This window comes from Engystomops pustulosus, chromosome 8 (assembly GCF_040894005.1).
Source record: "Engystomops pustulosus chromosome 8, aEngPut4.maternal, whole genome shotgun sequence".
NCBI classification, from domain to species: Eukaryota; Metazoa; Chordata; class Amphibia; order Anura; family Leptodactylidae; genus Engystomops; species Engystomops pustulosus.
In genome coordinates this window covers 99,355,170-99,499,348 of record NC_092418.1, presented here as the reverse complement: position 1 = coordinate 99,499,348, position 144,179 = coordinate 99,355,170, and positions in this window count along the sequence as shown.

The window sequence follows — 144,179 nt, the reverse complement described above, 5'->3', positions numbered from 1 at the left end:
GCTGCTCTCAGCGCTATTTTAAAGCGACACTTCTTTGGCTGTTTGGAACTGTGGGAAAAGTGAGAAGGTGTTGACAGAAGTGCAATGTCTTTGGAGGTCATCCTACTGGACCCACCATTCTTCGTGTACAGAGAGACCTTGGAGAGAAGCTTTAAAGGGAACCTACCACCACAAATCTACCTATAAAGGTAGATTGGGTGGTAGGTGGATCAATGGGACGTGAGGATAGCCCTTTTAAGGGCTAATCCTCACCTCCCTGCACTTTTTAATAACTTTAATTTGATATTTATTCAAATTTACTTATGCGGCTACCGGGGCGTCACAACTCCGAAACAGGCGCGGGCCTGCTCTTCTGCGCATGCGCAGACGGCAGGATCGCCGGACCATTCTCCATTTATTGTGTGCGCACGTTGCCGATTGTTGTGTTTTTATGCTCCAAAATTTGTCGGACTCTCTATTGTCTACAGCTGGCACTTCCAGAATGTCTAACCACCACCCTAAAGGACTGTCTGAGGTTTCTTAATGGACGGAGACTGCCCACTAACTTCTTTGACATTGCCTGGATGTCATTAAAGGGAAACTCTTTGTTAAGGGGAATCTCACATGTGTCCCCTCAGGTGTCAGACAGAGGAGACTGTGGTCCACTTTATCTTGGAGAGCTGGGGTGGAAGGAGTACCTGACGTGAAATATCCACCAAATTAAAAGTATGATCATTGCAGTCTCGAAAGTAGCCGCTCATCATCTATGGCAGTGGTGGCGAACCTATGGCACGGGTGCCAGAGGTGGCACTCAGAGGCATTTCTGTGGGCACTCAGGCCATCAGCCCAGGACAGAGTTCACCAAATAGGACCAAATCCACCTACAGTCCCAGGCAACTTAGCAGATGCTGCTCTCAGCGCTATTTTAAAGCGACACTTCATTGGCTGATGCGAACTGCGGGAAAAGCGATAAGGTGTTGACAGAACTGCAATGTCTTTGGAGGTCATCCCACCATTCTTTTACCTGGAGAGACTGAATTTGTCCTCCTTTCAACTGCATCGGTGGCCTCAGGGGGTTGATACAATTGAAAGATGTGGAAGAACAGGTAGTGATAAGTTACTGCTTATGCCATTAACTGAGAGACCATGTATGTAATAATCCAGGTCACCAAGTATTGTCATTGGCACATGAGAACCAGGGTGTCCATACATAGTGAGGCCTTCATCACATCCAAACTATAACACTGATCATGTCAGAGCTCAGGTGGATACTTTCATAAGAGGTATTAGACCATGGAGCAATATCTATCTGGACTGATATATCACGAGATTGTACAATGTGATTCCATCTGTTTTCTTATGGTCCCCCACCAACATCAAGCCAAAATGGACCCTTAAGTTACAGTTAATATCATTTTTTTTTCTTATGAACATGAATGATTTATACTGAATGACCACTGGTTTTAATTTATTTGAATGGAAAGTTTTTTTGTGTATTTATGTTTGTTTTATATTATTAATAAATTGCCCCTATATAACTATTATAATATATAAATATACAGATGAATGAATCAATGTGATTATTAGATCTTTCACTATCAGTCCGGGTCCTCATGTTCCTTGCATTGGATTCCTCGGTCAGTCTCTCCTATGAGGTAACATTACACTTGGTGATCTCTATGGTTCATGTCATCACTGTAACAAGCACTCAGCACTTTAAGTATCTATTTGGCTGAGTCAGAGGTGGGGTTGGGGGAGGGGGCAGTTGGGTTTGGGTCGGTTCCAGGATGATGTGACTCACTAGAATTTAGCATTGTTAATCCAGAGACTAATAATAAATGAGTCATCTTCATTTAATGTCTTAATTTCACCACTTAGCGCAGCTCGAGGACCTCTGCCTTCGCTCTATTTCTGACTTTGTATATTTGTGGACTGTTTCTATGGTGCGTTTTATGTTGTTTCATATAATCTCTTTTATAGACATTTTCTTTCAAAAACCTTCAGTCCGGCGATTCTGTTCCTGTTCTGCCTTGTGGCTCCTCTGATGCCTACGTCTATTGTATAACCGCCCCTCAGTGCTCCATATACACTCACAGACCACTTTATTAGGTACACCATGCTAGTAACGGGTTGGACCCCCTTTTGCCTTCAGAACTGCCTCATAGATTCAACAAGGTGCTGGAAGCTCCTCAGAGATTTTGGTCCATATTGACATGATGGCATCACACAGTTGCCGCAGATTTGTCGGCTGCACATCCATGATGCCAATCTCCCGTTCCACCACATCCCAAAGATGCTCTATTGGATTGAGATCTGGTGACTGTGGAGGCCATTTGAGTCCAGTGACCTCATTGTCATGTTCAAGAAACCAGTCTGAGATGATTCCAGCTTTATGACATGGCGCATTATCCTGCTGAAAGTAGCCATCAGATGTTACAGGGTACATTGTGCTCATAAAGGGATGGACATGGTCAGCAACAATACTCAGGTAGGCTGTGGCGTTGTACCAAGGGGCCCAAAGAGTGCCAAGAAAATATTCCCCACACCATGACACCACCACCACCAGCCTGAACCGTTGATACAAGGCAGGATGGATCCATGCTTTCATGTTGTTGACGCCAAATTCTGACCCTACCATGCGAATGTCGCAGCAGAAATCGAGACTCATCAGACCAGGCAACGTTTTTCCAATCTTCTACTGTCCAATTTCGATGAGCTTGTGCAAATTGTAGCCTCAGTTTCCTGTTCTTAGCTGAAAGGAGTGGCACCCGGTGTGGTGTTCTGCTGCTGTAGCCCATCTGCCTCAAAGTTCGACATACTGTGCGTTCAGAGATGCTCTTCTGCCTACCTTGGTTTTAACGGGTGGCGATTTGAGTCACTGTTGCCTTTCTATCAGCTTGAACCAGTCTGCACATTCTCCTCTGACCTCTGGCATCAACAAGGCATTTCCGCCCACAGATCTGCCGCTCACTGGATGTTTCTTCTTTTTCGGACCCTTCTCTGTAAACCCTAGAGATGGTTGTGCGTGAAAATCCCAGTAGATCAGCAGTTTCTGAAATACTCAGACCAGCCCTTCTGCACCAACAACCATGCCACGTTCAAAAGCACTCAAATCACCTTTCTTCCTCATACTGATGCTCGGTTTGAACTGCAGGAGATTGTCTTGACCATGTCTACATGCCTAAATGCACTGAGTTGCTGCCATGGGATTGGCTGATTAGAAATTAAGGACTAGTATCATGCCCCGTGGACCCTGGCCTCCACCCCTAGCACAGGCGTCATTATATCCATGCCATTCCAACTAAGGAATTTTCAAGTAAATCCAATGTTTTCCTCTTTCCCACTCACAGAAAAAGTTGTAAGAATTGAGGCTGGATCTTTGATGTGGGTCAATGCAATGGACAATGGTGCAAATGGGGGGGGGGGGGCTCAGAACTGCTGGGGCCCAGGTGTATCCAGCCCCGTGGACCCAACAGTCCAGACACTTCCCTTCTCCCATCTCAGGACTGAACATTGTACCTTTCGTGTTAGCATGATAGAAAGTGTCTCCGTGATGTCAGATGTCAAAGTTCAGCTCTGGAGCATTCTTGGAGCATATGAACAATGTTACATTTCAAAGAGCAGATGTTTCCAATATTCCTTACTGTTTCCTTGTGTGCTGCGGCGCTGAGAGGGACCGCGGCGATTAACCCGAAGAGACAAACACAATGTTGCAATTTGCTTTCCTGTGTCACGCTGAGCCTTCTAGTAGTAATCCGTGAACTACAACCGTCAGGATGTTGGGATACTACAACTCCCAGCATACGCTGAGACTATGTGGTGCCATGCGCAGAGTTTATGGCACTGCTCTTGGGATGTTCTTTATGGCTCTGTCTTTACCTCTTGCCTAATGCTCATTGCTACAGAGTTGGAATGATAGGTATAGGGCCATTGTCCTACTGATGATTGGGTTCCACCAAAGAAGACAATGCTGAGCTCAACCCTCCATCAGTACAGAACATATGTACTTGTATTCTAACCATTGTATATACAGGACACGTCACAAATCATCTGTACTCTTGTTCTTTTGTATTTGAATTGTTGTTGACTATGGATCCTCATCTGCAGTTTACTGAAGATCCTAAGCTCCTACCTAAGCCCTTTGGATACAGTAGTAGATTATTATATAGGCAGTTTGGGTTGCCCATCCAGGTCCCAAAGCTTCTAAGGGGCCCATGAACACCAGAACCAATCACCAAGTTTGATACTGTCCAGTAGAGATAATAAAGAGAAGGACCTCAAGCCATGAAATCCTCATTCTATCAACACATACTTATACAAGGGTCCTCCCAGGACTGTTGAAGGTCCTCCAAAGCTCCGCAAACTGCAGAACTAGAAGTTGACAGAAAAGACCCCCTCCTTCCCCAAGTAGATTGATTCTAGTACCATATGAAGAATTAAACGCCATTAAAAAAATGAGGCATTTGGTTCTGCTGTTATCTGCCTTGTGCTGTCCTGACCTGGGCTTTGTGCCTGTGTGATTCTGCTGTACTGATTCTGACATTGAGCGGCTTGCCTTGACCTCGGCCTTTCTCGGACTACTCTTGGTCCTATAGTGAATTTCTCTGGGCGCGGACGGGCCCCCGGTCACTAATTCCAGAATGACTCCCAGCCACATCTCAAATTCCAGGTCTTTATATGAGGGCTAAACTGACTGGGCCACTCGGATAATGCTCTTAGGAGAAGCTTAAAGCCAAGTCAGTCTGGTCCACATCCCACTGTCCATTGCATAATGCAGGATTCAATATGGATCAGTGAAATGTGCAGACTTGGGAGCTGGGAATTGATTTGGCCCCTTTGCAGTAACTTTACTGGGATCCTTGGACATAAAGCATTATGGGACATCTTAAAGACCATTTTTCATTGAACCTAAAAGGTCTTTTGGCGATTTCCTCCGTTGGGATAAAACATGAATTGCAGCGGGAGCGGCAATGTGTCTTATTTCAAGCATTCCAAATATGTTACATGTTAGCGGCTGATCTCCCTGACATGTCACACATATTATTATACTGTTACATTGTGGCTCGTGAAGACGGCTTTTCCGGCTGGGAACTTGCAGATCTGAGACATATTTGCTCCCAAGTGAAATGAATTGTGTCTCAATCCAATTTCCTCCAACAGGTGTCCTCATTAAAATGCAGTTGGCAGTCAATGCTACTGAAATTAAGGATGAGATCCATTTAATGGGGCGAGGTGGGGGTGGGGTGGACTGTCTCGGGGGACTGGTACGAACAACATCTGAGAGTTCAAGTCTAGGTCATTCGGTCAAGTCAGCGTTTATCAAGAAAGGTGATTACCATGAGAAAGCTGCATAGTCATCCGTGTCAAATGCAATGGCAGGGGGTCCCCGCAACATCCGTGTTCACACAGTACAACGCCACGTCGCAGCACGGAGGATTCAATCATTGTTTGATTTTGTTTACAAAGCTGCTTTATGAGCTCAGCGCCGAAATGTCATACAGAAGGGAGGACTTAATCCTGCACCAGATGATGCCCACATGAGTCTCAGAGGCGTAGTGTGGATCCTCATCCAATCTCTTTCTTTATTCACTGGATTACCAGCAGGTATAAACATTGGTTCCTGAGAATGGGTTCTCCAATTCTTCCCTGTCCTAGACATGATGGCTAGATATGATATATAGATGTCTAGACAGTATCTACATGGGTCCCAGGGCCGAAACATAGTGTGGATCCTCATCCAATCTCTTTCCTTATTCACTGGATTACCAGAGTGTATAAACATTGGTTCCTGAGGAGTATAGTATGGGTTCTCCAATTCTTCCCTGTGCTAGACATGATGACTGGGGGTGATATATAGATGTCTAGACAGTATCTGCATGGGTCTCAGGACAGAGGCGCAGTGTGGATCCTCATCCAATCTCTTTCCTTATTCACTGGATTACCAAAGGGTAAAAACATTGGTTCCCGAGAAACATAGTATGGGTTCTCCAATTCTTCCCTGTGCTAGACACGATGGCTGGAGAGGATATGTAGATGTCTAGACAGTATCTGCATGGGTCTCAGGACAGAGGCGCAGTGTGGATCCTCATCCAATCTCTTTCCTTATTCACTGGATTACCAAAGGGTAAAAACATTGGTTCCTGAGAAACATAGTATGGGTTCTCCAATTCTTCCCTGTGCTAGAACATGATGACTGGGGTGATATATAGATGTCTAGAAATCTATATAGGTCCCAGGGCAGCGGCATAGTGTGATTCCCTATCCAATCTCTTACCTTATTCACTAGATGAGCAGATGGTATAAACATGGGTCCCTGAAGAGTATAGTATGGGTCCTCCAATTCTACCCTGTGCTAGACCTGATGACTGGACATGATAATTAGATCCCAAGGCAGCATAAAATGGATGCTCATCCAATCTCTTGTCCTTTTCACAGTGTATGCCCTTCAATCCTGATCACTGGATATGAGACACATATGTCAAGACAATTGTCTACATGGATTCTGGGCCCTCTTACAATCCTTAGGTGAACTAGATACATGTTCAGATGATCTTTACATGGGCCCCGGGGCAATATACAACAGACCCCACTTTAGTCTACTCACCTATTGGTCCATGTCCCGATGACCTCTGCATGGGCACCACCTTATCCTGTACCCACTTTAGAACTTTTGCACAGTTAACCCTTGAAATGTCGGCGGCATTTACATTTTTGGAAGAGCGAGTACATGTGCACCACCTGCATTTAAATCCATTACACTGATTGCCGATACACCAATTTCGGGTACCCAAACCAAACTTTACTTCAAGGTTCAGCCTCACATGCCCAACCTGAATCCGAATCTGAACTGTTCAGCCCACAGTGGCTGCTGAGCAGTCCATCAATTTCCAAGTGAACCCAAACTATATCAAATTTATGGCTGAACTCTGAGTTTAGGATTGGGGAACCAAACTGCCATAAAGCTATAATTTTACTCCAGTTAAAGGCTCTATGGGGGTTATCAGAACCTGACAGAACCTTTACCTATAAAATCCATCATACAAATGTCATCTACCAGTCTGGCTCCTAGAATCACAGACCCCATACTATTGTATAAAAAGCCGACCCAGCAAGTTCCTGGTTACATTTCAAGCAGAAATTAGCTTTTTACAGTTATCAAAAAAAAAAGAATATACTGTATTTTGCAATCTTGGACTGAGTTTGCCCTTAATTCCATCCATCATAATAGACAGTTTGAAAGGAAACGGATAAGACAAACCCCAAGAAAATGGAAAGAATGTAAAACGAGGGTTATGCTGCCGCTATTAATGCCTCTGCGGTCTCTCCATTGTGACAATTACAGTCTGTTCTCATGCTTGCCTGCAGGCCGCCCAAAATCAAATGCAGCCCTTGTTCCTGGTTAACCAGTCCTCGAAACCAGAGTCATGGTCTAATCTACAGCTGAGAGCAGCCAAAAATAGAAGCAGGGTCCTGATGTCTCGCACAAGAGCGGAGAATGGTTCCTGGTTTCCAAAATCACTTCTATTTTTGTAATCCCCCCTTCCCCCGTCATCATTAGGAAACGGCAAGAATGTGCAGCGAGGTTTCCATTACTCCTTGGTCGTGTAGGAGATCTAGGATTCTTTGGTCTTGGAGATCCACATCATCTCTGAACATCTCCTCGATGGGAATCTCTAATCCTACTTTGTTGTGGTGTCAGAAATGTTCACATTAAATGTTTGCAATTTTTTTTTTCTTTTTGCTCTTTATGGGATTTCAGCAATGCGGTATAATATTTAGGAACAGGTGGGATAAGTTGTATATGTATATTTCACAACTGTTGACTGAAAGCTTGTTTGGCTGACAGCCAGACTCCCCTATACACCAGGGCACAGCATCAGACTTCTCTGTCCAAACTAGAACCCCCCAAACCCCTCCACATACTTCTGCCCCTACACCAGTGACGGTGAACCTTTTAGAGTGCCCAAACTACAACCAAAACCCACTTTTTTATCGCAAAGTTCCAACATGGCAAATTAAGCAGTAATTTATTTCTCCCTGTTCTTCCAAAACTTTCGGCCCCCTGAGGCCAACAATGCAGTTGAAAGAAGGAGGGCAAATCCAGACTTGCCCTCCTTCTTTCACTCTCCCAGCCCCTTGGTCCTCTTAAAGACTCTTCTGCCCACTCCACTTTTCCAATGTACATCCAAGGCTCAGTTCACATATGCCTAGGAAAAGGCAGATAACAAACTCTGTCTCTGATTGTGACAAAGTCCTGCACAGATGTGAACCTACCCTGTAGCTACAGCATTCTCAAGGTAAGTATCGTTCACAATGCATGAAAACAATTGGTAGATTTCCTTAAAAGAGTTTGCATGAGTATCAATACAAGAGAATCGTCTGTTTCACATAACGTTACCGCGACCTCCCCCTCTTTGCTGTGACCACACCCCCTCATGTAGACCCCTCCCTCTGTCTGCAGGCAACTGACAATTGCTTTCTAATTTTTTTTATTTAACTTAGTTACATAGTTTTAAAACATGGGACTCTAATACTACAGCTGTCATAGCAACACAGTGTAACGTAGTAACAACAATTGCCAGGTGCAAATGAATACATAATAAAGATAAAACACAGAGCACATAGCACAGCGGTGGCGGAGGCAGATGGATGCTGTTTACTCTTTAGAGTGTCTCATCAGAAAGTGATGATAAAGACCAACCGTGATGGGGGCGAAGACCCCACCGGGGGGATATACTTTTGGTCCCCCGTGTCACACATGAGGGTGTGGGAGAGTCTCTTAGGGCTAGAATCTGTGGACTCCCTGGACCACCGCGGGAGATGATGGTGCTAGCTGCAACCTGGGACCAGAATCTAAGTGGACCCCCGGTCCTCGCCAGAGCCCGTCGCAAAGCGGGATGTTCTTGCTGCGGCGGGGAGCCACCAAGTTGTTCCACGGGTGCAAATAGGCCCGCAATGGCAGCCAAGGTAGGGGCACAGGGAAGGCAAGACCTCGGGTTCAGGACCTCGGGTAGGCAGGACCTCAGGATGGCAGGACCTCAGGATGGCCACTGGGATACAGGACCACCACAGGAGTACAGGACCGCCAAAGGAGCGCCACAGGACCACCACAGAAACATAGGACTGCCACAGGAACACAGGAAACACGGAGGCATCTGGAAAAGCACAGGAAAACACAGAGGCGCCTGGAAACGCACAGGAGGAACACATGAGGCTTTCTCTTCAGTGAGATTACTTGAAGATCTGGCAGAGAGTGAAGTAATATAAAGGCAAGCCAATTAGAGGGATGCTGGCTGTTTAAATCCTAAGTGGACCGGGATGCACGCGCGGCCCAGTCAGAGTAGGATCACGGCCTAGTCGGGCCCGGAGCTGAGCAGGAGCCAGGAGAAGTAAGTTCGGACCCAGGGAGCAGGGGCAAAACATCACAGAGCACGGGTGCCACTGGCTCATTGTAACGAATCTGCAGAAGCCATTAAACCGATCGGTGCAAGGGTCATAATAACGCATAATAACGCCAACGTGCTGCCGCCTTTTAAATGCCGCCGGCTACTTTGCCGGCTGCAATGAAAGGGTTAATAGCCACGGTTATTAGCGGTGTGGGTTTGCTGCAATATGCAACAACCCCCACCCTTGTATGAAGAGGACTCAGCCTGTGAGCCCTCTCCATACATTCCCTCTACGGCACAGAGCGTTAAGGGGTTAAGGAACCACTATGGGGCTCATTTACTAAGGGTCCGCGGACCGCGATTCTGTCAGATTTCCCGAATACTTCCTTTTTGCGCCGAATAGCCCCGGGTTTTTGGCGCATGCGATTGGATTGTGATGCATCAACGCCAGCTTGCATGCGACAGAAATCGGGGGACGACCCGACGGATCCGGACGAACAGCGGAATTTCAAAATGAAATTGTGTCGCAAGATCAGGCACTTACATGCACCAAGAAGAAGAAGGTGAACTACAGCGGATCTCAGCGGGGAAGCAACACATGCAGGAAATCGGACACACGACCTTAGTGAATCGCAGCAGAACCGAATCCTCATTGGACAACGCACCGCGGGATTGTGACAGACCCGGTAAGTAAATCTGCCCCTTTGTGTTTACATTACACTTAAGGAAATGTGGTGTAAATGTCATTTTTAAAGAAATGTAAACTCATTATGGCACGTTTACCTTTCGCCAGTTTTCTGCACAGGTATATAAGAAGCGTCCGCACCACATTTGTCGCACCTGACCCTTTTGTGTCGCGGCTGCACTATTCTTCAAGCAACACAAATTTATGAGCTGAAGGGGGGCATCCGGTCCTCAGTCGGAATATGCGCCATTTATCATGCAAAGTTTGACAGAAATGTGTAGCCCACCCCATTATAAGTGTGCACCAAAAATAGTGCGGTGCCCTCTGTCGGTGCAGTGCAGGGGGCACCAGATTCATGACGGTTGAATGTGGTGCCCCCCGCACTATACACAGGACACTGCACATTGTACACACTGCACTGTTCTTAGTAAATTTGCCCCATTGGCCCACATTTATCATAATTAGTGCAGTCTGTACTAAGTGCAGTTGCCTGAGGTGTGTGCAGGGAGCGCCAAAAATCATCAAAACTGGCACAAAACTGGTCTTCATGAATCTGACGCCACCTGCGCTTTTCTGTCTTGCAGTTGCGACACAAAACTGGTGCAAACGCTTTAATAAATGTGGCCCAGTGTGTGGGGACAGAGAGATCACACTACACATATTCAAAGAAGCTTCTCTGTCTTCATCTGACCCTAATTTGATCCAGAACCTCCTCTGCTCCAGAACCTCCTCTTTGACAGTGGAGAGGATTGTAATGGGATGATATCTCGGAAACTGTCTGAATCTATGAAGAAGTATGTACAAAGTGGAATATTCATGGTCACATGTGTGAGGTCATGAATGGTGCTCTTTAAAGAAGTAGAAAGTGGATTTCAGGCCACCTCAGACTACAGTGCAGTTAGTCTGGAGTCACTGAGCACAGCATAGCAAAATAATGATCAAAAGTCACAATTCTGTTCCACCACCATTGCATGTTCAAAAAAATTGCAACTGGCACGTGAGGGGTGATATATCGCTGCCATTTATCTCCGCTGTGTCCTAATGGAGCAGAGATTTAAAAAATAGTCGCTCTAAAAATAGACATGAAGTAGCAGAAAGCAATCATCCAGAGATAGGATCTGACAGAAGACACTGAACAAGCAGGGCCTGACTGGGAGGGGTGGCTTGTGCCTTTGCATTTCTCCAGGACAGAGCCCCCACAGATAGGGGATCTCTGTGCATTGATCAGTTTCTAAGACTGTAGAGTTGAGTTGAGGTTATCATGTTCTTCATCCCTCATCCAAGCGCAGACCATCATTTGATGTCTTCATGCTCACTTAACCTCATCTTCATGGGGTATTTGGCTCCAGTTATCTCCTTGAAGTAGAGAACATATTCTGAACGGTTCACGGAGGACATTGGCTCAGTCTCTTAAAGACAATTAGAAGATGCAGGGGGAAGATAATATCTAATGTGCGGTGATGACGGTAAAGAATGGATGTTGTGTCATGACCCTGAAGGACCTTTGTAGGATCTCATGGACAGTTTCATAGGTGCCCAAAATGTCTCTCAGTAAGTGTAAATGGAGTCAGTCAGTTTGCAACCTAAGGTCCAGGTGCTGCCATTGTTAGGCAACAGGACCTACACCTGAGACATCTGAGAGCCACGCAAATTGTTGTGTATGGGGGGTGTAGTCACAGACCAGTCTGAGCGCCCATGCTGACCCCTGGCCACTGCTGGCTATGATAGAAAGGTGTCAGGACACAGGACATGGCAGCTCGCTGTGTATGGGGTGTGTAGTCACTGAGGGGTCAGAGCGCCCATGCTGACCCCTGACCACTGCTGGCTATGATAGAAAGGTGTCAGGACACACAGGACATGGCAGATCGCTGTGTATGGGGGGTGTAGTCACAGAGGGGTCAGAGTACCCATGCTTACCCCTGACCACTGCTGGCTATGATAGAAAGGTGTCAGGACACACAGGACATGGCAGCTCGCTGTGTATGGGGGGTGTAGTCACAGAGGGGTCAGAGCACCCATGCTGACCCCTGACCACTGCTGGCTATGATAGAAAAGTGTCAGGACACAGGACATGGCAGCTCGCTGTGTATGGGGGGTGTAGTCACAGAGAGGTCAGAACGCCCATGCTGACCCCTGACCACTGCTGGCTACGATAGAAAGGTGTCAGGATACATTGGACATGACAGATAACAGTCCCTACAACTGTTTTAATAGATCCAGATTAAACATGTAACAGTCCTGACAACTACCATTCCATAAGACTGAAAACGCTGACAACTTACGGTTCTGACATCTCATTTCTATGTCCACATCCAGTCTGGGCAGGAAAAACCATTGAGCTGATGTATTCTGCTTCACATTCCGAGGATTTTATAACTTTATTTTAATATTACCATCAGGACAGACCTTGTTTGAGAGACCTTTTAGAATAGGATCTGCGTCCGCCAATGAAATCAAACACAAATCAGAAAGAATCAAGTTCTAGTCTGAGAATGTGCAAGTGATATGTAGCAGAGAGCCGGGGCCTTTCTGGAAGTCCACAGATATTTTAGGATTTTTTACTGGTTTGCTTTCTCAAAAAATATCTGCTGACTTTAGGCCCCGGTTTACGGGTCTGAGTCCTGTTTGAGCAGGTTTGTTATTAGTGTCTGGCGTCCAGAGAAAATAAATGTAGCCGCTATTTCAGATCCGTATCTTGGGAATCGCAGTGACCTTGTTCTGCAACTTATTAAAAGCGAAGGCGATCAGACAGAGAGCAAAAGCCGAGGAAATCACATTCCGGCGCGGCTGGTACCGAGAAGCGCGGTGTAATCAGCCTCAGTGTCGGGGAATTGGCCTCATGTAGAATTAGGTGAGAAAGAAATTTGCGGCTCAACAGTTTGGGTTGGATTTCGCGGATACAGTAAATCCACAGGATTCTTAGGATCTTACAGACCTTACAGCTGCTACTATGTATCTAAATGTTAATATTTGGGTTCTGTTTATTAAATATTTTGTATCAGCTTATTTCAATTTCAATTTCATGGCAGATTTATATCAATTTACAGAAGAATACGAATGGACAAAGTGCACAAAATCCCATAAAAAGTGAGAAAAATACAGTGGAAAAAGATATGCGGAGAGTAAATTTCACTTAAAGGGGTATTCTCGTCTGGGCATTCACATTAGGTTTCATTAATCTGCCATGTATAAACATTTCTTCAATTAGATGTTATTATAAAAAAATGTTCCTGTGTGAAGATAATTTCTCATAAATGTAGTCATTTTGTCCCTTAGAAACAAGATGGCTGCCTTGGATACGGCCCCCTCTGCCCGAGAGATTGCACAAATAAACAAAAAGGTTTTGTATATGAAATGTCTGGGAGTTACTACATGTCGCACAGCCGTCCTGTGGTAATGATTGCTGAATCCTGGTGGTCCGGCAGGACTCCATAGCGCAAGTCTGGCCACTGCTGCCAGAGTGTGACGTGGTCGTATCCGAGGAAGCTATCTGGTTTCTAAGGGACAACATGACTTTATTTATGTGAAATTATCTTCACACAGGAACATTTTTTTTTAATAACATATAATTGAAGAAATGTTTATATATGGAAGATTAGTGAAACTGAATGTGAGTGCCCAGACGAGAATACCCCTTTAATATCTTATCTCCGCACCTTTTAATGTCCAGGCTATTTTTCAGGTTTTTTTCCGTCAATGCCTTTTACAAGCTATAACTATTCTCCGATCATTATATCTTTATGGGGTCTTGTTTTTTTGGGGATAATATTTAGTTTGTAATAGCACAATTTTGGGTTTCATATATCTTACTGATGAACTTTTATTAACCAATTGGCCAATATAACAAAGTCCGGCACAGGCTCCTGCAGAGCCCAATGGGGCACATTTACTTACCAGTCCTGGTGCGTCCGCCGATCCGGAATGTCCGATGAGGATTCGGAGCTGCCGCGATTCACTTACAGCGTGCGTCCGATTTCTTGAATGTGTTGCTTCCCCTCTGAGGTCCGCCGGAGTTCGCCATCTTCTTCCCGGTGCATGTGAGTGCTGATCTTGCGACACAATTTGAATTGTAAATTTTGCGGTTTATCCGAATAAGTCGGGTTGTCCGATGGCCACGCCCCCGATTTGTGTTGCATGCAAGCCGGCGTCGATGCGCTACAATCCGATTGCGTGTGCCAAAAACCCCTCTGCAATGCAGGGCAAATCGGAAATATTAGAGAAACCAACAGAAATGCGTCCGACGGACCATTAGTAAATGTGCCCCAATGTCCTGCAAGTTTCTGCGGCACTGTAGAAAGGCAACACATCACTGTATAGTTTAAAATTGTAGCTCCAGTGATTGGATTTTCAACATTTTTTGCTGTAATGGGAACAAGGATCATCAATTAAATGTCATTACAGACACCTTACAGCTGATTATTGCAGTCTAGGACTATAGTAACATCCAGAGACTTCACCAGAGGTCACAGGGGGCAGAGGGGTCTGTATGTAACTAGGGGTCGTCTGTAAGTCGGGTGTCCTAAAGTAGGGGACCGCCTGTACTGATGGTGATATGGACTTTATTTCTAGGTTGACTTCCCCTTTAAGTTCTTCAGTAAGATATTACCGCCATAGTGTTACATAACTGCCTGCTATATGCTAGTTGCATCATTTCTCATCCATTATGCATGGAGATTACATGAAGCGTCCACCTACGTTTTGTTTCCCCTCATTGATATTCTATTGTGGGTGATTGTTTTCTGTCTCTCGGGTGGGAGTATATAACTCATCATCCGCTTTACTGTAACCAGAGTTAACCCCTGCTGGTGCAGCCACTTCTGTACACATCTGACTACTGTATGACAGACGCCCCATAACTTTCCCCTGTGACTGTGCCGGATGCATTTCACTTGTGAATCATAAAAGATCCTTTTTGGGAAGAAGCAGCAAAGTCCTCAGACATCTGTGATGCACTGGATTTCCGTAACAATGGGGCTTATATACTAAGGGTCCCGCGGCTGCATTTTTGCCGGGTTTCCCAATTTTACGGGAATCGTGCCGGGGATTGTGTCGCAATCGCACCGGCTTTCATGCGACACAAATCAGGGGGCCGAGTCGTCAGACTATATGACGGTTTTGGACTAAGCGCGGGAATTTAACATTCAAATTTGTGTCGCAAGCAAAGCATTTGTGATGGAGGGCATTCTGCTGGTACTAGTGATGGGGGGCATTCTGCTGGTACTAGTGATGGGGGGCATTCTACTGGAACCAGTGATGGGGGGCATTCTGCTGGTACTAGTGATGGGGGGCATTCTGCTGGTACTAGTGATGGGGGGCATTCTGCTGGTACTAGTGATGGGGGGCATTCTGCTGGTACTAGTGATGGGGGGCATTCTACTGGAACCAGTGATGGGGGGCATTCTGCTGGTACTAGTGATGGGGGGCATTCTGCTGGTACTAGTGATGGGGGGCATTCTGCTGGTACTAGTGATGGGGGGCATTCTGCTGGTACTAGTGATGGGGGGCATTCTACTGGAACCAGTGATGGAGGGCATTCTGCTGGTACTAGTGATGGGGGGCATTCTGCTGGAACCAGTGATGGGGGGCATTCTGCTGGTACTAGTGATGGGGGGCATTCTGCTGGTACTAGTGATGGGGGGCATTCTGCTGGAACCAGTGATGGGGGGCATTCTGCTGGTACTAGTGATGGGGGGCATTCTGCTGGTACTAGTGATGGGGGGCATTCTGCTGGTACTAGTGATGGGGGGCATTCTGCTGGTACTAGTGATGGGGGGCATTCTACTGGAACCAGTGATGGGGGGCATTCTGCTGGTACTAGTGATGGGGGGCATTCTGCTGGAACCAGTGATGGGGGGCATTCTGCTGGTACTAGTGATGGGGGGCATTCTGCTGGTACCAGTGATGGGGGGCATTCTGCTGGTACTAGTGATGGGGGGCATTCTACTGGAACCAGTGATGGGGGGCATTCTGCTGGTACTAGTGATGGGGGGCATTCTGCTGGAACCAGTGATGGGGGGCATTCTGCTGGTACTAGTGATGGGGGCATTCTGCTGGTACTAGTGATGGGGGGCATTCTGCTGGAACCAGTGATGGGGGGTATTCTGCTGGTATTATTGATGGGGGGCATTCTGCTGGTACTATTGATGGGGGGAATTCTGCTGGTACTAGTGATGGGGGGCATTCTGATGATACCAGTGATGGGGGGCATTCTGCTGGTACCAGTGATGGGGGCAATCTGCTGGTACTAGTGATGGGGGGCATTCTGCTGGTACTAGTGATGGGGGGCATTCTGCTGGTACTAGTCATGGGGGGCATTCTGTTGGTACTAGTGATGGGGGGCATTCTGCTGGTACTAGTGATGGGGGGCATTCTGTTGGTACTAGTGATGGGGGGCATTCTGTTGGTACTAGTGATGGGGGGCATTCTGCTGGTATCAGTGATGGGGGGCATTCTGCTGGTACTAGTGATGGGGGGCATTCTGCTGCTATTTTTGATGGGGGGCATTTTGCTGCTATTTTTGATGGGGGGCATTCTGCTGGTACTAGTGATGGGGTGCATTCTGCTGGTACTAGTGATGGGGTGCATTCTGCTGGTACTAGTGATGGGGGGCATTCTGCTGGTACCAGTGATGGGGGGCATTCTGCTGGTACCAGTGATGGGGGGCATACGGCAAGTACCAGTGATGGGGGGCATTCTGCTGATATTATTGATGGGGGGCATTCTGCTGGTACCAGTGATGGGGGGCATTCTGCTGGTATTATTGATAGGGGGCATTCTGCTGGTACTAGTGATGGGGGGCATTCTGCTGGTACTAGATAGCCTTTCGGATATGTTTATTGTTGGCCCTACTCTTGGTCATACTACCCACAATGCATCATTGCTGTGCTATTAGGGTCAAGCGAACACATGGGCCATAAAAACCTGTCTCATTTTCTTCTCTCGTTAACGGATATTTAAAAATCAATAAAATCTGTTTTTTGTTACATTTAAAGACTCGTCGACGGGGATGAAAACCACAGATTTCTAACCGCAGGCCTTGGCAGGACTGACTCCGGGAACTGCCTAAATTGTTCACGTTTCCTGCGAAAAGGAGAAACAAACAGGGGTCAAATTTTCCAAATAATAAGAGTTGGCATGTGATGGGAAGAGATGAGAAGCGGCCGCGGCCTATCTCACCCATGTGCAATGCGCTAAAGTCATAAAGCGTGTGAGGAGACTCAAGATCCCACAGAAATCCCCATTGTTCTTCCCTCTTCTCCACAAAATGTCCACGGATGGAAACTGGAGACTGACATATTGCGCCGAAACCAATGATGATTCATTGAGAGTTCAGCTTATATGACCCCAAGGTTATTCTTCATCTAATGACTAAAAAAATAATAATAATATCTAACACATGAGATTCCTAGAAAACCGAGGACACATCATAAGAGACAAGAAGCAACAATGTAATAATAGATGGAGAGACACACACAGAGGATTATACAGCAACACTGTGCTCATACATAGGGGGCAGTATTATAGTAGTTATATTCTTGTACATAGGGGGCAGTATTATAGTAGTTATATTCTTGTACATAGGGGACAGTATTATAGTAGTTATATTCTTGTACATAAGGGGCAGTATTATAGTAGTTATATTCTTGTACATAGGGGGCAGTATTATAGTAGTTATATTCCTGTACATAGGGGGCAGTATTATAGTAGTAATATTCAAGTACATAGGGGCAGTATTATAGTAGTTATATTCTTGTACATAGGAGGCAGTATTATAGTAGTTATATTCTTGTACATAGGGGACAGTATTATAGTAGTAATATTCCTGTACATAGGGGCAGTATTATAGTAGTTATATTCTTGTACATAGGGGGCAGTATTATAGTAGTTATATTCTTGTACATAGGGGGGCAGTATTATAGTAGTTATATTCTTGTACATAGGGGGCAGTATTATAGTAGTTATATTCTTGTACATAGGAGGCAGTATTATAGTAGTTATATTCTTGTACATAGGGGGCAGTATTATAGTAGTTATATTCTTGTACATAGGGGGCAGTATTATAGTAGTTATATTCTTGTACATAGGGGGCAGTATTATAGTAGTTATATTCTTGTACATAGGGGGGCAGTATTATAGTAGTTATATTCTTGTACATAGGGGGGCAGTATTATAGTAGTTATATTCTTGTACATAGGGGGCAGTATTATAGTAGTTATATTCTTGTACATAGGAGGCAGTATTATAGTAGTTATATTCTTGTACATAGGGGGCAGTATTATAGTAGTTATATTCTTGTACATAGGGGGCAGTATTATAGTAGTTATATTCTTGTACATAGGGGGCAGTATTATAGTAGTTATATAATTGTACATAGGGGGCAGTATTATAGTAGTTATATTCCTGTACATAGGGGTAGTATTATAGTAGTTATATTCCTGTACATAGGGGGCAGTATTATAGTAGTTATATACTTGTAAATAGGGGGCAGTATTATAGTAGTTATATTCTTGTACATAGGGGGCAGTATTATAGTAGTTATATTCTTGTACATAGGGGGCAGTATTATAGTAGTTATATTCTTGTACATAGGGGGCAGTATTATAGTAGTTATATTCTTGTACATAGGGGGGCAGTATTATAGTAGTTATATTCTTGTACATAGGGGGGCAGTATTATAGTAGTTATATTCTTGTACATAGGGGGCAGTATTATAGTAGTTATATTCTTGTACATAGGAGGCAGTATTATAGTAGTTATATTCTTGTACATAGGGGGCAGTATTATAGTAGTTATATTCTTGTACATAGGGGGCAGTATTATAGTAGTTATATTCTTGTACATAGGGGGCAGTATTATAGTAGTTATATAATTGTACATAGGGGGCAGTATTATAGTAGTTATATTCCTGTACATAGGGGTAGTATTATAGTAGTTATATTCCTGTACATAGGGGGCAGTATTATAGTAGTTATATACTTGTAAATAGGGGGCAGTATTATAGTAGTTATATTCTTGTACATAGGGGGCAGTATTATAGTAGTTATATTCCTGTACATAGGAGGCAGTATTATAGTAGTTATATTCTTGTACATAGGGAGCAGTATTATAGTAGTTATATTCTTCTACATAGGGGGCAGTATTATAGTAGTTATATTCTTCTACATAGGGGGCAGTATTATAGTAGTTATATTCCTGTACATAGGGAGCAGTATTATAGTAGTTATATTCTTGTACATAGGGGGCAGTATTATAGTAGTTATATTCCTGTACATAGGGAGCAGTATTATAGTAGTTATATTCTTGTACATAGGAGGCAGTATTATAGTAGTTATATTCTTGTACATAGGGGGCAGTATTATAGTAGTTATATTCTTGTACATAGGGGGCAGTATTATAGTAGTTATATTCTTGTACATAAGGGTCAGTATTATAGTAGTTATATTCTTGTACATAGGGGGCAGTATTATAGTAGTTATATTCTTGTACATAGGGGGCAGTATTATAGTAGTTATATTCCTGTACATAGGGGGCAGTATTATAGTAGTTATATTCCTGTACATAGGGGTCAGTATTATAGTAGTTATATTCTTGTACATAGGGGGCAGTATTATAGTAGTTATATTCCTGTACATAGGGAGCAGTATTATAGTAGTTATATTCTTGTACATAGGGGGCAGTATTATAGTAGTTATATTCCTGTACATAGGGAGCAGTATTATAGTAGTTATATTCTTGTACATAGGAGGCAGTATTATAGTAGTTATATTCTTGTACATAGGGGGCAGTATTATAGTAGTTATATTCTTGTACATAGGGGGCAGTATTATAGTAGTTATATTCTTGTACATAAGGGTCAGTATTATAGTAGTTATATTCTTGTACATAGGGGTCAGTATTATTGTAGTTATATTCTTGTACATAGGGGCAGTATTATAGTAGTTATATTCTTGTACATAGGGGGCAGTATTATAGTAGTTGTATTCCTGTACATAGGGAGCAGTATTATAGTAGTTATATTCTTGTACATAGGAGGCAGTATTATAGTAGTTATATTCTTGTACATAGGGGGCAGTATTATAGTAGTTATATTCCTGTACATAGGGGGCAGTATTATAGTAGTTATATTCCTGTACATAGGGGTCAGTATTATAGCAGTTATATTCTTGTACATAGGGGGCAGTATTATAGTAGTTATATTCCTGTACATAGGGGGAAGTATTATAGTAGTTATATTCCTGTACATAGGGGGCACTAATATAGTAGTTATAGTCTTTTACATAGGGGGCAGTATTATAGTAGTTATATTCTTGTACATAGAGAACAGTATTATAGTAGTTATATTCCTGTACAAAGGGGGCAGTATTATAGTGGTACAATTGGTTGCTGGGTTTGATATTACAACTTTCATTGCATAAAAAATATTGGGCCACATTTACTAAGAACAGTACAGTGTGTACTATGTGCAGTTTCCTGTGAAGTGTGCAGGGGGCGCCAGATTCATGCATTGTGTTGCCCGTTCTTAATAAATCTGTCGGCCCATGCACTGTAACACACTTTTTGTCAGACATGATAAATGTAGCGCATGGTCCAACTAAGCACCAGGACGCCCCCTTCAGAGCAGTAATTTGTCCAACAGAAAACTGGCGCAAGTTCCTTAGTAAATATGGCTGCTGACTTTCTGTGTGCATCATTACATAGCGCAGTGTTACTATTACACCGCCACGTGCTGGTTACAGAGGTGAAGGATTTGGCTTTACGGTTTGCTCCCTCCTCTCTCCGTGTTCCTGTGCAGCAGACACTCTGTATCTATGTGCTCCTGGTAGTCAGGTTTTACATGAGCACAATGGAGGTTTTATTACACTTCTACCATGCGCCTCCTGGACCGGCTGACTGTAAGCTCTCACTTTTATTGCTACAAGTAAGCCTCACTTCCCGTATGACGGCCATCTGAGAGCAGGACCAGCTATGGGGCAGCCTGACCGCAGACACACAGCAAAGTATTAGTGACCCTCAGACACGGAGCTGGGCATTCAGCTGCCAGGACACCCAACAAGCAGAGGTTCAGCATAGAGATCATTGATGGAGCGTCCAAAATGTGTATAGCCCAATGATACCAGCTCCAAACACAGGGATTCAGTACTGGGGTTAGTGAAATAACACAAAGACACTTGGGGTACAGGTCAGAGACATGCTGACACTTGGGGGGACAGGACAGGGACATGCTGACACTTGGGGGATAGGGCAGGGACACGCTGACACTTGGGGGGACAGGACAGGGACACGCTGACACTTGGGGGATAGGGCAGGGACACGCTGACACTTGGGGGACAGGACAGGGACACGCTGACACTTGGGGGACAGGACAGAGGCACGCTGACACTTGGGGGACAGGACAGGGACACACTGACAGTCAGGGGGACAGGACAGGGACACACTGACACTTGGGGGACAGGAAAGGGACACACTGACACTTGGGGGGACAGGTCAGAGACATGCTGACACTTGGGGGACAGGGCGGGGACACGCTGACACTTGGGGGGAACAGGACAGGGACAAGCTGACACTTGGGGGACAGGACAGGGACACACTGACACTTGGGGGAGAGGACAGGGACACGCTGACACTTGGGGGGACAGGACAGGGACACGCTGACACTTGGGGGTTCAGGACAGGGACATGCTGACACTTGGGGGACATGAAAGGGACATGCTGACACTTGGGGGACAGGACAGGGACACGCTGACACTTGGGGGAGAGGACAGGGACACGCTGACACTTGGGGGAGAGGACAGGGACATGCTGACACTTGGGGGACATGAAAGGGACATGCTGACACTTGGGGGTACAGGACAGGGACATGCTGACACTTGGGGAACATGAAAGGGACATGCTGACACTTGGGGGACTGGTCAGTGACTTTATAAATGATTTCCCCTCCCCCTATCATGTCACCCTTTAGGTTTTACACACTTTGACTTGAGGACACATTGATGTACTGTAGATTTTCCAATGAAACCACACAAATTGTTACCCCCTCTTCTACCTGACCCAGACCTCACCAACCCAAACCCAGCAACACCAACAAAAACAAATCCAAGTGGTTTTATTAGCTTCATGACAGAACACAATAACCATCCTGATCGGTGGAGCCGCAGCCCCCATCCCTGACAGGTAATTGAGTCGGTGGGGGACTCGTTGGGTGGCCGTCACTTTACAAACAGTAATTATTTCCTTCGGATTGATGGTAATTGGAATCATACAGCTTTTTCCAGGAAGGTAGAAGCCTGGAGCATTACCCTGCATTGTCTCATCCATAGCGGCCGCTACAAAGAAGCAAAAGGAGAGAAAATTCTGAGAAAATCTTCCAGGCACAAAGGAAACAATCCGCGCCTTTACCTCGTGCTGCTTCTACCTGCTGACATTGTTACCGCCATCGTCGTGACTCTGGCGACCTTGAGTTATGGAAGTCACAAGATATTGGAGGATGTCAGAGACCAAAAAAACTGCTGAGCTCCCATCATGCCACAGATCTGCCCATAACGATGTCTTTATTCTGTATCAGGGGTTGCACCAGAAAAAATACCCGTGTCCAGTTCCCCGGATAAGTGACTGGTCAATGTGGCCTGACATTTTGGTTTCCTGGAGCTTTGTACTGCAGAACATCCCATTCCTGTACTTGGACCCCATTCCTCAAATCTTGGACCCAGTTAGAGAAGGTTCAGCAGGAAGACTCGGGGCATAGACCATTCTGAGATCTCCAGCAATGGCCAGAAGAACCACGTCTCAATCTTCATACCAAGGGGGGTCCCAGCTTTGTCCAGTCTGTTTCATATGGATTCTAGAAAGATGTCCACCTAACCAACAAGTTCATGGACACGATCAGCTGAGCCAGGTCCAAAGACCAGTACCTGGAATGAATTGCAGATGTCAGGAAGTTATTGATTTCTTTTTTTTACATATATATATATTTGTTGACTACACCTGTTCACACGTTGTGGTACTGCATGGAATTCACTGTTTCTGTGGTGCTGGGACCCAGGGCCCAGAGTAGCCAGCAGTCACAGTGATGCCCCCAGAATAGCCAGCAGTCACAGGGATGTCCCATAGAGTAACTAGTAGTCACAGCGATACACCACAGAGTAGCCATGGTGCCTTTGATAAGAAAAGCAGGCCTGATAACATAATAATGATGTGTTGGGCAGGCCTGATGACATAGAGATGGTCGGAATGATCCGATCGGCAGGCCTGATGACATAGGGATGGTTCTAATGATGTGACAGGCAGGAAGGTGGCATAGAGATGGTCTTAATGATGTGATGGGCAGGCCTGATGACATAGGGATGGTCCTAATGGTTAGATGGGATGGCCTGAAGACACAGGCTTGGCTACAATGATGTGATGGGCAGGCCTGATGACATAGAGATGGTCCCAACCATGTGTTGGGCAGGCCTAATAACATTTTATTGGTCCCTATGATGTTATAGGAAGGCCTGATGGTATAGCATTGGTTCCTATGATGTTATGGGCAGGCCTGATGACATAGGGATGGTCCTAATGATGTGATGAGCTGGTCTGATGACATAGGATTGGTCCCTAAGGTGTGATGGACAATATAAAACCAAAAAAAGAATCAAGAGTATTGATTTTTGCTTATTTAAGAAAAAAGACATAAAAATAGATATGACTAATACACATATTAAAAAAACATCAATGATGGGACTCCAAAATAGACTATATTGCAATCTAGCCCGATTGAAACCCAGGAAATATATTGCAGAAAAAAGTGCAAGTGCAAAATATATATAAATACTAATGGGTAAACATTACTCTTTCATCATAAAAATCATTATGACACCACGGCCATGTTGAAATCGTGCTCAGTATACATCAACATTGGAGATTAGTTACCCATTCAAGAAAGACTCCTGGGTCCTGGGCTGTGGTCAATATCTCCCCAACGCACGTTTCGCGTTGTTGTCACTTCCTCAAGGGGCGTATCAATGTGATGGACAAGCCTGATGACATAGGATTGGTCCCTATAATGTGATGTGCAGGTCTGATGACATACGATTGGTCCCTATGATTTAATGGACTGGCCTCATGACATACGATTGGTCCCTATGATGTGATGGACAGGCCTGATGACATACGATTGGTCCCTATGATTTAATGGACTGGCCTGATGACATACGATTGGTCCCTATGATTTAATGGACTGGCCTGATGACATACGATTGGTCTCTATGATTTATTGGACAGGCCTGATGACATACGATTGGTCCCTATGTTGTTATGGACAGGCCTGATGGCATACGATTGGTCCCTATGATTTAATGGACTGGCCTGATGACATAGGATTGGTCCCTATGTTGTTATGGGCAGGCCTGATGACATAGGATTGGTTCCTTATTAATCCTTGTATATGAAGTACACAGTGAGGAAATATCTGTATGATTCCCATATACTATATGTATCCTGTATACTCTGATCCTATATATGGCCGATATACTATACATTTATACCCTGGTCCTATATACTGTATACAGTATATACAGCCTTTACTGAATGCTCAGGGAACATTATATGGGGTAAGGTACCATGTGTATAATAATTTCCTTGCCATCTCTAGGTGGTTCATACATTTTCACGATTTGGTGCTGGTGATTTTTGTGCAGTGAAGAGAATTTGTGAACTAAATCTGAGAATAACAGAAGTAATGGCCCCTCATAAAGGGCGTCTAAGTTAAATACCCAGGTGGAAATCCATTTATTCAGGTCCACTGATTTCGGAGAAGGCTGTTAGTGAGTTGTTTTAAACGCAGAGCTAGTACTGAGTCATGTAAGAGAACCTGCTTCCACACATGTCGAGACGCTCTAATTGTTGGGGATAAGGCAGTAGGTTTTAGGGTGGAAAGTCTATTAGACCATAAAAGGGTTTGAATGAATGGGTTAAGAATTTTTTACTAAATTTCCAGGGGGAGAGTGCCTGAGAGCAGGACTGTTCTAGTTGTCCATGGAAACCAATCAGAGATTAGATCTAATTTTTAAAAACAGTTGTGGGACAATGAAAGCTGAAATCTGATTGGTGGCCATGGACTAGAATCAGACACTTCTGATAAATCTCCGCCATAGAGTTTATCCTTATTCTCTAACCACCATTGCTCAGATTGGGTCAGCTATGGCGCCGTAGTGAATAAATATATCTACAATTCTGTTTTTTTTTCTGCCATGATTGGGTACAGAACTTTTTTGATATTACCAATTGACTGCAATGCAACAAAGAGTGAGAAATGTGAAGGGGTCTGAATACTTTCCGTACCTTTGTATATACCCTGGCCATATATATAGTACATTTGCCTCATCCTGGAGGGTTCTGACGACCCCCCTGACCCGTTATGCAGGGACGTGTCCCCGGCACCCTGGCAATAGCTTCGTCTCCCCTCTGCATCTCCAGGTTGATCTCGCTGACTTTGGCACAGATGGAAATTGCTGGAGAGGTTACGAGCGGGTGAGACCAGAAGAGGTTCAGGCAAATATCTCAGCTTTTCCCTGTAGGATCAGACTCAGCGTCTCAGAATAGGAAAGCCATTAAGAATAGGGCAACGTTGCCAGCCCCGAACGGAAATGAGTCATTGAGGCACATTTACTAAAGGCCGAGTGCAAATTTTCTGTCTGACTTTACACGTTCATTCTAGTGCAAACTGCTCGCACAGGTATTTAAGAAGTGTCTGCACCACATTTCTGGCGCATGCAACCATTTTAGTGCGGCTGCACTATAACCGATGCAACACAAATTTCTGCACTGAAGGGGGCGTCCGGTGCTCCATCAGACCATGCACCAGATCTATCATGCAAAGGCTTTGCTTCTATCTTCCCTGACCTTGGTCTGTTCCCACCCTATGCTTCCACCTGCTCTGACCTTGGTCTGTTCCCACACTATGCTTCTACCTGCTCTGACCTTGGTCTGTTCCCACACTATGCTTCTACCTGCTCTGACCTTGGTCTGTTCCCACACTATGCTTCTACCTTCCCTGACCTTGGTCTTTCCCCGGGCTATGCTTCTACCTGCTCTGACCTTGGTCTGTTCCTAGGCTATGCTTTGACCTTCCCTGACCGTAGCTTTTTATGTAGACTATTCTTTACCAGTCCCCTTGGTGGCGCACATCTATGTCTCACCAATGGCCTGGTTCATAATCCATGAAGATGGGGTGAAGGGTGAAAACCAAGGAGGCCACTTTGATCATGACATAGGAGGAGTCCGAGGTCAAAGTGGATGCATGCAGTCTGTGTCCCGTTATGTATGAGGTTTGCTATGTATGAAATGAGAAAAACACTTTAAAAGCTGCACTAATCCCTTAAATGTTTTTTTTTTATTATAGATGTCTATCCCCTGGAAATATCAGAATGCAATCAGCAGAGCAGGGGAATACAAGTCCTCCATAACTGCCCTGTATTGCCGAAGTCCATGTCGGCTTTTCATGGGAGTCGAGCTGAAAAAATCCTAAAGATAAACCATGGGTTGAATTTTTGTCCTATGCTCCATAGATTCCCATTGGACTTCTGGCTTAGTTTACTGGATGAGCCTCTACTGGATGTTGACAATACAAATCTGCCAATAAGGGGTCCCAGGGTGCGATCAGACATTTATCACCCATCCTACAGATAGAGGATACATGACCTTATTAGGAATCCCCTTTAATGCTGCCTCCTATTGACATGTAAATCTATAGTATAATACATCCCCATTTAAACCTCCACCTTATTTATCCATGTGTCACCTAATGAAAGCGCCGGCTCCGGGAAGTTCCACGCGGAGGCCATAAAGGTGAACACCTCATTAACTGAGATTTTAGGATGTAGAGAAAAAGCTTTGACTTCCACATGTTCAATCACCAATAGGAAAACACGGCCGTGGCAGAACCTCTTACAAGAAGAGGGATTTTACTTTTTGATCCCAAGATAAATTTCACTTCAGTTCTCAAACAAATTGGGGAAGTGAAAATGAATTCTCCAAATGTGTTTACCGCACGCACCCCAGAGGGAGTTCACAAGTTCTGTCTATTCAGGAGCCGAGCGGAGATTATATATAGGAAAGACAGAATAGTGCAGGGATAAAGACAACGACGAAAGAGAAGCCCCGGCTGCTGATTGCACTGGACACCGGGAACAAGTCATGACCCCAGGGGTGACTGCTAAAACTTACTCACCAGTACATGCTGTACATGCCATTACTGCAGGGCTGCACTCACTATTCTGCTGCTGGTGCAGTCACTGTGTACATAAAGGACATTACTTATCCTGTACTAATCCTAAATTACATCCAGTAGATCTTTTGTTTTATATAAAAGCGAATTACAAATTACAAATTACAAAAGAACAAATATAAATTAAAATAAACTTACAAAACCTCCTGGCCCAGCCACACGCACACCACACACTCAGCATGAAAACAAACAAAACCTTCACCCAGTCCCACCACCTAATTTTTTTTCCATAACTGAACAATACAAAGCAAAATACACATAAACTGAAATAACAATGAAACACTGGTCTAACATCCAAAGTTCACATTATATAGTCCAGACCAGTGCCCAGGATCGTATTGTCCAAATCCCATCCACCCCCCTTCCCACCCTAACACCAACACCCCAAAACCAACCAACCTATATACACAAGAACTATAACTACATGTAACTAAATACACACTGTACACAAGATACAAACACATTAAACAAATAAACATATAACAAATATAAACCACATAAAGCCCAGGTTCGGCACCTGCAAGCCCAACATCACTACATGCCCAGAACACAAAAAAAAATCTACTGTGCAGCATCAGCCCAACACCAGGAGAGGAGATGACAGACTAAGGGACACTAAAGGAGAACCCCCTCCAAAGGAGAGAGGCCCTCCCCGTGCCCAGCCTCTCATACTCCAGAGAGCGCACCTTCACCAGGTCACCCAGAATGTTCCTAACCACCTCATGCACCGGGAGGATTTTACGCTGCGTTGGTACTAAGCACCGTGAGTTCCACGTGTGGTACCTAACCACTAGGCTAACTAGGAATAACGTGCAACAGTCCCGGCCACCCAGGCCTCTGAATGCTGCATAGGCCTTCTGGAAACAGGCAAACAGAACCCTTTTGTCAAGGAGTTTCCGCGACATGGTCCTGATCTCCCACATTCCCAGACCCCACCGGATTATCGCCTTCAGAACCGGGGTAGCGTAAGCCGGAAGATGCCCATGCGGTGTACGGAGATCCTTCACTTGTCCTCCTGTCTCCCATTCCTGGTGGAAAGACTGAAACCATCCCCTACAGGAGTATACCCACGGAGAAGCCTTCTCTTTCCAAAGGTTTGCAACATTGATCTTAAGAAAGGTATTCACTAGGAATAACACAGGGTTGACCATACATAATCCTTCTTGTCTCCTCGTGCGGTACGTAACCCTCTTGATTAGTTCAGCCTATTCCCCCATAAAAGCTGGAAGAACAGACTGTACACCCGAGTCCAGAGGGGTTGCGGCAACATACATACACTGCCCAGATATATCAGCAGTGGGAGAAGGTAAGTTTTGATCAGGTTTACCTTTCCCTGAGGGTCAAAGACCAACCCTTCCACTGGTCCACCCTCTGAACGGCAATCTTAAGTCTGCTGTCCCAGTTTTGCATGGGGTAATCCCCTTTCCAAGTTCAGTGCTGAGAACTTTGGCAGAGTCTTGGGGCCTGGGAAGAATGTCCGGGAGGATGCAGAAGCCTCTGAGTAGCGGTTGACCTCTGACATCACCCATTGTGCCTTCCTTCATGAGGACACAAAAATGGTGATTCCGGTGCTGCCTGCTCCACCCCGACTCCCACCAACGGCTCACGAATGACCCTTCAAGGAATGGGTCAATCGCGAACATGCACAACAGTGGGCTCAGAGGACAACCCTGGTGAACACCAGACTCAACCTCAAAAGAGATGGCAACTAATACCCTTTACAAGTGGGAAACTCTCTGCCCCTGCATACACAACCTTTAGCTAATTGACAAACCCGCCCAGCAGGCCATACCTCAGAAGGACAGTCCAGAGGTACTTGTGATTAACCCAATAAAACGCTTTGCCTGATGCAAGTACCCCTTCCAGTTATCAGCCCTGCCCTGCTTCACTTCCTCCCGGACACAGAGCACAGCACTAGATGTACTGCATCTCGTATTGAGAACTGGCGTCCCATAGCACTTCTCAATGCGGACAGAAAGGTTTTGGCAAAGGTGCTGTTTAATCGGCTGGTGCAGTTTGCAGCCTGGCTCCTTTCGGAGGCCCAGCACTGCTCTGTTCCAGGCTGCAAACTGCACCAGCCGATTAAACAGCACCTTTGCCAAAACCTTTCTGTCCGCATTGAGAAGTGCTATGGGACGCCAGTTCTCAATACGAGATCGGTCCTTACCCTTTGACAGAATGATCAGGACAGACCTCCTCATTGACTTCGGTAGAGCGCCCGAGGAAAGACACTCATTCAATACCTCAGTCAAGAGGGCAACCAAGGCGTCCTTAAAGGTCTTATAAAACTCGGATCTTAAGCCATCCGGACCTGGCGATTTCTTGAGGGCGAGCCCTTCAATTGCCAGGCTGACTTCCTCTTCTCTAATCATCTCAGTCAAAACATCAAGAGAGGGGTCTACTTTTGGCACAGGGACAGTTTCCACCAGGAAAGCTGACATCACATGCCGTTCTAGATCCCCCCTGCCCAAGGGTTGTGAGTAGAAGGATCTGAGGACCTCCAGAATCCCTGATCTGGACATTTTCAGGGATCCCGTACTGTCAACCAGTCCTGTGACAACTTTACCATTCACTTTACCAATCCCTTTAAAAAACTAAAGATGCGTGTCTATCGTACTGACACCTCTTCAGCAAAGATTTCATGACTACCATCAGTCGAGACAGGATTCTGTATTTTCCTCCTTGTCACAGTCTCAGTCTCAGGGGAATAGACAGTGGACTCCCTGGACCACCGCGGGAGATAACAACCTTAGCCGCACCCGGGAGCGGAGTCTAAGTGAACTGGCCTGCCGCAAAGAGGGATGGTCTTGCTGCGGCGGGGAGTCACCAGGTCGCTTCGCGGGTGCGACTAGGCAGCCAAGGTAGAGACACGGGGACCACGGATGGCAGGCAGGACCACGGATGGCAGGCAGGACCTGGGATGGCTGGCAGGACCTGGGATGGCTGGCAGGACCTCGGAGCGCCACAAGATACCAAGACCGCCACAGGATACCAGGACCGCCACAGGATACCAGGACCGCCACAGAATACCAGGACAACCACTAGACACCAGGACCGCCACAGGACAACATGGAACAAGGCAAAACCACGAAACACAGCAAAACGGGAACACCCGGAACACGAGGACTCAGAGGCGTTTGGAAATGCTCAGGAAGGCTTTCTCCTCAGAAGAATGACTGAAGATCCGGCAGGGGATGCTGGGAGTCACCAGGCTATATAGCCGAGCGCACGACTGCAGGGAAGAAGCTTGCGGCCTACACGCTGGGAGCCAGAGTGCAGGCCTGATCCAGGAGTGGTAAGTGAGGGCTGGGGGAGCGGGGACCGCGGCAGCAGGCAAGGGTGCACCCTTAATCCGTACCCAGGATCGCGGGTGTAGCCGTGACTGTACCCTCCCCTTAGGGCCCCTCTTCTCTTCTTCTTCAGCCCGCTGTTCTTCTTTCTTCGCCTCCTCCAATTCTTCCTGGTGATGAGACACCTTAGGAGGAGAGAAGGCACCGGGAAGACTTGGAAAGCCACAGGGTGGGTCGGCTCTAGGCACACCGGAGCGGCCTCAGGGGAGGCCGGTGGAGACTCTGGAGTGGCCTCAGGGGAGGCCTGTGGAGACTCTGGAGTGGGCTCAGGGGAGGCCGGTGGAGACTCTGGAGCGGGCTCAGGGGAGGCCGGTGGAGACTCTGGAGCGGGCTCAGGGGAGGCCGGTGGAGACTCTGGAGCGACCTCACGGGTGGCCAGTGGAGACTCTGGAGCTAGCTCCGGGGAGGTCGGCGGAGACTGTGGAGCGGCCTCAGGGGAGGCCGGTGGAGACTCTGGAGCGGCCTCAGGGGAGGCCGGTGGAGACTCTTTAGCGGCCTCAGGGGAGGCCGGTGGAGTCTCTGGAGCAGCCCTGGCAAGCTGCGGAGTCTCTGGAGCAGCACTGGCAAGCTGTGGAGTCTCTGGAGCAGCACTGGCAAGCTGCGGAGCTACTGGAGCAGCTGCGGGGAGCTGCGGAGCCACTGGAGCAGCTGTGGGGAGCTGGGGAGCCACTGGAGCAGCTGCGGGAAGCTGCGGAGACACCGGAGCAGCTGCGGGAAGCTGCGGAGACACTGGAGCAGCTGCTGGAAGCTGCGGAGACACTGGAGCAGCTCTGGGAAGCTGCAAAGGCTTGGGTACTGCTGGATCAGCTCTGGGAAGATGCAAAGGCTTGGGCACCGCTGAAGTAGCTCTCGGAAGCTGCAGAGGCTTGGACGCCACTGGAGCAGCTCTGGGAAGCTGCGGAGGCTTGGGCGGCGCTGGAGCTGCTCTGGGAAGCTGTGGAGTCACTGGAGCAGCTCTGGGAGGCAGTGGAGACACTGGGGACACCGGGACCAAGCTGGACAGGCGAGGTAGCCAAAGTTGAGGCGGTTCAAACCTGGACCGGATTTTTGCCAGGAACTTGGTATGGGAGACCATGTCCGGGTCACCAACGGGAGGAGTCGTGGGAGCCTGCTGCTGGGAGGCAATCATCCGAAGAGTGGCAGCGAGTTTGTCCAAGAGTTCCTTTTGGGCAGCAATCACCCAGTAGCAGGTAAGGATCCTCGACACAGTCCATGGCTTTTGCAGGATACAGGACCTTGGCGGAGTCCATGGCCGGATCTTACTGTCACAGTCTCAGGGGAATAGACAGTGGACACCCTGGACCACCGCGGGAGATAACAACCAGTGTAAGTGAACTCCTGGTCTTCGCCAGAGCCCGCGACTAGGCCCGTGGCAGCAGCCAAGGTAGAGACACGGGGACCACGGATGGATGGCAGGACCTCGGAAGGCTGGCAGGACCTCGGAAGGCTGGCAGGACCTCGGAAGGCTGGCAGGACCTCGGAGTGCCACAGGATACCAAGACTGCCACAGGATGCTAGGACCTCCACAGGATACCGGGACCGCCATAGGATACCAGGACCGCCACAGGACAACACGGAACAAGGGAATACCATGAAACACGGGAACACGAGAATACCACGGAACACAGGAACTCAGAGGCGTCTGGAAACGCTCAGGAAGGCTTTCTCCTCAGAAGAATGAACCTAAGATGCGGCAGGGGATGCTGGGAGTCGCCAGGCTATATAGCCGAGCCAGGAATGCCCGAGCCAATAAGGAGGATGCTGGCTCTTTAAGGCTAGGAGAAGTCCGCGCCCCCCCCCCCCCCTAGTGGCGGGAGCGCACGACTGCAGGGAAGAAGCATGTGGCCTACACGCTGGGAGCCAGAGTGCAGGCCGGAGCCAGGAGAGGTAAGCGAGGGCTGGGGGAGCGGGGAGCGCGGCAACAGGCAAGGGTGCACCCTCAATCCGTACCTAGGATCGCGTGTGTAACCGTGACACTCCTTATCGTCTCTTTGCTCTCAGAAGGCAGACAGGCTGTGCCTCTTTATCCAAAAAGACAAATCAACCTCCTGCCCTGCTACATTGATGATCCTTTCACCCTTCTGTAGGGACTGCAGGAGGCGCCGTTGCAAAAAGCCGTCCCCAGAGCCCAGAAACGAGGACACCACTTCCCCCAGCAGCAACACTGGCATAGCTCTTAACAGGTGTCGCAAATAGGGGAGCAACTGGACCAACCCCTGTACCTACCAAATAACTGTTACCTGTTACCCACCTCCATGTTACACTCAGCCGCGTAACTGTAACACCAGTCATTCCTTCACAACATTACTGACATCATTCACACTGGCTGGACCAGCAACAACATTAGGGGACATGACCACTTTCGCATCTTCAGGCACAAGGGACGGAGGTCCCCCTGCATAGCATTGCCTAGACAATGGGGTAGGGGTAGGTGAGAGGCGACGCGGATCTATAGCTGGTATATTGCGCCGCTGATATCCACCTTCCTCAGCACTCTTCAGCAAATTATCTCCAACACAGACACAAAAAAAGCACTTTTTTTGGGGGAGGTCCGGAGCCCTCAGCTACCCCCACACACTGCCGCCGCTCCATAACCAAGTGATCAGTGGCAACCACGTGAAGAGGCGCCGAGGCACCGGAAGCTATCCCCCCTCCCACTGGGGGAGACACCACAGCACTAGATTTTGATGGTAACGCCACAGCCGAACCACCCTTACTGTCCGGCCTTCCGGCTGATGCCTCCCCTGCTCCCCCACTGTTACCACAAATAGAGATGGAGCCCATCGCCACATTAGATCTTACACCTGTAATCTCCCCGCTCCCTGGCACTGAGTCCACTGCAGGACCTGTGCTGGGCTGGGTAACGGAGCTTGCACAGTGAAAAATCCTGGAGGTGCACGGGGGACTCGAGCCGCCTGATCTCCTCCATCAGCGCCCCTCCCTGGTTGCTGTCACTGTCCTCATCCGAGCCGGCAGAACCGCAGCGAGATGACATGGCCATTTGTCCTGCAGGGGGCCCCTATACTGTACCGGACTTTACTCCTCCGTCCGACTTTCAGGCTGAAGCCCCATCAATCGCCTCTACTTCTCCTCTTCCATCTCCCGAAACCTCTCATCATTTAAGGGTTTCTCCTCATATGGTCCACTGCTCTCCAGCACAAATGTCTTTATTTCCTCCGAGACCTGGATGTCACTTTTAAGCCTGGTTATTTAGGCAAAAATTTGCTCCCTATTTTCTATTGGGCAGAGCTTGCCCTGGCATTGGCACACTTCAGCTCCTCCCACAGCCTCCTCACCGTCTTGCTGGCTTGTTCGTACTCAGAGAGGTGGCCTAGAGCCCGGGAGGCATAGGTGGAAATAGACTCCCAGGTCCTCAGCATTCCCCAGCCCTCTTCACTGAGGTCAGCCTCAGCTCTCTGAGCACTCACCTATTCCAAGGTATCCAGCTTTCCCAGAGTCCTGCTGCTTTTTGGAGCCTTAACTGGCCTGGGGGGAGTTGGAGCAGCATTGCTGCTGTTCCTGGTGATCTTGTTTTGCCTTAGTAAATGAGTTTTGAATTGTCGCATGTCCAATTCATTTGCATCTAATTTTGCACCAAATTTGTCTCAAGTTTTACCCTACAAAGTCGATCTTAATTGTGACCGATAATGAAACGAGATTAAGAAAAAGTGACATAAAATTCAGGGCTTCATCTCTGCACAAAAAAGTATCGGCTTATACATTGTCCTAACTACATTTAGTTGTATGAGCTGAGACTAAAAGTTACAGATATGTAAAAAAAAAGTCTTTGGCTTTGTTTTTATAATGTTTAGGAAATGGAGCCTGAAAACATTTTAGATCTTTACATTCAGATTGACAATAATCACTCACAGAGATGATCCTATAGAAAATGATGACATTGTTACTTGAGAAATTTTACATTTTAAAACTGCGCTGAAGGATTTTTTTATGCATAGAGAAAAGGGAAAGGGAGTTTTTTTTTCAAATGCAGCTGCTACGTGCAGGTGTATTTTTGCAACTTTTTTACAACTTTTTAGGCAAAAAATAGTGATAGATGCCGTGCAAACATCTGCAGAACATTCAATATGTCTGATAAGGTGAGACTCAAAACCACTCACATTTGCTTTGTCACAAATTAAAGACAAACTTAATAACTGTGCCAAAAAATTGAGCAACAAAACTGCAAAAACAACCAAAAAAACTATGATCAATGTCCCTCAAAGATCTGTTTTACTAACAACAAACTGCACAAAATAGTCTGCAGGAAGCACCAGATTCGGGATTTGTGTCACACGTTCTGCATGAATCTGGTGCCCCCTACAATGCTCCGGCAGAGGGCACCACTTTTTTTTTTGGTGCACTTTTGACATGTGGCGTGAGACACAATTCTGTTGGACTTTTCATGATTAATCTGGCGGACATTATCACCATAAAAGGGTCACATGTGACACAAATGTGGCAGTTTGCACCTAAAGAACGTGCAATGTCCGTCAGAAAACTGGCGCAAGGACCTTAGTAACTGTGCCCCTGTGTATATTTCCGGTTCTATTCAGACATATAGGTGCACACAATGGGGGGGGGGGGGGTGTATCATGCACCGGCTCGTGACGGATCCATCAGGATTCTCCGGGCTTCCTGATATATGTGCACGGGTCGTTCTCCACCAGGTCCGGATTGTGACTATATCAGTATTTGTAGGATAAATCCACAATAAATCCCCCCAATTAGCCCATAAACATCACCACATGATCCAGGTAATGGTTTTTCCATACTATGATATTTTCAGCAATATACGGAGATGTTTATGTCATCTTCATGTTATAATATAACACTGTTCATCTTCCTTGCAGTGTATACAGGGGAGATCCATGTATACTGTGTGTTATGTAAATCTCTGTCCATTATCCGCAGTATTATAGATGGTGTATACTGTGGGGTCAGTGCCAGTGCTCCGTCATTACAGCACATATTCCAGAAATGGTCATACTGCGCTCCGTGCCACACAGGACCATAACCCCCATCATCTGTCCTATCAGGAAAGTGGCATTTACAATGTGCAGAAATTACACGTCTACTGTGATCTCAAGATCTGCAAAACCACATGCAATGACCTTGTAAAACTATGATGGATAGATATGAGGTAGATAGAAAGATAGATTAGGTAGGTAGATAGATATGAGGTAGGTAAATGATAGATAGATATGTGGTAGGTAGATAGATAGGAGGTAGGTAGGTAGAAAGATAGATTAGGTACAGTCATGGCCAAAAGTTTTGAGAATGATACAAATGTAAATTTTTACAAAGTCTACTGCATCAGGTTTTATAATGGCAATTTTCATCTACTCCAGAATGTTATAAAGAGGGATCAGCTTAACAGCAATTAATTGCAAGGTCAATATTTGCCTAGAAAATAAACGTTTTCCCCCAAAACACATTTCAACTTCATTGCAGGTGCCTAACAAAGAACATGGTTTCAGTTATTGCTCCAGTAACACAGGTGCGGGTGCTGATGAGGACAGGGCTGGAGATCAATCTGTCATGATTAAGTAACAATCACACCACTGGATACTTTATAAGGAGGCTGGTGCTTGGCATCATTGTTTCTCTTCTGTTAACCATGGTTATCTCTAAAGAAGCACGTGCAGTCATCATTGCACTGCACAAAACTGGCCTAACAGGGAAAAGTATCACAGCTAGAAAGATTGCACCTCAGTCACCAATCTATCGCATCATCAAGGAATTCAAGGAGAGAGGTTCCATTGTTGCCAAAAAGGCTCCAGGGCGCCCAAGAAGGACCAGCAAGCGCCAGGACCGTCTCCTACAAGTGTTTCAGATTGCGGATGGGGCTCCCAGCATTGCAGAGCGTGCTCAGGAATGGCAGCAGGCAGGTGTGAGTGCATCTGCACGCACTGTGAGACTGCGGAGACTCTTGGAGCAAGGCCTGGTGTCCAGGAGGGCAGCAAAGAAGCCGCTTTTCTCCAGAAAAAACATCAGGGACAGACTGATATTCTGCAAAAGGCACAGGGAGTGACTGCTGAGGACTGGGGGAAAGTCATTTTCTTTGATGAATCCCCTTTCCGACTGTTTGGAACATCTGGGAAACAGCTTGTTGGGAGAAGACAAGGTGAGCGATACCACCAGTCTTGTCTCATGCCACCTGTAAAGCATCCTGCAACCATTCATGTGTGGGGCGGCTTCTCAGCCAAGGGAATCGGCTCTCTCACAGTCTCGCCTAAAAACACATCCATGAATAAAGAATGGCACCAGAATGTCCTCCAAGAGCAACTTCTCCCAACCCTCCAGGAGCAGTTTGGTGATCAGCAATGCCTTTTCCAGCATGATGGAGCACCTCGCCATAAAGCAAAGGGGAGAACTAAATGGCTCAGGGAACAAAACAGAGAGATATTGGGGGATATTTATCAGGACCTCTGCGCACCGCCAGTGGCGCAGAGGCCCTGAAATGATCGCAAATGCTAGCTTATTGCTAGCTTTTGCGATTATTTTCCCCAATCCGACACCTTCACGGCAGTGGGGCGTGAAGGGGGGGTGCGGCCGGATGGGAGTGGGCCGGCGCGGGGCGTTACTGTCCCCGCGCCTGCGCACTCGCTGCTGCCGGCGACTTTTCATACGTGAAAACTCGCCGGCTGCGTTTTTTTCTAGGATAAACGCTGCGCTGTTGGCAGCCTGATACATCAAGAGGCAGAAGTCTCTTGATGTATCGGGTTGCGAATTTGCAGCGGCTCGTGCGCCAGCGTATGATAAATATCCCCCTTTGGGTCCATGTCCTGGAAACTCCCCAGACCTTAATCCCATTGAGAACTTGTGGTCAATCATCAAGAGACGGGTGGACAAACAAAAACCAACAAATTGTGACACAATGCAGCAGTGACTGTGCAGGAATGGACGGCTATCAGTCAGGATCTGGTCCAGAAGGTGATTGAGAGCTGACAGGGAGAATTGCAGAGGTCCTGAAGAAGAAGGGGCAGCACTGCTAATACTGACTCGCTGCAGTAACTCCTTCTCACTGACAATAAAAGCTTCTGTTCCCCATAATATGATTGCACTGGTATTTCTGTATGTGATAAAAACATCTGACAAACCCGAGGGCAACAGATCACGTGACAATATAATATTTGTGTCATTCTCAAAACTTATGGCCATGACTGTAGATAGATAGATAGATAGATAGATATGAGGTAGGTAAATGATAGAGAGATATGAGGAAGGTAGAAAGATAGATTAGGTAGAGAAGGGGAGGGGCTTCTCCGTAAGCAATGACAGAGAAGCAGCCCCAGGATATCCAATATGGCTGCTCAGAGATAGGAGACCCATGAATTCGGGGAGTCTGGAATCTCATGCATTTAGTGTTGTGTTCCTCCGGTACCTCCTGACAATCATCAGCGAGGCGCGGCCCTGGTGTCAGGACAGGCGCAGACCTGAGACATGTGCAGGATTTATGACTAATCATCCGCGGGTATTTATAGCAATTAATTGATATGTCAGTAACCGGTCGAGGCACGAGCCGTCACCAGAGCCGCCAGACATGTGACGTAGCATCAGCTCCTGCACAGGGACCAAGTGTCTGGGTCATGGATCCAACTAAACAGGCCTGAAATAACAGCCTCATACATGGAATAAATAATACCGCCACGTGGTGTCCACAATGTATCAAGCCATAAAGTGATAGGAAATGGTCTTATTGGACGGACAATCACATGTACAGTATCACTGAATACAGGGGAATAAAGGGAATTACAGACTGGAAACAGCAGGATGTGACGGTGTGCCAAAAAAATGCAGGGATTTTAGGGGTTTTTTTGGGCGCAGAATTTTTGCGGATCATGTATAATGAGTTTGCGCCAGTAAGAACAGATGTTACCGACTATCCCAACTCCTCTGTCTTTTCTTTGGCGCAAGTGGGCGTGGCCTAACTATTCCACATTATCCATCACATTTATGTGTACTTTGTCTGCATTTTTAGGTGCAAATTTTTGGCACACAATAGACCAAGAAAAAAAATGGCCAGAGAGCAAAATTAAGACGCCGTACATGTAAGATTTTGGCGCACTTCTCATTGATATCGACATTTTTATGGCACATGACTGATTATTACCGTCTACCCATTATCTACTTACAGCCTTGCGCCACTTTAATACTTCGGGCTGTGCTTTCCGGAGACTGATCTCCGATGCCGACAGTCGTGCTTGTGCCAGAATTAGTAAACCCCCCCATTGTATCCATCCTGCTATAATATTCTCTAGATTGGATGAAACTGTAGCAAATTGTACCAAAAACTTGCTTCTTCTTTTTTATGATGATTGCAAATAGTCTTGATGAAAATCCTGTTATCGTTCTGTGTACACAGCTCCCTTCCAGACTGTTAGTGCTGGGAAATAATCGTCTGTAGTCGGATCCTGCGGCCACATTGTCATCTATTCTCAGTGTAAATCTGGTAGATAAGCAGGAAGTAGAGGCTGAAAGGGGAGTCACTGCAGGATGTGACTACACAACTTTTATTTGTAGTCTGTTACCATGGAGATCCAGAGATCAGCAAAGCAGCTATAAACCTAAACAGTTAAGATAATTATTTGCATATGTTTGATGTGCTGGAACTTTGGTTAATAGCTGGAATTATATTTTGACTCCTTTTGACTCATTGTGACTCTTAAAGGGACACAATTAAAAAAGTTATTTCTGGGATTCAAATTTCATTACATTCATCGATCATGTGACTGCTGCAGCCAATCATTTGAGAAGTTTAAGGTCATGTGATTCTTTGTATCTTTTATGGCAGATAGATCACAATGGGGCTCATTTACTAAGGGTCCGAACTCTGCACTTTCATTGGGTTTCCTGAATATTTCCGTTTTGCGTCAAATTGCCCCGGGCTTGAGGCGCATCGGCGCCGGCTTTCACGCAACAGAAATCGGGGGAGTGGATTCGGAAGAACCGCAGAATTTAAAAAACAATTTGTGGCGCAAGATCACGCACTCACATGCACCGGGAAGAAGCAGGTGAACTCCGGCAGACTTCAGCGGGGAAGCGACACATGCAGGATATCCGGAGCACGGACCTTAGTGAATCCCGGCAAACTTGAATCCTTGTCGGACAACGCACCACGGGATCGCGACAGGACTGGGTAAGTAAATGTACCCCAATATGTTACGATGATGGTCCAGGAACATGTATTATACAGTAGGTTTTGTCTTCTGGCCTCTTCCCAGCACTTCTCCCACCCTTTACTGGGACCTGGGTGCCCTTCCCAGAAATCCAAGCCCTTCCCAGAAGGCCACAGTGACTGGCAACTTAATAGCTGCCAAGATGTAAAGTCATTTCCAGGGAAGGAGTCAGTCATCGGAGGAGACGTGTGGGGCTCACGTTGCGCTTCCTGTTATGTTACTACAAGGTCCCCATAGTAAGTCTATAGGGTCAAAGGTCAGGGAGACCCCTAATGAGTTATAGGTAGATACAGAGGTAACAAGGGTTCACTGGAATCTTATGCAGATTTGATCCCTGAACTAAACTCAAGAACATGAAGAAGTCAAGTTACAGTTTGCTGTTACAGTACTGTTATATTTAACCCATGGTGGGGCATGTATACTGTTTTATACACATAGATGGGGGCAGATTTATCAGAGCTTTTACTTCCGTAATATGGCGGACGAGTCCTAACATAGGCGCAATTTATGTAGCTCAGTAAGGAATTGCACCCACTTCCCCAATTTTGCTACCTCTGCACCCCCTAGCCATGGTGGGGGCACAGCCAGTGGCTGAGTGGGCTAGTGCGGGGTATTCCTGATAGACCGGGCACATCCCAGGGATTATACTGTACACTGCAGGGTATGGGGACAATTACAGCTCTGCTACATCTGTCTTTCTCTCCTCTCTGTTTGAACAATTGTCCTGACCACTCACATCTTACGACTGATTATCTGTAATACAGGGGGCAGGGTACAGTAGTATGATCTGTTGCTGTCCCCCCAGTTTTGTGGGGGTCTCTGGTCCCATCTGCATGCACAAGGGCTGAATTTTTACTAATACATCAGCAGCAACTCCCCACCCCCCACCCCCATCAATGTAAGAAAGTTACCAAAACTCGAAGAAAAAGTGGAAACATATCTGGTTCCACAGCGCCACCTATTGAAAAGAAGAGAGAACTGCAACCCCAATGGAAGAAACTGAGCGAAACTCCCAAAAAACAACAGATGAAGATAGATTAAAGGTTAACATTTCAAAACTATTTAGATAATCTAAACCTTTTAAATAATTTCATAATTATAAGAGGATTAGATGCTACACTGTGCATACAATCTACTACCTACTGCCCGAATGGGATTTAAAGGGATACTCCATAAAAACCCATAGTTTGAAGGGAATGTGGAGAGACAAATGGTGGTACAGGAAACAAAAAGAAGATCCCATGAATTGTAGATGTGTGAATTGTGATGTGGCTTAGAGGGATTGTCCTACTCATGGGGGCACATTTACTTACCCGGTCCCGTCGCGATCCCTCGGTGCGTTGTCCCGCGAGGATTCGGGTCCGGTGTGATTCACTAAGGCCGTGTGCCCGAGGTCCTGCAGGCGTCGCTGCTGCGCTGATGTCTGCTGGAGTTCACCTTCTTCTTCCCGGTGCATGTAAGTGCTTGATCTTGCGACACAATTAGTTTTTTAAATTCTGCGTTTTTTCTGAGCGCCCCCTGAGCTCTGTTGCGTGAAAGCAGGCGCCGATGCGTCACAATCCGATCACGTGCGCCAAAATACCGGTGCAATTTGGCGCAAAACGGAAATATTCGGGAAACCTGACGGAAGTGCGGACCTGACGGACCCTTAGTAAATGAGCCCCAATGTGTCATGACATATCACTAGGATCCTGAAGGGGAATATTGTAGCCTCCGCTCTGTGACTCTGCGCTAAGCTATAAAATATGAGAACTGAAGTAAAGACTGACACATAACTTCAGTGACCGTATGAGACGTTGACCCAGCACCCATCACCCGTGGTCCCAGGTGAAGGACTTAGTCACTGACTACTGACCATGGAGCCGCTCGGCCCGGTGCCGCACCTGTAACAGAAGAGCAGCAGAATTTGGTACCAAGGGTGAATGTTCATCTTCTGACTGTGCAGTATAATGGGGGGGAGTGACCGCCTTCACACCTCAGTGTCGCCCCCTGCTGGGTCACTGACTGCTTTCTAGCTTCTCATGACAGCTGCTCCCTGAGGGAACATCTCAGCTGAACCCATGACCGCAGCATTTCTAGGAATCCTCGTCCTATATCTCTTCTTATTAAATGTGGCTGCCTGATGTGTAATTGTTATTGGCCCCCGGGGGCTATCTGTCATAGGAATATTAACATCTCCCCCACGCTCTGCTGCGGCTGCCACCACCACCACAGCAGCAGCCTCCCCCTCCCACTTCATAATTCCTTACAGATTATGTGTTAATTAAAATGTCAGCTGTTCTTATTATCTGCCAACATATTCCTATGAAATGTGCGAGACGCTCTCATCTGGTCTGGCCCTTTAAATGATGGCGTCGTAGAATGCCTAAGGCTACAGCATCCAGCAAGGGCCAAAAAGCCTCACACCCCGGTTGGAATAATGAGGGGTCTCAGCAAATAAAATAAAATGTAATAACCCAATTCCATCAGCGGTGAGTGGGACCCTGGGGAGGTGACTACATACCTCATGACCTCGTACTCTTTCCTACAAATTGCCACATGTTATATATTTGTTACTTTCAGGAACTTTTGCATTTGTTACATATTTGTAAAAATTATTGTTGCATGTTTCAACTAGCAGATGCCCTTCTCTCCATAACCCTGCAATGGAGCTGCAGTACCTCCTCTTCCTTAACCAGCAGTGTAGCTGCAGTATCTCCTCTTCATTGCCCAGCAGTGTAGCTGCAGTACCACCTCTTAATTACCCAGCAGTGTAGCTGCAGTACCGCCTCTTCACTACCCAGCAGTGTAGCTGCAGTACCTGTTCTTCATTACCCAGCAGTGTAGCTGCAGTACCTCCTCTTCATTACCCAGCAGTGTAGCTGCAGTACCTCCTCTTCATTACCCAGCAGTGTAGCTGCAGTACCTCCTCTCTATTACCCTGCTATGGAGCTGCAGTACCTCCTCTCTATTACCAAGTTATGGAGCTGCAGTACCTCCTCTCTATTACCAAGTTATGGAGCTGCAGTACCTCCTCTCTATTACCCCGCAGTGGAGCTGCAGTACCTCCTCTCTATTACCGCGCTATTTAGCTGCAGTACCTACTCTCTATTACCCCGCTATGGAGCTGCAGTACCTCCTCTATATTACCCCAGTATAGAGCTGCAGTACCTCCTCTCTATTACGCCACAGTGTAGCTGCAGTACCTCCTCTTCATTACCCAGCAGTGTAGCTGCAGTATCTCCTCTTCATTACCCAGCAGTGTAGCTGCAGTACCTCATCTTCATTAGTGTAGCTGCAGTACCTCCTGTTCACTACCCAGCAGTGTATCTGCAGTACCTCCTGTTCACTACCCAGCAGTATAGCTGCAGTACCTCCTGTTCACTACCCAGCAGTATAGCTGCAGTACCTCCTCTTCACTACCCAGCAGTATAGCTGCAGTACCTCCTCTTCACTACCCAGCAGTATAGCTGCAGTACCTCCTCTTCACTACCCAGCAGTATAGCTGAAGTACCTCCTCTTCACTACCCAGCAGTATAGCTGCAGTTCCTCCTCTTCACTACCCAGCAGTGTAGCTGCAGTACCTCCTTTGCTCATGAATGACTGCAGGTCATCAGTCGTTGAGGTTCTCTTCATAGTACTAGAAAATCCTGCAGTCTGAATATTCCCTGGAAGGATGAGTCACTGTGCCCTGAGCCTGGGATTCCCCGGCTGGTGGCACACAGTTTGGCATCCTGTGCCTGGGAGCATATATTACATGTAGTCAGTGTCCGCAGCTGCTGCCGCTCCGTGTGTGGACTATATCCGCACCGAAATATCTGCAAAAGACCAAACGAATAACCATAAAAACATGCAGACTCTTCCTTTGTTGGGTATAAAAGATGGTCACAGCTTTATTTTTTAAATAACAATTTCCAAAAACTCTTAAACTCGTAAAGGCACTTGATTGTGAACTCGTTCCATTGGCCCGGCCGCTGTATGCCAGCTGGACTCCCAGCTGCCAAGTCGGCCAACCGAGCCTTCACCTCCATTGCTCACTTTCCGTCAGCTGTGACTTGAGGAAACTAAAAGAACAATAAATTAACAAGAAAACAAACACACAAATAGGGCAGGAGGGCGGGACCGCTTCTCTGCCAAGCTTATGACAAAGAGGAAGCACCCACCCCCTACACCAGCTTAAATCCCTCACGCCAGTAGGCGTGAATAATTATGAGGTAGTAGGGTGGAGATGAGCTATAACCCACCCCTTAATTAAAGTGCCACCAAACCCTGACCTTAAACTTGAGTTAACCTAAAAGAGCAGCCACCAGTCCAGGGGCACCTTCCTTAATTAGTCAGGCGTACCCCGCACACTGTGCCCTGGGCCCTGTGCTATATGAATATTACAGCCGCTACACGTCTGGATTCACTTTTCTGTAGCATGTTCCAGATCCGTAGCATGTTCCAGACCCTGTACACATTGTAGCATGTTCCAGACCCTGTACACACTGTAGCATGTTCCAGACTCTGCACACACTGTAGCATGTTCCAGACTCTATACACACTGTAGCATGTTCCAGACTCTATACACACTGTAGCATGTTCCAGACTCTGTACACACTGTAGCATGTTCCAGACCCTGTACACACTGTAGCATGTTCCAGACCCTGTACACACTGTAGCATGTTCCAGACCCTGTACACACTGTAGCATGTTCCAGACCCTGTACACACTGTAGCATGTTCCAGACCCTGTACACACTGTAGCATGTTCCAGACCCTGTACACACTGTAGCATGTTCCAGACCCTGTACACACTGTAGCATGTTCCAGACCCTGTACACACTGTAGCATGTTCCAGAACCTATTCACCTGTAACATGTTGTGATCATAGTTTTTCTCCTGAGCCCAGAGCCCCTGTCTTCATGGAGTCTGTGTACAATGAGGATTAGCATCTCCTCCTTCCATCATTAACCCAGCACAATGCTCCATTTAGTGCCAGACGGCTGCAGTAAAGTCTCCTATGCAAACAGACAGATGATATCAGTGAAAACATTACTCACCTGTGTGCTTTGTGCCTTCCTAAATATTACCGACATCTATTTATAGAAAACCGTTCAACGGCTAAATGCAACACTATAATGGGGTATTGAGAAATGAGCTCAGCGGAGGCTCGGAGGATGGAGTGTAACTGAGCAAACAAACGTATCAAATGTATTGGATATACCCTAACAATGGAGTCACTGCACAAAATAATACAGTCAAAAATGGAATCCCCAAAAGAGAGAAGAGGCCCCTGCCAATCCTGACCCTTGGCCATGGGTAATGCCCCACATTAGGGGCATTACGTCTGGATCTGAGGTAGTGGATCCTCTGGACCACCGTGAGTTATGGCATAAGCCGACACCTGGGAGCGGAGTCTAAGTGGCACCTGGTTTTCACCAGAGCCCGCTGCAAAGCGGATGGACTAGCTGCGGCTGGGTACCACCAGGTCGATCCTCAGGTGCGACTTTGCCGCGGTGGTGGCCAAGGCGTGGTACAAAGTCGTGAGGCAGACAGACAGGCAAGAGGTCGAGACAGACAGCACAGGATCAAAATCAGGAACAAAGCAGGAGGTCACGGTAGGCAGCACGGAGTCACAGAAGGGAATGAAACTGAGGTCACAACGGTAAATCAGCAGACAGGCACAAGGCAATGAAACAAGTTTACTCTGAGGCATAATGCACATAGATCCGGCGGGGAATGCAGGAAGTGCCCGGCCTTCATAAAATTCCTGGAAATGGCCAACACCAATTAGCGGTGTGCCCTTTAAATTTTCGAGCACCGGCACGCTCACGCCCTAGGTGGCGGGGACACGCACATCGCGCTCTGAGTCCTGAGCAAGAGTGTGGACAGGTAACGATGAAGAAGATGGGGGCCGCGGAGGAACCGGGGACCGGTGCGGGACACTGGTGTACTCGCAACCTGAGATGTGGGTTGCAGGGACACCTGTGACAGTACCCCCCCCCCCCACACACACACACTTTGGCTTCCCCCTCTTCTTGGTTTAGAGGAACCTCTGCAGGAGGCCACAGTCCAAGATATTGACCTCCGGCTACCAAGATCTCTCTTCAAACACCTTCCCTTCAACTGGGAAGAACTGCTTCCCTCTCACTGGGGATCATTTACTAAGGTCATAAATCGCGTTTTTCCGACGTGTTACATGAATATTACCGATTTGCGCTGATTTTCCCTGAATTGCACAGGATTTTGGCGCACGTGATCGGATTGTGGCGCATCGGTCGTAAGAAAACCCGGCGGATTCGGGAAAACCACCGTATTTTTTTTTTAAAAAAGTGTCGCTTTTTTTTTTTAAAAAAGTGACACGCACTTACCTGCATGTGAACCTCAGTGAACTCCGACGGAATTCAGCGCAGCAGTGACACCAAGTGGACATCAGACGCACTACCTTAGTGAATCCCCGAATCCTCCACACAGAACGCGCCGCTGGATCGCGACAGGACCAGGTAAGTAAATCTGTCCAATTGTCTTCATGTCCAGCACCTCCTTCACTTCGAAGACATCAGTGGAGTCAGCCTCAGAAGCCGGAGGAGGAGATTGCCGAGAGAAGCGGTTCAAGATGACAGGCTTCAGGAGAGACGTGGAAAGAGTTTGGGAGGCGCATAGTGGGAGGAAGGCGGAGTTCATAAGACACAGGATTTATATCACCTCAATTGGCCCCATAAAACATGGACCAAGTTTGTAGCTGGGAATCTGCAAGCAGACGTACACTCACCGGCCACTTTATTAGGTACTCCATGCTAGTAACGGGTTGGACACCCTTTTGCCTTCAGAACTGCCTCAATTCTTCGTGGCATAGATTCAACAAGGTGCTGGAAGCTCCTCAGAGATTTTGGTCCATATTGACATGATGGCATCACACAGTTGCCGCAGATTTGTCGGCTGCACATCCATGATGCGAATCTCCCGTTCCACCACATCCCAAAGATGCTCTATTGGATTGAGATCTGGTGACTGTGGAGGCCATTTGAGTCCAGTGACCTCATTGTCATGTTCAAGAAACCAGTCTGAGATGATTCCAGCTTTATGACATGGCGCATTATCCTGCTGAAAGTAGCCATCAGATGTTGGGTACATTGTGGTCATAAAGGGATGGACATGGTCAGCAACAATACTCAGGTAGGCTGTGGCGTTGCAACGATGCTCAATTGGTACCAAGGGGCCCAAAGAGTGCCAAGAAAATATTCCCCGCACCATGACACCACCACCAGCAGCCTGAACCGTTGATACAAGGCAGGATGGATCCATGCTTTCATGTTGTTGAGGCCAAATTCTGACCCTACCATCCGAATGTCGCAGCAGAAATCGAGACTCATCAGACCAGGCAACGTTTTTCCAATCTTCTACTGTCCAATTTCGATGAGCTTGTGCAAATTGTAGCCTCCGTTTCCTGTTCTTAGCTGAAAGGAGTGGCACCCGGTGTGGTCTTCTGCTGCTGTAGCCCACCTGCCTCAATGTTCGACGTACTGTGCATTCAGAGATGCTCTTCTGCCTACCTTGGTTGTAACGGGTGGCGATTTGAATCACTGTTGCCTTTCTATCAGCTCGAACCAGTGTGCCCATTCTCCTCTGACCTCTGGCATCAACAAGGCATTTCCGCCCACAGAACTGCCGCTCACTGGATGTTTTTTCTTTTTCGGACCATTCTCTGTAAACCCTAGAGATGGTTGTGCGTGAAAATCCCAGTAGATCAGCAGTTTCTGAAATACTCAGACCAGCCCTTCTGGCACCAACAACCATGCCACGTTCAAAGGCCACAAATCACCTCTCTTCCCCATACTGATGCTCGGTTTGAACTGCAGGAGATTGTCTTGACCATGTCTACTTGCCTAAATGCACTGAGTTGCCGCCATGTGATTGGCTGATTAGAAATTAAGTGTTAACGAGCAGTTGGACAGGTGTACCTAATAAAGTGGCCGGTGAGTATATCTGGATGATAACCACACCTTGTCGATTTGAGGTCCTGCACCAATTCTTCCACCGCAGGGACATCCAAGGACACGGACAGAGGAAGCGGTGACAGGGTAATTACTGAGCTCTATGTCGCTGGAGTGGATATGGCAGATCTGATCCACCTGCCGTGATCAGTAGCTCAGAGACCCAACCTAAAGAGTATAACAGCTTTGATGGGCCGTGTCAACAGACGATCCGACTGATTCTTTCAGATTGTGTGGCAAGCTCGAACCCTATGTTAAAGGTGCATAAAAAAGATGGTGAACTCCATCTTGGCTGAGCGGGGAAGCGAAAAATTCATGATTTCTGTCGCATGATCTTAGTGAATCTCCGGACTCAGCATTATACTCCCCATTGCGTGTAATTAATTAATTATGCGTTCTAAAGGTGTTTACAATGCAATGCAAGCTTTCCCATTGGTTGGTCCCTGTGGCTAAACTGTATAAATACAAGGTTTTACAGGGCTATGGCTCTTTTTCTATAGAGAGAGAGAGAATTATAGATGTGTTGCTGATGCTGCAGAGCCAATACAGCTCCAGGAAGATTTAGCCACCACTGTAGATTCCTACACCTGAACCAAAAGAAAAGTTTATCTGCACTTGAAGCAGCCAACTGATACAGCAAATAAATGCCAACAGTGTGAAAGGTTGTACAGCCGGTTACTGCTGCAGACCTGCTGTCCCACAACGGATGAACTGTACAGTTTTGCATCATCTTTATTCAACGTCTGAGTCCCCAACTAAAGCCGCTAACATGTGATAAGATTACCCTGCAGACATCCCAACCCCTCCTGACCTTGTACCATGTATCATCCATAACATGTGATATTATTACACTGCGGACATCCTGGCTCCTCCTGACCCTGTACCATGTATCATCCATAACATGTGATATTATTACACTGCAGACATCCCGGCCCCTCCTGACCCTGTACCATGTATGATCCATAACATGTGATATTATTACACTGCAGACATCCCGGCCCCTCCTGACCCTGTACCATGTATCATCCATAACATGTGATATTATTACACTGCAGACATCCCAACCCCTCCTGACCTTGTACCATGTATCATCCATAACATGTGATATTATTACACTGCAGACATCCCGGCCCCTCCTGACCCTGTACCATGTATAATCCATAACATGTGATATTATTACACTGCAGACATCCTGGCTCCTCCTGACCCTGTACCATGTATCATCCATAACATGTGATATTATTACACTGCGGACATCCTGGCTCCTCCTGACCCTGTACCATGTATCATCCATAACATGCAATATTATTACACTGCAGACATCCCAGCCCCCCCTGACCCTGTACCATGTATCATTCATAACATGTGATATTATTACACTGCAGACATCCCGGCCCCTCCTGACCCTGTACCATGTATCATCCATAACATGTGATAATATTACACTGCAGACATCCCAACCCCTCCTGACCCTGTGCCATGTATCATCCATAACATGTGATATTATTACACTGCAGAAATCCCAACCCCCCTGGCCCTGTACCATGAATCATCCATAACATGTGATATTATTACACTGCAGACATCCCGGCCCCTCCTGACCCTGTGCCATGTATCATCCATAACATGTGATATTATTACACTGCAGACATCCCGGCCCCTCCTGACCCTGTACCATGAATCATCCATAACATGTGATATTATTACACTGCAGACATCCTGACCCCTCCTGACCCTGTACCATATATCATTCGTAACATGTGATATTATTACACTGCAGACATCCCGGCCCCTCCTGACCCTGTACCATGTATCATCCATAACATTTGATATTATTACACTGCAGACATCCCGGACCCTCCTTACCCTGTACCATGTATCATCCATAACATGTGATATTATTACACTGCAGACATCCCGGCCCCTCCTGACCCTGTACCATGTATCATCTATAACATGTGATATTATTACACTGCAGACATCCTGACCCCTCCTGACCCTGTACCATGTATCATTCATAACATGTGATATTATTACACTGCAGACATCCTGGCCCCTCCTTACCCTGTACCATGTATCATCCATAACATGTGATATTATTTTACTGCAGACATCCTAGACACTTCTGACCATGTACCATGTATGATCCATAAGATGTGATATTATTACACTGCAGACATGCTGGCCCCTCCTAACCCTGTGCCTTGTATCATCCATAACATTTGATAATATTGCACTGCAGACATCCCGGCCCCTCCTGACCCTGTGCCATGTATCATCCATAACATGTGATATTATTACACTGCAGACATCCCGGCCCCTCCTGACCCTGTACCATGAATCATCCATAACATGTGATATTATTACACTGCAGACATCCTGACCCCTCCTGACCCTGTACCATGTATAATCCATAACATGTGATATTATTACACTGCAGACATCCTGGCTCCTCCTGACCCTGTACCATGTATCATCCATAACATGTGATATTATTACACTGCGGACATCCTGGCTTCTCCTGACCCTGTACCATGTATCATCCATAACATGTGATATTATTACACTGCAGACATCCCCGCCCCTCCTGACCCTGTACCATGTATCATCCATAACATGTGATATTATTACACTGCAGACATCCCAGCTCCTCCTGACCTTGTACCATGTATCATCCATAACATGTGATATTATTACACTGCAGACATCCCGGCCCCTCCTGACCCTGTACCATATATCATCCATAACATGTGATATTATTACACTGCAGACATCCCGACCCCTCCTGACCCTGTACCATGTATCATCCATAACATGTGATATTATTACACTGCAGACATCCCAGCTCCTCCTGACCTTGTACCATGTATCATCCATAACATGTGATATTATTACACTGCAGACATCCCGGCCCCTCCTGACCCTGTACCATGTATCATCCATAAAATGCTATATTATTACACTGCAGACATCCCAGCCCCCCCTGACCCTGTACCATGTATCATCCATAACATGTGATATTATTACACTGCAGACATCCCGGCCCCTCCTGACCCTGTACCATGTATCATCCATAACATGTGATATTATTACACTGCAGACATCCCAACCCCTCCTGACCCTGTGCCATGTATCATCCATAACATGTGATATTATTACACTGCAGAAATCCCAACCCCCCTGGCCCTGTACCATGAATCATCCATAACATGTGATATTATTAAACTGCAGACATCCCGGCCCCTCCTGACCCTGTGCCATGTATCATCCATAACATGTGATATTATTACACTGCAGACATCCCGGCCCCTCCTGACCCTGTACCATGAATCATCCATAACATGTGATATTATTACACTGCAGACATCCTGACCCCTCCTGACCCTGTACCATATATCATTCGTAACATGTGATATTATTACACTGCAGACATCCCGGCCCCTCCTGACCCTGTACCATGTATCATCCATAACATTTGATATTATTACACTGCAGACATCCCGGACCCTCCTTACCCTGTACCATGTATCATCCATAACATGTGATATTATTACACTGCAGACATCCCGGCCCCTCCTGACCCTGTACCATGTATCATCTATAACATGTGATATTATTACACTGCAGACATCCTGACCCCTCCTGACCCTGTACCATGTATCATTCATAACATGTGATATTATTACACTGCAGACATCCTGGCCCCTCCTTACCCTGTACCATGTATCATCCATAACATGTGATATTATTTTACTGCAGACATCCTAGACACTTCTGACCATGTACCATGTATGATCCATAAGATGTGATATTATTACACTGCAGACATGCTGGCCCCTCCTAACCCTGTGCCTTGTATCATCCATAACATTTGATAATATTGCACTGCAGACATCCCGGCCCCTCCTGACCCTGTGCCATGTATCATCCATAACATGTGATATTATTACACTGCAGACATCCCGGCCCCTCCTGACCCTGTACCATGAATCATCCATAACATGTGATATTATTACACTGCAGACATCCTGACCCCTCCTGACCCTGTACCATGTATCATTCATAACATGTGATATTATTACACTGCAGACATCCCGGCCCCTCCTGACCCTGTACCATGTATCATCCATAACATGTGATATTATTACACTGCAGACATCCCGGCCCCTCCTTACCCTGTACCATGTATCATCCATAACATGTGATATTATTACACTGCAGACATCCCGGCCCCTCCTGACCCTGTACCATGTATCATCTATAACATGTGATATTATTACACTGCAGACATCCTGACCCCTCCTGACCCTGTACCATGTATCATTCATAACATGTGATATTATTACACTGCAGACATCCTGGCTCCTCCTGACCCTGTACCATGTATCATCCATAACATGTGATATTATTACACTGCAGAGATCCCGGCCCCTCCTGATCCTGTACCATGTATCATCCATAACATGTGATATTATTACACTGCAGACATCCCGGCCCTCCTGACCCAGTACCATGTATCATCCATAACATGTGATATTATTACACTGCAGACATCCCGGCCCCTCCTTACCCAGTACCATGTATCATCCAAAACATGTTATATTATTACACTGCAGACATCCCAGCTCCTCCTGACCCTGTACCATGTATCATCCATAACACGTGGATATCTATTACTAGTTTTATATGTTTCAAAAAACTTTTTGTTTAAAGAAGCTGCAGCCCTAAAGTTCCCCATCCAGGAGATCCTCAAAATGAAGAATAATGACCCTCTAATTAATTCCAGGCGCCAGATTCCCCTGATGCCGCAGCATGTCTGACCAGTGTCAGGAATTTCCTGGCATTCTCCATAATGTGACACTTTATCTCTTGGGCTAATAGACATTTATAATATTAGGAGATGTATAGAGGGAAAAGAAGCAAATAATTGATTCACTGTGATGTTTTTTATTTACAAATATAAATTAACCCAACATTATCCAAATCTTCTATAAAATCCCATCCCAAGTGTTTGTACATGTTTGTATCTCTCATCAACCAACTCTCACTGCCCTTATACTAATGGATATCAGTATCAGGCACCTTATCAATTACTATAATATAATAATATAAAATAGCTACTATAATACTGCCCCCTATGTACAAGAATATAACTACTATAATAGTGCCCCTATGTACAGGAATATAACTATTATAACACTGCCCCTATGTACAAGAATATAACTACTATAATACTGCCCCCTATGTACAAGAATATAACTACTATAATACTGCCCCCCTATGTACAAGGATATAACTACTATAATACTGCCCCCCTATGTACAAGGATATAACTACTATAATACTGCCCCCTATGTACAAGGATATAACTACTATAATACTGCCCCCTATGTACAGGAATATAACTACGATAATACTGCCCCCTATGTACAGGAATATAACTACGATAATACTGCCCCCTATGTACAAGAATATAACTACTATAATACTGCCCCTATGTACAAGACTATAACTACTATAATACTGCCCCTATGTACAAGAATATAACTACTATAATACTGCCCCTATGTACAAGAATATAACTACTATAATACTGCCCCCTATGTGCAAGAATATAACTACTATAATACTGCCCCCTATGTACAAGAATATAACTACTATAATACTGCCCCCTATGTACAGGAATATAACTACTATAATACTGCCCCCTATGTACAAGAATATAACTACTATAATACTGCCCCCTATGTACAAGAATATAACTATTATAATACTGCCCCCTATGTACAGGAATATAACTACTATAATACTGCCCCCTATGTACAAGAATATAACTACTATAATACTGCCCCCTTTGTACAAGAATATAACTACTATAATACTGCCCCCTATGTACAAGAATATAACTACTATAATACTGCCCCCCTATGTACAAGGATATAACTACTATAATACTGCCCCCCTATGTACAAGGATATAACTACTATAATACTGCCCCCCTATGTACAAGGATATAACTACTATAATACTGCCCCCTATGTACAAGGATATAACTACTATAATACTGCCCCCTATGTACAGGAATATAACTACGATAATACTGCCCCCTATGTACAGGAATATAACTACGATAATACTGCCCCCTATGTACAAGAATATAACTACTATAATACTGCCCCTATGTACAAGACTATAACTACTATAATACTGCCCCCTATGTACAAGAATATAACTACTATAATACTGCCCCCTATGTACAAGAATATAACTATTATAATACTGCCCCTATGTACAAGAATATAACTACTATAATACTGCCCCTATGTACAAGAATATAACTACTATAATACTGCCCCCTATGTGCAAGAATATAACTACTATAATACTGCCCCCTATGTACAAGAATATAACTACTATAATACTGCCCCCTATGTACAGGAATATAACTACTATAATACTGCCCCCTATGTACAAGAATATAACTACTATAATACTGCCCCCTATGTGCAAGAATATAACTACTATAATACTGCCCCCTATGTACAGGAATATAACTACTATAATACTACCCCCTATGTACAGGAATATAACTACTATAATACTGCCCCCTATGTACAAGAATATAACTACTATAATACTGCCCCCTTTGTACAAGAATATAACTACTATAATACTGCCCCTATGTACAAGAATATAACTACTATAATACTGCCCCCGAGTGTACAAGAGTAATTATAATACTTCTTATACTTTCACCCTCTGTTACATTTCTTACTCCCCTCACACACTGATTACATAATAACACTGATGTATGTGAATACGTCAGATGTCGTTGCGTTTCTCAGATAATTGCGGGTGACGAGGACACGGATTTTGTGTGTGTTTCTTATTATGTGCAGGATGTGGACTATTATAACCATCCTCCTGGTTTCTATATCTCCCGACACCTTCACACAGGGAATGTTCCAGAATAATTAGGGGATTTTTGCTTTTAATCAATGTTTTGTGATTCATGAAGTGGTCGGCCCCGGAGCCCTACAGCTGGATCATACCAAATATAATTCAAAAAGGGGAAGGGTTTTATTTCCATTTCTGAATTTGACATCACAGTTTCGTAGGTTTCGCTGCGAGTGATCGCAGACTCCCTGTAAAGTGTGAGCTCCATGCGATTCACTATTCTGTAGATATTTTTAAACCTTGACCTTTCTCTTTATTCCAGGGGGAAGAAGACAAAGAATTTCCAAATTTACATTTTCTGTCCTGCTGTGGTTCAATCTGTACCACAAATGTACTTGAATCTCCCTGGGGCAACCCCTTTAATGTCTGTAGTATGAGTCCCTAGGTAATAGATGGGGAGCCCTTGTTGTTACAGCCGTATTCAGGGAAGAAACTGAGGACATGTTGTTTGAATAAACAACTCACGGTTCTTTATTCAAACCATTGCAGGCAACGTGCCAAACAATCTTGTTACAGATGCCGGATTGTTGGAGATTCTGGATTACTGGAGTGGTCATGGAGAGTGATCCTCATGAGTAGATTCACCAGCCTGGTTGTACGTGCAGGCTGGGAGGGAGCTGTGTCCAGGTATAGAAGCTGCAGCTTTGTCCTGGGTGTTCTGTGTGTGGCACTGGAGGTGTGTCACACTATCTCTCTGGTCACTGACAGTCTGTGCTCTATATTGAGAGTTGAGGCCTAGGAGCTTCTCATGTGGTGAGATCTGGGCCTCAAGAGGTGTCTCTTGTATGAGACCTAGGTTCTAAGAGGCCTTGCCCCTTCCTGTCAGGGGTTTTGTTATTCCCTAGTCAGTGGTGCCTCACTCTCCAATCACACTCCAGTTTATAGATTGGACTACAATTGGATGACAGTAAATCAAAACACATACCCTGTTGACCCTTGCTGTACAGGCAGGGTCTATCACTGCTAATTACCTTAAAATGACTGTATTACCCTAAAAGTGAGTTGATCAGACTCCTCTAGATGGATCCTACAGGTAGAGGGCCTTATTCGCAAGCACTCCCTTGCCTATACGTCGGCAGGGGTGTTGCAAATGTAAAAGTACTATACAGAAAGCCTCCTAGGGAAATTCTAGCACCCCTCAAATAGTACGGCCTAGTGTAACATACTATAAAATAATCAGAGGTAAGGACAGAGGTAAGATCAGGGGTAAAAACAGAAGTAAGGACACAGGCAAGGACAGTGGTAAGGACATAAGTAACTTGACTAGGGGCTGGGCTAGTGTGGTGGGTGGTACAGAAAGTGAGCACGGCTTAAATACAGGCTTCAGCCTTCACTCACCCTCTCTTCTGGGTCGTGTTTCCTGTTGGTCGGCATGTCTGATGACCCTGTCCGCCAGAGACTTTGAGGGGTCTGCCTGGCTGCAAGCTCTCCTGGACGAGGCTTCTCCTGAGGACCCTTTGATGCCGCCACCCACCCCACAGCAGCAGCGCAGATCCAGTAGGCTATCGCTGTCGCCTAGCCGCCTTTCCCCATGTTGCAAGGCGTCTCCCACTTCCGCTCCCTGCAGTTCAGCCCACGGCAGCAGCACACGCTTCCCTTGTGCACGCTGCTGTCATTCACGCCCCACCCACCAGCACTCGGAGGAAGTGTTCGGCTGCAGCAGCCGCTCGCCTCCAGCCCCCTGTTCCGTTCATCGACTCCTCCCTACAGAAAGTGTCCACGCCGGGTGGGAATAGGGTTACCGCAGCCTTTGGTCCCCAGTCCCCTGTCCTCGAGCCCCTCCTCTACACACAGTGCCTCAGTCCCATTAACCAGCCACCTGTACCAATGGTTAGTGGCGGTGCCTGCGGCACCATCATACATGATTTTCCCCCGCCACTCTACACCCCTTCGGTTGACTATAGTGGGCCCAATGTGGCCCCTCTTGGGGCGGAGCTAGCGCTGCTTTCCTCCGGGAAGTTGGTGGTGCCTTCCCTGCTGGTGGGCCCCATGCTGTCTGGGGACCTGGGCCCCGGCTTCCTTGTGCCCAATGACACCTCCCGTTCTTCCTCAGTCCTCTCCAGGGGGAGCTCCTGGCGCAGTAGCAGATCAGGTGCCTTTAGGCGACGCACTGCCTCCTGATCTCCATCCATTGCTCCAGGGATAGGCAGGGCTCCTTCTCTTCTATGTGTTCTGGAGCTTTTGTCTCCTCCAATGCCTTGCCAGCAGTCATCTCTCTTATTGTCGCCACTGCAGTCAGTAGAGTTGGCGCTCTAATTGGGTGAGCTCATTCGATGTTTACCCCTATGTTCCAATTTTTAGTCTTACCTATTTTTGTGGGTTGTCAAGGAACAATTATATTGATATTTGGTTCCTGGTTTCCATGGATTCAGCAACGGTGGACAAGGAGCACCATTTTGAACGGGGGGGTGGAAAGAAATCCCAGGGTGGCAAAGACCTTCCATAATTGGGTTCAAGCCTTTGCTGTGCTGGGTTATGTGATCTGGATAAGTTCCCTGACAAATACCCGCAATTGTTTGTGTATTTAGATATGATTTTTAGCGCTTTTCGCTCCCACTGTGGGTCTGCGTGGTGGAGGTATGACAAGGAGTTCAAGAGGAGACTTGGAGGGGGCCCCTTGTCCGGGTTCACTTTGGACCGTGATGGAGGCAAGCTGGTCCCACTCGTGAGGTCATCGGTTGACCCATCCACGTGGACAGCGTACAGTATGGTGGGAATGGTGTGGGTTCGCAGAGGAGCAGACGTTCGGTGATCCCAACCAGATTTTGACAGTAACGCTGTAGTATTTGGATAGTTGTGCATGCAAGGGGCTTCGGGGTTGGTAGCGTAGCTTCTGTTAATGGGCTTGGCATTCTTTTTTTAGGTTATTTGGGTGGCAGGACATGACAAAATGCTTCTTTGTTTGTCAGGTTTTGAAGGGATGGAAAAAGGGATCCAGGCGGTGCGATTTCCACTGCCCGGTTTCTTTTTCTATTTTGAGTTGCTTATTGGCTTCCCTTCCTTCCATGTGCATGTATGCATTTGAGGACTTGTTGTTCTGTGCGGCTTTTCTTGTTGCATTTTTTGGAGCCCTGAGAGTGTCGGAACTGTTGGCGTTGAGCACTCCGCAACCCTGCGGGTTATTTCTTGAGGACTTATCGATCTGGAGTAGTGGTTCTAAAACTGATGTATTGTGATGGGGTTGGTGGGTGTCCTTGCGTCCACTTGAGGGTAAGGCTTGCTCTGTGTCTGCAGTATCCACTTATGTAGCTAGCCAGGTTGGGGGGGGGGCGCAATTCCTGGCTCATAGGGACCCTTCTCCTCTGACTCAATACCAGTTTGCGTCAGTGTTTAGGAAGGCTCTGGAGGCTGTTGGGCTTCCCTTAGCTGAGTTCGGTACCCATTTCTATTGGATTGGGGCGGCGACCATGGCCAGTGAGTTGGGCTTGTCTGATGGCGATGTGCAGCGGATAGGGCACAGGCGTTCTAACTGTTTTGAAGGCTATGTCACCCTGATTTGCTTTTGTATTAATACTGTCTCTTTTTCAGGTCCTCGCCCGGTTGGGCGGAACATCGTGTTCAAGTTTGTCCGGGTGGAAGATCTATGATTTGGACATTTTTTGGAGTGGTCTCCAGGGTTTGTGCTGGTTGCAGGTTCTCCCAGAAGTCATGGTGATCAGTCGTCGTCCTCCAGTTCCTATGGTTCTGGTGATACATCTTGTTTGGCAACAACATCTGTCATGTTCGCCTCAGTGAGCTCATCGCATTGATACAGTTTGCTTCCTACTTTGGGCAATTGGTCTTGGTGTGGTCGGAAATCATTCCGAGGGCTGTGTGGCAAGGTGCTAGGGATGTGGCGGCTATTGAGAGAGGGCAGAGGCTCCTGAATACCCGGGTGTCTAGGTTTGTATGGGCCAGAGGTGGTGTTGTTATTCTCCATAGGCAATTGGAAGGAGACAACCGTTGTATATAAGAATATAACTACTATAATACTGCCCCTATGTACAAGAATATAACTACTATAATACTGCCCCTATGTACAAGAATATAACTACTTTAATACTGCCCCTATATACAAGAATATAACTACTATAATACTGCCCCCTATGTACAAGAATATAACTGCTATAATACTGCCCCCTATGTACAAGAATATAACTGCTATAATACTGCCCCCTATGTACAAGAATATAACTACTATAATACTGCCCCCTATGTACAAGAATATAACTACTATAATACTGCCCCCTATGTACAAGAATATAACTACTATAATACTGCTCCCTATGTACAAGAATATAACTACTATAATACTGCCCCTATGTACAAGAATATAAATACTATAATACTGCCCCTAGGTACAAGAATATAACTACTATAATACTGTCCTCTATGTACAAGAATATAACTACTATAATACTGCCCCCTATGTACAAGAATATAACTACTATAATACTGTCCCTATGTACAAGAGTATAACTACTATAATACTACCCCCAATGTACAAGAATATAACTACTATAATACTGCCCCCTATGTACAGGAATATAACTACTATAATACTGCCCCCTATGTACAAGAATATAACTACTATAATGCTGCCCCCTATGTACAAGAATATAACTACTATAATGCTGCCCCATATGTACAAGAATATAACTACTATAATACTGCCCCCTATGTACAAGAATATAACTACTATAATGCTGCCCCATATGTACAAGAATATAACTACTATAATACTGCCCCCTATGTACAAGAATATAACTACTATAATACTGCTCCCTATGTACAGGCATATAACTACTATAATACTGCCCCCTATGTACAAGAATATAACTACTATAATACTGCCCCCTATGTACAAGAATATAACTACTATAATACTGCCCTCTATGTACAAGAATATAACTACTATAATACTGCACCCTATGTACAAGAATATAACTACTATAATACTGCTCCCTATGTACAGGCATATAACTACTATAATACTGCCCCCTATGTACAAGAATATAACTACTATAATACTGCTCCCTATGTACAAGAATATAACTACTATAATACTGCCCCCTATGTACAAGAATATAACTACTATAATACTGCCCCCTATGTACAAGAATATAACTACTATAATACTGCCCCCTATGTACAAGAATATAACTACTATAATACTGTCCTCTATGTACAAGAATATAACTACTATAATACTGCCCCCTTTGTACAAGAATATAACTACTATAATACTGCCTCCTATGTAAAAGAATATAACTACTATAATACTGCCCCCTATGTACAAGAATATAACTACTATAATACTGCCCCCTATGTACAGGAATATAACTACTATAATACTGTCCCCTATGTACAAGAATATAACTACTATAATCCTGCCCCCTATGTACAGGAATATAACTACTATAATACCGCCCCCTATGTACAAGAATATAACTACTATAATACTGCCTCCTATGTACAAGAATATAACTACTATAATACTGCCCCCTATGTACAGGAATATAACTACTATAATACTGCCTCCTATGTACAAGAATATAACTACTATAATACTGCCCCCTATGTACAAGTATATAACTACTATAATACTGCCCCCTATGTACAAGAATATAACTACTATAATACTGCCTCCTATGTACAGGAATATAACTACTATAATACTGCCCCCTATGTACAAGTATATAACTACTATAATACTGCACATATGTACAAGAATATAACTACTATAATACTGCCCCTATGTACAAGAATATATCTACTATAATACTGCCCCCTATGTACACAAATATAACTACTATAGTACATAATATGCTATACTGCCCCCTACATATGTAATTATATGTTGCTATTCCCCTTTCCAGATAACAGTAAGTAGACTTATTGGAACACGGTTGTAGAATTTCCAGATTTTGACTCTTCGTTCTGCGGTTTTCTTCCTCATATATAATCTTGCTGTGAACATGAATATTTCAGCGACTTCTCTTTGCTGTCAGATTGGCAATCATAAGGTAGGAAGGTTAATCCTTCACCACAGGGGAACATTAAAACTTTCTGCTTATTGTCAGAACTTCTTGTCTTCCCGGCCATACTTCCCAGCTTGTGCGCTTAACCCCTTGGGCCCTGTAATCCACCAAAGAACCTGCTCCTTACGTAAGTGGTCAAGTCTTTGGGCGGAAGCCCAGAATATTCTCAGATGACTTTCATAGAATTTCATTGTTAATTAAAGGGGTCAGGACAGATTAGAGATTTGCACCATTATGTTGTCTAATGAGGAAAGGTGTTAGAATATCTCCCAAGGTCATCGCTTTTCTCCTGCTGGAGATTTGACCACAACATATTCTACAGTAGAATATTATTATTCACCTTTCTCATAGACGTGAAGGAGAACATAGAGCTGACTGTGAAAATTGCCAAAAAACAAATTATTCCTAATGACTGACGTAGCAGGTTGATGTTCCCTGGTGGATGGAAGGGTGGCGTAGATCGGAGACTTGGCCAATGTCGGAGGTACCATAGCATAGTAATGCTGGCTCAGCTTGGAGTCCACCAAAGAAGGAACAGCCAAGTCCAGAAGAAGCCAAGACTCCAGCTTAGCCGTTACAGCTGTGACAACAAGAAGTCTATAAGATACTGTTCAAAAACTGATGTCAACCTTAAAACAGCTGCTGCATGTCTCACTATCTACGGTCAGTTTTCTGCTGATAGGCCCCGGTGTTGTTTTTATTCAGATCCTCAAGGACTTCTTTGACCTCCAAACACAATTCAAGGGGAAAAAAAATAAGTTTAAAAAATTACTTAATGAAAACTGGGATTGATGTTGTGGAGCTTGGCGTGTCTGTATTTCCGTGTACTACACGTGTTTCTAAGAAAACGATGGTCTCATCATTGTTGAATGCTCTGCCTGAATTGCGCTCCTCTGGGGTTCCTAATGAGCTTGGCTTTACATCGATACAAAAACATCAAGATAACCTCACATTCTGAGTACGTAATTAGGTAATGCTATGTCGCTGTGTTTTCCAGATTATCTCTCGCACGATGTCCACTAAACAGAGACCTTGGTGAAGAACCAGGAGATACAGACTTTTTTGGGGCTCAACTACTAAGGGTCCAAATCGCGCACTTTCATAGGGTCTCCCGACGATTTCCGATTTGTGCCGAAATGCCCCAGGATTTTGGTGCATTGGCGCCGGCTTGCAGGTGACAGAAATCAGGGGCACTGCCCGATGGATTCGGAAAAACCTGTGGTATTTAAAAAAGAATTTGTGTCACAAGATCAGCACTTACATGCACCGGGACGAAGAAGGTGAACTCCGGCGGACTTCGGCGCAGCAGCGACACCTGGTGGATATTGGGCGCACGGACCTTAGTGAATCCCGGCAGAACCCGAATCCTTGACGGCGAACGCGCCTCTGGATTGCGACTGGATAGGTAAATTTGCCCCTTTGTGTCCATTTTGCATCTAATGAAACCTTGATTCTTTATTAGTTGATTGCATCATGACTTAAAAAACAGTTCATCAAGAAATGTGGCCAAGAAATAGTAGATTGTGGGCAGATTTAAAACTGATGGCATGCCACCAGAATCTTTACCTTCACCCCCAGTATGTTTGAAGACTGTCCTTGTGTCTGACTTGTCTCATTGGTACAAGCCTTGGGTAGTACAGAAGAAACCGGATTGTGACTATGGAAACAGGTGCCAATGGAAGTGTCAGAGAATGCTATTGATTGAGGAACTTCTAGGGACTCAACTGCTGGAGGGGCTTCTAGGAATTCAACTTTCATAAAATAAACAAATGGCGGAACATCTAAGAACTCAACTAAGGAATGAACTTCTGGGAACTAGACTGATTGAAGATCTTCAGCAAAATCAACCAATTAAGGAATCTATAGGAACTAAAGGAGGGCCTTTTAGGAACTTAACCAATAGAGAAACTTTCAAGAGTTTAACGAATGGAGAAATGTCCAGGAACTCAACTGCTGAAGGAACTTCTAGAAACTCAACTGATGGGGGAGCTTCTACAAACTCAAACAATGGAGGAAGCATTTTCAGTAATTAAACAAATGGCAGAACATTTAAGAATTAACTGTTGAAGGAGCTGCTACGGATTCAACAAATGGAGGAATCTATAGTCACCCAACCATTGAAAGAACCTCTAGGAACTGAAGCCATGGAGAAACTTCTCCACTATTCAGGGTGTGTAATCTATGACATTCCTTTTCATCTATGATACTCTTGTTGGTTCCAATAAAATGGACACAGATTGCTGGTGCTGGGATTTTATAAAAAAAAGAATGTGATCGGGTAAGAAAAGCCAAAGGTCTTTGCCGAGGAGGCTAAGAAGAACCAGGGAGGATCCAAGAGATAGATTGAAACAGTCCCTTGATCAAGATTGGTGAAGACAACAATAAAGGAACTAGGGTTTTTTTCCCCAAAAAACATTACATTGAAAACTGAAAATTTTTCACAAATTAGTATTTAATCATCTGACAGGACAGGACTGTAACACCCGTGACTTCTGGCCACTATCTCCAGTTGCTGCCTTCTTTAGCCTCTGGTGGCATCTCAGTTCCTTTGCTATCGAAGCCCTTTACTAACTAATTTACACACGGTGGATGTCTCAGAGTTAAAGGCCAGTATTCCCATTCAATACATGTCCCAGACCAATCCCTGACTGACCCTTATTACTAAAGGAAAATTCTACACAGGAAAGTGCCTGAGCATGGCGGTTCCTTACTTGCTATTTCCGGTTTGAGTGGTCGTGGCCTTTAGCACCCTGGTATTAGCTGTACCCTAACAGTTCTGGCGGCACAATAGGGCTCAATTACTAAGGGTCCGAACACCGCACTTTCGTCGGGTTTCCCGAATATTTCCATTTTGCGTCGAATTGCCCTGGGATTTTCCCGCACGCGATCGGATTTCGGTGCATCGGCGCCGGCTTGCACTTGACAGAAATCGGTCGGCGTGGTCGTCAGACAACCCAACGGATTCGGAAAAACCGCGGAATTTAAAAAATAATTTGTGTCGCAAGATCAAACACTCACATGCACGAGGAAGAAAAAGGTGAACTCCGGCGGACCTCAGCACAGCGACACTCGGGCACACGATGTTAGTGAATCGCGCCGGACCCGAATCCTCGATGGACAAAGTGGGATCGCGACAGGACAGGGTAAGTAAATCTGCCCCAATGAGTTCACTTTTATTATATGGCCGAAAGAAACAGGAAGAGTTCTGGATTCACCTCCATCACTTAATCCTCTCCTCATAGGGCGTTCTCCATAGGGTTAATAACTGTATCCCTTATCAGTCCCAGCCAAAAATGTGTCAAAGAAGTAGCAAATTTTGGCCTTGTCCTTATTATCTTGATGCTATTTTGGTAAAAAATTATATTTTTCTACAACTTTTTGCAGCTAATTTTTCATTACACGATCCTCTGAGGGTCGGACTAAACGATTTGAGGTTGATTATCGTCCCCGGAGACAAATTTACCAATTAACAACAAGTATTTTCTTTTTTTTTTTGCTAATAGCTCAGGACCACACACTGAAAATATGTGTGGGATTTTTTTTTTCTTCTAAATATGGTCCATGATGAGGCGGAGGCAACGCTTGACGAGTCTCAGAGGAAAACAGCTGCTTCAAACCGGAAAGGGAAATTTTCCTTGTCCGTCTTGTCCTCCACCACGTATGAATCAACACTTGTAAAGGAGAACCACAACTGATATTATGTAAGAAAGGTGATTAAAGGGGCGCTCCACCTGGAAGCTTCCATAGTCTGAGCAAGCAGAGTTGGATTTTACTGATGCTACATCCTGGAAACCATCAACAAGCTGCTTAAAATATGACAACCTGAGACTAAACATCTTATCAGGGCACGAAGACAAGAGCCTCAAAAATATATGATAACACAAATTATTCAAATAACATATCTTATATTAATTGATGTGTCAAATGAGTCTTCTAGTCCTTTGTTAACCTTTGTATTATAAGCCATGGGGGAGGGGTTATAGAAAAGGATGGCGTTAGTCTCCACAGCACAGGTGGCATTATACAGTAGTGTCCACAGCACAGGAGGCATTATATAGTGGTTTCTACAGGACAGGGGGCATTTTACAGTGGTGTCCACAAGACCACAGGCATTATACAGCGGTGTACACAGGACAGAAGGCATTATACAATAGTGTCCACAGGAGAGGAGGAATTATGCAGTGGTCTCCTCAGGACAGGAGGCATTATACAGCAGTGTACACAGCACAGGAGGCATTAGACAGTGGTTTCTACAGCACAGGAGGCATTATACAGTGGTATCCACAGGACAGGAGGCATTATACAGTAGTGTCAACAGGACAGGAGACATTATACAGGGGTGTCCACAGCACAGGAGGCATTATACAGTAGTGTCCACAGCACAGGAGGCATCATACAGGGGTGTTCACAGGACAGGAAACATTATGCTGTAATGCCCACAGAACAAGAGGCATTATACAGTGGTGTCCACAGAACAGGAAACATTATGCAGTAGTGTCCCAGCCTGCACCTTCTACCAGGCTGGTGAATCTACTCCTGAGGATCACTCTCCATGACCACTCCAGTAATCCAAAATCTCCAGCAATCCGGCATCTGTAACCAGATCGTTTGACACGTTGCCTCAGTCTGATCCCTGAATACAGCTATAACTGCAAGGGTGCCCCATCCATTACCCAGGGACACACACTACAGACACTAAGGGGTTGCCCCAAGGAGAACCAGTACAGCCTCTCCCTCTACATCATTTCTTGCACACACCACCTGCTGGAGACCTGCCAGGCTGAAGGACAGCCCTCCGGTCCCCATACCAAGCACTGTGACCTCAGCGTGCCTAGGCCGCAACCACCAGCCACTCCGGTATTCTGGGCCCCGGCTGTCTTCAGGCCCCAAGAAAAGCCTAGGCCCTGGTGGGGGATGTTGCAGTACTATGCACGAGTGGCTACCAATCAGTGTTAAGGCAATCTAGGACAAGGTCAGTAGGATCCAGCAATAGGCTAGTTTATGACAATTTGCAGAGTTTCCCTTTAAAGACTGTAGTCATTTTGTCCCATCAGTCCTTGGCTGTGTACATTATTCTAGGTAAAATCTCCATTTAGATAAAATAAGAGACAGGAGCATGGGGGGAGCGGGGGCGGGTGATCCTTTCCGTATGTTTAGAGAAAATCTTAGCACTGACCTTTTGTTGTGCCAAAACATAACAAGCGGGAATTCTGGAAAGATGATTTTTTTTTCAAATATTTTTTTTTCTAAAGGGCAAAAATGATGAGCATTTTCCGACGAGTGTGAAAATGAATGAAAAACAGTGATTTGGAAAAAGTCCGGAGACAATTAGACGGAAAGCAAATTATTTGTATGGAATGTCAGAAGATTCAGATGTCGGATGTGGAGAACATGGAGGGGCTTCACTGGACAAAATTAATAAAAACTTATGCAGTCTGTAATATGTGCAATGTCCTGTGTAGTGTGCAGTGTATACTATGTGCAGTGTCCTGTGTACTATGTGTAGGGGGGTGTACTATGTGCGGTGTGTACTATGTGCAGTGTCATGTGTATTGTGCAGTGAGTAATATGTGCAGTGTCCTGTGTACTATGTGCAGTGTGTACTATGTGCAGTGTCCTGTGTACTATGTGCAGTGTCCTGTGTACTATGTGTAGGGGGTGTACTATGTGCAGTGTCCTGTGCATTATGTGCATGGTGTACTATGTGCAGTGAGTAATATGTGCAGTGTCCTGTGTGCAGCGTGTACTATGTGCAGTGTGTACTATGTGCAGTGTGTACTATGTACAGTGAATAATATGTGCAGGGTCCTGTGTACTATGTGCAGTGTGTGTACTATTTGCAGGGTGTATACTATGTGCAGGGTGTGTACTATATGCAGTGTCCTGAGTACTATGTGCGGTGTCCTGTGTAATATGTACATGGTGTGTACCATTTTCAGTGTCCTGAGTACTATGTGCAGTGTGTGCTATGTGCAGTGTCCTGTGTACTATGTGCAGTGTGTACTATATGCAGTGTCCTGTGTACTATGGGCAGTGTGTGTACTATGTGCAGTGTCCTGTGTACTATGGGCACTGTGTGTACTATGTGCAGTGTGTGTACTATTGTACCCGGTTCTTCCCTTGGTTATAAATATGTTTTCATTTTTTAAATGGTCAAATTTTATACATTTCTAATTAAGTTTAATTTTCAAAAAAATACACACATTTTTAAAGAAATTCTCTTGAAATAAAAATTCCTGGTCAACAATTAGTTCTGTGAATCCAAGGTAGTCCACAGCATAAGTCTGAAACACAATACAGGAAAACAAAAGTCAGGGTAGAGTAAAACCACCATGGACCCCATACACCATATAGCACCTACAAGTCACTTCCTACATCTGGTATTAGAATCAGCTTCTTGGGGTATGGAGGATGTGTCCCTTCTGCTGCTTTCAATATGCAGTTTCAGGACCTTTGGAGGACCTTCAAAGGTTCCGAAGTAACTCTTGTGCACAGGTGTATTGAGAGCAGGAACAGATGTACAAGGATGTTATAGGTGAAAGCCCGTCTCGGTAGAACATTTGGTGGGTGGTTTGAGAGGCCATGGGCCATGGGCCCCGGGCTAACGACCAAACCATCTATATTGAAATCCACTACAGGCAGTCCCCTACTTAAGGACACCTGACTTACAGACGACCCCTAGTTACAGACGGACCCCTCTGCCCCCTGTGACCTCTGGTGAAGCTCTCTGGATGTTACTATAGTCCCAGACTGCAATGATCAGCTGTAAAGTGTCTGTAATGAAGCTTTATTAATAATCCTTGGTCCAATTGCAGCAAAAAAAAATTTAAATTTCAATTGTCACCTGGGCAAAAATATTTTTTGTCTGGATCTACCATTATAAAATATACAGTTTCAACTTACATACAAATTCAACTTAAGAACAAACCTACGGACCCTATCTTGTATGTAACCCGGGGACTGCCTGTATTGATAATAGTTCACTGAAATTCCTAGTGGTGGCCCTGTCAATAGTACCTGTGTCTTTAAGACAGCCAGTACTATTGATCACTGCTTTGAGGAACTGCTCTTCTAGGTACATGCAGGTGGTTATGGACAGAGGCCGGATAAATTAATCTGGTTGTGCCTGTTTTCTGTCTAATATTGTGCATAAAAAAATGTTGAATTGAAGACAACGCAACAATATTCAATAATCAAGTTCAAAACAATATTCTCTCTGCTTTCCTACACAGACAGCGCCCCCCTGGTCTATGGTGGTAGGGAATATTGCAGCTGCTTTGTGGCCCCATTGAACTTGCTACAATGTTACATAAATTGGCATCGTGTAGGGACAGGAAGAAGCTATTTACCAGGTGGGGGAAGATCTGTACAAATACAGAGAGGGCAATGGATCATCTGGACTTACAGAACCAGAAACACGAGCAACATATCCCTTACATCAAAATACTGAACTCCAATACAACCCGACTCCAATAATCACATCAGTCACCAATCTACATCAGAAATCTGACATCACATAGCAATTACTCACCAGCGCAGAACAAGGCAAATTAACTAACAATTGCCACTAATGACACAAATTACTAATCACATAATAATGAGATTTCACATAACTGCAGACTATCTCAACAAAAACCACAATCACAAACCAAATACTAATACACAGTCTCATCCAAATTCTTAGGGGACAGTACATAGGGGGCAGTATTATAGTAGTTATATTCTTATAGTAGTTATATTCTTGTACATAGGGGGCAGTATTATAGTAGTTATATTCTTGTACATAGGGGGCAGTATTATAGTAGTTATATTATTGTACATAGGGGGCAGTATTATAGTAGTTATATTCTTGTACATAGAGGGCAGTATTATAGTAGTTATATTCTTGTACATAGGGGGCAGTATTATACTAGTTATATTCTTGTACATAGGGGGCATTATTATAGTAGTTATATTCTTGTGCATAGGGGGCAGTATTATAGTAGTTATATTCTTGTACATAGGGGCAGTATTATAGTAGTTATATTATTGTACATAGGGGGCAGTATTATAGTAGTTATATTATTGTACATAGGGGGCAGTATTATAGTAGTTATATTCTTGTACATAGGGGGCAGTATTATAGTAGTTATATTCTTGTACATAGAGGGCCGTATTATAGTAGTTATATTCTTGTACATAGGGGGCAGTATTATACTAGTTATATTCTTGTACATAGGGGGCAGTATTATAGTAGTTATATTCTTGTACATAGGGGGCATTATTATAGTAGTTATATTCTTGTGCATAGGGGGCAGTATTATAGTAGTTATATTCTTGTACATAGGGGCAGTATTATAGTAGTTATATTATTGTACAAAGGGGGCAGTATTATAGTAGTTATATTCTTGTACATAGGGGTCAGTATTATAGCAGTTATATTCTTGTACATAGGGGGCAGTATTATAGTAGTTATATTCTTGTACATAGGGGTCAATATTATAGCAGTTATATTCTTGTACATAGGGGGCAGTATTATAGTAGTTATATTATTGTACAAAGGGGGCAGTATTATAGTAGTTATATTCTTGTACATAGGGGTCAGTATTATAGCAGTTATATTCTTGTACATAGGGGGCAGTATTATAGTAGTTATATTCTTGTACATAGGGGGCAGTATTATAGTAGTTATATTCTTGTACATAGGGGCAGTATTATAGTAGTTATATTCCTGTACATAGGAGCAGTATTATAGTAGTTATATTCTTGTACATAGGGGGCAATTTGTATTAGTATAAAACAAACATAAATACAGAAATACTTTTCCATCAAATAAATCAACATTAATGGTCAATAATTATAAATCATACATGTTCATAAAAATAAAATTTAGATTAACTGTAACTTAAAAGTCCATTTTGGCTAAAAAAAAAAAAAAGATATATATATATAACAGATACAATCACATATTACAATCAGTCTAGATGGATATTCCTCCAGAGTCTTATATTCTGGCCCTTTTTCTTGACCTCTAATGACCGGATCCACCTGAGCTCGGACATTATGAGGCTTATGGCTTTATCATGGTGGAATGGCTCTCTATGGATGGACACTCTGGTTCTCATGTGCCAGTGATAGTATTTAATGACTTGAATAACTATGTACATGGTCTCCGGATTGATGTTACTTACATTAGATCTTATACCATAAAGGATTTCTGGGTACTGAATGGACTGTAGTGATGGTATCTTTAGCTTGGTGGATATGTCACTCCAGATATTACGTCCACCCCAGCACTCAGATATAAAGTGGACCATAGTCTCCTCCTGCTGACACCCGAGGGGACACATGCGATCTGCCACACTTAGGAATTTTAGATTTCCCCTGACAAACAGTTTCCCCTGTAATGACAGCCAGGCGATGTCACAGAACTTGGGGGGCAGCCTCCGACCATTCAAGAACCTCAAACTGTCCTTTAGGCTGGTGGTTGGACAGTCTGGGAGTGCTAGCTGTAAACAATAGAAAGTCCTACAGACTCTGGAGTATAGATCTTTCCTGATCTTACTCTCAATAAAACCCTTGTCTATCCCCCATTTCTTCAGACACCTTATCCCATACTCCAGATACTGGGGGAGGAAGCCAGGAGTCCATCGGCCCCTCTTGAGACTGCCGCCTCGCATCCAGGATTCTGCAGAAGGCAATATCCAGTCCCTGACACTACTTACCCACAGGAGACCATTGTTTGAGTCCAAGTTACCAAAATTAACTTTCAGAAATATGGAGTCAAAGAAGACCCTTGGATTTAACATATCCAGCCCACCCTCTCTCCTCTGCAGGTAGGTGATCCCTCTTTTTACTGGGTTCAACCTGTTCCCCCATAAAAGCTGGAAGAACAGGCTAAAGAGCCTAGCGGAGAAAGATTCCGGCAAAGGAAAGACGACAGAGACGTAGAGGAAGACAGGGACCAGGTAAGTCTTCATCAGAGTAACCCTTTCTCTATAGGTCAGCCTCCAGTTCTTCCATCGCTGAACCTTTACATTTCCGGTATCCAACTTCTCTTCCCAATTTAGTTTGGCATTATCTTCCCTCCCAAATTTAACCCCAAGGATCTTAATATGGGTGGAGGCCTTGGCGAATTGTGGTAGATCAAAGCCAGGAGCAGTATCCAATGTCCAGAAAGCTTGACTCTTCTCAAGGTTGACCAGAGACCCGGAGGCCTCTGAGTAACTTCTGATGGCTGCAGACAACATCTCCACCTCACGAGGTTCAGATATCACCACAGTCACATCATCTGCGTAGGCAACAACATTCAGGGGCAAGCACTGGGGTACCGGCACCCCCTGAAATTCACACCGTTGCAGTGATCTCAGGAACGGATCGATAGCAAACACATACAGCAGTGGACTCAGAGGACAACCTTGTCGCACCCCTGCCTCTACCCTGAAATTGTCCCCCTGCCAACCATTGATCAGAGGAAAGCTCTTCGCCTCTCTGTACAAAGTTCTCAGCCAATCTATAAATTGTCCCGGAATACCGTACTTTGACAAAGTGGCCCATAGATAATTGTGATCAACCCTGTCAAAGGCTTTAGCCTGGTCCAGACCTACAACATATCTCCCACACCTCAGAGCTTTACATCTCTAAAACATCTCTCTTATGGAGATGACTGCTCCAGAGATGTTCCGCCCTTTTACTGTGCCGTACTGAGAGCCTGCCAACAGTGCCGGGGACAAACAGACTAATCTAGAGAATAGAATTTTTGCCAACATTTTTCTGTCAACATTCAAGAGGGCGATCGGCCTCCAGTTCTTGATGTCACTAGGCTCTTTCCCTTTGGACAGCAGAATCAATGATGAGACCCTCATGGATGGAGGCATCAGGTGATTTTCTAGACAATTTCTGTAAACATCCACGAGGATTGGAGCTAAGAGATCTCTGAACTTCTTATAAAATTCTGCTGTTATACCATCAGGACCTGGTGCCTTCTTCAGATTTAACTTATCAATGGCCACTTTTATCTCCTCCACCGTTATTTCTGCTGTCAAAGGAGAAAAGTCCAATTCTCTAGTATCAGGGCCTGGAGTTGCCTCCAAGAATTGGGCCACTTTTTCCTTATCCAAAGCTTTCTTCTGAAACAAGTCAGTATAGTAAGATCTCACCACTCCCAGGATTCCCTCCCGAGACTCGTGTAAAACACCCTGGGAGTCAGTGAGAACTGCGATCAGTTTTTTCTCCACACGCTCCCGGCAATTCTCAAATGGATCCGGTGCCCCTTGGGTTCCATAGTCCCTTTCCACTACCAGGGAGGTGTACCTACTGTACTGATACTGCCTTATCTCAGATTTCAGCCGGTCAATCCTTTGTTGGTCATCCCCACCCGCCGAATAGAGTGACTCCAATTCTTTACGCAGTCTCAGATACTGGCTGTACTTATTTCTCCCCTTCTTAATTGACAGTCTCTGTAAGAGGGACCGGATCTCCTCCTTGACGTCCTCCCACCAGTCGGCCATGTTGTCATAAAAATCCACTCTGTCAAGTTGGTTCTGGAAAAAATAGTGCAAGTATTCCTTGACAGAATTGTCATCTAATAGACTAGAATTTAGTCTCCATAGCCCTCTACCAACATCAGGATACTTAGAGGCACCCAAACAAAAGTATAAAGCTGAGTGATCAGATTATGGGACAGTTCTTTCCCTTCTTTCTCCGATGGTTTCCGTAGGACTCACCAGAGCAAGATCTATCCTACTGCTGCGTCCTGCACATGTGTAGGTGAACTTAGGACTCCTACCACCCTGTACATCGGACAGGCCAGACTGCTGAATTATACTGTTAAGGACCTTACAGTCCCTGGTAAGGGCCCTACCGTTCCTGTCCCTGGTGGTAGTGGTGGCATTAAAGTCCCCAGCCATGATGACTGGAACAGATGTGAACAGATAAGGCTTTACATCATTGAAAAGCTGAGTCCTTTCGGTCACTGTCTGTGGGCCATAGATGTTAATGAGCCGGAGTCTTCTGCCTCTGATGGTGACCTCTAACAGCAGGCACCGTCCCATCGATACCTCGGTGAGTCTGTGGACGGTGACATCATGGTTGTTAAACAAGATGGAGACTCCGGCATAAGGCTCCACAGCCAGCGACCAAAAGGAAGGACCAGACTGCCAATCTCTCTCCGCCTCTCGCAGGAGACCCAAGGTGTTTAAACGGGTCTCCTGCAAGAAATATACATCGGCCTCAAGATACTTCAGGTGGTCATATACAACATGTCTGGTCCTTCTAGCCCTAATGCTATTCACATTACTGGTGATCACAGAAAGATGGAAGCCTGCCATCAGGAGAAGAAATAGAAAGACCATCCCCATCATCATAGATCAGAGTCAGAGTTGTCTACCTGACTACTAATCTCCATATCCCATACAGACTGAGACTCGGCATGAAGGGGTTTCCTTTTTGTGGGAGGATCCCCCCTGGGTCGTCATCATACTCCTCCATCATGAGTTTCAGCTCTCTCTCAATCTCCTCCTCCCCATCTGACTCAGACAGTACGCTGTACCTATTAGTGGTTACGGTAACATCAGCCTGACTCTGTACTTTCATTTTAGAGGGTTTTTGGACAGTGGTCCATGCAGTCTCAGGTTTTCTGGTGCTCCTGTCCTTTTTCCTCTTTTTAACAGCACTATTATTTCCCCCGGTGGCAGGTGCTGAGGCAGGGGATGGGACAGGCGCTGGCTGCTCTGCAGGCTGCTCCACTACCTCCATGTCTCCCTCAGTGTTATCTGTGTCTGGGTGGTCCGGGGCACTACCACCTATGTCTGGGGTCTCTGGCACTGTACACACTGACCCTGACAATAGGGCCTCCTCCTCCTGCTCCTCATCTGGTACATCTGCCCCTTCCATCAGGTCTTCATCGGGGAGGTCCCTACAGATGTTGTGCCAGGCTTTAGGACAGTCCCTTTGGGGGTGACCAATCTGACCACAAAGGTTGCACCTTATGGTCTGGCAGTTGGCACTCACATGGCTGAGGTCTCCGCACAGGGTGCACTTCACTGTGGTGCAGTTACTCGCCATGTGACCTGATCTCCCACACCTAAAGCATAACCTGGGCTGACCAAAATAAAAGCATACACCCTTCTCTCTACCAATAAAGAAGGAGTTGGGGAGGTGATGGGTGATGTTCTGGTGTTGATGTAATTTAACCAGGACCCTCTAACCCCGGTCCAGATTCCATCCTCATCCCTGGTCTTGGTCATGTCTGACATGAGGGTACAATGTCTCTTGAGCCATATGATGATATCTTGAGGTGGGACAGACTCGTTCCAGAACATTATTGTGACAATCGCTGTATCTGGTTTGGAGATGGGAATGAAACTGAACTTGTTCCACCCCTCAGTATCTCTGTACCGGGGACATTGAGCCCAGAACCGGTCCAGATTAGACATCAGCTTAAAACTTATATCATACCCCTGTCTGTCAGGCAGATTAATCACTGCCAGGATGTCTGCTGGCTGGAAACCCATCTGGGTGCACAACATGTCCCTGACCACATGCCTCCTGTCAGGCAGATCCTCCTTAGCCCCCTTATGCCTAAACCTGACAACATTCCTCCTCTTGAAGGCCTGGCCGGTGTAATGGGGACTGGAGGAGAAAAATGGGGAACCACGACTCCACGCATTCCCTGATGTCTGACCCCTGTCCTGTTGTGGGGGATTATATACTTGTACATAAGGGGCAGTATTAAAGTAATTATGTTCTTGTACATAGGGGGCAGCATTATAGTAGTTATATACTTGTACATAAGGGGCAGTATTAAAGTAATTATGTTCTTGTACATAGGGGGCAGTATTATAGTAGTTATATTCCTGTACATAGGGGGCAGTATTATAGTAGTTATATTCTTGTACATAGGGGGCAGTATTATAGTAGTTATATTCTTGTACATAGGGGCAGTATTATAGTAGTTATATTCTTGTACATAGGGGGCAGTATTATAGTAGTTATATTCTTGTACATAGGGGGCAGTATTATAGTAGTTATATTCTTGTACATAGGGGGCGGTATTATAGTAGTTATATTCTTGTACATAGGGGGCACTATTATAGTAGTTATATTCTTGTACATAGGGGGCAGTATTATAGTAGTTATATTCTTGTACATAGGGGCAGTATTATAGTAGTTTTATTATTGTACATAGGGGGCAGTATTATAGTAGTTATATTCTTGTATATAGGGGGCAGTATTATAGTAGTTATATTCTTGTACATAGGGGGCAGTATTATAATAGTTATATTCTTGTACATAGGGGCAGTATTATAGTAGTTATATCCTTGTGATGCAGAATCGCTGATGAATGATGTGCATTATATATGTATGAGATGTAGATTGGGGCTTCTCCTAGTTTCTAATCACATAATTGCCTCTCACTTGTTGATATCCCTCATGTCCGCGGGCAGTGAAGTCCATGAAAGGGAACAGTAGATTATGAGGATTTAATCGCAGTAACAGTGGAAGGCGTCCAGATACATTTGATCTTCTCCCAGCGTTTTCCATCTGCTTTCCCATGTAGAGTCGCTGATTATAGGAGGAGACCCTCGGGGAGCTGATATGCTGACGGCCAAAAGCCAAGCGCTATTATATAACAAGTTAAGATAGGAGTTGTAGTCATATTATGGTCATGTTGGGAGTTGTAGTGCTCTTCGCTATTTGAGATGGATGAGTGTTTGGCTCATGTTGTATTTCTCCAGCATTGCCAGGTCATTATTTCATTAACCCTGTAACACCCGGCCCACCTGCAGTGCCAGCAGGCAGCTCTGCCCTGTCTTGGAGGGATAATGATGATGGGCAGGAGAGTGGCAGACAATGCATCTGATGAGTGAGCGGATTACCCCGGCTCTGGCATCGTCTCCTTATAAATCTGATGGTGACTAATTGTTTTTTTTTTTTGCAAACTCTTATCTCGCCTTGAATCTGATAGTTGGTACCTGCCAAATCATGGGGTGACTCCAGATTTATGTGAGTGGGGATGGGCAGGACGCTCAATGCCCGGACACGAGCTGCCATTGTCTGGGAGCATTGAATGATATCACACCCATGGAAGACGCCCGTGTGTGGAGCCAGGCTCCAAGGTCTTGGATAATTTGGGAGGAGATTCGGAGGAGTTTACCGATATCTTTACATAATCCAGGAAAATCCTTCCAAATCATATTCCATCCTGGAGGCGAATGATAGTGAGTCACAGTGGTAAATAGCAACCAGTTCTGCCATCTACCGTGCACTGGTTTCCATCGGCATTGGAATAAGAGCCACCACCGATGACTTCCATCTATTCCTACACTTGATGGGCTGAAGAAACAGTCCTACAAATAAAATCTATCACAGCAGAGAGTTTGTGCAGTGTGTACTATGTGCAGTGTGTACTATGTGCAGTGTGTACTATGTGCGGTGCGTACTATGTGCGGTGCGTACTATGTGCATTGTGTACTATGTCGCAAGACAATGCACTTACATGCACCAGGAAGAAGAAGGTGAGCGGACCTGAGCAGAGAAGTGAAACATGCAGGATATCAAGCACACGATCTTAGTGAATTGACGCACGCAGCATCATACACGGACAATGCACTTTCAGGGAACTCTGTGGACGGGTAAGTAAATGTACCCCAATGTGAACGCAGACTGGGGGTCATTTACTAAAGGCCCGATTCGCGTTTTCCCCGACAAGTTACCCGAATATTTCCGATTTGCGCCGATTTCCCCTGAATTGCCCCGGGATTTTGCCACACGTGATCAGATTGTGGCGCATCGGCGCTGGCATGCACGCGACGGAAATCGAGGGGCGTGGCTGAATGTAAACCCGACAGATTCGGAAAAAACGCCGCATTTAAAAAAAGAAAAGTGTTGCGGAGCTTGCACTTACCTTCACTAGGAATAGGCCGGTGAACTTGAGTGCATTCCGATGCTCTTCAGCGCAGCAGCGCCACCTGGTGGAGCTCGGAACTGCCTTAATGAATCCCGGCCGGACCCGAATCCACCGCAGAGAACGCGCCGCTGGATCGTGAATGGACCGGGTAAGTAAATCTGCCCCATTGTGTTTTAGGCACATTTGTAAGGAGAATCTCCTCCCGGTTTAGACCTAAACGCTTGTGTCCGCTCAGTAGTAACGTGTTTTGTTGCTACTTATGTAATGCAGGAATCCATGGGATCCATGGGGACTGAGATCTGAGGAGTCTTCAGCACAGACAAGTCACATGTTGTTTTTTTAAATGCATTCTAACCAAAGCCCAACCCCTGGGATTACACAGAGGATTCTGTCAGGGTGCAAGGTAAGTTATAACGCACAATTATATTGTAATGCAAATGCCTAGAAAAGGCAGTGTAATGGGCTTCTGTAACCCGTCTGTAGTGAAAATCAGGTTGCTGGTGACAGGTTCCCTTTAGAAAATCTTTATTGTTTAAACATCAGTTGGGGATTAAAATTTGAGAACTTAACTTCATGAAAGAATGTGCAAAGTCCGACAGAAAACTGGTGCAAGGATCTTAGTAAATGTGCCCCAGTATCCCCTCAAGATCAGACTACACAGGGGATGGTTGTAGTCTGTTACTGTGGTGCATACGAGAAACTGAACATGACCAGTGATGGATTATTGGATAATGACATCCATGAATTTAGGATTTATGGATGTTAAATCGTGAGCTTTATCCTATTTGTTCTGAGCCCCTTTTCTCCACCTGTTGGACATCGATGTCCTGAAACACATGGAAAGTTTTATGAATCTTCAGACAAGGAAGATGAATGCGATGAGGAACCATCAGCAGCCTCTGACCTGCAGACTATTCATCCTTGTGTGTAAGTGATCCTCCGCTCTGGGTCATGTGTAGGTCCCAGCATAGTAGTCTGACACTTGTGGGGCCAGGAGCATGGACCATCTATGACCCTGGGGTCCCCCAACACGTGTTCATCTTATTGCTCCGCAGGTGGAAACACACAGTGCAAGCAGCGGTCATTAGTCTCCAATTATCAGGACAGTAGAAGCCGTGAGCTCCCCCCACATGGATGTGATTTATCCGGGAAACACGTCACTAGATTTGTAACACGTTTCACTGCATTTTACCTTCACAGAATCCAGAAAATGGGGCTTATTTACTAAGGGTCCCAGGGAGACATTTCCGTCAGGTTTTCCGACTTTTCGGGGATCGTGCCGCCGGTAAAGAGATTTAGAAGGGGATTGTGTCGCATGCGATCGGATTTTGGTGCATCAGCGCCGGCTTTCATGCGACAGGAATCGACTAATTCGGACTGAGCACGGGATTTCACTTAAAAATTGTGTCGCATCCAATGCACTTACATGCACCAGGAAGAAGAAGGTGAACTCCGGCGGACCTGAGCGAGGAGCGACACATGCAGGATATCGGGCGCAGCAGCAGAGTTCCTTCTCGTCGGACACTCCGGATTAGGGAACGCACAGGACAGCGTAAGTTAATCTGCCCCAATATGTTTGAAGGACGTCTAATTGTTATTAAAACCACTTAAGGATGGAGGATTTTTTCTGTCATTTCAATTTTAACATCTTCATTTTTCCGTGTACAGAGCTGTGTGAGGGCTTATTTTGTGCGTAACAAATTTTACTTCTCCATCGCATTATTATTCCATGCCGTGTACTGGGAAGCTGGAAAAAAATTCCAAATAACAACTCTGCTTTATTTTTTGGTTCGGTGCGATCGTGGTGATACCAAATTTATAGGTTTTATTTGTATTTCTTTTCAAAATTTAAACAAATGTGTACAAAAAAAGAAAAAAAATTTCGCCAACTTCTGACGCTAATAACTTTTTCATACTTTGGTGCACTGGCTGTGTGATGTGTAATTTTTTGCGAAATGAGACATCGTTTTCATTGCTAACATTTTGAGATCTTTGCGACAGTTTGGTAATATATGAGCCACTGGCTCATTGTAACAAATCTTCAGAAACCAGACAGCCTCGGGTCTGATGAAGACCCAAGGCTGTCATGGCAACCGATCGGCACCCCCAGTGACATTCCGGGGAGCGACGGTCTGATCCAGGTACAATGGCATCAGGTATCAGGCATCACACTGGGACTCATTTACTAAGGGTTCCATGGCCGCACTTTTGTTGGGTTTCCTGAATTTTTCCATTTTGCGCCGAATTCCGCCAAGGTTTTGGCGCACGCAATCGGATTTTGGCGCAATCTTTCAGCACTGGCTTTCACGCGACAGAAATATGGGGGGGGGGGGGCGTCGCCGTTGGACAACCCCACGGATTCAGAAAAACTGTGGAATTTAAAAAATGAAAATTGTTGCAAGATCAAGCACTTATATGCACCGGGACGGAGCGGGTGAACTTGGACATTGGCGCAGCAGCGACACCTGCTGGATATCGGGCGCACGGACCATAGTGAATTCCGGCAGAACCCGAATACTCGTCGGAGAACACAGCTGGATCGCGTCTGGACCTGGTAAGTAAATGAGCCCCACTGTGTTTTTTTTTACTGGAGAATGTTCCTACAACCAGTATGTGCTCCCGGGGTCTTCTGCGGACCCCAGTCTATTCTGCAGCAGCTGTGCTGATATGTGTGACACAGGAAATATCTCATCTTCTCAGTTTCCCTCATATCTCAACGTTTTTTCAGGATCCCGGAAGATTTACACCCTCTCACACTTCACGTGCGCTACGAGCCACGGAAGGTGATAGAAGGAGCTGATCCCCTGACAGAAATTCTCAGAATAAGAGATACGGCCCCACAGGCCCCCTCAGTTACCGATCCACGCGTAAGTTTGGTCGCCGGTTTGTAAAATACACATGAAATATTTCCATGACATTCTTTATATGGGAATGATGGAAAAGTGAGCACTCAGGATAGTGGGAAGTGAAGCTGAAACTTTGTAGAAAGTTTGACCCGATCGGGAAGGGACGGCAACTAAAGAGTCTACTCCATGCAAGGAAATGAGACTGATAGTTGTGCACCCGTCCTTGTCGGTAGTGCTGTGGTGTAATGCTGTAAGCCCCGCACCAATTGCGCTAGTACCTGCGATTGTTCAGGTTGCAATGGTTGCAGGCTATAGTGAGCGCACGGATGCAGAGCAGGAACACCCCTTTCCACACCCCTCTATTTGGCGCAGAGGTGACGTAAAGGAGGAATTTCGTAGCTTGTGCCTCAGAAAAGTCCTGAGAAATTTCCCCCACTGCTACAATTTTGTCCTCACATTTGACAGTGCTTTGCTCACTTTTCCCCTTTCAGCTACAATTTTCTTTATTGCTCCTTCTACACGTCAGTCACATAACTGGGAAAACTCGTAGCGGATACATGGAAAAATCGAAACTGTGAGGAGGTAGAGAATCCCGGAACATTCTGCTCGGATGCCAGGTTCAGTAGCCTGGAGAGAAATGTCCCTTCCTCAGAAGTCAGGAGGTCGGCAGCTGGAGGCGGAAAATCGCCACCAATACATCGTCATGGGAGAAAGTGTTGAAACGTAGTTAGTAGCCGCAGATTCCAGAGGCGCAGCTGCGTGCAGACCCTCCGTGTGCAGACCCTCCGTGTGCCAGCTCACCATGCTACATGTCATGTACCTCTAGCCCAACGTCATGGTGTCCTGTGGCAATGGGACAGATTCAATCTGCAGTCACTTATTTACTATGTACAAAAATGTTCTTGTGGATACAATTCTATACGGAGTGTTGTCTCCATGGTAACAGACTACAAACAAATGCGTTGTAGTCAGACCCTGCAATCATGTGCTAATCTCTTAAACTGCTGATAGGAAACAGAGTTAGTAAAACCTCTCCATTAAATATCACTTCCTCAGTGTAATATGATTATTGGCAGTTATAATAAAGAGGTCAATAGAGTTACCTATGATTAAGTGTCAGATTTATTGTACAGATCATTAAAAAAATGCTTTTTACTTGCTTTAATGAAAATGATCCACAAAACAAGTTTTGAGTTCTACATGTCCTGTATGTTGCCCACACGTCACGGTTCACAGTCGGACTGTGCGCCACATTTATCCTGCAGAGTCTGATAGAAATGTGTTGCATGCCATGTTAAAAGCACACCAAAATAATTTGGTGCCCTCTGTCGGGCAGTGCAGGGGGTGCCAGATTCATGAAGAACATGCGACACAATTCATGAATCTGACGCCCACTACACAGGACACTGCACATAGTACACACTGCACTGTTTTTGATAAATGTGGGCCTGTATGTCTCCACCTGGTGGTCAGAGTGTATAGTTGATTGTATGTCCCCCAATGAGCCGAATGCAGTGGACACACATGCTCAGTCCCTCCAGACCTCTCTCTGCATAGCTATCATCTGCCCCTTGCAGGGCAGGCAGTAGAAATCACTATCTGATTTTCCTGTCAGGAGAGGAATATAGGAGTAAAGCTGAGAAGAGAAGAAGGTATAAGGAGCTATACATATCCAGACTAGAGATGAGCGAGCACTAAAATGCTCGGGTACTCGTTATTCGAGACGAACTTTTCCCGATGCTCGAGTGCTCGTCTCGAATAACGAACCCCATTGAAGTCAATGGGAGACTCGAGCATTTTTCAAGGGGACCAAGGCTCTGCACAGGGAAGCTTGGCCAAACACCTGGGAACCTCAGAAAAGGATGGAAACACCACGGAAATGGACAGGAAACAGCAGGGGCAGCATGCATGGATGCCTCTGAGGCTGCTTAATCGCACCATTATGCCAAAACTATGGGCAACAGCATGGCCATGACAGAGTGACAGAATGAAGCTAGATAGCATCTAAAACATGCAATAATTGACCCTGACACTATAGGGGACGGCATGCAGAGGCAGCGGCAGCAGGCTAGAGAGTGGCATGGCGACATACCCTAAATGGACTCAGGCTTCAAACCAATGGGTGGCAGAGAGGAACCAAAGGAGGTGAGCAAGAAGCGCTCAAATAATATCGGTACATGATAAAAGTTTGCCAGTATATTTTGTGGATTACACAGCAGGGTGGCGACAAAGTTAACATGGTAGCCATGAAAACAACCCAAAATTCTGCCTGACACAGCTCGTTTGATAAGGGGACCATGTATGGAGGCAGTGAACTAGTAGTAGATTAAAGGTTCTGCAGTTAAAACTATGTTAGTTGGATCTTGGCATGGAGTTGGCGCTCCGCTGCCAAGCGAGCTTTCGCCAATCCAAGCCCCTGTCTCTAGGCTACTCCCCAAACAGCACTTCTAAGAACCTTTTGTATAAGATCAAGTGTAGTAGCGTTCTTATAAGTTTAGGATATGGCGGGTGAGGGGAATGTAAACAGATGCGCAAGAAGCGCTGAAATAATATTGGTAAATGATAAAAGTTTATTAGTATATTTTGTGGATAACACAGCAGGGTGGCGACAAAGTTAACAACTTTGATGTGGAATCCATGAAAACAACCCAAATTTCTGCCTGACACACCTCGTTTGATAAAGGGACGATGTATGGAGGCAGCTATATGGACGACTTTTGGAGGTAGCAATGGAGACAACGTGTGGAGGCTGCTATGGAGACAATTTAATTTGGATAGTGCCTGTATGTGGCAGTCCCAAAAAATTTTCAAACCAGAGGAGCAGGTAGGTGGCCCTCCAGAAAAATAGAATAGATTGAGTGCCTGTATGTGGCAGTCCCAAAAAGTTTTCAAACCAGAGGAGCAGGTAGGTGGCCCTCCAGAAAAATTGAATAGATTGAGTGCCTGTATGTGGCAGTCCCAAAAAGTTTTCAAACCAGAGGAGCAGGTAGGTGGCCCTCCAGAAAAATTTAATAGATTGAGTGCCTGTATGTGGCAGTCCCAAAAAGTTTTCAAACCAGAGGAGCAGGTAGGTGGCCCTCCAGAAAAATTGAATAGATTGAGTGCCTGTATGTGGCAGTCCCGAAAAGTTTTCAAACCAGAGGAGCAGGTAGGTGGCCCTCCAGAAAAATGGAATCGATTGAGTGCCTGTATGTGGCAGTCCCAAAAAGTTTTCAAACCAGAGGAGCAGGTAGGTGGCCCTCCAGAAAAATAGAATAGATTGAGTGCCTGTATGTGGCAGTCCCAAAAAGTTTTCAAACCAGAGGAGCAGGTAGGTGGCCCTCCAGAAAAATGGAATCGATTGAGTGCCTGTATGTGGCAGTCCCAAAAAGTTTTCAAACCAGAGGAGCAGGTAGGTGGCCCTCCAGAAAAATAGAATAGATTGAGTGCCTGTATGTGGCACTCCCAAAAATTGTTTAAAACAGAGGAACGGGTCGGTGGCCCTCCAGAAAAATTGAATAGATTGAGTGCCTGTATGTGGCACTCCCAAAAATTGTTTAAAACAGAGGACCGGGTCGGTGGCCCTCCAGAAAAATTAAATGCATAAAGTACTATAGCAAGAGCCAGTGGGCCCTGTCAAAAAATAGCCAGTTTCCTCTGCTTTACTGTACAAAGAGGAGGAGAAGGAGGAAAATGAGGAGGAGGAGGAGTGGATCAATTATTCAGGTTGAGCTTCCTTCACCTGGTGGAGATTGGAAATTATGAGAAATCCAGGCTTTATTCATCTTAATAAGCGTCAGCCTGTCAGCGCTGTCAGTCGACAGGCGTGTACGCTTATCGGTGATGATGCCACCAGCTGCACTGAAAACCCGCTCGGACAAGATGCTAGCGGCAGGGCAGGCAAGAACCTCCAAGGCGTACAGCGCCAGTTCGTGCCACATGTCCAGCTTTGAAACCCAGTAGTTGTAGGGAGCTGTGTGATCATTTAGGGCGATGGTATGGTCAGCTACGTACTCCCTCACCATCTTTCTGTAAAGATCAGCCCTACTCTGCCGAGACTGGGGACAGGTGACAGTGTCTTGCTGGGGTGACATAAAGCTGGCAAAAGCCTTGTAAAGCGTACCCTTGCCAGTGCTGGACAAGCTGCCTGCTCGCCTACTCTCCCTCGCTACTTGTCCCGCAGAACTACGCACTCTGCCGCTAGCGCTGTCAGAAGGGAAATACTGTTTCAGCTTGTGCACCAGGGCCTGCTGGTATTCATGCATTTTCACACTCCTTTCCTCTGCGGGGATGAGAGTGGAAAGATTTTGCTTGTACCGTGGGTCCAGGAGAGTGAACACCCAGTAATCGGTGCTGGAATAAATTCTTTGAACGCGAGGGTCACGGGATAGGCAGCCTAGCATGAAATCTGCCATATGCGCCAGAGTACCAACGCGTAAGAATTCACTCCCCTCACTGGCCTGACTGTCCATTTCCTCCTCCTCCAACTCCTCCAACTCCTCTTCTTCTGCCCATACACGCTGAACAGTAAAGGACTCAACAATGGTCCCCTCTTGTGTCTCGCCAACATTCTCCTCCTCTTCCTCCTCATCCTCCTCCACCTCCACCTCCTCCGATATGCGCTGAGAAACAGACCTAAGGGTGCTTTGGCTATCAACAAGGGAATCTTCTTCCCCCGTCTCTTGTGACGAGCGCAAAGCTTCCGACTTCATGCTGATCAGAGAGTTTTTCAACAGGCCAAGCAGCGGGATGGTGAGGCTGATGATGGCGGCATCGCCACTGACCATCTGTGTTGACTCCTCAAAGTTACTCAGCACCTGACAGATATCAGACATCCACGTCCACTCCTCATTGTAGACTTGAGGAAGCTGACTGACCTGACTACCAGTTCTGGTGGAAGTTGACATCTGGCAGTCTACAATGGCTCGGCGCTGCTGGTAAACTCTGGATAACATGGTCAGTGTTGAATTCCACCTCGTGGGCACGTCGCACAACAGTCGGTGAGCGGGCAGTTGGAGGCGGCGCTGCGCTGCCCTGAGAGTGGCAGCATCTGTGCTGGACTTCCTGAAATGCGCACAGATGCGGCGCACCTTCGTGAGCAAATCTGACAGATTGGGGTATGTCTTGAGGAAACGCTGAACTATCAGATTTAACACATGGGCCAGGCATGGCACATGTGTCAGTCTGCCGAGTTGCAGAGCCGCCACCAGGTTACGGCCATTGTCACACACAACCATGCCTGGCTTCAGGTTCAGCGGTGCCAGCCACAGATCAGTCTGCGCCGTGATGCCCTGTAATAGCTCTTGGGCGGTGTGCCTTTTATCGCCTAGGCTCAGCAGTTTGAGCACCGCCTGCTGTCGCTTAGCAACGGCACTGCTGCTGTGCCTAGAGCTACCGACTGATGGCGCCGTGCCCACGGATGGTAGTTCGGAGGAGGAGGTGGAGGAGGGGTGGGAGGAGGAGGAGGCATAGTAGGCCTGAAACACCTGGACCGAGGTAGGCCCCGCAATCCTCAGCGTCGGCAGTATATGACCAGCCCCAGGGTCAGACTCGGTCCCAGTCTCCACCAAGTTAACCCAATGTGCCGTCAGCGATATATAGTGGCCCTGCCCGGCAGCACTCGTCCACGTGTCCGTGGTCAGGTGGACCTTGTCAGAAACGGCGTTGGTCAGGGCACGGGTGATGTTGTCTGACACGTGCTGGTGCAGGGCTGGGACGGCACATCGGGAAAAGTAGTGGCGGCTGGGGACCGAATACCGAGGGGCGGCCGCCGCCATGAGGTTGCGAAAGGCCTCGGTCTCTACTAGCCTATAGGGCAGCATCTCCAGGCTAAGCAATCTGGAGATGTGCACATTAAGGGCTTGGGCGTGCGGGTGGGTTGCACTATATTTGCGTTTCCGCTCCAGCGTCTGGGGTATGGAGAGCTGAACGCTGGTGGATGCTGTGGAGGATCGTGGAGGCGACGATGGGGTTTTTGTGGCAGGGTCCTGGGCAGGGGGCTGACTATCAGCTGACACAGGGGAAGGAGCAGTGGTGTGCACGGCCGGAGGTGAACGGGCTTGTTGCCACTGAGTGGGGTGTTTAGCATTCATATGCCTGCGCATACTGGTGGTAGTTAAGCTAGTAGTGGTGGAACCCCTGCTGAGCCTGGTTTGGCAAATGTTGCACACCACAGTCCGTCGGTCATCCGGTGTTTCCTTAAAGAACCTCCAGACTTCTGAAGATCTAGCCCTCGCCGCAAGAGCCCTCGCCACGGGAGCTTCACTAGTTGACACATTTGGCGCTGATGCACCAGCTCTGGCCCTGCCTCTCCGTCTGGCCCCACCACTGCCTCTTCCAACCTGTTCTGGTTGAGGACTCTCCTCCGTCTCAGAAGCACTGTGTTCACCCGGCCTCTCAACCCAGCTTGGGTCTGTCACCTCATCATCCTCCGATCCCTCAGTCTGCTCCCCCCTCGGACTTCCTGCCCTGACAACAACTTCCCCACTGTCTGACAACCGTGTCTCCTCATCGTCGGACACCTCTTTACACACTTCCACTACGTCAAGAAGGTCATCATCACCCACAGACTGTGACTGGTGGAAAACCTGGGCATCGGAAAATTGCTCAGCAGCAACCGGACAAGTGGTTTGTGACTGTGGGAAGGGTCCAGAAAACAGTTCCTCAGAGTATGCCGGTTCAAATGCCAAATTTTCCTGGGAGGGGGCAGACTGGGGGGGAGGAGGCTGAGGTGCAGGAGCTGGAGGAGTGGCGATTTCGGTGACATGGGTGGACTGCGTGGAAGACTGACTGGTGGACAAATTGCTCGAAGCATTGTCAGCAATCCACGACATCACCTGTTCGCACTGTTCTGGCCTCAACAGTGCTCTACCACGAGTCCCAGTAACTTCAGACATGAACCTAGGGAGTGTAGCTCTGCGGCGTTCCCCTGCTCCCTCATAAGCAGGTGGTGTCTCACCCCGGCCAGGACCACGGCCTCTGACCCCTGCAGTAGTTGGACGCCCACGTCCCCGCCCTCGTCCTCTACCCCTAGCCCTCGGGTTAAACATTTTTAAAATGAGAGTTATAGCTTTAATTTTTTTTTTTTTTTTTGTGTTTTTGAGTTTTTAAAACCAAACAATGCTATCCTATTGCTATGGCTATTTTCTAGCCAAGTATGAAAGCACACTACTATGCCAGATGAGATGACACCGAGTTATTAAACAAAATAAACGTAAAATAAAAAAGGACAAATGGCAGACTGTGCCTAATTGAAATCCAACCCCTACTAAATTTTCCCACTTCGGTCTTTGCAATGGATATGTGCGTCACTAAGCGCAAAACACAGCGGTCGCAAGTCTCACTACAAATTGCTGACAATTGGCTAGTAGATGCACTGCAGCAAGTACAGCCACCAGCAGATCAACCAGAAATCAAATATATAACGCTACTGTAGGCGTAAGCCGTTTGGATTCTCCTATGGCTATTTTCTAGCCAAGTATGAAAGCACACTACTATGCCAGATGAGATGACGCTGAGTTATTAAACAAAATAAACGTAAAATAAAAAAGGACAAATGGCAGACTGTGCCTAATTGAAATCCAACCCCTACTAAATTTTCCCACTTCGGTCTTTGCAATGGATATGTGCGTCACTAAGCGCAAAACACAGCGGTCGCAAGTCTCACTACAAATTGCTGACAATTGGCTAGTAGATGCACTGCAGCAAGTACAGCCACCAGCAGATCAACCAGAAATCAAATATATAACGCTACTGTAGGCGTAAGCCGTTTGGATTCTCCTATGGCTATTTTCTAGCCAAGTATGAAAGCACACTACTATGCCAGATGAGATGACGCTGAGTTATTAAACAAAATAAACGTAAAATAAAAAAGGACAAATGGCAGACTGTGCCTAATTGAAATCCAACCCCTACTAAATTTTCCCACTTCGGTCTTTGCAATGGATATGTGCGTCACTAAGCGCAAAACACAGCGGTCGCAAGTCTCACTACAAATTGCTCAGAATTGGCTAGTACATGCACTGCAGCAAGTACAGCCACCAGCAGATCAACCAGAAATCAAATATATAACGCTACTGTAGGCGTAAGCCGTTTGGATTCTCCTATGGCTATTTTCTAGCCAAGTATGAAAGCACACTACTATGCCAGATGAGATGACGCTGAGTTATTAAACAAAATAAACGTAAAATAAAAAAGGACAAATGGCAGACTGTGCCTAATTGAAATCCAACCCCTACTAAATTTTCCCACTTTGGTGTTTGAGGTGGATATGTGTGCCACTAAGAGCTAAACACAACGGTAGCAAGTCCCCCTGCTAATTCCTCACAAAATGGTACTAGATGCAAATAAAAAAAAAAAAAAGTAGAACGTTATTGTAGCCCTAAGAAGGGCTGTTGGGTTCTTGGAGAATCACTCCTGCCTAACAGTAAGCTAATAGAACACCCTAACGCTTTCCCTGACCAGCAGCAGCTCTCTCCCTAGCGGCATCCAGACACAGAATGATCCGAGCAGCGCGGGCAGCGGCTAGTCTATCCCAGGGTCACCTGATCTGGCCAGCCAACCACTGCTATCGACGTGTAAGGGTACCACGTCATGCTGGGTGGAGTGCAGAGTCTCCTGGCTTGTGATTGGCTCTGTTTCTGGCCGCCAAAAAGCAAAACGGCGGGAGCTGCCATTTTCTCAGGCGGGCGAAGTATTCGTCCGAGCAACGAGCAGTTTCGAGTACGCTAATGCTCGAACGAGCATCAAGCTCGGACGAGTATGTTCGCTCATCTCTAATCCAGACCCCTCCTCTAGCATTTTCCAGAGGTAGAAGGAAACTGATTCTATCCTGAGCCCTTCACCTAGAAGCTGCCATAAGAAGAAGGGGAATGATTCTATCCAGAACCTTTCCCTAGCATCTTCCTGAGAGGAAAGGAGATTGATTCTATCCACAGCTATTCCCCACCATCTTCCGGAGGGAGAAGGTGACTGATTCATTTGAGAGCCATCCCCTAGCAGGAGCCTGGAGGGAAAAAGACTGATTTTTTTTCCAGAGACCTCCCCTAATAGCTGCCAGAGGAAGAAGGAGAGTGACTCTATCCATAACCCTCTATCAGCAAGTGCCAGAGGGGATAGGAGACTGATTTTATCCAGGGCAATCCCCCAGCATCTTCCATAGGGAGGAGAATGATTCTGCATAGAGCCATCCCCCATCACGTGCCAGAGGAAATAAGGAGACTGGTTCTAAACAAATCCCTCCCCCAGAAACTTTCAGAGTGAGAAAGAGACCGACTCAGTCCAGAGATCTCTGATAACCTGATCCAGAGGGAGAAGAATTATTATTATATCCAGAGCCCTCCTCCAGCAGATTCCTATCTGGGCGTGAGATGGATTTTATCCAGAAAACTTCCCCATAAGCTGCCAGAGGCCTTAATATATATATATATTCCAAATCACAAGTTCAGGGACAAGGAATTGATACTCTGATTTATCAAAATTGTCTGAAAGTAAAACTCTTCTAGTTGCTCATGGAAACCAATCAGAGCTCAGCTTTCATTTTCTCAAAGTGGTTTATAACATGAAAGCTGAGAACTGATTGGTTCCCATGAGAAACTACAACAGTTTAATTAAATGAGGCCCAATGGCGCTCATTTTCTAAGGGTTCGTCGGAGGCATTTTTGTCGGGTTTTACGACGATTTCTATTGTGCGCTGAATTGCCCTGGGATTTTGGCGCACGTTATCAGATTTTGCCGCATCCTCGCCGGCTTGCACACTACAGAAGTTGGGGGGCGGACAACCCAACGGATTCTGACAAATTGCGGAATGTAAAAAGGATTTGTGTTGCAAGATCAGCACTCACATGCACAGGGAAGAAGCAGGTGAACTCGTGGCGGACCTCGGCGCAGCAGCGACACCTGCAGGAACTCGGGGGCGCACGATCTTAGTGAATCGTGATGGATCGCGGCGGGACCGGCTAAGTAAATCTGCCCCATTGTGTTCAATATTTCTGACCCCTATTACTACAGTCTGGTCAATCACTTTAGGTAATATTTATAGTGGATTATCCCTTTAAGTGAAACCTTGTATCACCTCATCATAATGTAGCTGAGATACAGAGCGACCTTACCCTGGGCAGCGCCCCAGCTGCTGGCAGTGCCATCTGTTGTGTCTTTCTCCCGCTCCCTGCCCTTCAGTCTGGACTATTCCTGACTTTGCACAATGTATCATTTCAACACTGAAAACTGAAAACCAGTCCAGATTCTCGTTCTCGCCCTCTCTGCCTCCTCAATGAGACCACAGCCGATGCCACCCGATAACACAAGGACTGGCACGGAGAGGTCTGCGTCTCCATCATACAAGACACAACAGCCGTGAGATGGAGGGCACGGAGGAGAAGGGGCGGTGGGAGACATTCCTGAAGCTTGTTTATCTGAACGTCTGACCGGAGACCAGACAGCCCCCCCCCCCCCATGATGGCAAAGCCTTCCAAAAGATAGGGTTCAACGCCATTTCACGGCTGCCAACCCAAGATCAACTGTAATTCACAAATGAATGGACCTGGGAAGCAGGAGTCTAAGTGTACAATCCCTTTAAGTCCCTTCTCATAAGGGCCCATCCAGGGATCTTTAATTTATAGTCTATAGATTGCTGTGGACCGTGTAAAATAAGGAAATTCTCCTGAGAAAACTGGATGACCCCTAAATTATGACAGGGGCTGAAAACTGACCCCTTTGGGGTTCTCTAAATGGAACAACAAGGAGCCTACTGCTACTGGCTCTGCCATCGGATCGCTGCATGGAGCCCAAACAACTCTTTAGGTTGCTCTATGCTGTGCTCTGCGGTGCTCCACAGCCCCTCCCCTCTACTGCAAGTAAAAGCTGTAGCAGGATTCTAATTAAAGGGAACCTGTCACCATATTTTTCACACAAACAGCTAATGGCAGGTTTCCATAGAGGCCTATTGACTAACTGACATGCTTCTTTTAGCTAAAAGTTGTTTAGCTCAGATCCCCATATAATAGTGATGTGTTGTTTGCAAACGCGCCGGCTCTAAGTGCTCTGATGGCTGCCTTAATCCCGCCCCTAACTGGCTCACCACACCCCCTTTACATACAATCAGGTTAAAAGTGGTGTGGAGTGGGGTGACTGGCTGGACTGCGGCTCTCTATTATACATGTAATAGGGAGTGGTTCAGGAGCCAGAGTAGCCGGCACTTCTTAGTGAGCAGACACTAATGAGCCAGCTCACTAAGAAGAGGTGTGATTCCAGGGATAGCTGTAGCGAGTTGAGGTGGGTGTGGTCTCCTTGGGATGACATCATCACAGGTCCTTTAGCCTCCTTGGGCTGAATCCAGCAGCTCATCCCTTGCTTAGCATTCATCAATAATGTCATGCGATCAAGGTGACATCATCACAGGTCCTTTAGCCTCTTAACATTAGCAAACTGTACCCCGTGCATATATCTGATCAATGCAGGCTGCTGTTATTTAATTGATTAGACATATGCATGGGGTACAGTTTTCCAATGTTAATAGGCTAAAGAACTTGTGATGATGTCAGCCCGTGGAGGCCACACCTCCCTCGACATGCTATAGATTATGATGGGAAGTCTGGCTCTTCTTAGCGAACTGGATCATTAGGCTCTTCTCACTATGAAGAGCCAACTCTTCTGGCTCCTGAATGGCTCCCTATGTAACATATAAAACTAAGTGTGTGTGTATATGTATGTGTGGGTGTGTATGTATGTATGTATGTGTGTATGTATGTATGTGTGTGTGCATATGTACGTATATGTATGTATGTGTGTATGTATGTGTGTGTATGGATGTATGTATGTGTGTATATGTATATGTATGTGTGTGTGTGTGTATGTATGTATGTATGTCCGCTAAAGGAATCACACCGTCACCACATTTTGCACATCCTCTCTCTGTGGCTCAGGGAATGTCATAGACTCAGGTTTGAGATAAAATTCTCAACCCATTGTTTCCAAAATCCACTTATTATCTACCATATACGGGAGCCATTGTCTGTTGCTGCTGCTGTGGCATCGGGGAGCTGAGCCGTGATTGGTTGCTATTTTGCCACAGGTCATTAATATGAGCTCTGAGCTGTGATTGGTTACTATAGGCAATGAGTATAAGATGCTTATGTGTGAGGTAAGATGGTTAGAGATACAAAGATAGGGGGAAATTTATCAGAAATGGTTGAGATAAAACTGTCCCATTTGCCCATGGAAACCAATCAGAGCTCAGCCAGGGGTAACTATAACAGCTCTGCTCTCAGACACTTCTGATAAATCCACCCAAAGTGACAGTCAGAGACAGAAAGAGACAGTCAGTGCCAGAGAAGGTCAGAGACAGATAGACACAGACAAACAGATAGACAGAGAGCGATAGAGAGACATGGGGGTCAGAGAGAGAGAGAGATACAAAATATTTTTTGTTAACCCATTCTATTTTGCTATAGCTATGAGCAGTTATTTACTATCTCTGGCACTGCCGAAGCTGACAGGTTCCCTTGAGATATAATTGTGGGAGATATACTCCTTTTCATGGTCACATGCCCGTTAACACTCAGGTCCCCAGATCTCATGTGTAATTAGGACAGTATTGGAGTCATCTATGATGGAGAACTTCCTCATCTGCTGAGGGCTGAGGCAAAAACACTCTCAGCTCTCGTCTTTATCTCTCCTCACTGATTTTATCTCTGTTTTGAGTAGTTTTTGAATGAGAGAATCTTTTTCCCCCATCAACAAGAGCGATAACATATCATCCATCCTTCAGGACGTGACCAGATCCCTGGTGGCTCCAAGACAGATCTGCAGCTCCTGAACCAAAACATGTCACAAGAGACTTATTATATTCCAGAAATAATGACTCCTGACATTGTACCGTATAGAAATATGTATAGATATACATCCCGCGATCAAAGAGCAGACACTGACATCATTATCCTCAACGACATCTGGAGGAACACAAGCAGCCAGACTAATAGTGCAGAGAGGAAAGAGTCCATGAGGGGCACAAACTCCCAACATCATTTCTACAGAATATAAATATAACCTGTCACAACATTCTCCATAGGGAAAAAGAAAACCATATAATTCAAACCACACTGAGCCCCGTGTAGAGGAAGGTAATGCTATAAGACCTCCCCCCATGTACAAGAATATAACTACTATAATACTACCCCCTATGTACAGGAATATAACTACTATAATACTGCCCCCTATGTACAAGAATATAACTACTATAATACTGCCCCCTATGTATAAGAATATAACTACTATAATACTGCCCCCTATGTATAAGAATATAACTACTATAATACTGCCCCCTATGTACAGGAATATAACTACTATAATACTGCCCCCTATGTACAAGAATATAACTACTGTAATACCGCCCCCTATGTACAAGAATATAACTACTATAATACTGCCCCCTATGTACAAGAATATAACTACTATAATACTGCCCCCTATGTACAAGAATATGACTACTATAATACTGCCTCCTATGTACATGGAATATAACTACTATAATACTGTCCCCTATGTACAAGAATATAACTACTATAATACTACCCCCTATGTACAGGAATATAACTACTATAATACTGCCTCCTATGTACAAGAATATAACTACTATAATACTGCTCCCTATGTACAAGAATATAACTACTATAATACTGCACCCTATGTACAAGAATATGACTACTATAATACTGCCTCCTATGTACAAGAATATAACTACTATAATACTGCCCCTATGTACAAGAATATAACTACTATAATACTGCCCCCTATGTACAAGAATATAACTACTATAATACTGCCCCCTATGTACATGGAATATAACTACTATAATACTGTCCCCTATGTACAATAATATAACTACTATAATACTGCCCCTATGTACAAGAATATAACTACTATAATACTGCCCCCTATGTACAATAATATAACTACTATAATACTGCCCCTATGTACAAGAATATAACTACTATAATACTGACCCTGTGTACAAGAATATAACTACTATAATACTGCCCCCTATGTACAAGACTATAACTACTATAATACTGCCCCCTATGTACAAGAATATGACTACTATAATACTGCCCACTATGTACAAGAATATGACTACTATAATACTGCCCCCTATGTACAAGAATATAACTACTATAATACTGCCCCCTATGTACAAGAATATGACTACTATAATACTGCCTCCTATGTACATGGAATATAACTACTATAATACTGGAGTCAGAGTCTACTGCAGATACATTTACCACTAGGCTTAAAGCACATATTGGGGCAGATTTACTTACCCGGTCCATTTGCGATCCAGCGGCGCATTCTCTGCGGTGGATTCGGGTCTTCCGGCTCTAACATCCACCAGGTGTCGCTGCTGCGCTGAAGTCCGCCGAGGTCCGCCGGAGTTCACGATCCACTGCTGGGTGCAGGTAAGCGCGTGTCCAGCTACACATTTTTTTTTCTAAATGCGGCGGTTTCTCCGAATTCGTCGGATTTTCGTTCGGCCACACCCCCCGATTTCCGTCGCGTGCCGATGCGCCACAATCTGATCGTGTGCGCCAAAAACCTGGGGAAATTCAGGAAAAATCGGCGCAAATCGGAAATATTCGGGTAACACCTCAGGAAAACGCGAATTGGGCCCTTAGTAAATTACCCCCATTGTCTCCTCCAAGCTCCTAAGCTCCCCCTAGTGGTGCCGGCAGACAGGCATTAATAAGTCATGAAATTTACCCATAAAGGAAGCATTGAGCATTTCAATAGGAAATGCGAGGACTATTCCATGTATGTCTATCTTCTATCCTGTCCGGCTTCAGGGGTAGAGGACCCCTTGGACCACCGGGGATGATGACGTCAGCTGACACCTGGGACCGGAATCTAAGTGGTACCCTGTTTTCTCCACAGCCTGCCGCAAAGTGGCTTGAACTTGCTGCGGCGTGGTACCACCAGGTCGTTCCACAGGTGCAACTTTGTCCACGGTTGCAGCCAAGGCAAAATACAAAGATGTTGAGCAGAATCATAAGCGGGGACAGGCAGGAGGTCCGGACGGACAGCACGGGATCAGAGTCGGCGGAGTGTAGTCGGGAACGGGAATCTCTGAAAGCTGGCGGGGACGCATGGCGGTCTGGCTAGGAGACGGGGATGCGTGCACCGGACCGCCGAAGCCAGCGTGGGATGACGGAAAGGTGAGAGCAGTGGCGGGGTTCTGGGGGCACAAATAGGAGCACGCGTGACATATCCTTCTATCCTTCTATCCTTCCTTCCTTCTTTCTTTCTTTGTTTGTAATAAAGTCCAAAGTTCTGGAGCTTTTTTGATTAAACAATAATGAATGTGACTGGATGGTTATACGGATACCGGCTGCTGGCGCTCCGTCCTCATCATCTGGATATAATATTTCATCTGGTTGACATTGGCTTGGAACAAACCAACAAGTTTAGTTTTCTCAAAATTATCAGTATAATAAGTTAGGAAAGAAGCGGAGGGTTTGTCCCCATTTTTTTTTTTTTTTTTTTTTTAAATATTTTTTATTGAATTTTTCAACATAACAAAAGAAAAACATACCGGGTTATGACCCGAAGGCCATCTTACAATCATGGCAACAAATGATCACGGTCGTATTACATCTAGATATACAAATCAAACTTATTCTTGCTAGATATTAGTGTTCATTTGTTTCAATCCCCTCAATACCCCATTTTGGACCTCCTGATATTGGCCAAGGGGGGTCTAGCGGGATTTCAGGAGTTATGACGGTACATTTTCCCCATTCTGCTATAAAAAACACATGAAAACTAGTGTTGTTAATACTTAACATAACATTTGTTCATTTAGTAACATTTTAGTAAACATTTAAATGTAATATTTTACATATAACCAGGCCTGAAGCTTGTGTTAGATTCCTAATTATTCTAGGTAATATGGGCTCTGTATCCACTTGTCCCATTGTGTTTGAAAAGCTTTTAGTTTATTTGTTTGAACTGCTAAGTTCCCAGCAATCAGTGCACCAAAAGGGGAGACACGGGCGATGGGCAGAGTCTCCCTACTGTACCCTCCCAACATCAGAGTCACTGCTTTAATACTCTGTGCTGCAGGAGCTCCTGCACCTCGTGACCCCACAGCTTTTCTGAATACTTCTTATAGAACCTGCAATGTGGTTGTTGCATCTTCTGGAAGCCCCCAGAGCCTGATATGACATCCCACCCACTGTCCAGAAAACGTGAAATCCTCTGTGTCCTGGTGTTCCTGGAGGTTATTGTTCCCCTGTATAATCCATAACCTGCTCTGCTCCCCTCCCCGTCTCTCACTTGGGCCTGTAATTTACTTTGCAGAAGAATTTTCCACATGAAACTCCTTGCATTTTTGCAGGGGAAGGGCGATCATTTATCTGGACATTCCTTGTCATGCAAAAATCCAATTCGTTCAAAATTCCGGGCCCACATGAAGGAAAAGCAACGATCTGCGTCCAAAAGTCGGGTAATTTCCATAAAATGTCAAACAGCGATCCTGCTGCTGGCGGTGGCGTCCAGCTGCTCCTGTTTAGTCACAGTGCGGGATAAAGCTGCATTTACATAACAGATTCCCGGCGGAGCGTCATCCCCACAGCTCCTGCCTGCTGACGCCTTCCAGGGCCTGAGAAGACCCGCAGAGTCACCTCAGCGCCCGTTCACACCTCACCACAAAAAAAACTGCGGGGAGAGTTTTCAGATCTTTTGCAACTTCTTTGGAAGATCTGTATTTGCTGTCAGTGGATGGCAACATAGGGGGGTCATTTATCATTGGTTTTCCTGGGCTTTTTTGGAGTTAAAAAAAAGTATCAAAAAAGCGACATTGATTTTTCACTGCTAAAAAGTCTCCCAGGGCTATTTCCGCCATTTCTTAATAACATGTAGGCAGATAGTCGTTGGGTAGAATAGCCAGGTACGGCCCCTTTAAAGGAAACCTACCATCTCAGATCTGCCTATTAAGGTAGATCCGATGGCAAGTTGCTCTCATAAACGCCATTGTAGCCCCTTTTAGGGCTAATCTTTCACTGCCCAATAAGTTTGTATATGTTTTATTGTGAAAGAGGCTACTGGGGTGTGGAGTAGCTGGAGCTGAAGCTACACGATGCGGCTACTCCACGCCCCAGTAGCCTCTTTCGATCCTCCTACTATGTCATCTTCAGCGTGCAGCTCCTGGTAGCACTTGTCCGCGCTCTGCATAGACTTTCTATGCAGAGCCAGCAGCTGTGCATACTCAGCTCCGGAGTCGGAGCTACTGCGCATGCGTGGCTTTGGAACCCAGCATGTGCAGCCGCCAGCTCAAGCCCCTGACAAGTGTGCACAGGAGCTGTGCGCTGAAGACATAGTAGGAGGATTGAAGGAGGCTACTGGGGCATGGAGTAGCCACGCCATGTAGCTTCAGCTCCTGCCACGCCCCAGTAGCCTCTTTCACTAATATTACTAATTCACTAATTATTATTGCACGTCAGAGCAATAAATCATTTACAAACTTTTTGGGCAGTGAATAAATGCAATGGCATTTATTAGAGGAACCTGCCACCGGATCTACCTTAAATCCACCACCGAGATGGTAGGTTTCCTTTAAGTGTAGTGACAAATTATCCTGGTCAGGATGTACGTGATGGTGGGCTTTGGCTGGTAGGCCTGGGAGGGGTCTAGGACACAAAAAGTAGACTGTTGGTGATACTTACCCCTCTGGAAAATCTTCCCACCCTCCCTGGTGGCGAAATGTAAATGGGTTTGTTCCTACATTCCCTTTAAATAGGCCGCATTCAGGTGCACAGATTTAAGTCTTGTTAGGTCTTATTGCTCTCCTTTTTTTGTCTGTGCGACTTTTTGTGCGACTTTTCGCAGTTTGAGACTTTTTAGGTGCAGAATGAAGCATCGCACCAGCACCAGCCACATCCAGGATGTAATACAGTGACCGGATTTATCTTTGTAGCCCAGATGTTTGTTCAACTTGTAAGACTTTTGGGCTCTGAAATTGTCCCATTCTTGCACCTAATAAGTCCCAAAACAGAGCACAGACCCAGACTTACTTTTGGGAGCTACTATTTGGGACTAAAAAGTCACACACCACAAAAAGTCGCAAAAGTGAAACTAAAAGGAAACTCATCACATGTATCAGAAAAGGGAAAACACTTAATGATTGCAATGATTAAGTAGCCAACTTCAGGAAACTTGAGAAGGCGGAGTCCCAAAAATAGACCTAGAACTGTCCCAAGGAACCAACTAATGATGATTAACCTCCATTGTCTCCATTCAAGGCCTGAAATCCTGTTCTGACCTGGTTTTGTAGACAGAGGTTTGATACATTGTAACAGACCCTCAGCTGCAGGAGCAAGGAGTAGATTTTAATCTCTGAATAGAAGCAGTAAAAGTTTCCAGTAATTAGTGGCCAGGAGGAGACGAGCAAATATTTCCAAATTCACTTTGGGTCCGATTCCACCCAGTCACTGTCAGATCTCATTTGAGTGATAAAGTGGTCTGGTTGCCCCAAAATGTTCTACATGAGGTTCACACTTTTCAAGCTCTCCAAAGCTAAGACGCCATCTAAAATCTGGGAAAAGGTAGAATACCAGGATTCCAAGCACAGCGAACAGGACCTGAAGCTTACACATGCAAAGTCCTAGATCCTGGTCATCTGTGGGTCAGCAGGCTGGAGAAGATTACCAGTTCCTGCTCCTCACATCCGGGCACTGGAGTTCTTCACCGACCTGGAGGGAAGACTTTCCTAGTCAGAGGATGACACTAGGTCACATATAAAGCCCTGGTCCTCCTGTGTAAGGTCCTCAAGCCCTTCTCCATCACAGGTCTGAGTTTTCACACTCCCTGGACGGTTTATCAAAATGGTTTATCGAAGTCATCCTACTTACCCATAACTCTCCACTTCACAGGAAGGTGGACAACAAATGCCACACATGTTGCAGGAAATTTCATGGAATAAGCCCTGCCCTAATCCCAACCTCTAGTGTCTCTGCTGGGCATATTTAGCTTGATGGCCACCCTGTCTTCCTGTTCATCAATGTCTTCGATTCTGTTGCAGCTGTTGGTGGACGGGCACATTGATGTCATCACATGGCAAAGGCAGAATGGTGGAGCTGGAAGCCGGTAGCACCCTGCTGTATCATTACACACACTGCTTCCCTCTGAATCCAGGATGGTTTGGATGATAACCCCTCTGAGGTCCTCAGTCAACAGCAACAGTCCTTAGAAGGTTCAGGAGTCGTCCTTAGCAGTCCCCGACCACTACCTGGGGTCCTAGATCTCTGACCTCAGAAAGGAGCCTTGATCTTTACCCGTTTATGGAAGTTTCATTGAATCTTGGTCATATCCCAATCTTCAGTTTGCCATAAGCCCAATTTGAAGGGAAAATTTGTAAAAAATATAGTTCAAGCCAAATCCACTTGTTCACAGCAGCAGTTTTCACACATGTCATTGGCCATGTGATCCCCTCTTCTAGTCCAGATGGGAGCATAGACAGAGGGAAACAGTGGATGTGCTGGTGGGAATAACATCCAGGACTGCTCCATCCATGAGGGGAGTTCAGTCTATTGCGTCAGGCAACAACAACTGCAGTGTCAGGATTTGGGCTGTGTGGATCCACTGGACCACCACGGGAGGTGGTAGTAGCTGACAACTGGGACCTGAGTCTAAGTGGCACCTGGTCTTCACAAGAGCCCGCCGCAAAGCAGGATGAACTTGCTGCGGCACGATACCACCAGGTCGTTCCACAGGTGCGACTAGCTTCACATGAAGTCTTTTTCCTAGGACCGCAAATTCAGGCTCCTAAACCACTGAACCCGGTGCGTGTGTCATCCGTATGTTATCCGTTTTGGTGGATCCGTTGGCTAAAATGATGTTGTTGGCTTCTTGCCTCTATGTAAACTTGGTCATGTGATGATTTGCTGGGCATGTGTGTTATATCTAAGCAACAGAATGAAAAAAAATCGGTCCACAAAAACGGATCGAACTAAAAGCCTCTAAACGTTAGACCCATAGACTTCATTGGGAAGGAACTAGACGCAAACTCACCAAAAAATAGGAAAAGAAGGATTCCATTATAGAACATAGAAGCCTAATTCATCCGCAGACACAGGTGCATAAAAAATGTTTGAGTGAAAGGAGAATTAAGAGGGATCCTGGACAATATGAAGTTTGCTTAGTGTCTCCCTGCTGGGAACAGAAGGATTATTGATAATTGCTGTGGAAATGTGTAATGGTTCAGTTTTCCTACAGCGCCCCCAGAGGGGATAGAAAGTATTACATCGTGTACATTCATATCAGTGAGTTCTCTGTGTAACACAGAACAGGACAGGTCCTCTGCTGTGGGACATGTGTTGTACATCCTGAAGCTGTAAACCTGACTTCTCTTAAAGGGACACAAACACTATTTTCCCTCATACATTTTATTCATTTGCACGCGGGAAGATGAACCCAACTTGCCCCCAATAAAACCCACCACCGCTGCCATTCTATACCTTCCACATCTGGCCGCACAGGACAGGACCAGAAGTTTTGCAGATGCGTCCAGGGCTGGGGTTTTCCTGCCGCTGGGGGGTTGTAAAGAGGCGACATCTGGAGCTGAGCGCAGAGAATGGAACGGACGGCTGAGGTCGCACGGAAACTCTGCCTCGCAAACAGGGTGTTGGTGATGTGAGAATGAGCCGCTGTGAGAGGCGCTGTCATCCGTCTGTCCCACACAAAAACAAGCATGAAAAGGGGATAAACAGCAGCGGGAGGGGTGCAGCATCCATCTGCCGGAGACGGACAGGTGTGAATCCTACATCTGCCCCCAAATTCTTTGTTTCCAGGATATGAGTAACATAAATATAAGCTGAAGAGCGCGGTGAGAGGTGCTGCGCGCTCATGTATCACTGCCACTAAGAATAGTCACCGCACTGACACGTGTTTCCATCTATTATACTAAGCTCGCCACTCATCGAGAGGGTGCATGGCCAAATGGGAGGAGCCAGACACCCAAAAATAGGTTTCTCACCCCCATTCAGTTCAGGAGGCTTAGAGATGTATTGGAAGATTGAGGGGCCCCATGGCAGACATCAGTTACCCAGAAGGAGGAAGACAAATGGTGTAGCCATAAGGGGTGCAGCCCCATCTGGACCTGATATCTAATAAGGTCCAAAATCATAAAAATACCCCATTATACTAGATTGGAAATAAAATTAGCTCTGGGGTCGAGGGGCTTTTATTGAACAACAAAATGGTGAGGGAAGTTGTAGCAGGAACTCTGCCCTACTGTGGATGGAGGAGCTGACTACACATAAGGTTTATTTGTAGTCTGTAACCAGGGAGACACCAAGGTCTGCTTAGGAGCTGACTACACATAAGGTTCCTTTTGTAACTTGTAACCAAGGAGACACAAAGTTCTGCTTCGGCACTGACTACAAATAAGGTTTGTTTGTAGTCTGTAACCAGGGAGACACCAAGTTCTGCTTGGGAGCTGACTACACATAAGGTTTGTTTGTAGTCTGTAACCAGGGAGACACCAAGGTGTGCTTAGGAGCTGACTACACATAAGGTTTGTTTGTAGTCTGTAACCAGGGAGACACCAAGGTGTGCTTAGGAGCTGACTACACATAAGGTTTGTTTGTAGTCTGTAACCAGGGAGACACCAAGGTGTGCTTAGGAGCTGACTACACATAAGGTTTGTTTGTAGTCTGTAACCAGGGAGACACCAAGGTGTGCTTAGGAGCTGACTACACATAAGGTTTGTTTGTAGTCTGTAACCAGGGAGACACAAAGATCTGCTTAGGCGCTGACTACACAATAGATGATCCATCAGACTACACATAAGGTTTGCCTATAGTCTGACAACATGGAGACACAAGAAGAGGGAAGATTGAGCAAGTATTACATATGAAGAAGCAGGTTTGTTTGTAGTCTGTTGCCAAGGAGACACAAAGCACTTCATAAAAGCTTACTACACAATGTATGGAGCATCAGACTACACATTTGTGTGCTGTTTGTAACCATAAGAATAGAGGAAGAGAGAAGAAGCCGCGAGCTCTGCACATAAATGTAGGATCAGACTACTCTTAAAGTTTTTTTTTGTAGTCTGTTACCATGGAGATATAAAGGTTCCATAGGAACTGATTACACAATGGACCATGCAAAAAGGTTTTTCCCATGGAGACTCAGGAATACAGAGAATTGCGCAGGTACTACACATTTCTTTGGCCAAAGGCAGCACAATCTACAGTAAGGTTGTTTCTAGTCTGATCACAACTGTGATCATCACAACTTCAGCATGAAAGTAAGAATAGAAGCCTTCTAGCAGTCTACCAAAAACAGCGCCATAAGTAGTATAGTGGTTGTGTTTGGTATTGCCGCTCAGGCAATTCGATGTCCATGTGATAATGTGACCTGATGACCCGTAGCACTCGGACCTCCACACCGAAAACCTATTCTAGTACAGGCAGTCCCTGGGTTACGTACAAGTTGGGTTCTAGAGGTTTGTTCTTAAGTTGAAATTGTATGTAAGTCGGAACTTTATATTTTATCATTTTAACCCCAGCCAAATTTTTTTTGGTCTCTGTGACAATTGGATTTTAAAAATGTTGGATCATCATAAGAACCAGGAGTAACAATAAAGCTTCATTACAGACACCTGTGATAACTGTTATAGCTGTTTATTGTATCCTAGGACTAAAGCACAAAGAATTACCAACACCCAGAGGTCTAGGTTCGTTTGTAACTAGGGGTCGTCTGTAAGTCGGGTGTTCTTAAGTAGGGGACCGCCTGTAGAGTCCCCCTTTACACTGGCTCCTTGTCAGGGTCTCGGCGCCAGGTTCTACTGGGTTTCTGCTCTGTATTATTTTGGGGAAGCGGACGGTTTATTCCGGCCCCGCTAGATGGATTGCAGTCACAGGTGTTTGGCCCCAGAATCTGGACAGGCAGCATTAGCAGGCAGTACATTTCAGAGAGAAAGGTCATTGCTTCTCATTTCACACATCAAATACAAATTACTGCAACAAAAAAAATAAAACAAAACCCCCAGAGGGCGCCCCCCCCCAAGCCCCCTGAGCAGAGCCGCGCTTCATGTGTGCTCTGGTTTTCAGCAAATGTATCAAATCTGATACATTGTTCTTCCAGCGGTGGAGAAACATCCGCCGTATCCATGGAATCATTGAATAACGACAAGTCCTGCAGCTTCTTATAGATCTTCTCCCGAGCTGCAAGACTCACTGATTAGTGATTGGTCGCTTCTGGCTGATCTGGAATGCACCACAATCGGTAGATTAATCGGGAAGAGTTTAAAGGGCTGTTCCCAATACAACAAATACATGTTCTGTGTCTATGAGGTGAAGTGTGGCAATTTTCCAATATACGTTCTGTATCAGTTCATCACGGTTATCTAGATCTCTGCTTGCTGTCATTTAATTCTAAGCCTTATAGTTTACTTACATAGTTTCCTCATAGTTTACTGTCCATGATCATGTGATCTGCACTGCTTGTTATATGTCCCTGGTCAAGTGATGTGACACAGATGCACGATTGCGTGACATGACATGATCAGGGATATAATGAGCCTTCTACCTGTGTGTCATCACATGACCAGGGATATAACGAGCCGTGCACCTGTGTAACATCACATGACCAAGGATATAATGAGCCGTGCACCTGTGTGACATCACATGACCAAGGATATAACAAGCAGTGCACCTGTGTGACATCACATGACCAGGGATATATAACGAGCCTTGCAACCTGTGTGACATCACATGACCAGGGATATAACAAGCCATGCACCTGTGTGACATCACATGACCAGGGATATAATGAGCCTTGCACCTGTGTGACATCACATGACCAGGGATATATACAAGCCGTGCACCTGGGGCCACCATCAGGCGAAGTTTAGTGCGACTGTGTTCAAGGAGCTCCAAGGAGGAGAAGGGGCCCTAAGTCACAGAAAACCCTCTCCATGTGCAGTGAACTCACTGTGTACACAGGGGTCGAAGATTATACTGCGGGGGCCCACAAAACTTCCAGTGGCGGTCCTGCGTGCACCTGTGTGACATCACATGACCAGGGATATATTAAGCCGTGCAACAGTGTGATATCACATGACAATGGGACAAGTATTATCCACAGGAAGTAAAGAATAAGGATTTCTGTTGAATGACAGCAAGCAGAGATCTAGAAAACCATGAAGAATTGATGCAGAAATTGTATAACCTTTCATTGCACTAGCAATAATATTTATTTGCTGAAGTGGAAACAGATTTAAAACCTAGAAAAACCCTTTCATTGTATAACATCTATATTAGGGAGTCAAATTCCTCAAAAATACAGATCTAAACCTCCAGCTTCACTTCACCCAATCAAATAGCTGCTTGATAAAAACCCTTCCACCTGCAGCCGTCACTAGGGGGAGCCCTGGTGCATCTTGTAAGGTGATTTATAATTAACGAGATATAGCTGAGATATTCATCTCATGTTATGTTATGTAGCTGGGGATCAGTAGTTCATGGGGTCCATTAACCCATTACATACCCAGGGAGCCCCTACATAAACATCCTTTGATCGGATCGGAACGCGGATGAAAGAAAAGTCTCCATCTTGTGCTCAGAACCAACAAGAACATTGAGTCATCTATCCAAAAAGGAACAAACCTTCTCGCTGTTTTGATTTCTAATGAGGCCGATGACAGATTTACCCTGTGACGCCTGCGCTGTGCACCCATAACACTGGGTGCTGGCCGTGTCCCTGCTTGTACTGTTATATCATGTTATCTTATCCCTGCTGTCAGGGGGAACACCACAAACACAGCCCCGGGGCAGAAACTAGGAGTAACACGAGACACCAGGGACAAGGTGTATAGTAATAATAATAATGAGATAACCCAGATCCCGACAGGGAGGAGAGAGACAGCACAGAAATTACATCTAGAAATAAAAAGTGAGGCCGTCTACATACAGAGCAGTATTATAGTAGTTATATTCTTGTACATGGGGGGCAGTATTATAGTAGTTATATTCTTGTACATAGGGGGCAGTATTATAGTAGTTATATTCTTGTACATAGGGGCAGTATTATAGTAGTTATATTCCTGTACATAGGGGGCAGTATTATAGTAGTTATATTCATGTACATAGGGGGCAGTATTATAGTAGTTATATTCATGTACATAGGGGACAGTATTATAGCAGTTATATTCTTGTACATTGGGACAGTATTATAGTAGTTATATTCTTGTACATAGGGGGCAGTATTATAGTAGTTATATTCTTGTACATAGGGGGCAGTATTATAGTAGTTATATTCTTGTACATAGGGGCAGTATTATAGTAGTTATATTCTTGTACATAGGGGGCAGTATTATAGTAGTTATATTCTTGTACATAGGGGCAGTATTATAGTAGTTATATTCTTGTACATAGGGGGCAGTATTATAGTAGTTATATTCTTGTACATAGGGGACAGTATTATAGTAGTTATATTCATGTACATAGGGGACAGTATTATAGTAGTTATATTCTTGTACATAGGGGCAGTATTATAGTAGTTATATTCTTGTACATAGGGGGCAGTATTATAGTAGTTATATTCTTGTACATAGGGGGCAGTATTATAGTAGTTATATTCTTGTACATAGGGGCAGTATTATAGTAGTTATATTCTTGTACATAGGGGGCAGTATTATAGTAGTTATATTCTTGTACATAGGGGACAGTATTATAGTAGTTATATTCATGTACATAGGGGACAGTATTATAGCAGTTATATTCTTGTACATTGGGACAGTATTATAGTAGTTATATTCCTGTACATAGGGGGCAGTACTATAGTAGTTATATTCTTGTACATAGGGGCAGTATTATAGTAGTTATATTCTTGTACATAGGGGGCAGTATTATAGTAGTTATATTCTTGTACATAGGGGGCAGTATTATAGTAGTTATATTCTTGTACATAGGGGCAGTATTATAGTAGTTATATTCTTGTACATAGGGGGCAGTATTATAGTAGTTATATTCTTGTACATAGGGGGCAGTATTATAGTAGTTATATTCTTGTACATAGTGGGGCAGTATTATAGTAGTTATATTCTTGTACATAGGGGGCAGTATTATAGTAGTTATATTCTTGTACATAGGGGGCAGAATTATAGTAGTTATATTCTTATACATAGGAGGCAGTATTATAGTAGTTATATTCCTGTACATAGGGGACAGTATTATAGTAGTTATATTCCTGTACATAGGGGGCAGTATTATAGTAGTTATATTCTTGTACATAGGGGGCAGTATTATAGTAGTTATATTCTTGTACATAGGGGGCAGTATTATAGTAGTTATATTCTTGTACATAGGGGGCAGTATTATAGTAGTTATATTCTTGTACATAGTGGGGCAGTATTATAGTAGTTATATTCTTGTACATAGGGGGCAGTATTATAGTAGTTATATTCTTGTACATAAGGGGCAGTATTATAGTAGTTATATTCTAATACATAGGAGGCAGTATTATAGTAGTTATATTCCTGTACATAGGGGACAGTATTATAGTAGTTATATTCCTGTACATAGGGGGCAGTATTATAGTAGTTATATTCTTGTACATAGGAGGCAGTATTATAGTAGTTATATTCTTGTACATAGGGGGCAGTATTATAGTAGTTATATTCTTGTACATAGGGGGCAGTATTATAGTAGTTATATTCTTGTACATAGGGGCGGTATTATAGTAGTTATATTCCTGTACATAGGGTGCAGTATTATAGTAGTTATATTATTGTACATAGGGGACAGTATTATAGTAGTTATATTCTTGTACATAGGGGACAGTATTATAGTAGTTATATTCTTGTACATAGGAGGCAGTATTACAGTAGTTATATTCCTGTACATAGGGGGCAGTATTATAGTAGTTATATTCCTGTACATAGAGGGCAGTATTATAGTAGTTATATTCCTGTACATACGGGGCAGTATTATAGTAGTTATATTCTTGTACATAGGAGGCAGTATAATAGTAGTTATATTCTTGTACATAGGAGGCAGTATTACAGTAGTTATATTCCTGTACATAGGGGGCAGTATTATAGTAGTTATATTCCTGTACATAGGGGGCAGTATTATAGTAGTTATATTCTTGTACATAGGGGGCAGTATTATAGTAGTTCTATTCCTGTACATAGGGGACAGTATTATAGTAGTTATATTCTTGTACATGCGGGGCAGTATTATAGTAGTTATATTCTTGTACATAGGGGGCAGTATTATAGTAGTTATATTCTTGTACATAGGGGCGGTATTATAGTAGTTATATTTCTGTACATAGGGTGCAGTATTATAGTAGTTATATTCCTGTACATATGGGGCAGTATTATAGTAGTTATATTCCTGTACATAGGGGGCAGTATTTTAGTAGTTATATTCATGTATGTAGGGACAGTATTATAGTAGTTATAGTCTTGTACATAGGGGGCAGTATTATAGTAGTTATATTCTTGTACATAGGGGGGAGTATTATAGTAGTTATACTCTTGTACATAGGGGGCAGTATTATAGTAGTTATACTCTTGTACATAGGGGGCAGTATTATAGTAGTTATAGTCTTGTACATAGGGGCAGTATTATAGTAGTTATATTCTTGTACATAGGGGCAGTATTATAGTAGTTATACTCTTGTACATAGGGGGCAGTATTATAGTACTTATATTCTTGTACATAGGGGCAGTATTATAGTAGTTATATTCTTGTACATAGGGGGCAGTATTATAGTAGATATATTCCTGTACATAGGGGGCAGTATTATAGTAGTTATATTCTTGTACACAGGGGGCAGTATTATAGTAGTTATATTCCTGTACATAGGGGGCAGTATTATAGTAGTTATATTCTTGTACATAGGGGCAGTATTATAGTAGTTATATTCTTGTACATAGGGGACAGCATTATAGTAGTTATATCCTTGTACATAGAGGGCAGTATTATAGTAGTTATAGTCTTGTACATAGGGGACAGTATTATAGTAGTTATATTCTTGTATATAGAGGGCAGTATTATAGTAGTTATATACCTGTACATAGGGGTCAGTATTATAGTAGTTATATTTTTGTACATAGGGGGCAGTATTATAGTAGTTATATTTCTGTACATAGGGTGCAGTATTATAGTAGTTATATTCCTGTACATATGGGGCAGTATTATAGTAGTTATATTCCTGTACATAGGGGGCAGTATTTTAGTAGTTATATTCATGTATGTAGGGACAGTATTATAGTAGTTATAGTCTTGTACATAGGGGGCAGTATTATAGTAGTTATATTCTTGTACATAGGGGGGAGTATTATAGTAGTTATACTCTTGTACATAGGGGGCAGTATTATAGTAGTAATATTCTTGTACATAGGGGGCAGTATTATAGTAGTTATAGTCTTGTACATAGGGGCAGTATTATAGTAGTTATATTCTTGTACATAGGGGCAGTATTATAGTAGTTATACTCTTGTACATAGGGGGCAGTATTATAGTACTTATATTCTTGTACATAGGGGCAGTATTATAGTAGTTATATTCTTGTACATAGGGGGCAGTATTATAGTAGTTATATTCCTGTACATAGGGGGCAGTATTATAGTAGTTATATTCTTGTACACAGGGGGCAGTATTATAGTAGTTATATTCCTGTACATAGGGGGCAGTATTATAGTAGTTATATTCTTGTACATAGGGGCAGTATTATAGTAGTTATATTCTTGTACATAGGGGACAGCATTATAGTAGTTATATCCTTGTACATAGAGGGCAGTATTATAGTAGTTATAGTCTTGTACATAGGGGACAGTATTATAGTAGTTATATTCTTGTATATAGAGGGCAGTATTATAGTAGTTATATACCTGTACATAGGGGTCAGTATTATAGTAGTTATATTCTTGTACATAGGGGGCAGTATTATAGTAGTTATGTTTTTGCACACAGGGGCCAGTATTTTAGTAGTTATATTCTTGAAGCACACTGGCTGAGGACATGGCAGACGAGATGCGTTCTGCTTGTTCAGTGGCTGCTGGCACTGGCTGGAGACCATTGTGTGCTGTAGAATAAATCATCTCATATACCGCAGCTCTAATAGAGAACAATTTACAGATTAGTTGTTGGTAAATTAAGACTCATCATTGATGACGTTCTTTGTGGTTACAATTTCAAGACTTCACAAGTTTTGTAACAGTTTATTAATAATCCGACCTCTTTGGTGTCAGGGAGACGTGTGGCCGCCATGTCAGGGCTAATTGGGATCTTGCAGAACAAGCTTTGATGTTAGATGTCGTTTACGTGACTTCAGAATCATAATCAGAGGAATCAATCTGTGCTTTGTGTTGTAACATTGTAGCAGCATAGTTATAAATGGAGCGCCTATGGAGGATCCAGGGACCTCGTATATAACATATAGTCGGACATCACCTGGTTCTGTGGCAGAGGTGAAAAATGGGTCACTATCTCTGTGACCTAGAAACATTGGAGCGCCCCTTGTTATAGGGATCCCTGCAGAACAGCAGAAAATGGGCTGTAATTCCCTGAGCTGCCATTAGGGGGTGTGGATAGAATAGAAAGATATGACTGTACATACAGCTCCCTCTAGTGGTAGCTTTAGATGGACAGATATTTGTTATATGCAGAGACGTTTAACTTTTCCATTAATCAATTATCTTTGTGTCCGAACCTCTATACCATCATTATGAACTCTATTCATTAGAATTAAAGGGAATCTCTTCTGAATTTTTTTCCCTTTACTTTAGAGTCCTGGAAAGTTGGTTCATCACTTCTTTGTTTTTGGGGTTAGTAGTAGCAGGACTGTAAATTTAGATTTGTAGCTTCTCCAAGTGCACGGGGCTGTGTCCTCACATTGCTGTGTACTTAGCTCTCTTTATTGAACCGCCCATCCCATCTCTGTTGTGTGAGGGTGAAGCCAGCTACAGCTTTTACTCAAACAGTCCAACGCACAGAGCACAGCAGTGTTAGGACATGCCTCCAGTGCACTTGCTGAAGCTACAATCCAGGTAAATAAATTCATATTTCACAGTCCTGCTGCTACTAACACACGTAAAGGTCTGATTAAAGGGAACCTGTCACCAGGGACCTCATTTTTCACTAAAGACAGATTGTAAAAGCCCATGACACCTGCAGTGCACATCTGCCTCTCTGCCTTTTCTAAGCATTTGCATTACAATGTAATTGTGTGTTACAACTTACTCTTGCATCCTGACAAAATCCTGGGGTAGTCACAGGGGCTGGACTTTGGTTTGCATGCATTTCAAAAAACAACATGTGACCTGTTTGAGCTGCAGGCTGTCTCCATGTTTGTGCTCCTGTACAGCTTGTCCCTCCCCCACTGATGTCAGGCTGACCAGGCTGTGACCTCTGAGAAGAAGCAGGAGGTGGAGCTAGACAGGAGCACAAAGGTGGGGGCCAAGCTCTGAGGAGTGAGTAACAGACAAGGCACATGTTGTTTTTTGAAATGCATTCAAACCAAAGTCCAGCCCCTGTGACTACCCCAGGATTTTGTCAGGGAGCAAGGTAAGTTATAACACACAATTATATTGTAATGCAAATGCTTAGAAAAGGCAGAGAGGCAGATTTGCACTGCTGGTGTGAAGGGCTTCTGCAAACTGTCTTTAGTGAAAATGAGGTCCCTGGTGACAGGTTCCCTTTAAGCATCTCTCAAGGGACAATACCTAACACTGGGTGCAGATAGCACAGATCACAGCAGTGTGAGGACATGCCTCCAGTGCACTTGCTGAAGCTACAAAACAGGAAAATTAATTCATATTTCACAGTCCTGCTGCTACTAACTCACACACAAAGGTCTGATTAAGCATCTCTCAAGGGAGAATACCTAACACTGGGTGCGGAGAACACAGCAAACAGCAGTGTGAGGACATGCCCCCAGTGCACTTGCTGAAGCTACAATCCACGAAAATAAATTCATATTTCACAGTCCTGCTGCTACTAACACACGCAAAGGTCTGATTAAGCATCTCTCAAGGGACAATACCTAACACTGGGTGCGGAGAGCAGAGAGCACAGCAGTGTGAGGACATGCCTCCAGTGCACTTGCTAAAGCTACAATCCAGGAAAATAAATTCATGTTTCTCAAGGGACAATACCTAACACTGGGTGCGGAGAGCAGAGAGCACAGCAGTGTGAGGACATGCCCACACTGTACAATTCTGAAATAAAAATGCCCTCTGCACGGTCACACCTGCTGACAGGTTCTCTGCTTTGTGTCTGGGAGCTGTCACTGGGCAGCAATGACTTGTGTTAATATCGATAAATGTTATATTGGGATCACATCTAATTTCTGCGGGGTTTCACCACATTGCTGCTTATTCTCCATTGAGCGAGTGGTTGGAATTTCCAAATTTCCACTATTTTGAAGTTTTTTTGATTAAAAAAAAAAAAATGTATAAAAAAATGCAGCTGTGAACCAGTGAAGTGGGAGGCAGCGTCCGGTGTAATGAGCCCCCGATGCAATGTGTAATGCAAACAATGACAATGTCACCTCCAGGGCTGCGCCATGCGGGCTCCATGGAAGCGGCACGGTTTGTGTTGTGTTTGGAGCCTGCGGAGGGCGCCGGCCGCTCCCATGTAGGCGCAGGTACACCCAGAATAACAGCATCAAGTCTGCACAGGCCTCTGATTCCTTATGTCAGGAGATAATAGAAACCTGCAGAGACCTTCCATATGCTAATTGTCTGTAATTTGTTACAACTTTGCCCAAGGGAAAGAGGGGGGGGCAGTCACCGGGGGGTTAACTCTTTACAGCACATGAGCGAGTAGAGGGATAAAACACACAAACTCCACATTAAGTATCTATGAGAAATAAAATACATGTAAATGAATGAACCCAGAAATTTTCTTGTAAAAATTTTAATGCAGTTATGTCTTAGGCAGACAACAGAAGGAAAAATGAGCTGTGGTCTGATTACACAATGTGTCCTGCCACAAGGTGGCGCAAATGTGTTTCCCCCTTCGAGGAGGAATTGGAAGCATACTGCCTCCCAGGGGGTAATTGAATCCTGACTATAATGTGGAGACACACTGCCCCCTGCTGGTGTGATGAATGGGGGACCATGGTATAGGACAGTCACCCCCTAGTAGTGATAGGAGGACACACTGCCCCCTGCTGGTGTGATGAATGGGGGACCATGGTATAGGACAGTCACCCCTAGTAGTGATAGGAGGACACACTGCCCCCTGCTGGTGTGATGATGTGGGGCCATGGCATAGGACAGTCACCCCCTAGTAGTGATAGGAGGACATACTGCCTCCTGCTGGTTTGATTATAGGAGGCCCATGGCATAGGACAGTCACCCTTAGCAGTGAATGGAGAACGTACTGCCCCCTGCTGGTGTGATGTTGTGGGGAGCCATAACTTTTAATGTCCCAGAACTAAGGTAATGCAGGCTGTTCATTGGCTAGTTCCCTGGAACTTTCCAGGGGCTGAGACCAAATGACTATAAAAAATAGACTCAGCTCATTGGTTCTAGGTTATTGCTCCTCACTAGTGATGGGAGGTCCAGAACATTGAACCTGCCTAGCAGACCACTGGTCCAAGGCTGAGGTACTGCTCATATTCTACACCATTTCAACTGGACTCCTGAATTTCCAGTAGAAAGTTGCATCATTTCTGTTTTAAGAGTAAGTCCCAGGGTAAACCCCTCGCATCACAGGCTATTACCAGGGGGAGTATTATTCCTGCGTGGCCCTTCTCTTCCAGCTTCCCCCTGCTGGACCTAACGGGTGTAAATGAGGACTACATCAGGACTGTCAATGAATGGATAGGCTGCAACCAAGTCATCTACCCCAAACTTAATATCCAGTTGCCCCCTAGAGCTATCAGCCTCTGGTAGGTATGTTGCAGACACACTGCCCCCTGCTGGTGTGATGATGTAGGGGGTCATGGTGAAAAGTGTAGCAGAATACAAGACGCAACCTGTATTTTCTTCTGTAGGGAATCATAGAAAGTAAGTGAACCCTGTAGGAAAGAGCTTCTCCTCCAGATCTGGAGCTGGGATTCTTCAGTGATCGGTTGTTAGCGAGGAGTCTGGAGAGTCGGGAGATTATAACACATGATTAATGGCGTCTCGGCAGGATTTCATTTCAGATTATTGGACGACGTCCAGAAATAAATGGATATAAGTCAATGTGTAATATAAGAGATGAAAGAGGCGGCCGAGGCGGGGGAGGGGGCGCTGTACATTACTGCATCATCAGCATATGGACGACAAATTATATCATATTATCTCATTACTCTAACTAAAGGGCCCCAACCAAACTCCAAGCCCCCCGGGAGCGAGTCTGATAATACATCAGAAGGAAGCCAAAAATTAAAGTGGTCTTCCCCTTAAAATACTAAGAGGAAAGCAGAAAAAAATGAAGAGGGGGCGGTACAGGAGGAAGCGGGCAAGTGGCAACCTCAGCCAATAGCAGCAGAGCAGGAAGTGATGTCATAGAAGCCTCTGCTATAAATCTCCATCTTGGACCTGATGTGCACACAGAACCTCGGAAACTTTATTTTGGAGATTTAGGGGAACACTTATGGGCTCTGACTTGTCACATGACCCCAGCACCTCTATGATACTGATAGTGAAGATGTGTAGAACTCCCCTTTAAGTTGCGATTTGCCCCTCCCATTTGTTGCTCTAATAATTTGGGTGTTGGAGAATCAATGACAGAAGGAAAAAACATGGATAATTTACGCTGCTGATCAGTATCTGGTTCTGGTCAGGTTCTGTACCTGTTCCAAGCCCATGAGATAGGAACATATGGTCCAAGTCAGCACATCCGTCATAGACTATAGGGCCTTAAAGGAGATGTCCACATGACCACTGTCACTGGGGGCCGCACTCTTCCCACAATGTTACAATGTTTCACTCTCTAAATAATTAGTTTTCCTTCATCTTGTGTGGTCTTGCGTCTTCTACGTTATTGCACTTCCCATGATGCTCTACACCATGATCTGTCGTGGAGCCAGCGGAGGGAACTACTGCCTAATCTGCCAATTATGGGAGTTGTAGTTTTTTACTACATTAATAATTTTGGGACCTGAAAAAAAACTCCTTTGATTGGAGGGAGGAGAGGAGGAGGGGAGGGGGGCAGCACAATTTTGCAATGGGGTCCAGCCTTTCCTAGTTGCACCCCAAATTTGCGCTGCATATGAATTTTCTCGGGGAAAAAAGGCAGCACCGGAATTTAGGAGCCACTTTCTATCTTGATAAGACATTGCAGGGGAGAAGGTATAAACATGGGATATGACCAGAGATCAGATTTAAAGGGGAGGGGGATAAAATGCTGGAGATCCCACATATGGAAGTCCGGCAGGGTCCATGAAGACAATGGATGAGAGGCTCAGAGGACTCCACAGCTGAGAGAGAGAACTGCTGACACAACCAAAATGTGTGCAAAGGAGCAACAGCGCTCTCCAGTGGATGATGTGTAAACTGCAGTCCGATTTTCCACTTTATTCCATTTCATAGAATGTTTGATTGAATTTAACTTTTATTTACATTGAGGTCAGAGGAGACGTCGGAGTCATCTTAGATATAAGGGTCTGTCTCCAAACCAGCTGCGCAGAGTATTTCAGGAATGGAGTGTGATGGAGGGGAACTAACAGGTTTTACACATAGTGCAAGTGTTCAGGATCCTCCAGCAGTGCAGAGTATTTCAGGAGAGGAGTGAGCTGATCTAACAGACTGGGGGTCATTTTCCGACAGGTTACACGAATATTTCCTTTTTGCAACGATTTTCCCTGAATTGCCCCAGGATTTTGGCTCACGCGCGCGATCAGATTGTGTCGCATCGGCGCTGGGTTGCATGCAACGGAAATAGGGGGCGTGGCTGTAAGACAACCCGATGTATTCGGAAAAAAAGCCGCATTTTTTAAAAAAAAAGTGTCCCTTGACACGTGCTTACCTGCACCCAAGATAGGTCAGTGAACTCCGATGCAATCCAACGGACTTCAGCGCTGCTGGATCGAGAATGGACCGGGTAAGTAAATGACTCCCACTGAGCGCTAAAATGTGATGGAAGCCTAGAGCCCCCAGCAGTGCAGAGTATTTAAGGAGAGGAGTGAGCTGATCTAACAGACTGAGCGCTAAAAAGTGGCGGGAGCCTAGAGCCCCCAGCAGTGCAGAGTATTTCAGGAGAGGAATGAACTGATGTGGTGAGTGGTTAGAGAACTACTAATAATTACATAATGGAAGGACCAGAAACCTCACAGCAGCACAGAGTATTTCAGGAGAGGAGTGTGCTGACCTGGCGGGAGGCGTCACATGTGTAGTGGAATGAGTAGATTCCCCACAGCAGCACAGAGTGTTTCAGGAGAGGAGTGTGCTGATCTGGAGGGAGGCATCAGATATGTAGTGGAATGTGTAGATTCCCCACAGCAGCACAGACTATTTCAGGTGGTGGGTGGACCCAGTTATATTCTGCCTGTATGATCAGTACTTGCCTTCCATGCTGAGCACCGGCCCGGGATGTAGCCTGCGGGACAATGATTGTGGGTTTGGATATTTTTTGGCTCAGGCTTCCATTTTCTGTAATTGTTTTGTCGTCTAAACCCCTGATGTTCTGGTTCTGTTAACAGCTGTTTCACCGAGCTGTCACATCCAATATCATCACCCTCCGCCGATCCAATCCCCGGCCAAACCTCAAGGAAAAAGTCCTGGAAGCGTCTCCAGGAGGTTCCACATGACCCTATTATTATGGACACACGATACTGGATGGAAAATGTATTATATACTGTATATACTGCACTGGGGGAAGGGGGAGCCCTGCAGCCAGGGGAAGGGGGTGCTCAGCCCTTAGGGAACGTGTGGACAGATCTGTATATAACTATACCTGTATATATGCCTGGAGCTCACCCTACATTCTCCCATAAAGTATGCCCACTATAATCTCATATAAAGTATGCCCACTACACTCTCATATAAAGCATGCCCACTACACTCTCATATAAAGCATGCCCACTACACTCTCATATAAAGCATGCCCACTACACTCTCATATAAAGCATGCCCACTAGACTCTCATATAAAGCACGCCCACTACACTCTCATATAAAGCACGCCCACTACACTCTCATATAAAGCATGCCCACTACACTCTCATATAAAGCATGCCCACTACACTCTCATATAAAGCACGCCCACTACACTCTCATATAAAGCATGCCCACTAGACTCTCATATAAAGCATGCCCACTAGACTCTCATATAAAGCATGCCCACTACACTCTCATATAAAGCATGCCCACTAGACTCTCATATAAAGCACGCCCACTACACTCTCATATAACACATGCCCACTACACTCTCATATAACGCACGCCCACTACACTCTCATATAACGCACGCCCACTACACTCTCATATAACGCACGCCCACTACACTCTCATACAAAGCATGCCCACTGCACTCTCATATAACACATGCCCACTACACTCTCATATAAAGCACGCCCACTACACCCTCTTAATGCACGCCCACTACACTCTCATAATGCACACCCACTACACTCTCATACAAAGCACGCCCATTACACTCTCATAAAAAGCATGCCCACTACACTCTCATATAAAGCACGCCCACTACACTCTCATATAAAGCACACCCACTACACCCTCATATAAAGCACGCCCTCTACACTCTCATAGAACGCATGCCCACTACACACTCATATAAAGCATGCCCACTACACTCTCATATAACGCATGCCCACTACACACTACATATGCATTTAGGAAGATTGTAGAGATCAGTAATACATTTTTTTCATAAGACAACTTAGATACAGCAGCTCAGCTCTATGTAAACTGAATGCCTATATAATGGCAGCTTAGATATTATGCCTCAGATCTTTGCATGCTATACACCTCTATAATACTGTATGCAGGGCAGAGCAATTACACTCCAGTTATATCCAGTGATTTTTTTTTCTCACAATGTTGTAGGAATGAAGTAAAAGGAGAAGTCTGTAACCACTGCAGCTGCAGATTTCTCTTTAGCTTCAATTATTGGACTTATATACTGATCTACTGCTGACATGAAGACATTAATGATCTCCTAAGGAGAAGGCAGTCTGTGGCAGCTTGGATCATAAATCTCAGTGAGCAGAGTAAAGAGGAAGGATTTAGTATGCTTAAAGCAAACCTGTCACTCCAATAACCTCCCAAGCCCACTAACAGCACCTTCCTCTGTAAGATGTAAATCCCCTGGAGGTATTTTTAGCATATTTCTAGTGAGACAGTCAGGCAACCCCACCCACTGCAGTCAGGTAACCCCGCCACCTGCAGTCAAGCAACCTCATCTCTTACAGTCAGGCAGCCCCACCTGCTATAGTTAGGAAACCCAGCCTCCTCCAGTCAGGAAACTCCACCCCCTGCAGTCAGGCTTCTCTGACCACTCCATACATCTCAATTACCACTGATTGGGGCAAATTAACTTACCCGTCCCGTTGTCCAATCCGGAATGTCCGACGAGGTTTCAGAGCTGCCGCGATTCACTAAGATCGAGCGTCCAATTTCAAGCATGTGTAGCTTCCCCGCTCAGGTCTGCCGGACTTCACCTTCTTCTTCCCAGTGCATGTAAGTGCAACACAATTTTGTTTTTAAATTCCGCAATAAGTCCGAATCAGTTGGGTTGTCCGACGTCCACGCCCCCCGCTTTGTGTCACATGCAAGCCCAGCGCCGATACGCCACAATCCGATCGCATGCGCCAAAAACCCGGGACAATTCAGGGCAAATCGGAAAAGATCAGGAAGCCCGACGAAAATGCGTCCAATGGACCCTTAGTTAATGTGCCCCATTGCGTTGTCATTCTCTGCAGATCTAGGAGGCAGAACTGGGCCAGATGCATGGAGTGGGCAGAGCAGACTGACTGGAGGAGGCTGGGATGACTGACTACAAAAGATAATTTTTCATTTAAATAATAATATAATAAAAATAATAATAAAGATAATATTTCATTCTGACTATAAATGTAATCCAAACTTATCAATGGAAAAAAGACAATGGGGGAATTTACTAAAATCATTGCATTCTGTACTATGTGCAGTTCCCTGTGTAGTGTGCAGGTGGCGCCAGATTCATTATTTGTGGTGCTGGAACTTCAAGAATCTGGGGCCCCCTGTGCTGCTCTAGAAGTGTCACCATTTTATGTTTGGTGAACTTTTGTTTATGCTGAAGAATTATGGCGCAGTAAGTAATAAATGTGGAGCAGTAAGTAATAAATGTGGAGCAGTCAGTAATAAATGTGGTGCAGTCAGTAATAAATGTGGTGCAGTCAGTAATAAATGTGGAGCAGTCAGTAATAAATGTGGTGCAGTCAGTAATAAATGTGGAGCAGTCAGTAATAAATGTGATACAGTCAGTAATAAATGTGGTGCAGTCAGTAATAAATGTGATGCAGTCAGTAATAAATGTGGAGCAGTCAGTAATAAATGTGATACAGTCAGTAATAAATGTGGTGCAGTCAGTAATAAATGTGATGCAGTCAGTAATAAATGTGGAGCAGTCAGTAATAAATGTGATACAGTCAGTAATAAATGTGGAGCAGTCAATAATAAATGTGATGCAGTCAGTAATAAATGTGGAGCAGTCAGTAATAAATGTGGTGCAGTCAGTAATAAATGTGGAGCAGTCAGTAATAAATGTGATACAGTCAGTAATAAATGTGGTGCAGTCAGTAATAAATGTGATGCAGTCAGTAATAAATGTGATACAGTCAGTAATAAATGTGGAGCAGTCAGTAATAAATGTGGTGCAGTCAGTAATAAATGTGGAGCAGTCAGTAATAAATGTGGTGCAGTCAGTAATAAATGTGATGCAGTCAGTAATAAATGTGATACAGTCAGTAATAAATGTGGAGTAGTCAGTAATAAATGTGGTGCAGTCAGTAATAAATGTGGTGCAGTCAGTAATAAATGTGATGCAGTCAGTAATAAATGTGATGCAGTCAGTATAAATGTGATGCAGTCAGTAATAAATGTGGAGCAGTCAGTAATAAATGTGGTGCAGTCAGTAATAAATGTGATGCAGTCAGTAATAAATGTGATGCAGTCAGTAATAAATGTGATGCAGTCAGTATAAATGTGATGCAGTCAGTAATAAATGTGGAGCGGTCATTAATAAATGTGGAGGAGTCAGTAATAAATGTGGTGCAGTCAGTAATAAATGTGGAGCAGTCAGTAATAAATGTGGTGTGGTCAGTAATAAATGTGATGCAGTCAGTAATAAATGTGGAGCAGTCAGTAATAAATGTGATACAGTCAGTAAAAAATGTGGAGCAGTCAGTAATAAATGTGACGCAGTCAGTAATAAATGTGACGCAGTCAGTAATAAATGTGACGCAGTCAGTAATAAATGTGATGCAGCCGGTAATAAATGTGATGCAGCCGGTAATAAATGTGGAGCAGTCAGTAATAAATGTGGAGCAGTCAGTAAAAAATGTGGAGCAGTCAATAATAAATGTGGCGCAGTCAATAATAAATGTGATGCAGTCAGTAATAAATGTGGAGCACAGAGTAATAAATGTGATGCAGTCAGTAATAAATGTGGAGCAGTCAGTAATAAATGTGGAGCAGTTAGTAATAAATGTGGAGCAGTCAGTAATAAATGTGATGCAGTCAGTAATAAATGTGGTGCAGTCAGTAATAAATGTGATACAGTCAGTAATAAATGTGGTGCAGTCAGTAATAAATGTGGAGCAGTCAGTAATAAATGTGATGCAGTCAGTAATAAATGTGGAGCAGTCAGTAATAAATGTGGTGCAGTCAGTAATAAATGTGGAGCAGTCAGTAATAAATGTGATACAGTCAGTAATAAATGTGGTGCAGTCAGTAATAAATGTGATGCAGTCAGTAATAAATGTGATACAGTCAGTAATAAATGTGGAGCAGTCAGTAATAAATGTGGAGCAGTCAGTAATAAATGTGGTGCAGTCAGTAATAAATGTGGAGCAGTCAGTAATAAATGTGATACAGTCAGTAATAAATGTGATGCAGTCAGTAATAAATGTGATGCAGTCAGTAATAAATGTGATGCAGTCAGTATAAATGTGATGCAGTCAGTAATAAATGTAGAGCGGTCATTAATAAATGTGGAGGAGTCAGTAATAAATGTGGTGCAGTCAGTAATAAATGTGGAGCAGTCAGTAATAAATGTGATACAGTCAGTAATAAATGTGGTGCAGTCAGTAATAAATGTGATGCAGCCAGTAATAAATGTGATGCAGTCAGTAATAAATGTGGAGCAGTCAGTAATAAATGTGGAGCAGTTAGTAATAAATGTGGAGCAGTCAGTAATAAATGTGATGCAGTCAGTAATAAATGTGGTGCAGTCAGTAATAAATGTGATACAGTCAGTAATAAATGTGGTGCAGTCAGTAATAAATGTGATACAGTCAGTAATAAATGTGGAGCAGTCAGTAATAAATGTGATGCAGTCAGTAATAAATGTGACGCAGTCAGTAATAAATGTGATGCAGCCGGTAATAAATGTGATGCAGCCGGTAATAAATGTGATGCAGCCAGTAATAAATGTGGAGCAGTCAGTAATAAATGTGGAGCAGTCAGTAATAAATGTGGAGCAGTCAATAATAAATGTGGCGCAGTCAGTAATAAATGTGATGCAGTCAGTAATAAATGTGATGCAGCCGGTAATAAATGTGATGCAGCCAGTAATAAATGTGGAGCAGTCAATAATAAATGTGGCGCAGTCAGTAATAAATGTGGCGCAGTCAGTAATAAATGTCATGCAGTCAGTAATAAATTTGGCGCAGTCAGTAATAAATGTGATACAGTCAGTAATAAATGTGATACAGTCAGTAATAAATGTGATGCAGTCAGTAATAAATGTGATGCAGTCAGTAATAAATGTGGAGCGGTCAGTAATAAATGTGATGCAGTCAGTAATAAATGTGGAGCAGTCAGTAATAAATGTGGAGCACAGAGTAATAAATGTGATGCAGTCAGTAATAAATGTGGAGCAGTTAGTAATAAATGTGGAGCAGTCAGTAATAAATGTGATGCAGTCAGTAATAAATGTGATACAGTCAGTAATAAATGTGGTGCAGTCAGTAATAAATGTGATGCAGTCAGTAATAAATGTGGAGCAGTCAGTAATAAATGTGACGCAGTCAGTAATAAATGTGATGCAGCCAGTAATAAATGTGGAGCAGTCAATAATAAATGTGGCGCAGTCAGTAATAAATGTGGCGCAGTCAGTAATAAATGTCATGCAGTCAGTAATAAATTTGGCGCAGTCAGTATAAATGTGGAGCAGTCAGTAATAAATGTGGAGCGGTCAGTAATAAATGTGATGCAGTCAGTAATAAATGTGGAGCACAGAGTAATAAATGTGATGCAGTCAGTAATAAATGTGGAGCAGTTAGTAATAAATGTGGAGCAGTCAGTAATAAATGTGATGCAGTCAGTAATAAATGTGATACAGTCAGTAATAAATGTGGTGCAGTCAGTAATAAATGTGATACAGTCAGTAATAAATGTGGAGCAGTCAGTAATAAATGTGATACAGTCAGTAATAAATGTGGTGCAGTCAGTAATAAATGTGATACAGTCAGTAATAAATGTGGAGCAGTCAGTAATAAATGTGGTGCAGTCAGTAATAAATGTGATACAGTCAGTAATAGATGTGATGCAGCCGGTAATAAATGTGGAGCAGTCAGTAATAAATGTGATGCAGTCAGTAATAAATGTGGTGCAGTCAGTAATAAATGTGGTGCAGTCAGTAATAAATGTGACGCAGTCAGTAATAAATGTGGTGCAGTCAGTAATAAATGTGATACAGTCAGTAATAAATGTGGAGCAGTCAGTAATAAATGTGGTGCAGTCAGTAATAAATGTGATACAGTCAGTAATAAATGTGGAGCAGTCAGTAATAAATGTGATGCAGTCAGTAATAAATGTGATGCAGTCAGTAATAAATGTGGTGCAGTCAGTAATAAATGTGACGCAGTCAGTAATAAATGTGGTGCAGTCAGTAATAAATATGGAGCATTCAGTAATAAATGTGGTCCAGTCAGTAATAAATGTGATACAGTCAGTAATAAAGGTGGAGCGGTCAGTAATAAATGTGATACAGTCAGTAATAAATGTGGTGCAGTCAGTAATAAATGTGATACAGTCAGTAATAAATGGGGAGCAGTCAGTAATAAATGTGGAGCAGTCAGTAATAAATGTGGTCCAGTCAGTAATAAATGTGATACAGTCAGTAATAAAGGTGGAGCAGTCAGTAATAAATGTGATGCAGTCAGTAATGAATGTGATGTAGTTTCCATGATCTTTCTAGTACAAAATCAGACTGAAAACTGGTGAGAATACCGACCTCTATCTCGATGGCCACATATACTAAGAGCAGTGCAGTGTCCTGTGATGTGTGCGGTGTGTACTATGTGCAGAGTCCTGTGCAGTGTGTACTATGTGATGCAGTCAGTAATAAATGTGATACAGTCAGTAATAAATGTGGTGCAGTCAGTAATAAATGTGATACAGTCAGTAATAAATGTGGAGCAGTCAGTAATAAATGTGATATAGTCAGTAATAAATGTGGTGCAGTCAGTAATAAATGTGATACAGTCAGTAATAAATGTGGAGCAGTCAGTAATAAATGTGGTGCAGTCAGTAATAAATGTGATACAGTCAGTAATAGATGTGATGCAGCCGGTAATAAATGTGGAGCAGTCAGTAATAAATGTGATGCAGTCAGTAATAAATGTGATGCAGTCAGTAATAAATGTGGTGCAGTCAGTAATAAATGTGACGCAGTCAGTAATAAATGTGATGCAGTCAGTAATAAATGTGATGCAGTCAGTAATAAATGTGATGCAGTCAGTAATAAATGTGGAGCAGTCAGTAATAAATGTGATGCAGTCAGTAATAAATGTGATGCAGTCAGTAATAAATGTGATACAGTCAGTAATAAATGTGACGCAGTCAGTAATAAATGTGATGCAGTCAGTAATAAATGTGGAGCAGTCAGTAATAAATGTGGTGCAGTCAGTAATAAATGTGGTGCAGTCAGTAATAGATGTGATGCAGCCGGTAATAAATGTGGAGCAGTCAGTAATAAATGTGATACAGTCAGTAATAAATGTGGAGCAGTCAGTAATAAATGTGATGCAGTCAGTAATAAATGTGATGCAGTCAGTAATAAATGTGGTGCAGTCAGTAATAAATGTGACGCAGTCAGTAATAAATGTGGTGCAGTCAGTAATAAATATGGAGCATTCAGTAATAAATGTGGTCCAGTCAGTAATAAATGTGATACAGTCAGTAATAAAGGTGGAGCGGTCAGTAATAAATGTGATACAGTCAGTAATAAATGTGGTGCAGTCAGTAATAAATGTGATACAGTCAGTAATAAATGGGGAGCAGTCAGTAATAAATGTGGAGCAGTCAGTAATAAATGTGGTCCAGTCAGTAATAAATGTGATACAGTCAGTAATAAAGGTGGAGCAGTCAGTAATAAATGTGATGCAGTCAGTAATGAATGTGATGTAGTTTCCATGATCTTTCTAGTACAAAATCAGACTGAAAACTGGTGAGAATACCGACCTCTATCTCGATGGCCACATATACTAAGAGCAGTGCAGTGTCCTGTGATGTGTGCGGTGTGTACTATGTGCAGAGTCCTGTGCAGTGTGTACTATGTGTAGTGTGTTCTATGTGCAGTGTGTACTATGTGCAGAGTCCTGTGCAGTGTGTACTATGTGTAGTGTGTACTATGTGCAGTGTCCTGTTTACTATGTGCAGGGTGTGTACTATGTGCAGTGTGTACTATGTGCAGTGTCCTGTGATGTGTGTGGTGTGTACTATGTGCAGAGTCCTGTGCAGTGTGTACTATGTGTAGTGTGTTCTATGTGCAGTGTGTACTATGTGCAGAGTCCTGTGCAGTGTGTACTATGTGTAGTGTGTACTATGTGCAGTGTCCTGTTTACTATGTGCAGGGTGTGTACTATGTGCACTTTCCTGTGTACTATGTGCAGTGTGTACTATGTGCAGTGTCCTGTGTACTATGTGCAGTGTGTACTATGTGCAGTGTCCTGTGTACTATGTGCAGTGTCCTGTGTACTATGTGCAGTGTGTACTATGTGCAGAGTCCTGTGCAGTGTGTACTATGTGCAGGGTGTGTACTATGTGCAGTGTCCTATGTACTATATGCAGTGTGTACTATGTGCAGTGTGTACTATGTGCAGGGTGTGTACTATGTTCAGGGTGTGTACTATGTGCAGTGTGTACTATGTGCAGTGTGTACTATTTGCAGTGTCCTGTGTACTATGTGCAGTGTGTACTATGTGCAGTGTCCTGTGTACTATGTGCAGGGTGTACTATGTGCATTTTGTACCATGTGCAGTTTGTACTCCTCCTCTCCTCTTCCCTGTGATGTCTCCTCCTCCCTATGATGTCTCCTCCTCCCTGTGATGTCTCCTCCTCCCTGTGATGTCTCCTCGCTTTGATGTCGCTGGGGTCGTGCCCTGTTCTTTTGGTGAGGATAGAGAAATCTCTGTAATTATGAGTGTAATTATAAGAGATGATAGCGTCCAGCATGACCAGGACATATTGCTGGATTGGTGATTGTAAAGCCATTCTGTCAAATTAACGCCCCTAGCAACTAGCCATGGCTATGATTGGCCAGACCAGACAGGTTGGAGGTCTGGCTTTGTGTCCATAGAAATATCCCTGGATCCCTGAAGGTTAAATGTAGCTGCCCATGCAGCAGAGCTCATCCAGCTCCTCTACATAAAGGATACAGATTCCAGGGACATAGAGACCCCTGGTCCTGGGCTGAAGTTATTACTACCACAGCCAGATAATGACAGACCTGCATGACTAGTCCATGGCTGAGTTCTGGACAAAGGAAACAACCACATATTCCTTAGCTTAACCACCAACCTAACTAATAAAATACAAAGACAAATTTTTGTTGGAAAGGTGAATGGTCACAGCTTTATTAATGTTCTTGAAATGCAATCTGAAAGATAAAATTCTTTATTAAAACATAACATTATTTAATATAACAATATATTTTTCTGATAGCAGAGCTCTTGGCAACAAACGCAAATTATCCTGTCATTCTTAATTGTAACAACCTCACCGATAAACCAATCTCCATATAACCAAAATTGCAGGCTCAGCGCATGAGGACCACACCCTAAGCTCCACTCGCCGCCAACCTCCTAGCCGAGTGGCGAACGAAGATGTGGCCCTAGACCAACCATTGGAGACAGTGAACAACACCTTCCTCCCGGTTAAACCCCGGGTAAAACATATCTTGTTTTAATCAAAACCACCATCTTTGAATTATAGTGGCTACATAGTATAACCACAGCTTTACCTTCCAACTGGCTGTTGCCAAGAGCCCGCCACGGCATGGCGACATTGACTCCGTCAATTCGCCATGCTCCCCCACAATCGAACACAAAATTCAGCCACTTCAGCCAACCCAAAATTAAAAACTTCAAGGCCCTACGTCTGTCAAATGCACACCATCCGGGCCCATATAGCTCTTGTCTTCATCCAATAAGGAATGTCTCACAACTAGAGATGAGCGAACATACTCGTCCGAGCTTGATGCTCGTTCGAGCATTAGCGTACTCGAAACTGCACAGCATTAGCCCGCTCGAGAAAATGGCAGCTCCCGCCGTTTTGCTTTTTGGCGGCCAGAAACAGAGCCAATCACAAGCCAGGAGACTCTGCACTCCACCCAGCATGACGTGGTACCCTTACACGTCGATAGCAGTGGTTGGCTGGCCAGATCAGGTGACCCTGGGATAGACTAGCCGCTGCCCGCGCTGCTCGGATCATTCTGTGTCTGGATGCCGCTAGGGAGAGAGCTGCTGCTGGTCAGGGTTAGCGTTAGTGTGCAGGTAGATTACTGTTAGGCAGGAGTGATTCTCCATGAACCCAACAGCCCTTCTTAGGGCTACAATAACGTTATACTTTTTATTTTTTTGTTTGCTTGTGGCTGGGCTTGCTGGCACTAGTAGTGCAGCTAGTACCATATTGTGATGAATTTGCAGGGGGACTTGCTACCGTTGTGTTTAGCTCTTAGTGACACACATATCCACCTCAAACACCAAAGTGGGAAAATTTATTAGGGGTTTGATTTCAATTAGGCACAGTCTGCCAGTTTCTTTTTATTTTACGTTTATTTTTTCATAACTCAGCGTCATCTCATCAGTGTGCTTTCATACTTGGCTAGAAAATAGCCAAAGGAGAATCCAAACGGCTTACTTACGCCTACAATAGCGTTATATATATTTTATTTCTGGTTGATCTGCTGGTGGCTGTCCTTGCTGCAGTGCATATACTAGCCAATTGTGAGGAATTTGGAGTGAGACTTGCGACCGCTGTGTTTAGCGCTTAGTGACGCACATATCCATCGCAAAGACCGAAGTGGGATAATTTATTAGGGGTTGGATTTCAATTAGGCACAGTCTGCCATTTACTTTTTATTTTACGTTTATTTTTTCATAACTCAGCGTCATCTCATCTGGCATAGTAGTGTGCTTTCATAGTTGGCTAGAAAATAGCCATAGCAATAGGATAGCATCGTTTGGTTTTAAAAACTAAAAAACACAAAAAAAAAAAAAAAAACACAAAAAAAAAGTAAAAAAAAAATTAAAGTTATAACTTTCATTTTCAAAATGTTTAACCCGAGGGCTAGGGGTAGAGGACGAGGGCGGGGACGTGGGCGTCCAACTACTGCAGGGGTCAGAGGCCGTGGTCCTGGGCGGGGTGAGACACCACCTGCTTATGAGGGAGCAGGGGAACGCCGCAGAGCTACACTCCCTAGGTTCATGTCTGAAGTTACTGGGACTCGTGGTAGAGCACTGTTGAGGCCAGAACAGTGCGAACAGGTGATGTCGTGGATTGCCGACAATGCTTTCGAGCAATTTGTCCACCAGTCAGTCTTCCACGCAGTCCACCCATGTCACCGAAATCGCCACTCCTCCAGCTCCTGCACCTCAGCCTCCTCCCCCCCAGTCTGCCCCCTCCCAGGAAAATTTGGCATTTGAACCGGCATACTCTGAGGAACTGTTTTCTGGACCCTTCCCACAGTCACAAACCACTTGTCCGGTTGCTGCTGAGCAATTTTCCGATGCCCAGGTTTTCCACCAGTCGCAGTCTGTGGGTGATGATGACCTTCTTGACGTAGTGGCAGAAGTGTGTAAAGAGGTGTACGACGATGAGGAGACACGGTTGTCAGACAGTGGTGAAGTTGGAAGGAAGCAGGAAGTCCGAGGGGGGAGCAGACTGAGGGATCGGAGGATGATGAGGTGACAGACCCAAGCTGGGTTGAGAGGCCGGGTGAACACAGTGCTTCTGAGACGGAGGAGAGTCCTATAGCAGAACAGGTTGGAAGAGGCAGTGGTGGGGCCAGACGGAGAGGCAGGGCCAGAGCAGGTGCATCAGCGCCAAATATGTCACGTAGTGAAGCTCCCGTGGCGAGGGCTCCCGCGGCGAGGGCTAGATTTTCTGAAGTCTGGAGGTTCTTTAAGGAAACACCGGATGACCGACGGACTGTGGTGTGCAACCTTTGCCAAACCAGGATCAGCAGGGGTTCCACCACTACTAGCTTAACTACCACCAGTATGCGCAGGCATATGAATGCTAAACACCCGAATCAGTGGCACCAAGCCCGTTCACCTCCGGCCGTGCACACCACTGCTCCTTCCCTTGTGTCAGCTGATAGTCAGCCCCCTGCCCAGGACCCTGGCACAAAAACCCCATCGTTGCCTCCACGATCCTCCACAGCATCCACCAGCGTTCAGCTCTCCATACCCCAGACGCTGGAGCGGAAAAGAAAATATAGTGCAACCCACCCGCACGCCCAAGCCCTTAATGTCCACATCTCCAGATTGCTTAGCCTGGAGATGCTGCCCTATAGGCTAGTAGAGACCGAGGCCTTTCGCAACCTCATGGCGGCGGCCGCCCCTCGGTATTCGGTCCCCAGTCGCCACTACTTTTCCCGATGTGCCGTCCCAGCCCTGCACCAGCACGTGTCAGACAACATCATCCGTGCCCTGACCAACGCCGTTTCTGACAAGGTCCACCTGACCACGGACACGTGGACGAGTGCTGCTGGGCAGGGCCACTATATATCGCTGACGGCACATTGGGTTAACTTGGTGGAGGCTGGGACCGAGTCTGACCCTGGGGCTGGTCATATACTGCCGACGCCGAGGATTGCGGGGCCTACCTCGGTCCAGGTCTCAAAGGCCTACTATGCCTCCTCCTCCTCCCACCCCTCCTCCACCTCCTCCTCCAAACTACCAACCGTGGGCATGGCGCCATCAGTCGGTAGCTCTAGGCACAGCAGCAGTGCCGTCGCTAAGCGACAGCAGGCGGTGCTCAAACTGCTGAGCCTAGGCGATAAAAGGCACACCGCCCAAGAACTATTACAGGGCATCACGGCGCAGACTGATCTGTGGCTGGCACCGCTGAACCTGAAGCCAGGCATGGTTGTGTGTGACAACGGCCGTAACCTGGTGGCGGCTCTGCAACTCGGCAGACTGACACATGTGCCATGCCTGGCCCATGTGTTAAATCTGATAGTTCAGCGTTTCCTCAAGACATACCCCAATCTGTCAGATTTGCTCACGAAGGTGCGCCGCATCTGTGCGCATTTCAGGAAGTCCAGCACAGATGCTGCCACTCTCAGGGCAGCGCAGCGCCGCCTCCAACTGCCCGCTCACCGACTGTTGTGCGACGTGCCCACGAGGTGGAATTCAACATTAACCATGTTATCCAGAGTTTACCAGCAGCGCAGAGCGATTGTAGACTGCCAGATGTCAACTTCCACCAGAACTGGTAGTCAGGTCAGTCAGCTTCCTCAGGTCTACAATGAGGAGTGGACGTGGATGTCTGATATCTGTCAGGTGCTTAGTAACTTTGAGGAGTCAACACAGATGGTCAGTGGTGATGCCGCCATCATCAGCCTCACCATCCCGCTGCTTGGCCTGTTGAAAAACTCTCTGGTCAGCATGAAGTCGGAAGCTTTGCGCTCGTCACAAGAGACGGGGGAAGAAGATTCCCTTGTTGATAGCCAAAGCACCCTTAGGTCTGTTTCTCAGCACATATCGGAGGAGGTGGAGGAGGATGAGGAGGATGAGGAAGAAAATGTTGGCGAGACAGAAGAGGGGACCATTGTTCAGTCCTTCACTGTTCAGCGTGTATGGGCAGAAGAAGAGGAGTTGGAGGAGTTGGAGGAGGAGGAGGAGGAGGAAATGGACAGTCAGGCCAGTGAGGGGAGTGAATTCTTGCGCGTTGGGACTCTGGCGCATATGGCAGATTTCATGCTAGGCTGCCTATCCCGTGACCCTCGCGTTCAAAGAATTTATTCCAGCACCGATTACTGGGTATTCACTCTCCTGGACCCACGGTACAAGCAAAATCTTTCCACTCTCATCCCTGGAGAGGAAAGGAGTGTGAGAATGCATGAATACCAGCAGGCCCTGGTGCACAAGCTGAAACAGTATTTCCCTTCTGACAGCGCTAGCGGCAGAGTGCGTAGTTCTGCGGGACAAGTAGCGAGGGAGAGTAGGCGAGCAGGCAGCTTGTCCAGCACTGGCAAGGGTACGCTTTACAAGGCTTTTGCCAGCTTTATGTCACCCCAGCAAGACACTGTCACCTGTCCCCAGTCTCGGCAGAGTAGGGCTGATCTTTACAGAAAGATGGTGAGGGAGTACGTAGCTGACCATACCGTCGTCCTAAATGATCACACAGCTCCCTACAACTACTGGGTTTCAAAGCTGGACATGTGGCACGAACTGGCGCTGTACGCCTTGGAGGTTCTTGCCTGCCCTGCCGCTAGCGTCTTGTCCGAGCGGGTTTTCAGTGCAGCTGGTGGCATCATCACCGATAAGCGTACACGCCTGTCGACTGACAGCGCTGACAGGCTGACGCTTATTAAGATGAATAAAGCCTGGATTTCTCATAATTTCCAATCTCCACCAGGTGAAGGAAGCTCAACCTGAATAATTCATGCACTCCTCCTCCTCCTCATTTTCCTCCTTCTCCTCCTCTTTGTACACTAAAGCAGAGGAAACTGGCTATTTTTTGACAGGGCCCACTGGCTCTAGCTATAGTACTTTATGCATTTAATTTTTCTGGAGGGCCACCTACCCGGTCCTCTGTTTTAAACAATTTTTGGGAGTGCCACATACAGGCACTCAATCTATTCAATTTTTCTGGAGGGCCACCTACCTGCTCCTCTGGTTTGAAAACTTTTTTGGACTGCCACATACAGGCACTCAATCTATTTCATTTTTCTGGAGGGCCACCTACCTGCTCCTCTGGTTTGAAAACTTTTTTGGACTGCCACATACAGGCACTCAATCTATTTCATTTTTCTGGAGGGCCACCTACCTGCTCCTCTGGTTTGAAAACTTTTTTGGACTGCCACATACAGGCACTCAATCTATTCCATTTTTCTGGAGGGCCACCTACCTGCTCCTCTGGTTTGAAAACTTTTTTGGACTGCCACATACAGGCACTCAATCTATTTCATTTTTCTGGAGGGCCACCTACCTGCTCCTCTGGTTTGAAAACTTTTTTGGACTGCCACATACAGGCACTCAATCTATTCCATTTTTCTGGAGGGCCACCTACCTGCTCCTCTGGTTTGAAAACTTTTTTGGACTGCCACATACAGGCACTATCCAAATTAAATTGTCTCCATAGCAGCCTCCACACGTTGTCTCCATTGCTACCTCCAAAAGTCGTCCATATAGCTGCCTCCATACATCGTCCCCTTATCAAACGAGGTGTGTCAGGCACAAATTTGGGTTGTTTTCATGGATTCCACATCAAAGTTGTTAACTTTGTCGCCACCCTGCTGTGTAATCCACAAAATATACTGGCAAACTTTTATCATGTACCAATATTATTTGAGTGCTTCTTGCTCACCTCCTTTGGTTCCTCTCTGCCACCCATTGGTTTGAAGCCTGAGTCCATTTAGGGTATGTCGCCATGACACTCTCTAGCCTGCTGCCGCTGCCTCTGCATGCCGTCCCCTATAGTGTCAGGGTCAATTATTGGATGTTTTAGATGCTATCTAGCTTCATTCTGTCACTCTGTCATGGCCATGCTGTTGCCCATAATTTTGGCATAATGGTGCGATTAAGCAGCCTCAGAGGCATCCATGCATGCTGCCCCTGCTGTTTCCTGTCCATTTCCGTGGTGTTTCCATCCTTTTCTGAGGTTCCCAGGTGTTTGGCCAAGCTTCCCTGTGCAGAGCCTTGGTCCCCTTGAAAAATGCTCGAGTCTCCCATTGACTTCAATGGGGTTCGTTATTCGAGACGTGCACTTGAGCATCGGGAAAAGTTCGTCTCGAATAACGAGTACCCGAGCATTTTAGTGCTCGCTCATCTCTGCTCACAACCAAACCACCATTCAACCGCACCATTTTTGCCACACTCTTGTTGATTTTGATCCGGCAACGGTTCAGCGCAGACACCGACACAGCATTACACCAGCTCTCCCTCCTAATTATGTCAGACCATGCAATCAATATTCTCAGATGACTATCCCACAGACACAGTAAGTCCCTCTTGATAGCTTTTATGAAAGGGCGCATAGGAAAACTACCCACATCATTGCCCCCAACATGCAATATAAGTATATTCGGCGGGCCCCATCTCCTAAAATTTTCCTGAAGTTTTGGCCTCACCCGACCCCAAGTAAGCCCCCTAAAACCCAGCCAGTGTACACTTACCTGTTTAGGGTAAAGCCCAAGAGACTTACCCCATAAACGCAATCTCGCCCTCCTTTCAGCCCAGTACACGAAAGAATGGCCAAATACATAACTGTAGTAAACAAACAATAACAAACACTCGCCACAACTAAACATTCTGGCACGTTTTAACGCTCCAGCAACCTCATTCTCACATATGACTTAAAGTGTTGCGACTCCCAACGCCCGATTCTCATTATTTCCTCCTTCAACCCCCACCGTGCGGCGTCTGTCGCCCCAGTCCTGAAGGAGTGAGAGCTATAGCCACCTGGGCTCAAGCCAATGCGCGATATGCATTGTTTGAACACCGCCCCAAATTGATATCTTGACAATGTGCTACCATCCTCATGTACCAGCAGCGACTCCTTATCCAATATCCTCACCCTCATGAAAGCTTCATAACAAGCCACCGGGCAAAATTCACAACCCTGGCGACAATATACCTGCACAACAAAACCCTTATTTTTCTTGTCCGTTTTAGATCCGAACAACCAAATTCGAATCGACTCATTGCCCAACAACACATGCTGTCGCTGAATTCCCCCAGCCACCAACCGGCTCTGCTCACCAGTTCCCCTACCCTCAAAGCCCAGAAAAAAGCCCAAAAATAAGCCAATCAAACTGCCATCCACCCTTGCACCGTCTTTAACAAAACCCTTCGTCGCCTGGCGTATCAAAAACGATTGTGTAGCATCGCCACCTCCAATCAACTTAAACAAGAAGGATAGCGCCGACAAAGTCTTGTGAACCATGGCACCCGACACTCCCCTATCAAACAAACCCGTCATAAAACAAAAAGTACATTGCCCCGGTTACCACCCATGCATTCGATTCCACATCCATCTTCAAACTCGAACCAACTCCGCCAATACCTTCTGATAAGCAGCCCACGTCGATGGGGCCAAAGACCTCTGCACCCAACATAGAAACCTTACCACACCATCTCCCACAAATGCCCTGGGCATTGCAGAGGGTCCCTCGCCGCCCCGGAGCCAGCTCCCGAAACCTGTGCAAACGAGAAAATGCATCAGTGATGGTATTCTCAACCCCTGGAACATGTACAGCCCGAAACATCACATTCCACTGCAAACATTGCAGCACCAACCGCTGCAACAACACGACCACTGGCGGGGACGAAGCCGTTTGCTTGTTTATCACCTCCACCACAGCCATGTTGTCACAATGAACGCCTCAAAATAGACACACGAAATGGAGCAACCCATCGGGAGGCACCCGTCCACATAAAAAGCCCAGTCAAAATAACAACCTAGCAGATGCATAGATTTAGGATGCACAGGCATCAGCCTTCGCCATCAGCGCCCCCTGCCCCGCATCCCGCACCAACGCCACTGCTGCATCAAAAGAAGTATATTACACTGCAGCCAGCTCCGGATCGATATCATCATTGACTGACGATCCCGCCGGGTAAGAAAGATGGTGTATAAGGCGGAACTTGCCCACCTCCTTCTTCGGAACCACATCCACGGTGACACCCTCAAATTCTCGACCGGAGACACCAGGAATGGAACTAACATTCTTCCCAACATTACCTCCTTTTCAATCTTTTCCTTAACAACCTCCTTGTATTGTCCCACCGACTTCAAGTTTTTAACGAAACCAACCCCCCCCCCCCACTTTCCCGAAATGGAATTCTAAACCCATCCCTGAATCCTTCCAGAATTAACCCTTTATTTGGGTACACTTTGAGCCACGGTATCATTTCGCTGAGTCGCACTGGCGTTGCCCCCTTTTTGAGCACCGTCGCCCGTTTTTCCCCTCTTAAAGCATTTAACCAAGGGGTGGTTGGTTCCCCCGCATCCTGAGCATTCATTTCGAAAGGAGCAAGATGCTCCCCATGAGCAAGAGCCCTCGTTGTATTTCCAGCACACTCCTTTTTTAAACGTGCCCGACGAGCTTGCTCCCTTTGCTCCATCGGGCCCGGAGTGAAAGGAAGACCCACTATTACCCCCCCCCCCGCCCCCAAAAGGATTCCTAACTGGGGTCTTAGGAGCCATCATTATCTGCATCCATAACAAAATGTCCCTATGGTCCCACTGTAGCGACGGCTGTACTGCCATTCGCTGCCTGAACTGTTCATCATATTTTAACCATGCAGTTCCCCCATATGTCTTGTAAGCATCCCATATAGTGTAGAAGTGAGCAAACAATCCTGAGCAGCATTCTGGGTGCTTTTCACCAATTACACTTCCCAGAATCGCAAATGCATGTAACCAATTCCCAAAATGACGTGGGAATCAGCCGGTACCATCTACGTTTGTCATCCTCCTCCTTCCTATACTCCTTCCCTTTTTCCCATTTTTCAATGCTAAACCGCTCCAAGGGTAGCAGAGTAAAGATGTCTAAATTCTCCCGCTTCCAAATCTTCTCTTTAACATCCTGCTTTAAATGACCTCCCAACGGCTCATTAAAACATATGTACAGATTCCCTTTAGCCGCGTCGGACACCAGGAGTGATTTTGCTGCCACTTTCTCCGTCTGCACCCCAGCATCAGTCGATACTTCCGTCACTATCTGCCGCTCCACTATCCCTTGACCCAATCCTGGCTCCCCCGCTGACACCAAACTCATGTTCTGAGCAGATTCCTGACTCCCCCTCCACGCCCCTAATGGGCTCCCCAACTGTGACCCCCAAGAAGACTCCATCGTTGTCAATAACTGCCTGACATTCGGAAATAACTCCCCCACTGCCCCCAACGGCAGGATACCTGCATTGGGCGGACCCATCGGAACTAATGCCCTATTCAAATTGCCCCCTTGCACTGTGCGTGTAGTTTGGGTAGTCTGTGGTGCTGTAGACCCACCTGGTTTAAGCAGGCCACCGCTCAGCGGCGCCGGCGCAGATCCAGCATCCCCTGTCGCGACTCTCGGAGTTGATGTCATCCCAGTACCAGGCACCGGATCCAATGCCGTTCCTCGTCCTGGCGTAGCCGTGCCCACGGCCCGCCGCAGCACATCACGAACTGCCCTGTCTGTACCTCCCCTCTCCTGCAAAGGAAAAAACCCAGACGAAACACCCTGGTACACATCCAAGCTGTCCCCAGGTGCCACAAAAGCCACCTTTCCCCCACTGCCACTGTGGAGGCCCCTTGAAATCTGTGGGGTCCCCACAGCGGCCCTATGCCCGGCCCCAACTACTCCCGGTGGCTGCAAAGCCACATTTGCAAAGCCACCGACCCCCCCCCCCCCCCCGCCGTAATGCACCCACCGTTGCCCCCCCCCCCCAGTAGCAGGCCTGAGGCCCCCGCTTCCAATAAGGGGCTCCCGTATTCTCCGGCACTTCCGCCCGCCGCTTCCAGGTCACACATCCTCTTCCGGTCGCCGTCCCGATCCATGCCGCCTCGCTCCTCCGCCATCTTCGCAGCCCCTCCAGCTGCCGCCATCTTGACTCCGTTGCCTCCCTCTGCCGCAGATCCACGCTTGCTGCACCGACCTCCTGCTGGCTCCGGACCTTTCTTGGCCTTCTTCCCGCTCGCCGGCTCACCCGATCCATCTCCTGGCCCAACGGTAAGGCTCCTCCTCGACGCCATCCTTCGAGGGGATCTCGTGGGGCTCAGCCTCTCTGGCGGCCTCCTGGCCCGTGTAGGTCGTTCGCCCTGGCTACCTGGCTGCACACCGGTCCCCCAACAGCCAACTGGTCTTCAACCCAATCAGGGCCAGTCGCCGCCGCCTCTCTTCTCAAACGATTAATTAGCTCCTCCAATGCCGCCATCCCGCTCGATCCCGTCGACCACCGGAGACAAAAATTTTTATAGCCAGAATGAGGCTTGCCCTTCCTGACTACCACTTATAAAACTTCCTAGCTCCACCCCCTCTTCTGACAACCTCGTATCGCCTGACTTGCATTCTCCACCCCCCCAATAACTCCACCCACAATATATGGCTCCTTCCCAGCCCAGACGGTCATGCCCGCTTTCCGCCCACCTGCAGCAGGCTCTGCGCTCACAGTCCCTCTCAAGGATTATGTAACCAGCCTTTTACCCAGTTGCTGCTGTTGGAGGTCTTCCGAATAAACCAAACTATTTTTTCTCTTTGGTTCAGCTCGCTGGCCCAAGACAGGGGTGGATGAGGCGTACCCTAGGACATAATGCTACCATGACATAAGCTTTAGGCCCAGCCACTCCAGTCCTATCCTACTAGCTATCACCCCCAACATCTACATATATGTTCCTGTCTGCCCCCGGTCCTGTTGGACCCTGAGACATAGAACTCATAGGACCAGTAATCCTGGTTACAAGTGGTCTTGTTCAATCATGAAAAGGAAGGGTTGGATTTTCTCAATGCTATCAAGGCTTGAACCTATTTATGAAGGATTGTAAGTTTTTACCCACAACCTCCCGTTGGGCATTGCTCTCATAACTTTTTTGAAGCATATTTGACATTTTTGGAAATTCCCAGAGGTTTAGTCCGTCCCATCAAAACAAAGTAAAAAAACGGCAGACCACAAAGAGAGTCGCTGTGGTCACCGCGCGGACTCCGGAGACTATTCTTAGAGATAAAATGATGGGATTGGTTAAGCAATGACTTGAGAAAAGTCCCAGAAAAACAGAGATGTTTTTGTAAACTCTTGTTTCCTTATATATCATTTTTGCTCTATATCTTCGAGATCTCAGAACTGTCACTGGGGAACAGAGAATCTTCACGGAGGTTCAGACTTTGGTCACTTTTGCCTATGGTCCCAATAATCAACTTAGTAAGTTAAATAGGACCTTACACATGTGGATGAGCTGCACCATTCTGGAGTAGCTGTAACATAGATTCAGGGGCACTATGAATTTTCTTTCTAGCCCCCACAATTGTGGAGATATCAGTCCCAGTATCTGACCATTATAGACTGTTTGGTCAGAGAGGAGGAGCTAGGGCTGGAGCTGGAGGTGTGTGTTATGGTAATCTTTTCTCATACGGCCCAATCAGAGAAGATTAGCATAATCTTCTCTCATACGGCCCAATGATAGTGCAGGTCTCCTGATAAAGAGGGAGCAGTGTGAGATTGCTGGGATGTGACTGTCTCCTGATATAGAGGGAGCAGTGTGAGAGTGCTGGGATGTGACTGTCTCCTGATATAGAGGGAGCAGTGTGAGAGTGCTGGGATGTGACTGTCTCCTGATAAAGAGGGAGCAGTGTGAGATTGCTGGGAGGTGACTGTCTCCAAATATAGAGGGAGCAGTGTGAGAGTGCTGGGATGTGACTGTCTCCTGATATAGAGGGAGCAGTGTGAGATTGCTGGGAGGTGACTGTCTCCAAATATAGAGGGAGCAGTGTGAGAGTGCTGGGAGGTGACTGTTTCCTAATATAGAGGGATCAGTGTGAGAGTGCTGGGAGGTGACTGCCTCCTGATATAGAAGGAGCAGTGTGAGAGTGCTGGGATGTGACTGTCTCCTGATATAGAAGGAGCAGTGTGAGAGTGCTGGGAGGTGACTGTCTCCAAATATAGAAGGAGCAGTGTGAGAGTGCTGGGAGGGGACTGTCTCCAAATACAGAGGGAGCAGTGTGAGAGTGCTGGGATGTGACTGTCTCCTGATATAGATGGAGCAGTGTGAGAGTGCTGGGATGTGACTGTCTCCTGATATAGAGGGAGCAGTGTGAGAGTGCTGGGATGTGACCGTCTCCTGATATAGAAGGAGCAGTGTGAGAGTGCTGGGAGGTGACTGTCTCCTGATATAGATGGAGCAGTGTGAGAGTGCTGGGAGGTGACTGTCTCCTGATATAGAGGGAGCAGTGTGAGAGTGCTGGGAGGTGACTGTCTCCTGATATAGAAGGAGCAGTGTGAGAGTGCTGGGATGTGACTGTCTCCTGATATAGAGGGAGCAGTGTGAGAGTGCTGGGAGGTGACTGTCTCCTGATATAGAGGGAGCAGTGTGAGAGTGCTGGGATGTGACTGTCTCCTGATATAGAGGGAGCAGTGTGAGAGTGCTGGGATGTGACTGTCTCCTGATATAGAGGGAGCAGTGTGAGAGTGCTGGGATGTGACTGTCTCCTGATATAGAGGGAGCAGTGTGAGAGTGCTGGGAGGTGACTGTCTCCTGATATAGAAGGAGCAGTGTGAGAGTGCTGGGAGGTGACTGTCTCCTGATATAGAAGGAGCAGTGTGAGAGTGCTGGGAGGTGACTGTCTCCTGATATAGAGGGAGCAGTGTGAGAGTGCTGGGATGTGACTGTCTCCTGATATAGAGGGAGCAGTGTGAGAGTGCTGGGAGGTGACTGTCTCCTGATATAGAGGGAGCAGTGTGAGAGTGCTGGGAGGTTACTGTCTCCTCAAATAGATGGAGCAGTGTGAGAGTGCTGGGAAGTGACTGTCTCCTGATATAGAGGGAGCAGTGTGAGAGTGCTGGGATGTGACTGTCTCCTGATATAGAGGGAGCAGTGTGAGAGTGCTGGGAGGTGACTGTCTCCTGATATAGAAGGAGCAGTGTGAGAGTGCTGGGATGTGACTGTCTCCTGATATAGATGGAGCAGTGTGAGAGTGCTGGGATGTGACTGTCTCCTGATATAGAGGGAGCAGTGTGAGAGTGCTGGGATGTGACTGTCTCCTGATATAGAAGGAGCAGTGTGAGAGTGCTGGGAGGTGACTGTCTCCTGATATAGAGGGAGCAGTGTGAGAGTGCTGGGAGGTGACTGTCTCCTGATATAGAAGGAGCAGTGTGAGAGTGCTGGGATGTGACTGTCTCCTGATATAGAGGGAGCAGTGTGAGAGTGATGGGAGGTCTCCTGATACGGAAGGGATAAATACATCTACAAGATCCAAAGATGATCTTTCTAGTGTAAAGTTCTTTCTGGTGCTGCCACAATAGTAGTTGTGGCCCATGATCTTTATCATGGAAGGATGGAGTTGTCCACTGAGTGACTCAATGTTGCATTTACAATGAGGGTCTGGGAGCCCATAAAAGCCTTAAATGGATTTCATCTTGTAACAGCTGATCTACAGTGATACCATCCCCATACAGGGCAGGTTACAACATGGATGACCTGGATGACCTGGGTGAGCTGCCCCCCTGGTGACCCAATCCTGACCACATACTAACTATCAAACATCTCGTCCTGCCAAAACTTTCTAGAGCTCCACCACGACATTGGCAGGAGGGTGAGCCCACAGCAAGCGAGGCAGAGCCACACATCAAAAGGGCTGACAACTGCGAGTGGACAATAGGAAGAAAGAGGTAGAATTTGACCACGTTCCGGAATGTATTTATTCAACTTTTTTTACAAATTGTAAAGAAAAAGAGTAAACATGTCCTGGGCTAAAGAGCGCTATTGGACATAATGGGGCACATTTACTAAGGGCCCAAACAGCGTTGGGTTTCCAAACTTTTTACGGTTTTGCCCTGAATTGACCCGAGTTTTTGGAACACACGATCGGAACCTAGCGCATCGGCGCCGGCTTGCATGTGACACGATTCGAAGGGCGTGGAAGTCGGACAACCCTACTGATTCGGACTGAGTGCGGAATTTAAAAACGAAATTGTGTCACAAGATCAGCACTCACATGCACCGGGAAGAAGAAGGTGAACTCCGGCGGACCTCAGCGGGGGAGGCGGCACATGCAGGAAATTGGACGCACAATCTTAGTGAATCGCGGCAGACCCGAATCTTCGCTGGACAACGCACAGCGGGGATCGCAAAGGAACGGGTAAGTAAATGTGCCCCAATGTGACCGTGCTAAGGCAAAACTTGGTTAAAAGCAGCACTTGGGCTGTGACGGGGGTGACAGAAATGCCTCCCGATGCAGGGTTGTAGATTTGGCTGCTCGGTGCCATCTTTGGGACATTGAATCTCTCTGTCGCAGTAGTGTCTGAGAAGGTTCCTGAAGGCTAAAGTTGTCTAGTGCCCCACTGCTCTTCTGAAACTTGAAGGCCTTCATGACTAACTTTGAAGAGACGTTTGCTAATTACCGGAGCTTGACGTGTGCTTACACCCCTGTAGTACCTGGGACGGTGAATGGAACAGAGCAACTTTGTAGTTTACTGGACTCTTGCATCTTCATTTATTTCACATCCCCAGAACTCAGGAAACATGAAACACTGAGCCAACACCAAAGAAAACAGGGTTTATTTTGGGGGATCTGTCATGGTTCACCCGCTACAAGTCTCCTCTTGGCGGCGTTTCCCGGCACCATGTGGTTTGATTATGTGCTATTTCGCTTCATCCACATTTGTAATTTGAGGTTGGCATCGCCGTCAGCGCTCGTGCCACAATGTTATTAAATGCGCTATTTGTCAGATACACGGCGAGGGGAGAAGTCATTATTGTGTGCGAGCAGCGAGAAGACGCATCTGGTGATCAGAGCCCGGGAACAGGGGCCAGAAACTGCTCCATGGGCCTGAAGCTTTATTAAACCTTCTTCCTACTCAAATATGTGAGGGGGTCCGATGCCAGGAGACGCCGTCCTGTTATGAAAACCAATTACAAAGAAAATTAAAAAGTGGAAACATCTGAAAAATATTCCTTATAATTTTCCACTTGACTTTGTCATGGACCAGGATTTGCATGAGAGGAAATATTTAGTGAATATTTTCCCACTGTAGACAGTTTGGTATATTTCTTATATTGGGGGTCTCCAGTGATGATAGGTGAACCTCTCCTTTCTATACACATAGGATACATGAAGAGTAACACCACACATGTCCATTATATGACTTGTATTCCACATTGTTCAGACGGTCCCCCCCCCTGCGGGTTCTATCTCTAATTCTCAGTAGTCTCAGAGCCAGGGATTGGAGACGAGATGCTATGAGGTCTCCCGAAACACTGAAAACAGAAAGATTTAGTAGCCAAGTAAAATGTGTGCCTACTGTATGACAAGGTGCAGGCCTCATCAAAAGTTAATTGCATGGGCTAAACACCACCTAAGCGATTGGTGTCAGTTGTAGCGCATAAGTGAATGATTAGGCGAGGCGTAGTTCCGGTGTAATCTAATGGTGAGAGCCATTGGCACTTACAGCCAATGGTCAGGGCAGATACATCCAGGTATAAGCTAAGAATGATAGGAGGCACAGTCAGGGTATAAGCCAATGGTCAGGGCAGATACATCCAGGTATAAACTAATGCTCAGGGCAGATACTGTCCAGGTATAGGGCAATGGTCAGGACACAATGGGGGTCATTTACTAAGGTCCCGAAGCGCTTTTTTTTCGTTGAGTTGCCCTGGGATTTTGGCGCAGGTGATCTGATTTTTCACGTCCGCACGCCATCAATTTTTTTCACATTTTCAAAAAAAAATTGAAGGGTGTTTCAAAGGAAAGGCAAATGCGATCAGACTGAGCCCCGCCCCCAGACTTTTGCATTGAATTTCTAAACGCAATGTAAACGCCCCATGTGACCGCACCCTAAATATACAGATAATACTTTTTTCCTTTGCTGAAAGTATTGAATCGGTATCGGGTATCGTGATCCTTTTCTGGGTATCATATCACACTAAAAATTCTGGCATCGATGCAACCCTATTCCTAACACAAGAAGAGGTCACGTCCTAGGTCGCTACATCGTGGCCACAAATTTAATATTCATCGAATTTTGCTGAAAATTTCGTGCTCCATCGCTGGACGATAAAACTAGTGAGAACATCCAGAGAGGAGGTCGTGAGGGCAACATGAGAAGCCGGTCACATGACAGGATCCGGCCAATTACAACCTACTAATAATAGGACAGAACATGATTAGGATTTTGTTTTAGTTCACAATGTATCATTATTAGATAATGCCAGGTTTGGTCCACATGGATTTCTATATGTTATGGAATGTCTGATAGAGGGGGTTGTGCTGTAATCCTCCAAAAAATGGCCTTCGGCAGATTGTTTTTTTTATCTGACCCGATTCCTTTATAATCTGGTAAAATTACCCCCCCCCCCCCAATCAGAACATGTGATAATACCGCACTATATGCACACTCTCTCCTCATCTCCCTGATAAAAGTTATATAGTCATCTCCTATCCAAAAGAAGCGCAACCCGACCCTCACAGGAGCCTCCGATGTTGGTAAAATCTACCACAGGAAGTACAAACCCAAACTGCAGATGAAATTATCATAGAAACGCCCAAATACAATAGTAATAATCCACAAGGACTCAGAGACCAACATCTACCGCACTACAACAATAATACAGAACAGCAGGAGACCAGGAATGAGAAGCAAAGGGAAGACTAGCGAAATACTGTACAGTGCAGAGGAAGACATAGAAGACAGTATTATGGTATTATATTCTTGTACATAGGCGGCAGTATTATAGTAGTTATATTCTTGTACATAGGAGGCAGTATTATAGTAGTTATATTCTTGTACATAGGGGGCAGTATTATAGTAGTTATATTCCTGTACATAGGGGGCAGTATTATAGTAGTTATATTCTTGTACATAGGGAGCAGTATTATAGTAGTTATATTCTTGTACATAGGGGGCAGTATTATAGTAGTTATATTCTTGTACATAGGGGGCAGTATTATAGTAGTTATATTCCTGTACATAGAAGACAGTATTATGGTATTATATTCTTGTACATAGGGGGTAGTATTATAGTAGTTATATTCTTGCACATAGGGGGCAGTATTATAGTAGTTATATTCTTGTACATAGGGGGCAGTATTATAGTAGTTATATTCCTGTACATAGGGGCTGTATTATAGTAGTTATATTCTTGTACATAGGGGGCAGTATTATAGTAGTTATATTCTTGTACATAGGGGGCAGTATTATAGTAGTTATATTCTTGTACATAGGGGGCAGTATTATAGTAGTTATATTCTTATACATAGGCGGCAGTATTATAGTAGTCATATTCTTGTACATAGGGACAGTATTATAGTAGTTATATCCTTGTACATAGGGGGCAGTATTATAGTAGTTATAGATTCTTGTACATAGGGGGCAGTATTATAGTAGTTATATTCTTGTACTTAGGGGGCAGTATTATAGTAGTTATATTCTTGTACATAGGGGGCAGTATTAAAGCAGTTATATTCTTGTACATAGGGGGCAGTATTATAGTAGTTATAGTCTTGTACATAGGGGGCAGTATTATAGTAGTTATATTCTTGTACATAGGGGGCAGTATTATGGTAGTTATATTCTTGTACATAGGGGGCAGTATTATAGTAGTTATATTCTTGTACATAGGGAACAGTATTATAGTAGTTATATTCTTGTACATAGGGGGCAGTATTATAGTAGTTATATTCTTGTACATAGGGGGCAGTATTATAGTAGTTATATTCTTGTACATAGGGGGCAGTATCATAGTAGTTATATTCCTGTACATAGGGGGCAGTATTATAGTAGTTATAGATTCTTGTACATAGGGGCAGTATCATAGTAGTTATATTCCTGTACATAGGGGGCAGTATTATAGTAGTTATATTCTTGTACATAGGGGGCAGTATTATAGTAGTTATATTCCTGTACATAGGGGGCAGTATTATAGTAGTTATATTCCTGTACATAGGGGCAGTATTATAGGAGTTATATTCTTGTACATAGGGGCAGTATTATAGTAGTTATAATCCTGTACATAGGGGCAGTATTATAGTAGTTATATTCTTGTACTTAGGGGGCAGCATTATAGTAGTTATATTCTTGTACATAGTGGGCAGTATTATAGTAGTTATATTCTTGTACATAGGGGGCAGTATTATAGTAGATATATCATTGTACATAGGGGGCAGTATTATAGTAGTTATATACTTGTACATAGGGGGCAGTATTATAGTAGTTATATTCTTGTACATAGGGGGCAGTATTATAGCAGATATATTCTTGTACATAGGGGGCAGTATTATCGTAGTTATATTCTTGTACGTATGGGGCAGTATTATAGTAGTTATATTCCTGTACATAGGGGGCAGTATTATAGTAGATATATCCTTGTACATAGGGGGCAGTATTATAGTAGTTATATTCTTGTACATAGGGGGCAGTATTATAGTAGTTATATTCTTGTACATAGGGGGCAGTATTATAGTAGTTATATTCTTATACATAGGCGGCAGTATTATAGTAGTCATATTCTTGTACATAGGGACAGTATTATAGTAGTTATATCCTTGTACATAGGGGGCAGTATTATAGTAGTTATAGATTCTTGTACATAGGGGGCAGTATTATAGTAGTTATATTCTTGTACATAGGGGGCAGTATTATAGTAGTTATATTCTTGTACATAGGGGGCAGTATTAAAGCAGTTATATTCTTGTACATAGGGGGCAGTATTATAGTAGTTATAGTCTTGTACATAGGGGGCAGTATTATAGTAGTTATATTCTTGTACATAGGGGGCAGTATTATGGTAGTTATATTCTTGTACATAGGGGGCAGTATTATAGTAGTTATATTCTTGTACATAGGGAACAGTATTATAGTAGTTATATTCTTGTACATAGGGGGCAGTATTATAGTAGTTATATTCTTGTACATAGGGGGCAGTATTATAGTAGTTATATTCTTGTACATAGGGGGCAGTATCATAGTAGTTATATTCCTGTACATAGGGGGCAGTATTATAGTAGTTATAGATTCTTGTACATAGGGGCAGTATCATAGTAGTTATATTCCTGTACATAGGGGGCAGTATTATAGTAGTTATATTCTTGTACATAGGGGGCAGTATTATAGTAGTTATATTCCTGTACATAGGGGGCAGTATTATAGTAGTTATATTCCTGTACATAGGGGCAGTATTATAGGAGTTATATTCTTGTACATAGGGGCAGTATTATAGTAGTTATAATCCTGTACATAGGGGCAGTATTATAGTAGTTATATTCTTGTACTTAGGGGGCAGCATTATAGTAGTTATATTCTTGTACATAGTGGGCAGTATTATAGTAGTTATATTCTTGTACATAGGGGGCAGTATTATAGTAGATATATCATTGTACATAGG